Here is a 144,179-nt window from a genome sequence, read left to right on the forward strand (position 1 = left end):
ATGGGGTTGAGGATCTGGACAGGTACGTGGAGGAAAGGGAACTAGAGTGGGGCATTAAAACAGATGTTGAGGAAAATAAAAATGCGGAAGGGGGATATGAAGACGGTGTTAATTGTAACGTAGGGTAAGCGGGAGATTTGTTGGATCTAGTTACTGCAGAATGGAAGAAGTATAATGAACAAAGGTAGTTATCGGTTGGATACCGTGTAGGTGGGATAATGAAATTAGAAAGATTAGGGATATAGATGCGACCGTGGAACGGGTATGGTATGCGGGGAATTTGATGTGAGATTTGGAGATCCTAATGGGTGGGTAGGTGATAGGGATTTGCACTTAGATGGCCTTTACTTGAACCTCAATGGTAGACCTACGTAGTGATGGGCCTCTGGAATGAAAACTACCGAATTATTCGATAGTCGTCAACTATCGTTATAGCCAATTGTTTCCATTTGCATTCGGTTTTCCATTCGTATCACAAATTCTAAACGGTTATACTTTTCGGCGCTGAAATGGGTCTCCTCTTTCACCATGGAGTAAAGTCAGAGTTGATAGTGTGACGGCCACTTTGCTACAATACAGGGACAGTAGTTCGTGTGAGGGCTGTTTTGGTACAGGTTAGGGTTACGGTTAGGTTAGGATAATGATACACAGTGACCGTCGGTTATATTTTGATACAGTTATATTCAGTTAGAGATGGTTACGACATACAGTGATACACTGCTACGGTAATGTTAATATAAATACACAGTGACGGTCAACAAGAGGCACTGTGACGGTTAGGATTCCACCAGCACTAGTTAGGTTAATGATCAAACTTTAACATGTTGGGCACGGGAACATAAAAACCTTTTTAAACACTGTAAGGTGCCAGGTTAGGAAACATACCACATGAAACTCAGAGGAACTCCCTAGTTAATAATCCTTTTAGCGCAGAGAGGTGCCCAAGCAAAACAATCAACATACACTCTTTTAAAACACTGTACCGAGGTAACGGTGGCACCAAAGAGAATATATCAATCAATCAATCAATCAATACTGATCTGCATTTAGGGCAGTCGCCCAGGTGGCAGATTCCCTATCTGTTGCTTTCCTAGCCTTTTCCTAAATGATTTCAAAGAAATTGGAAATTTATTGAACATCTTCCTTGGTAAGTTATTCCAATCCCTAACTCCCCTTCCTATAAATGAATATTTGCCCCAGTTTGTCCTCTTGAATTCCAACTTTATCTTCATATTGTGATCTTTCCTACTTTTATAGACGCCATTCAAATTTATTCGTCTACTAATGTCATTCCACGCCATCTCTCCGCTGACAGCTCGGAACATACCACTTAGTCGAGCAGCTCTTCGTCTTTCTCTCAATTCTTCCCAACCCAAACATTGCAACATTTTTGTAACGCTACTCTTTTGTCGGAAATCACCCAAAACAAATCGAGCTGCTTTTCTTTGGATTTTTTCCAGTTCTTGAATCAGGTAATCCTGGTGAAGGTCCCATACACTGGAACCATACTCTAGTTGGGGTCTTAACAGAGACTTATATGCACTCTCCTTTACATCCTTACTCCAACCCCTAAACACCCTCATAACCATGTGCAGAGGTCTGTACCCTTTATTTACAATCCCATTTATGTGATTACCCCAATGAAGATCTTTCCTTATATTAACACCTAGATACTTACAATGATCCCCAAAAGGAACTTTCACCCCATCAACGCAGTAATTCAAACTGAGAGGACTTTTCCTATTTGTGAAACTCACAACCTGACTTTTAACCCCGTTTATCAACATACCATTGCCTGCTGTCCATCTCACAACATTTTCGAGGTCACGTTGCAGTTGCTCACAATCTTGTAACTTTATCACTCTATAGAGAATAACATCATCCGCAAAAAGCTTTATTTCCGATTTCACTCCTTTACTCATACCATTTATATATATAAGAAAACATCAAGGTCCGATAATACTGCCTTGAGGAATTCCCCTCTTAATTATTACAGGGTCAGGTAAAGCTTCACCTACTCAAATTCTCTGAGATCTATTTTCTAGAAATATAGCAACCCATTCAGTCACTCTTTTGTCTAGTCCAATTGCACTCATTTTTGCCAGTAGTCTCCCGTGATCCACCCTATCAAATGCTTTAGACAGGTCAATCGCAATACAGTCCATTTGACCTCCAGAATCCAAGATATCTGCTATATCTTGCTGGAATCCTACAAGTTGAACTTCAGTGGAATAACCTTTCCTAAAACCGAATTGCCTTCTATCGAACCATGTCTAATATTATCAGAAAGAATGCCTTCCCAAAGCTTACATACAATGCATGTCAAACTTACTGGTCTGTAATTTTCAGCTTTATGTCTATGTCTATGTCTATCACCCTTTCCTTTATACACAGGGGCTACTATTGCAACTCTCCATTCATCTGGTATAGCTCCTCCGACCAAACAATAATCAAATAAGTACTTCAGATATGGTACTATATCCCAACCCATTGTCTTTAGTAAATCCCCAGAAATCTGATCAATTCCAGCCGCTTTTCTAGTTTTCAACTTTTGTATCTTATTGTAAATGTCATTGTTATCATATGAAAATTTTATTACTTCTTTGGCCTTAGTCTCCTCCTCTATCTCGACATTATCCTTGTAACCAACAATCTTTACATACTGCTGACTAAAAACTTCTGCTTTTTGAAGATCCTCACATACACACTCCCCTTGTTCACTAATTATTCCTGTAATGTCCTTCTTGGAACCTGTTTCTGCCTTAAAATACCTATACATACCCTTCCATTTTTCACTAAAATTTGTATGGCTGCCAATTATGCTTGCTGTCATGTTATCCTTAGCTGCCTTCCTTGCTAGATTCAATTTTCTAGTAAGTTCCTTCAATTTCTCCTTACTTCCACAGCCATTTCTAACTCTATTTCTTTCCAGTCTGCTCCTCCTTCTTAGTCTCTTTATTTCTCTATTATAATAAGGTGGGTCTTTACCATCCCTTACCACTCTTAATGGTACAAACCTGTTTTTGCATTCCTCAACAATTTCTTTAAACCCATCCCAGAGTCTGTTTACATTTTTATTTACCGTTTTCCACCGATCATAGTCACTTTTTAGATACTGCCTCATGCCTGCTTTATCAGCCATATGGTACTGACTAACAGTCCTACTTTTAAGACCTTCCTTTCTATCACATTTATTTTTAACTACCACAAAAACAGCTTCATGATCACTAATACCATCTATTACTTCAGTTTCCCTATAGAGCTCATCTGGTTTTATCAGCACGACGTCCAGGATATTTTTCCCTCTGGTTGGTTCCATCACTTTCTGAATCAGCTGTCCTTCCCCTATTAACTTGTTTGCCATTTGTTGGTCATGCTTCCTGTCGTTCGCATTTCCTTCCCAATTGACATCTGGCAAATTCAGATCTCCCGCTACAATAACATTTCTTTCCATGTCGTTTCCCACATAGCTGTCTATCCTATCAAATAATTCCGAATCCGCATCAGTGCTACCCTTTCCCGATCTGTACACTCCAAATATATTAAGTTGCCTATTATCTTTAGAAATGAGCCTTACACCTAGAATTTCATGTGTCTCATCTTTAACTTTTTCGTAGCTTACAAATTCTTCTTTCACCAGGATGAACACTCCCCCTCCCACCCTTCCTATCCTATCTCTACGATACACAGTCCAGTGCCGTGAGAAAATTTCTGCATCCATTATATCATTTCTCAGCCATGATTCAACTCCTATTACAATGTCTGGTAAATATATATCTATTAAATTACTTAATTCTATTCCTTTCCTTACAATACTTCTACAGTTCAACACTAACAATTTTATGTCATTCCTACTTGATTTCCAGTTCCCTGTTCCCTTATCACCGCTCCCTAGGCCATCCCGTTTCTCTGAATGTACCTCCCTATTACCCTTCCAAACAAATTTCCTAACTTATACGTACCACTGCGGTTTAAATGGAGGCCATCTGAGCGCAGATCCCTATCACCTACCCACCCATTAGGATCTAGAAATTTCACTCCCAGTTTCCCACATACCCACTCCATAGTCTCATTTAAATCCCCAATCACCCTCCAGTCAGTATCCCTTCTACACAGTATTCCACTAATAACAATCTCCGCTTTCTTAAACTTCACCCGTGCTGCATTTACCAGATCCCACCCATCTCCAACTATGTTGGTACTTATATCAGCTTGCCTTACGTTGTTGGTACCAACGTGAAACACTACCACCTTCTCCTTCCCCTCCTCCCTCTCTTCTACTTTCCTCAACATCTGCCTCAACCTAATTCCTGGATAACGCTCTACCCTGGTACCCTTTCCTCCACATACTTTCCCCACGTGTCTAACGATGGAATCCCCCATGACCAGAGCCTCAACCCTACCCACCTCATTTGATCACCTCCCCTCCTGGTCAGCCCTATCTTTCCTGATAGCTGCAGAAGCTACTTCCTCCTCCCTTTTCTCCTTCCCATGACCCTGTTCCACCTGTCTTTTCCTATCCTCTACTCTACATTTTCCTTTCCTACCTTTTCCCTTCCTCCTACTTCCACACATCTCAGCAACAGTTCCCTGTCCCTCATCTTCCCTCTGTTGCTCTACCTGGAGTGACTCGTACCGATTTCGCACAGACACCTGTCCTGAATTCTGATCCTGAATAGAGCCCTTAGCCTGCAATCTCCTTCCCCTTAGAACATTAGACCACCTGTCTTCTACAACTCTTCCCTCTCCTCCGCCTACCTCTTGTACACCTGCTGTAACCTGTACTTTGTTTGAGGGAGTCCTATCTTCCTTCCTGTCTTCTGTGTGAATCCTAATTATCTCCCTCAAACTTTCCAACTCCTCCCTCATACCCCTCAATGCCGGAGGGATATATTGTCTGGGATAGTACACAACAATAAGGTAATTAATATACGACTACACTACAATACTACTTAGTCGTGCTCTATTTTTTCATCCTACAGCCCCTGACAGGATAAAAACTGCTGTTAATTACTGAATATCGAAAGTAATAGCCTACACAAGAACTATACAATTCCAAACTGGAATTAAGCCTATTCTAATTACAACAACAGTATTTTAGTAAGAGTTTCTTGGGATACCTCTACTACACCAGTACTACACAAATATTTTACAATTATAAAATAATCACACTAAATTCTAATAGGATATTTACTCGTATACTACGGTACAGTACACTACAGTATTTTTAAACTACTTTCAGACGTATCCTAATTACGATATCGGTACCGTACCGTATGTCACTAAACTAAGCACAACAGAAATGAAATTTGCAAGAACTACTGTACTCAAAGATTACCGACGAAGCTAAATGCTTAGACAAATTATTATTAGTATTACGGTCTAATAGATACACACGAAAAATAACACACGAATATAGCAGGCAAGATACGGCACTATCTAAATGTACTGTATCAATACTACAATGTATCTACACTACTATACACAACACTGCGTTTTTCACCCACAAGCTTTTTACAATTTTCAATAATTTCGATACTTTCCCTGACCTTCTCCATTCCCTGTTTATTAATTTGACAAGAGTATAGTACTCAGATTCTCTTTCCATTTTATTTATCTCTTCCGCTTCCAAGTATTTAACCCGCAATGCTCTTGTACTTTCACACTGTCTCAAAAAATGTGCATTTCCTAACTCCTTTTCACACAATAAACATGTATTTGCAACGCCCGTAAATGCCTTATTTTTATAAAATCCCATCAATCACCATATCATTCCCCTGTATTCTCTTTTGGTTAATTCATCATTTATTATTTTCATACCTGGATATATTTTCATGAATTCCTCCAGAGTTCTCCTATTATTACCCTCAGCTCTTAGCCTTTGTAATTCTATATCTGCTACCCTCTGTGGCACTCTCCCACAGACTTTTATTTCTTCTAAGTATCGAAAGGATTGCCGTACACGAAGAAAAACACGAAATATAACTGGCAAGATACTATCTAATATATTATACCTTATCTTCACTACAATTCTACTGAAATGTGGTTATGTGATTATTACAGCTGGTGGATTACTATTATTTTTCCCTACTCCACGGGACGGAGAATAAAAGTGTCCTAACTTAGACCTACTAAAAAATACGAGGTTGTCTACAGTAATTTCTCAGATATTTCTATCAAAAACTACTACTACTACTTCAGTGACTTGAAGTGCAATTACTGGGATATATGAACTTTATTGTTATTAGCTAACCGCTCATAAATACTGAAAGATCGAGGGAGCGAAATATAAATTACGGATACTTTAACTACCTACTCAGAAGTACAAATGAATGGAGTACAAGGTCAGCTGATTTTTATTTATATTTACTTGACTACACTACACCCTTTGTTCACGACTGTAGCCAACAATGCAATATTTGAATATGAGGAGCGACAATAATCAATAACAATACAACGATTGTTAACTATTACCGTGTAATCTCTTTAACTTCTTCTTAAATGGAAGTTTACAGGCGTATCGTGTTTTTTAATGTAGTAAATTACCTTCGCGATAGTTTGAACGGATATCTATACGAAATACCGGAGAAGTTGCTGCAGAAGTTACGGTACTATTCCTTATGATAATCTGCCTTTGTAAGTATAACCAACGAACCTACAGATATTTACAAATATTTTTTAAGTTAATATTATTACCTAAAGTATTTCCTAAACCTAAATTCGAAACAGGTACACCTAGCTAGCCTACTTAACCTAGAAAACGTAATTTACTGAAGACCAAGTGAATTACTTCTTACAAAATTTAAATAAATATCACTACTCCCAATTTCTACCAACAAGCACTAAACACCACTATCTAGATATAATGACACAGTAAGACAAAAGACACAGTAACGTAGTAGGCCACAGCCAGTTGACAGTTCAATAACAGTAAGAAACCCAGTGCACAGCGATTATCCAAGATTGTGCACCCAGTATATCCAAATAAATTACCACAGAGTCACCACACGGAAGCAGTTAATGCAATAAGTAAATACAAGTAAAGGGCAAGACAACTTGTCTCAAAGGTGAGAATGTGGAAGGTGCCTTAGGATCTTTGCAATCATGACCTTAGATATTAGAAAGGATAAGCCGAGAATTTTAGAAATATCGGAATTTAATTAAAACGCAAAATGAACATTGCACCACAATAAATAAAAGAAGAACAAGTCAAGGTTTGAAATCAAGATCGAAGGATGGAGGAAGTAGATAATTAATTTCTTTAAATCGCAACTACCAAGGAGAGAAATGAATCTAATCTTTAGCACGGTGTTATTCTAGAACAACCTGCATTAAAGAACAGGGCTCGGAAAACAGCAAACCCGAAAACGCAATACAATGGAAATACACTAATACACGGTACCGACCTGGTACAATACCAAATAGGTTGGGACGAGGAAACAGCAAAATTCAGAATTAGGAAACAAATCACAGGAAATTCCCAAAATCACACCACTAAGGCAGTGGAGTGCAGAACAGGGGTAATTCGGCAATACAATCACGACGCTTTCAGGAGCGTAACGGAGCAAGCAGATATTTCTGCTAAATACAATATTTCATACTTAAAATCATAGGCCAAATTTCCAGAATGGCATCACAAGCACTGAGAAGTAGGTACCGTAAGGGTCCACTTCAACTCAGTAAGAGATTTCCAGAATACGCAGAAGTTTCTGCCGAATTCAATATTTCACACACACACAAATCACAGGAGAGATAACACGAATACCCCCAACAAACAATAGATACCGGGGAAGGAATTAAAGTAAACCAATAATAATAATAATTCCCCAAAATTCCAAGTCAAGCTCAGATCAACCAATTCCAACCGTAATCCGTGCCAGTCAGCAACCAACTCATCAGTCATCGCGTAAAATCAACAATCTCAATCAATATCATAAACAAGAATAGTCACCAAGACGACCGCAAATCAAAATTAAAAACAGACAGTCAACGAGTGACAAAACACCGTTGAACGGATTGGTATTCATTTTTCTCAGCTCCTTTTATAACAATTAGTAACAATTTACCACCCAGGGTGGTTGGTGATGAAAATTAACCTTACAGAACTGTTAGGCATATTTAGTAATTGCCAAGTTTTAAAATGATGCAGAACTACTTTTTTTCAAAACACAAGTTGGATGACCCCCAGAATGGCAGGTCTAAATTAACATAACTGACCTTTCGAAAAATAAATACAAGAACCAGCAGAAAATGTGTTTTAGGAAAGGGGTCAGTTATGGACGAATGATCAAATAAGTTCCTGTTACTAGCGAAAATGCCAGGTCGGGAAGAGAATCCTGAATGATAATAATAACAGTACAAGCACAATTTACGTTAACAGATAGAAGAAATAATAAAAACATACCAAAATTCCCACCCAAAAGGGGTGGAAAACCAGAGTAAACCCTGGACCAAAATAAAATCTTACATGGCACGTCTGTCTGGTACAAACTGCAAGATGGCTTCCCCAACAACGGTCAAGGCCCCAGAATTCTCGCTAGTAATAGGGAGCGAGGGGGAGGGGGTAACAATACAGAAGTACACATACAATGGTATGTATACCTCTGCCGACATCAAAAGGAGGACGAGGTTCAAGTAGATTAAACTTTAGGTAACAACCTTACAATAGTACAGTATTCTCTTTGGCTAATTATGATGTAAACTTAAACTTAAAGCTAAGAATATTTTAGGGTTTATCCCCCAAACCCACTCCTCGAACAAGCATCGCCCTCTACTATGGCTGCGCTAATGCGCCTTCCCAATACAGCGATATGAGCGATATTGGCCTAGTTCCCATTTTTACCGCCGAGCGCTGCTTCGCTGGCATTGAAACACGATTGTTCATTACAGCACACTTTAAGTGTTTTGTAAATTTCTGTTTCAATATACAGCCAATCACTCGATAAATATATTTGAATCACACCTTACACCTTAATAAAGAAATTTAGTGAAGAACGTATCCCTCCGCAGCAGAAAAACCGTACAAAATAATGTTAAGCGTAGGTAGTAAATAGGGGCTGCCTGGCCGAGGCGGTAAAGGCGTGCTCGGTTCACCCGGAAGGACGTGGGTTCGAATCCCCGTCAGGAAGTCGTAAACATTTAAGAAACGAGATTTCCACTTCTGGAGGTGCATATGGCCCTGAGGTTTACTCAGCCTACACCAAAAATGAGGTTAATTCCTGGGGGCATACGTGGCCGGGCGTAGAGCTAACCACTCTACCCCATCACATGCCGAGGTTAACAATGGTGAAAGCCTTTACCTTCCACTCCCTCAAGAGCCTTCATGGCCTGTATGGAGGTGAATTTGCTTTGCTTGTAGGTAGTAAATACTGTAGAAATAAATAATTTCACACACTTTTATCATATTTCTGTCTTTCAAATATCTCTGTTATTTATGTGGCTAAGTTGTTGAATAATACAAGAATAACACACTCGCAAATAACTTCACTCAATAACTGTGAATGTCCGAAGTGAGGAAAATCACGCAACAAGGACATTAAATAGTCATCATAGACGCAACAGAATTTTTATGAACAAATGGTTGTGCTTTCAATACAAAATCATGAATAACTTTCAAAATCCACATTGGCAAATCAGATGGATACTGCAGCCTGCTGTTTTAATCTCTTTTATAAATCAAGTCCATTAGCACTGTTGCACACCTTGGTCTTGTAAAAAGAATCAAGCATCTTGTCCGGTTGCAATGTTGCTACATTTGTGCTACTGACATGTATGTCGAATCATTTTCTTATGATAACATGTATTTGACAGTGCTGCCTCCATTAAAATATCGTGCATATCTGTATACGAATGGTCTTTTAAATATTCAAGGGCTGTTGTTACTTCAGGCGCGAAAATATATTTCGCGCACCGCACGTTCATTTTCTTAGACGGCTCGATATTTTTGCGTGTAAGAAAAATGAACGGATTTCACAGTTTCATTTGATTGCATCTGATACAGTTTCTTGATAAAATCACCATGTATATCCTGGGAGCCATCAAACATAGATTTTTTTAGTAAAGAATTTCTTACTTTTCAGAATGTGCCATTTGTCGAAAGCAAGAAGAGGCATTTCACTATCAACAGGATGACAGACCTTCGGTTTAATGTGTTTTGAAGAAGACATTCTTCTTATCCTGCTAACATTAGTCTTACGATTGTCACTCACAATGCACAACACGAAAAAACCAACAAAACAACTTCCTTTATTGTTGTGAGTGTTAAAGTATGCAGCTCTGTCCCTAAGAGCCTCTTAAAAGATGCTGCTGGTAACCTTTATTTTGCAGTCACAGCGGAAATTATAAAACGGAGGAGGTTAGACCAGGGTAATTCGATTTCTACTTTCGCTTGCATGAGTAGTTTTTAGTTGCTCAACATGGAACGAAGCGTCTTTCTGTTCAAAGAAGGTGCCCAGTTTCTTGTCATATTACATCTGCTGTTCGATGAACTACCAACAAACACAATCTCTCTGCTTCAGTTAGGCGCTGACTTTCTGCTAAAAGGCGTTCCTTTATTAAGAAGGTTATTCCAGTCTCGCAGTTTATATCGCCTACGTAGCGTGAAAGTGTGGATTTATTCGGTGTGGCAAACATATGACCTCGAAATTAAATTAAGAAAGAAATTCTTTCTTGAGATACCATTCAGATATTTATGACGTTGTTACTCGTTGAAAGGACATTCATGAAACGAGATCCCACATCCCGATCTGCTTTTCATCTTACATCAAGGCACACAGCAGTAAACAATATTATGTACATAAACATTAGAACAATTCACGACCAAAGAAACAAGACAAATAAGGCAAACAGAGGCTCAAATTACGGCAGCACATTTAGCAATGATTACTGAGCGTATCTCTTCAAGCAGACCAATGCCAGCTTTCCAGCGCTCCAAGCGCCTGAACTGGTAACTATGACGTGTTCGCTCGTTTACATGTGCAAAGCCTACTAGATACTAGAAGGCCTGGACAGAGAGCCTATTTCTTGCATTAAAAGCGGGGTAATAGTTTTTCTCTTTTCCACCGCTAGGTTCGCGGTTATGTTCTGTTGTTTGGCGCGAATTCTATGATTATCTGTGTTACTGCAACATGTTTTATGAGAAGAAATAACATATTAAACTTCGTTTTTTAAGGAAAGGCTTTATCTAACATGAAATATGAAGAGTTTTGTCATTTTTTAATTTATTTGGTCTCACGATTTGCAATATATGGATGGTTGCTGAGATGCACATAACGTTTGTTTAGTTTGTGTTTCCAAATGACCGTGAAGGTGGTGGTGGTGATTATTGTTTTAAGAGGAAGTACAATTAGGCAACCATCCTCTATATAACACTAATCAGAGAGAGAAACTGGAAGGGACCAGACACTTCGAAAAATGAAAATGTCACCCAGAGGAAAACAATGGCCACAAAGGTCGTGAAAATGAAAGACTCCCTAGCCCTCGGAAACTTAATAGTGTCGGGGTCAGCAAAGAACCAGAGTTGACCAAGGCAGGTCGGATAGGATAGATGAAAGTGATGAGCCTGGCACAAGTAAGTGGAAGAAATGCCAGGACTCAGCTAAGGGCCCCGTGGTCGCCAACCCAGATCCAAATTTCAGAGTCCCTGGGTCCAATTGCCGTCAAGTTTCTCTTTCCATTCTGTGGGTCAAGGTGGTTTATTGTTGCGTGCCTAACTGCACATCTGATACAGCGAAGAAATATACACAGATATAAATTTTCATCTTTTTCCTAAAGGTCCGAGTTTAGGGGACAAATGGAGGCTTGCTATTTCTCGACTGGGCAGCTGAAAAGGATCTCTTTGGGCTCCTAATGATAACTCCAGAATATGTAGCTTGCACTTTGTCGAATCAGATTACAGTGTAAGTACAGTGAGGGGAATTCTGCTCCCCGACAAAGTGCCGGCGCAAATTCGTCTTCTTCTTAAAAATGTATTAATATTTACAACGCGGGCGTTAGGATATATCGGAAAATATAACCTTGTCCGAAAGCTGAAATTCCTTACCGCTCCAAAGTTTAAAGAGACGTTTCAGTGCCGCGACAGTGATCAAGCACACATCACATACGTTATACTTCCAAAATTTTTCAGGTCTGTTCTTGATACTAATGCAAAGAAAGAGACTAAAGACTGTGATTTATTAAACAAATTCAAGAGCAAGTCTCCGAGCAGAAAGGTGTTGAAATTATAGAAATAGGGAAAAATCTTGTGAGTACTTCTATTTAGGCCTATTTCCCTATTCTTTATTCTTGTGCGATATTGAAGTGCTAAATGAAAGAAATATATGTAGTGTAGTGTGTTCTAAGTTGTTTTATATATTTATATCCGATTCAACCGGGCATAATGATAATAAAATGTATTATTTCGCGTTATTGTATGAATCTTCAATATAAGGATGTAGACAAAACATGAGAACAACAGAACATAAACGCGATCCAAGCGGCAATCGCCTGAACTACTTTGTTCGCCCAGAAATGTGTCGGCTTGTCCAGGCCTTCTGTTATAACGTAGGCAACGACATGTGTGACCGGGCGAATGAGAAGGCGTATTAGCGCAGTCATAGTAGAGGGCGATGGCACAAGTTAACAAACTTGAAAGCTTGCGCACATTTTGCAAAATAAAATCAATAAAAGTATGTGTAAGGAGCGATGTTAACATTTGGCAATGATTTTAAACTAAGCGGCCTGCAGTAAATATTGTCTCAATTTCAAAATATTGTCAACCATACAAAAAAAATTGTCTGGCGGTTTTTTTTCTCTCGCTGTCACCATCGGGACTTGCGTGTTGAGTATTGCTCTCGCCATAAATGTTCTATTGTGCATGCGTTTCCTAATTCTAAAATGAATAGAAGGAATAGATCTTTGGTTTGGGAGCAAAACGAAAACTTCCAATTTAAGAGATCATTTGAAACGGAAGCATGTTACAGTGCTTTAAGAAAGTGCCAATACAAGGGTAATGAAAGATAATATATTTCTCCCTTGAAGAAACTCATGTCAAATTTGTGTACTGCCGTATGTTTATACCCGGAGAGGTTCCTTCTCTATTATAGACCCACTTTGGGTCAGACATAGCATGATATTACACCCAGTGCTCTTTAGGGTCTGGGTGAAATAACGAGCCCAAATCAACTCCAAGAAAAAATTGTGTCTGAGTGAAATAACGAGCCCACATCAACTGCAAGAACAAGAACAAGTTGTCAGTGGTAAAAAATACTTTTCTAAATTCGGCCTGTTCTACTGAATGATAGAAATAAAATTTGTTCTTCAAGCGCATGTCTTAAGTGATTTTGTTTTGTTTCGAAGTGGGAGGTATGTGGTTCTGCAGCTCATTCCGTTAGTTGTGTGACAGAATTTCTTCATTGAGGAACTGTGATTTCCGTCATTTTGCACTGTGTCCACAACCTCTAACATATTGTCGGTAATTTTCAAGTTTCAATAATTTACTTTTGAAAAGCTTATAGATTTCAATGCAGAACTGTAATAAGTTAATAGTAATCTTTCTCAGTTTCAGCATTCTGGCCTACATATTTTTTATACCATATTTAATATTTTTAATTTTCTTAAATTAATTTTTACTTAAGCATTAAAAATGTATACCTGTATACCTCGTTGAAAACCCGTAGCCTTTGCGTTGCAATTGCCTGCAAGTCTTACCCTCGTGTGTTGTAGCAATATTTATCATATAGGGCCTATTTAAATTTGGTGGAATGGGGATTTTTTTCTGAAGTGCTACTCAGATGAAGAAATGCGGATGGTAGTTTCAGAAAGAAATGACAAGATGTAGTGTATACCGGTAATTTTAATTATTGTGTTGATGTGTTGTTTAATTCTGTGTGCGATTTAAATATGACACTGTGAATGTTCAGTGTTTCTTTACACTGTAGGCTGCGAAACATGGTAGAAGGTTTTGAAATCTGGAGAGTTGTTTATTTAGGTTGTCCATGTGCCTGTTGCACATGTCAAAATTGTTGTGTAATACATCCGGTGCAGAATATTCTTGCATACCTGTGGGATATCCCAGTTCTTGACTATACATCTCACACAGTGGTAAAAACTGATTGGCTTGTTCAGTTCTCTTTCCAATTTCTTGATTTATTTTCCCATCTTCTGAAATACACACTTCTCCACACTTATTTTCATTCCATATTCCTCTATCTTGTGATTCCACACAGTAATATATTCTTGTACATCCATTTCATCTTATTCTCATATTACAATGCCATCTGCAATGTGTAAGGCTTGGTTCCCATTTTTTGTTGTATACTCTTGTGGATTTCATCCATGACTGTAATGAAGCGTAGAGGGGGTAATACACATCCTTGTTGAGTCCTGCTTCTACTCTGAACCAGTTTGTTGTCTTATCGTAGTCTTCACACTATTTACTAACTTTTCATTTTTTGGCTTTTATAATTGCATCTTTACCTCTCCCTGCCATCTTTTTATCACTGCATCCAAGACCACTTGCAGAGCTACACGGTCATCTGCCTCCTTAATATCTATAAATGTTATAACTAAATCTTGCCAAATCTCATATTTCTTCTGCATCTTGTTCTTTAGATTCAACAGTTTGATAAACTTAACATGTATAATAACTGGTGCTGAGAAAAACAGTGTTGAAGCCTTTGAAATGCTTGTTATTGGAAGTTGTTGAACATCAGATAGGTAGAACATTTCTGAAATATAGAGATAGTGAATCAGCTTGATAAAATGAGAACCGTTTGTGAGAATTTGATCCTACGAAGGTGGAATTTGATAGAACAAATCTCGGTATAAGTCCAGGATCCGCCGGCACGGGCGAGCACGCGCTCCGCGGCTGCTGTTGGTGCCTCAACGAGCTAGAATAACATAGAGGGGCTGTATACCTGACATCAGTGCTCCCTGCTTGAAACAAGTTGATAAGGGGCAGCCATGTTAACGGTTGTCAAAACAAAGCGAATTGGCGCGAGAGCATATGTTGAGGTGACAGGGAGATCGTGCATGCCAATTTAATTCCCTAAGTTTTAAGAAGTGAAAGGATAGATTCTCGCTTTCAAGAATGCCAGCCGTAAGCTCAGCGTATGGTTGTACTAATCGGAGTATTAAAACCAAGGATATATCCTACTTTAAATAAGTATTACTGCATTATAGCCGAGATTCCTTTTTGTAATTTCTGTTTGTAATTAAATCCATTTTATTGTTTACTTAGCGAACGTACGGATGGCCACGGTAATTATTTGTCGAATTTTGTTTCAGATTTCGTTTAAAGAACAAGGAATTAACTGAACAATGCGCTGTGAGGGCGAAAAGAGGTAAATGGTATCCCACTCAATTCAGTTGCTTATGCTCTGTACATTTCCTGCCCTATATAATTTTCATTCACATTTACAAATAAAGGAAATGGAACACCCACCACCAAGAAAACGTAACCACAAAAAATCACTTATTTCGTTCAAACGTACACCAAGTATGATAAATACAGCATTTTACTGCTATTTTTGAAATGTATACAGCCTTTATTGTAGATGTCTGTTGCCTTGGTTTTTAAAACTATGCCACACTTCATAATGGACAACTTTCAAGCTAGTATGATATGGTAATGGGAGAAACATGATATCCCCCTATATTATAATCAATAATTACACTAAACGATTATTGTGGTAAAGTATTCATGGGCCGCCTCTGTGGTGCACTGGTTAGCGTGAGCAGCTGCCACCGCTGGAAGCCCGGGTTCGATTCCCAGCTCCGCCACGAAATTTGAAAAGGGGCACGAGGGCTGTAACGGGATTCTATCAGCCTGGGGAGGTCAACTGAGTAGAAGTGGGTTCGACTCCCACCTCAGCCTTCCTCGAAGTGATTTTCCGTGGTTTCCCACTTCTCCTCCAGGCAAATGCCGGGACGGTACCTAACTTAAGGCCACGGCCGCTTCCTTCCCCCCCCCCCACAAGGCCCCTGTTCAGCATAGCAGGTGCAGCCCTCCCTCAAAGTTGTATCCCCCGACCCAATGTCTCACGCTCCAGAACACTGTCCTTGAGGTGGTAGAGATGGGATCCGTCGCTGAGTCCGTGGGAGAAACCAACCCGGGAGGGTAAACAGATTAAGAAAGGAACACAGTACTCATGAGGATGCAATAATTTTAAAAATATTAACAGAATGAGGTTGTAACCTATTATAGGTCCCTATTCCACAGAGAGCATTTCAAGGTCCCTTGAAGGACATTCATAACGCAACTGAGGAGGCCTTAAAATGGATCAATGGACTTGATTTGGAACTATAGGCTTCTGTTTGTATACATTGTGTACTTATTTGCATACTTATTTATATAATTTTTCTGTGTACATCATACGATAAATAAATAATAGGTCCCTATGATTTTAAGGTTTCCTGTCATAAATATTTATGTCCATCGTTTTTATTCTAATTTACGCTTAACCACAACAGCCAAGCAGGGTAACGCTCTTGTTCCGATTTCGAGGCCTATTCGTATGTCAGTGTGCGATGATTTCGAACTACCCTACAATCAACTGATCGTGATGTTGGCCTCGTGCCGCAATATGATGAAGTGGCGGTATTCGCTTTCATGCTTCAAGCTTTTGGCAACGGACTTTAATTCTCCCCCAGCGATTCTAAAATGCGCATTTTCTACACTTTTCGTCATTTAATGGCCATGCCCCCTTGCTTGTGTGACAACAGGAAACATGGCGGACGTTCGTTCTATTAGGTTCACCCAGGCAGCGCTTCCGCCTCTCTATGTTATTCTAGCTCGTTGTGGTGCCTCTATATGACGTCATGTATGACGTGTTTAGCGAGTTGATGTTTACAAACATGGCGGATAATTCGAAGGAACGTGTAGCAGCCGCTAAATGTATGAATTAATGGTCTGGTATATTTGGCTGTTTGAGACTGCGTAACACAATTCACAGGCACTAGATTGGATTACAACTTGACTAGTTGGTTCGCAAAATAGATATTAACAGCGCAATATGATGGGGCTCACTTGATTTCGCGAAAACTTTACGAAAATTAAGTACGTCCGGCAAGTAGGAAAAGCATTGGTCTGGTTTGGTTAGGTCCAGCTAGTGGCAAAAACATTGGTCTGGAGACAAGCAAAACTGGGTCTGGGGCGTAAGCCCCCAGGTTATGGCCGCGAAGCGGCCAACAGCCTCTAGCATCCCTTACGAAAGCAATTGTGATTCACCGAAAACAACTTTTTTTGCTAGTTGCTTTACGTCGCATCGACACAGACAGGTGGGACAAGAAAGGCCTAGGAATGGGAAGGAAGTGGCCGTGGCCTTAATGAAGGTACAGCCCCAGTATTCGCCTGGTGTGAAAATGGGAAACCACGGAAAACCATCTTCAGGACTGCCGACAGTGGGGTTCGAACCCACTATCTCCCGGATGCGAGCTCACAGCTGCGCGCTCCTAACCGCACGGCCAACTTACCCGGTTCGAAAACCACTGATAGTGACAGGTTAGGTTGTGATCCACCGAAAACCACTGGTAGTGACACGTTAGGTTAGGTTTGGTTAGGTGCGACAGCATTACTAATTTAGCCGGGTGATCCACCAAAAACCACTGATAGTGACAGGTTAGGTTGTGATCCACCGAAAACCACTGATAGTGACAGGTTAGGTTTGATCCACTGAAAACCACTGGTAGTGACACGTTAGGTTAGGTTTGGTTAGGTGCGACAGCATTACTAATTTAGCGGGGTGATCCACCGAAAACCACTGATAGTGACAGGTTAGGTTGTAATCCACCGAAAACCACTGATAGTGACAGGTTAGATTGTGATCCACCAAAAACCACTGATAGTGACAGATTAGGTTGTGATCCACCGAAAAGCACTGATAGTGACAGGTTAGGTTGTGAGCCACCGAAAACCACTGGTGGTGACATGTTAGATTAGGTTCGGTTAGGTGCGACAGCATTACTAATTTAGCGGGGTGATCCACCGAAAACCACTGATAGTGACAGGTTAGGTTGTGATCCACCGAAAATCACTGACAGTGACAGGTTTGGTTGTGATCCACCGAAAACCACTGGTATTGACACGTTAGGTTAGGTTCGGTTAGGTGCGACAGCATTGCTAATTGAGCGGGGTGATCCACCAAAAACCACTGATACTGACAGGTTAGGTTGTGATGCACCGAAAACCACTGATAGTGTCAGGTTAGGTTGTGATCCACCGAAAACCACTGGTAGTGACAGGTTAGGTTGTGATCCACCGAAAACCACTGATAGTGACAGGTTAGGTTGTGATCCACCGAAAACCACTGATAGTGACAGGTTAGGTTGTGATCCACCGAAAACCACTGGTGGTGACATGTTAGGTTAGGTTCGGTTAGGTGCGACAGCATTACTAATTTAGCGAGATGATCCACCGAAAACCACTGATAGTGACAGGTTACGTTGTGGTCCACCGAAAACCACTGGTAGTGACACGTTAGGTTAGGTTCGGTTAGGTGCGACAGCATTGCTAATTGAGCTACTGTTGTTGGAAGTACACTTTTGGTAATGACATCACGAATGGGAAAGCAACACTATGCATACGAGTATATTGCAATCACTGAGACAGGATAATGGGTACTCACCATAAGTTGGCACAGGAGTGGACATAAAATGGACTTCTTGTGTTTGTGTGGCTGTACTCCCTCTGAAAATAATAATTACAAGTACGGATGCAGCACTGAACAGGAGTTTTAATTGTTTTGGCTAGTTGTACTTCGTCTTAAAGCAATCATCATGACTATCACAGAGCTTGACACACGACTCGACTGTTTCTCTCTAGTTATACTTCCTCTTAAAACAATAATCACGACTATCACAGAGCTGGACACACGACTGGTTTGTTTACGTCTAGTTGTACTCCCTCTTCAAACAATAATCACACTGCTGGTAATGACACTCGTGATTTGAGTTTGACGTATTTTTGTTCCTCGTAAAAGTTAAGTTGGCAACAGTTAAGAGAGAGAGACGACTGAGTCATCTTTTGGGGTAAATATAAATTACTTTGCATTTGCAATGCCATCTCTATTATTGGTAATGTACTATATATATCTATATATACATCGTTTGCACCTCAAATTATCAAGTAACGTCTTAGCTGAGTGGATAAGCTGATGGACTACGGGGTTGAAGATCGCTGGTTCAAGACGGCCTGCCGCTAGGAATTTATAACAGGTAAGTAAACTTAAATTAGTGTGCGAATATATAAGTGGAGTAACTAAGTATAAAATAGGTTAAATGGATGCCAGTGAAGTACAGTCGGGAGCTGAAAGAAAGTGAAGGGATAGGAAATACAAGGTGAAAGTTCTTCAGTATCTTTTAAATTCTCCCCACCCGAAACCCCTCCTACCCAGGAGGTCCCGTAAGTATGTTGTCATAGCTGTGCCGGCGAATTCTGGCCTTGTTCCCAAATCTCAAGGTACTGTAAACTTGTTCAGTTAGTTTTAAAGCGAGTGCAGAGGATAAACATGGTAGGACAATTCCAAGATACGGACCCGGTGATCAGAGTGATATGCAAATGGAATAGACTCTGAATTTTCAAGAAATTTTGTGCATTTCGATCACAATTAATGTAAATTGGGTTCTCACAAGAAAAGTAACCTTGCTGTGTTTTCAGTTCCAAAAGTGTATGTTATATAGCTACGAGTACGGTATAAGGTGTGATGTAAAACTAGGGGTCCTTTGACTATGATCTTGACAAACATGTTAAATTAGATATCCTATGGAAGTGATCACTGTGTTAGATGTCATATAAAACTGGAGGTCGTTCGCTACGATCATAGTATCAGTCATAGAAAATTTGAGGTCCTATAGGTATGATAATGTTATCAACAGTCATGTAAAATTTCGGGTGCCAGGTTGAGTGGCTCAGGCGGTTAAGGTGCTGGCCTTCTAATCCTAACTTGGCAGGTTCGATCCTGGTTCAGTCCGGTGGTATTTGAAGGTGCTCAAATCTGACAGCCCTGTGTCGGTAGATTTACTGGCACGTAAAAGAACTCCTGCGGGACTAAATTCCGGCCCCTCGGCGTATCTGAAGACCTTAAAAAGTAGTTAGAGGGACGTAGAGCAAATAACATTAATTAATTATTAAAATTTTGGGTCTTTTCGGTATGATCATAATATTGATGGTCATGTAAAATTACAAGTTTGTTCCTTAGTTTGTTGACAAATAACCTAAGTAGCAATGACAGCAATGAGGTAATATGTCTTTCTGGCCTATGTTTCAGTGTAATGTCATTGGAAATAATCAACAACCCCAGTACCTTCTAACTACTTCAGTTGCAGTGTGAAATGGACCTGGAAGTTAAGGTCAAAAAGGAACCAGCCTGGCTTGAAGAAACAACAGATGCATCACTTGTAAGTCTCATTCCAGATAACTTTATAAAGATCAGAACTTAACTCATAGTAGCTGAATAAGTTTGGCAGGGTCAAAATTTACTATGTGCTTACCCAATGCTAACACTAGCCAGTCACCATTTCCTGCATGGGCATCTAGGTGTAGTACGAATGTGTTTTGTTCCTTTGTCTGGGAATATGCCACAATGTGCTACACAAAGCTGCCAACCCTTAGGAACTACAATCCATAGTATTGATGTACATCTATGGGTTAAACTAGTGACAAGAACATTATTCATGGGACAAGGAAAAAGGGCCGCCGAGTGGACAGTTGGCCTCTAGCATGTACTAGGGAGACGGTAGTGCTTTCTAAGGTTGATAGTGGCATAAAGTTGAATCAATATTGAGGGCTTGATATTAAAGGAGCCCTGGTGTTATTTCTTTTAAAATGCTATTTATTTGGGGCGTCGACCTAAGAAGATCTTTTGCCCCTACTTTGCACTGTATGTTGTGAACCTGCGTGTATTTGGAAATGGTGGAAGTGTAAAGTGTTGAATATGAGGAAGGGAACATTGAGGATGACACAAACACCCAGTCCCCAGGCCAGGGATATTGATCATTTACAATTAAAAATCCCTGACCCGGCCGGGAATCAAACCCGGGGCCGCCAGATGACAGACGGTCCTGTTGCCCCCTACACTGCGGGGCCGGACAAGGGGCCTTGTTTAGGTCCAGCTAGTGACAAAGTTGTGATTAGCAGTGTCTTAAGATTGAGGCTTTAAGGCATTTCATGTGTTAAGTACCCATTGACTGACTGACTGTTGTTAATTGATTACCTCTGTTGGCTACTGAAATGGATTTCTGGAGGGTGTGTGGTTATGTATTTATTCTGGATGGTTTGGTTCAGTAATGGAATCATTGTGGGATTGACGTAATTTCTGATCATTTCAGCCTATTGCAGTACCAGTTGTTGCTGAAGTGATGGCAAATGTTGGGTGCTAGATCGAATTAGGTCATGGCCAGTAGGTCCCTGGCGCTCATGGAAAACATTTGAACTTCTTTACAATGACACTAATGTTGGGTGAGCACGTAGTAAAATTCTGCCTTGGAAGCTTACTGTGAGTATAACTCGTCTAAAGGAAAACACCCTGATGAAGGCAGACATGCAGTGGAAAATTTTGAAGAAGATGAAAGATATTTTCCTCTTCTTTCCTTGCTCTGTCTGTTGCTACTCTAATCACAGTCCATTGCAATCTTCTGAGTGTGTGGCTTTCAGTTCAGTGGCTCTTCATCTGATAGCTCAGAGGGTAAACTAATGCTAATTTCATGTCGGCGAGTGTGATTCGGGTTCGGCCTAGATGTATTCGAAGAAGCTGAATTATTCCAGAACATGTCTGTAGTTTTACTGGCATGAAAGTAAATTCTTCCTGCACGTCATTCTGGCACCTTAGTGTCTTTGCAAACCTTGAACGTTGGAAGATTGATGTTCAATGAATGACTGTGACTTGACGTAATAATCTATTGCAAACATTGTGCACTGCTAATTTACAGATGAGATAAATGCCCAAAGCTAAACTTCTGCAATTAATGAGTGCTATCCTCAGAATAAATGTGTACTTTCTCAGTTCTGAGTTACAGGCACTGCAGAAGAGAATGGTGTCTGAACATATCCTAGATGCGAGTGCACTGCTGTTCAAGATCTCTACCTTTGATATTTCTTATGTTATGTTCTGTGTCAGACTTGAACCTGGCATATGAGCTCACTCTTGATCAAGAACTCTAGGTTTAATATCTTATAACACTACTGTGTCAAACTTGTACATATATGAAAATTATGTTAAGGAAATGTATGCCAATATCGGAAACCGTTAGCGAGTGTGTTACGGTTGGGGTTGGATTATTCTGTACTTTTTGTTGTCAGTATCGTAATTACTTTGGTTTAGGGGTTACACATCTTCTATTTTTCCCCTCTGATTATAATAGAGGATGGTTGGCCCATTGTACTTTAAAAAAATTTAATATCCTCTAACATTAGTGAACCACTATTAGAACCACATGTTAAAAATTATTACTCCTATTGTAATTAGTGTAGAAGAAGTTAAATCACAAGTCTATTGTCACTGTTTTCGAGACTGGATACACCAATCTGCTAAACAAAATATGAACACAGGTGTGATTACTCTGTTTTACCCTCACATCCACAATGTGCTGGAAGATATGTGTGTTAAGGAAACAACGGATTTGCTTATGGGATACGAAAGATAAAATAGCTCAAAATCTGATTGTACGTTCCCTCAAAATAAGTACTTTGCTTAGACATTGAATTCACTTAGAAAGGCATAATAGTGATTAACTCATTTTATTCCTCAAATACTGTTCAGACTCTATGTTATATAGAGAACCATATGTAAGGGCTCTAGAATGAATGATTCTGAGAAAATTCTCTTTAACTCTTTCGCTGCGGAAGTCGACTTTTGTCGACTTACTTCACAATAGAATTCGCTGTGGTAATTGACTCTTGTCGACTTTGTACTTTCCGGCTATAGTTTCTGCTTGCTTCTTTAATAAAGGTGCATTTAAGAATACAAACATCTATAGTCGTGTATTGACTATGTACTAAGCATTGTTTGAAAACATTGCCGCCAATACTGGACCTATGTTTATTTGTTATCATTCACGTGCCCACCCGTCAACATTCCTCTCAGCTGTCCGGCCAATAGCAGACTTCACTCAGCAGCTGTGAGCGGGTAGAACTACATTAGTAATGACAGTGAAGAAGTCTTCAATCTTTTAGTGGCTGATTATTATTCCGACTGTTCAGTAAATTTTGGCAATGAAACAAGTGATGATGTGCAAAGTGATTGTTGGAAAGAAAGTGCCAAGGAGGAAGATCTTCATTTTGTATCAGTCTGGTGGGATATTAGTGGTGATGTAAGAATTACAAATATGAAATAATGTGATGGTGCTAATTTTGATATAACTGTGAAAAGCGAAGTTTCGAATTTTGATGACCCATGCAAAGCAGTTCTTCAGTTTATGTCACGCTCAGTGTTTGAGCACACAGTAATGGAAATATATAAACATGCTGAGCATTGTTTAGATGAAATATTTTATTTTCCTCCTCATTCGAGGTGTGATCGATGGACTGAATGCAAAATAGCAGATATTCAGGCAATGTTGGCTATTGATATTGGGATGGGATTGTGCCATAAATCAGCATTACAGACTTACTTTTCTGAATAATAATGGCTTACTGCTATGCCAAGTGATGTCTCGAGACAAGTACTGCCTTCTTCAAAGCTTCATGCATTTCAGTAACAATGAAAACCACATTGCTAAGGGGTCACCAGGTTATGATCCATTATTCAGGTAAGACCTGTCATTTTTATTGTAGAAAATTTGTACCGGGAGGATGCTTCACCTGGAAAATGCTTATCAGTTGATGAGTACGCTAAAATGTACGGGAAGGCTGTGGTGTAAGCAATACCTTCCTTCAAGCCATCAACAAAATGGGGTGTAAATTTGTGGTCACTATGCGACAGTAGAAGTAGTTACCTTTGCAAGATTCAGACTTATGTAGGAAAGGACAGTGAAGAGTCAGTGCGTGAGGGAACTTTGGGAGAGAAAGTGGTAAGAAGCCTGACAGAGTGTTTTGATTATACTGGCAGATTTGTGTGTGTGGACAATTTTTTTTGAATCCCAGCGGTTTTCACCCAGCTTTCTGAGAAGAACATAGGTACTGCAGGACAGTGAGATCTAACCGCAAAGGACTACCTCAAGAGATGAAAACCCCAAAAATGAAGAAAGGGCAAAAATCTAAGTTCTGGCTTCTTCCATCCAAAGAAATGCTAGCGTGCGCACGGCAATATACTGGCCGGGTAAACATGTTATCGACCGTACACACATCTGAGATTGAGAAGATTCAGAAGAGGTCAAAAAATGGTGAAAGTGGCTATGTAACTGTTGAAAAACCCAAGTTAGTTGTAAATTACAACCATGAAGTGAATGGTGTTGATAAATTTGATCTCCTGAAAACTATGCATTTGTACACAAGAAACGCAAGTCGTATCAGTTCTTGTGGTATTTTCTCGTTGAAACTGCATTAATAAGTGGAAGAATATTGTTCAATAAGCTTCAAAAAAAGGGCAATTAGTGCTCGCGACTTCAGAAAATCTGTCATGATTGGACTTCTACAAGAGTATCAGCGCAGTCCGCTGGCGAAACGAGGAAGACCTTCTGATTACATACCTCAAGCGCGCCTGATGGAGAGGCACTCTCTTGGAAAGCAGCAGGACAAGAGTGTCGAACCTAATTGTGTTGTTCTTTCCATATTACCAGCTAACTGTTCAGAGAAAGGAAAGGGACTGTACAAGAGAAAACAGACAATATTTTTTTTGCAGGAATTGCCCAAGACAGCCTGCAAAGTGTCCAGTTCCATGTTTCAAGATGTATCACAGTAATGTGTGTTTCAAGGTCAAATGTCACTGCTAGTTTGCCAAAGTTGAGTTATAAATGGTGCAATGATGTTGAAAGTCAATAATCTTTTAAATTTAAGTTTTAATTCATTTGGAAAATACAAAAAAAGAGTTAAATTTTTCTGTAATTGCTCTGTTTAAAAATAGTGCAGTGAAAAAAGTTTATATGCTCCTTCTTAGAGGGCTCTGACACTTTGGGGACTTAAGGCACATTAAAAAACTTTTCTTTCCTCTTTGTCTATATATTCCCCTTTCCATTTTGTGCATTCTTTTCATCCATTCCTTAGTTCTGCTACTCTTCTTTTCCTTCTGTATTGAATGGCGTAAGTTGGTATATTCTAGAACTTCATATTTAATTCACTTTTATTAGTAAGTTCACTTATATTAAAACTTAAGCTTTTGTTCACAGTCCCTCCCTGCCCCCCCCCCCCCCCCGCCCCCCCCTTAGTTCTGACAAGGTTTTATGAATCCAAGTGAGAAATTTAAATATCTTGTAGTATATCATGAAAGAGCTTCTGAAACTGCAGATGTACACTACAATGCTGCTGACCCCACTGACAGTGTTCTCATCCCCATAGTCCTTCACAGAACACTATATAACATCATTTTAGTAGTAAAATATTTCATTTGTATTTGCTTTGACTTTGGGCTACATCACATCTTTTGCTGGTATATGACTGTGATAAGTCTACTTCTGTCATGTTTATTTTTTATTTTATACTTGGCAGCAATGAAATATGCTGTTCAAAACAGAACTGTCTTAATGCTTGATGTAGCCCCTGTGAGCTCGGCAAAACCAGAGTAGAGAATGTGATTCCAATATTTCGAGGTATTTTACTCTGTAGACAAACTCTATGCTGAGAACAAAACTGATTTAGAGCAGTTGTAATACTTGTAAGTGGTTCAAACAACCTTTAAGATTTGATTGATATGATTGTGGATATCAAAAGAGTTCATACAATTTAGTGTTTATGTCTATGGCTACTTCCTTCCAAATTTTGTGCAAGATGGCCCCAATTCCATCCCTGGTAGGATATCTTCTGAAATGGCTAGAAAATGTTTCTCATTTTATATTTTGTTCTCAGTCTCATCCTTTTTCTGACATAAGGAGTGAGCAAGAATAGTAACACCATTCTCAGTACAGCCTTTTGTTATTACAATCCTCTGCTGTTAGAAATCTTCCTTAAACATTAGTGAAATTTGGAAAGTAACTGTAATACTGGCAATTAATGTATTAACAAGCTCTTTTTTGGTGGCTATATTTGTAGATGTGTGTTGTGAGCATACCTATAATATATCTTATTTTCCACAGGAGAATATTGAACATCTGCCAGAAGTAATAGCTCTGAAAGAAGAAGTTAAATCAGAGTTAACAGATCCAGGGTCAACGCAGGAAAACTCTCCTGAGGTAATGTACATAATTTGATAAGCCATCATCTGATAATGAAAATAGTTTGAAAATGGCTCAACAGATATCAGTGTTTGACCCAGCATTTCAGTGCACACGATTGATAATCCTATGGTAAACATACTTTTTTATGAGATTGACCGTTTACTTACCTAATTTTCCCTTTTCCGTCAAGTTGTTCCACGATCTTGTGTTATGAATGGCGCAGCAGTTAGGATTGCTCCAAAGACCTCCACTCTATACCATGTGGGAGCTGGTATCATTCTCACTAATACTGTTACTTTGTAAATGTTTTCTATCACAAAGTAGCTATAAGATACTTTCTTTTGTTACTGTTACAGGATATTATACTAGTTGCTTCCAAATGAAACACCTTTGTAATCTTATTGATTATATTAATTACTAGCTGATTTTCCGATGCTTTGCTACGGAATTCTACATTGTATACAGAATTCTAGATGAGGTAGTGTACACGTTGTGAGCAAGATTGTATTAAATTGCATAGCTCGTAACGTTACCTTAGAAACGCGACTGGAAAGTTACCAAACATCTTTTCTCATATGAAGACTGGGTTAGGGAATATTCATTGTAATGGTAGGCTCGCTTGCCTACCATCAGTCACAATCAGGTTGGGGAGTTTTCATTATAATGGCAGGCACTCTCCACCTGCCTTTTTACTTCCCCAGAAAAACTGTCTTCATGGTTTCCCCAACTGAAATGAACATAGGCCATTACAATGACGTCAGTAGTAATGGCGCAATTAAAAGCAATGCTTTCATATGAAACACTCGATCAAATGAGATACTACACATTTTCTCACTTTTAACGAACAGTACTACACTGCCAATCTAACAGTCCAAAGTTCTGGATCTAAATCACCAAACCGCAGAGAGGTGTGGTCCGTGAACACTCTTTGTATTTATTCGGCGAGGGTGTCGAATGGTGGAGAGTCTCAGGGCAAAAAACTATGGTCTTTTACTAACTTGTTTCCTAGGAGTGCCCGATGAGTCAGAAAATCTCAATTCATTACACTGGCGGCAGAAAATCTATATTGACTTGGAAGCAAATTTTTCTCCAAATCAGAGGAGAAACCCCCTCTTCATTGCTGATTTGGAATAAAATGAATATAGAATTCAACAAAAGTGAAGAGGAAGAAGTTTTTCTTAAGAAATGGCTCTTTTCAGAGTTAAATTTTGAGTTATTTAGTGAATTGTGGTGCTATAATTTGGAACAGGCCTGAATTCTAATTCTAGCTACTACTAAGTGAGCCTCTGCCTTACATGTGCACACTGCTCATTCAAAACAGCGCATCAGAGTAGGGATCGCATAGCTTGAATTCTATGATGAACCAGTATGTTACGAACCAGCAGTATCAGAAAATGTATGAACCAGAGGAATGGCATGCTAAATAAGAAAGTTTTCTAACTCCCCAGATATTTTGCGGCAATATTCAGTCAGGCTGTTATAGTTAGTACGCAAAACAAACAATGGTCAATGTATTGTTATTCATGATCAATGTTATGCGCTCTCAATATTGTAGGCCGTCAGATTTAGTTTCCTTCCAACTCTGAAATACCACTCTTATCATAGTCGGTACGGTAAAACTGAATAAAACATAAATGATTGGAAGTTGTGTTCTCTGTAACTATTGTCCTGTGGTACTTTTTTATAGGACCAATAACATTGGTATTTAAAAATTAAATTTTAGGCGCCTTCCCCTAAACTACAATTTCATCGTGGTGGAATAAAATTGTTTATAGCTTAGACTGTAATTTCTTATTCCCCGACTCTATATACCAATTTTGCATTAATTTCTTTTAACCCATTTTCTCGTGGCTTGGCATAAATGATCGGAAATTTAATTCTATATAACTTAAGTTATGTAGCATTTATTGATAGGACCACTAATAATACAAATATTTTATTATTACATTTTAGGCCTTCCCCTATACTACCAGTTCACTCAGCATGAATAAAATAATTTATAGCGTAGATTGTAGTGACTCATCCCCCGACTTTACATACCGATTTTCATTAATTTCTCTCAGAGGTTTTCTCGTGGTGCGTGTATGCACAAACAGACAGATAGAAATTACGGAAAAGTAAAAAGTGCATTTCTTTGTTACTGTGGACATAACCGATACAGAAATGCCATTGTATTCAAATTCTGAGCAATGTACAAACATAACTTATTTTGTATATATAGATTGTCTTCTAGATAATACAATTATTTGTAGATACAAGTTGCTTACTGTGAGGATTCACTTACATACTACTCACACTGTAACCATATTGTGGCAAATGAAAAACATTCTTATTCTTCCTAATGTGGTCTGTGGTGTTACTAGTCCATTGTGACTTATAATGTTACTTAAGCATGAAATAAATAAATAAGCCATTCAAGAGTTATCTTGCCTTTCTTTTTCATACTTCGTAAGTGATAGTGTTTGTGAATAGGCCTTGTAAGTTCACCGTTACTCACGTGATCATTTGTTACATGAATTAATTTGTCACTACCAGGGTACATATTTGATCACTGACATCGTCCACTTCATAGCATGTGTGTCGTCTTCTTTCAGGATGACTATGTTGCTATGGGGTATTTCATTGTCCATTTATTGAGAAATGCATTTGACCATCTCCTCTCCAGGAGTTCTGGGTTGCCTGCTGAATATATAGCCATGTGGGCAAGGTTTTGATGGGAGAGGAAGTATAATCATGATCAGAGAGTGTAGTAATTGGCTCTCCTATAATGAAGTGGGTTGTTGTTAGGTAAGAAGTGTCAGAAGGGTCATCATTCAGCTTTGGTGAGAGAATGTGGGTATGTGTCATAAGAGTGATCCATTCTGTCCATTCTTTGTTGGTGAAGCAATAAGAATCCATCACTTGTCTGAGGTGATATATCAGACTCTTGACAGCTGCTTCTCAGATTCCACCAATGTGGGGTGCTGCAGGAGGGATGAAAAATGCCATGTCAGTCCCATGCCTGTAGTTGTGTGAAGAGTGGTTTTCTGAGGGTTGTTTTGCAGAAAGGCCTTGATTTCCTTAGCTGCTCCGTAGAAGTTCATGTAGTTATCGCTGTAAAGTACGGAGAGAAATGTGGTGAGATCAGGTATCATATCTATGTAGACAACCTTGGTAGCTAGGCAGTCTTGTCTTTTTCAATCTCACACCATTTTTTATGAGTATTGGGCTAGCATAGTCTGTGCTAGTTTTAATGAATGGGTATGTTGGGATTACATGCACCCCATGTGTATTTAACATCAATTGTTCTGCAGTATCTGCATTTGACTTAGAACACTTGAGACGTGCAGGAGTGTGGCTTCTTTCCTTCCCTGTTGCTGATGAGATCCTAAACTTGTCTCTCAGAGAGTTGAGTGCCAGGATGAAGTAGTCAAAAGTGTACCGCCATCATAATTATACTTGTGGGATGATATGGATACAGAATTTCCAATGTTTACACTCCACTAGTATTGGAATATTGTGCAGTCTTCTGCTGACAAGAAGATTGCCTTTCTGATCTATGATTGGATTTATAGTCTTAATGTGAGTTGATAGTTTCCTACACGACATTAATCTAACATTTGTGTACAGGGTTCAACTCCAATACAAACAGTGGACTTTAACTTCACTCCGTGGGTTGTTACAAAACTTTATTGAGATACACCTATTCAATAAATGTTGGTTTCTTAAAATTAAGATTTACATCTTGTCATACTAATTTAATGGGACAGGATTCGCCCTTTGCATTGGTATCATCAGCTGTGATCTCATGCCTAAAGGATAAAAATCAGAATCCTCACTACTCTAGTCAAAGTGTTACATAGGGAATCATGTGTTATAACAGTGAGGAAACTTGTTGTAAGTTCACAAACGATGATGAACACAATTAAAACATGTCTATAAAATATTTGGTGAGAGGATGCATGTGTTGTAAGAGTGGTTCATTCTTTGTTGGTGAAGCGATAAGAAACCATCACTCTTTTGATGTGATATCAGACCCTTGACAGCTGCTTCCCAGATTCCACCATAATGTGGTGCTGCAGGACTGGTGAAATGCCATGTCAGTCCCATGTAGGGTTACGAACCGTCCAGCAAACTTTTCAATCCTTTTGGTTATGTCCGGCCGGCATTTCTAATTTATCGACATTGTCCGGCATTTTTCATTACAAGATTGCTGGCTTAGGTTTTAGGCAGAAGACAGCATGTTATTGTATCATACATCGACTCCATGTGCTAAGGGCGCTACTTCCGAGGGTGGAAATAAGTAATAATAATATTCGATATATTGAACTCGAAGTCCAGGCATCGATCAACCAATCAACGCGTTTCATTTCCATGTTTATGTTGCGAGAAACCGGAAGTGTCGAGAGAGACAGTTTACATGTGCCATTTGATTTGCAGCTATCGTGTTTGGTTATCTGGTTGTCGCTGTAAATTATAGTGCGAGTATGCAGCAAGTGGAGTGAAATATTAATCTCATTATATCCTATTATGTACCGGTATGTCATCTTTGCAACCTGAAAGGAGTGAATCTAAAAAAAAGACAGTGTAATATTTCAGATAAACTAAAACATAAGTATCCTTGCTTTACTCACGGACCCAGTGAAAGTGAAGCGAAATGTGCAGTGTGTGATAGTAATGTTAATGTCGGATGCAAAGGTGTTGGTGACTTGAAAAGACGCATTAACAGTGAAAAACACAAAAAGACGGTGAGAACTAGGTCAATATCATGTTCAGTGTTATCATTTGTCGCTCCCAAATATTCAACAGATGATAAAAACGTTCAAGCCGCAGAAGCTACAATGTCATTTCATACAGTTTTCCATCACCAGTCGTACAAATCAATGGACTGCACAACTAAATTGAATAAGAGTATGTTCTTAGGTTCTGAAGTAGCACAGAAACTGACCTGTGCAAGAACTAAACAGAAGCCATAATAAATAGGGGAATGGATTGACAGATTTTATAATTGAAACTCTTAACAATAAAGTTCCATTTCTTGGCCTAGGAACAGATGCAAGCAATCATGGTGCACTAAGGTTGTTTCCAATTGTCATCCAATTCTTTGATTACAAAAATAATGGCATTCATATAAAAGTTCTTGATTTACAAGCATGTCCATATGAAAGTTCTGAATTTATTTCCTCCTATATTTCAGATACTCTCAAAAGCTAAAATTACTTCTAGATACATTGAATTTTCTGGAGACAATGCCAATGTCAATTTTGGAGGCATGCATGCAGGGAAGGGAAGAATGTATTCTCTGCTCTCAAAAAAGACTTGAATGAAAACATAGTAGGTGTTGGATGTCCTGCTCACATTCTACATAACTGTTTGCAACAAGGAACTGATGCTCTTCCTGTTGATATTGAGTCTGTGGTGATGAAAATTTTCAACTTCTTTCATGTATATGCGGTGCACACTCTGCAACTGAAACACTTTTGTGAATTTGTTGATGTAAATTATTTGCAGCTTTTGAATCATTCTATGACTAGGTGGTTAACATTGTATCCAGCAGTTGAAAGAATCCTGCAATTGTTCCCAGCTCTGAAATCCTACTTTCTTTCTCAGGGTAGGAAGTCAGTGCCTTCATCAATTAGAAACTTCCTTGAAAATGACTTTTGAGAGGTCTATCTTTTGCTTCTTTCCTCAACCATGCACATTTTTCACTATAAAATTTTGTCACTTGAGAAAGAACATAATTCAGTTGTAGAAGTGCTTGAACTATTAGAATCTGTCCAATCTTCATTAAAAGGCAGACTTGAAGGTCAATTCATTCCCCTTAAAGTTAGACAGTTGTTAAATACATTTTCAGAAGATGGTTTAGTTAAGGAATGCAAAGTGTTTATGGAGAATGTATCTTGTTTCTATGAAACCTGGATAAATGGATGCATCCTATAGAGGAATTCAAGTTTTTCAAATGGCTGAAACTTCAAAACATTAAAGACCTCAGCATTGACGATATTGTACCATGTATTCAGTACTTACAGTCAAGAGGTGTAGGAATAGATGATTCAAAATTATTCGGCCAGTTCTGCAACGTAAGGGCTTATTCTAAAACTTCAATTTTGGATAAAGATACTACACTAGACCAACATTGGTATGTTTTTTTAATAAGTGCCAGAACATTGAGGTATTTTCTGAACTTTTGAACATTTGCCAGTTTTTCTTTGCCATACCAGGCAGCAATGCCTTCACTGAACGTGTGTTTTCATTCATAAATGCCTAATGAACAAAGGAAAGGAACTGTTTGTTGGTAGAATCAGTGAAAGGAATGTTACTTGTGAAGTTCAATTTCAAAGATGTATCATGTGTAGAATTTTATAAATATGTACTTCAAGAAAGTAACTCGCGTCTTCTTTCAAAAGTAGGTTCTGTTGAAAAATACAGCTTCAAGGAAATAAACTGCGGCAAGGCCTGATCATTAAGTAAGGTATTTCCTTTTGTAACATGTTGTGTGTAATATACATATAATTTTGTTATTATTACATATTTGGTATGTAAAAAAGAAACAGACTTATTAATTTGTAGAGAACAAAGCAACAATGGAATACTTGATTAAAATTCTTTGACAAGACGTTCAAGGAGAAAAGGGCTGGGACCAATTTGAGGTCGGTGGACGTAATAAGAAGAAGAATGATAAAGGTTAATCCAAACAGTGTATTATTTCTACAAGGAAATCAGTCTCAAAATACAACTCAAATTTTTGTAATCTGGCACATAAAAGAATACATTCATCGTGAATGATGTACATCAGAATAGAATCCCTAGACCATTTACAAATTATAATGTTTAACTAATCAAATGAACATGATAACCCATAAGCCTTGGAGAATATTGACAAAAATTTCCAAAAAAGGTGAACAAAGGGAGAAGAAAGGCATGGGAAGGGCCAAGGACGGGAATCACAATAGTGGGAGTCGCTTGAGTATAAACAGTTGCCAAGTGCAGGAACAGTTTATGTGATAAGTTGTACCGTCCAGGCCACAAGTTCAGTCACTCACTAACTCTTGAGATTGCATATTACTTGATGTTCATTTGTTAAGGAAAAATATCACTCATATCAAGCGTAAAAGAAAACCGGTCATAGCAATGAAGATAACTCCAAAAACCATAGGAGAAGAATAAATACTCTGTTGCTCGCCCAATACAGCAAAATAAAAGAAGTGGAGCTTCCCAGCAAATACTGGGAAGTCCTCAGACGACCCTCCAGCCACACTCGGGTCAGCGCTGGACTGACGACCGTTTTTTTTTTTTTTTTTTTTTTTTTTACTGGGGGCCCCCGTAGCCCGCTCCCCCGCCGTGACCATTGACTCAATCTACATGGCCTCCGACATGCTATTAATTTCTAAGTAGAAAGAGATAGCAGGGAAGAGGGGGGAAGTGATACAAGGAGTATCTGCCGGTTTCCGAGTTAGACTCGCTACCACGCCAGGAGTTTGTGTTCGGTAAGGTGGTGTTGAAGTATGGTATTGAAGGGTCAGCGAAAAACCACATAGGCAGAAAAGAGAAAGAGAAAGAGTCTACGTGTAAAACCTGATAACTTTTGATAGCACATGCAAGGATGTGGGCTGGAAAGTCCAGAGGTTGTGTTAGTTAGGAAGATGTGTCATGCAATCATAACCATTTCCTTGCCATTGTTTGTTATTATGGGGATCAGTCCATCTTGTCACTGCCGGGACGGCTCGGGTCCACTAGCATCTGGGCTCTGGGCCACAGGATCGTCCCTTTGCCCAGCAGCCAGTGGTCCCTGGTGCCAAGTCTCCGTTTGGAGAGGGGGATTAAGAGCCAAGCCTTACTTGGTTCAAGGGGCTGTCTTCTTCTTCCGCCTGGCGATGTCCCTCTGTGCGGTGTTGTTGGAACACACTTGTCACTGCAGATCTGCAACTATGCTAGGGTTATTAGAACAATATATATATATATATATATATATATATATATATATATACAGGTGCTCCTTGGAGTGCCGGCTTGCTTGCCTGCGCTCACGTCCAGTGCTCTACCTAAGTAATAGAAGAATGACACGAAATAGTAATTATATTAGTACTGCTGTCTTTGTTATAGGGCGCGGGCTGATGTTCCACTCCCGTGTCTCTTTCGGGGGGCGGAGGTGGTTGATTCTTGCTTGGCTGTCTGGCTGAGTTGCCATCGTCTTCTTCTCATGTTGTGTTGCTTATCAGTCTTTCCTCGCCTGGTACCTGGGTTAAAGACAGCTGTAATCATGGGAGCATATTTACATATTTACATAGGTACTTGTTGTCTGCAGTGTGTGGGTTTAAGTGGTGTCTAGGTGTCAGCTTGAGGAGGAGCCAGCTATCGGCCCCTCATCCCCCCAACCCTGTGGCTGAACAGAATGTGTTTCGGTGTGGGGTATTTTTTGTAAAGATCGACGTCGTAGAGTCCGATCCCGCTTATTAACTGGTTGATCTTATTACCTCATGACTTTGTGCACATTCTTAGTGTTTGTTTTTGTATGTGGCGCCTAATCGAGCTGCCTTTAGTTGGCGTATTGGTGTGTCGAAAAATAGTCTGGCCGCTGCTCGTATGCATTTATTTTGTATTGGTTCTAGCGTATCTAGGTTCGTCTTTGCAGTGAACCCCCATGCTGGGGCTGCATACATGATTATTGGCCTAATTAAGGCTTTATACATATTTATGGCTACGTTTGTGTTTATACTGGACTTTTTGTTCAGTATAGGGTATAGCTGGCTGAGTCTAATCTGAGCTTTCCTTTGGATATCTTTGATGTGGTATAGCATGGTGAGCTTTCGGTCTATGACTACTCCTAGTTATTTGGCTTTATCATGCCATGTTATATCCTGATTGTAAAGCTTTAGCGGTTTAATGTTGACTGGTCTGCATGTGCGTCTGTTCTTCCTAGTGAACAGCACGGCTTGGCACTTGCCAACATTGACCTTGATGCGCCATTTCGTTAGCCATGGCTCAAGAGTTCTTAGCGCTACTTGGAGCCTCTTCCGAGCGCTCGCTAGTAGTGGGTGTTGGACTGTGATAGCAGTGTCATCAGCGTAGAGGTATGTGGTAGTGAGTTCCGTAGTGGGCATGTCATTTGTATATAGGACGAAGAGGATTGGGCCAATAAGTGACCTTTGGGCTACGCCCGCTCAATCCTTCGCGTGCCTGACAGCGTGTTGTGTACGTCTACTTGGAACTCTCGGCCCTCCAGATAGGATTTGATTAGCCTTATATAGCCTGGGTGGAATTCGAGGTCAATTAGCTTCGCTAGTAGGCCTTCGTGCCAGACTTTGTCAAATGCTTTCTGGATATCAAGGAAAACCGAACCTGTGTCCCTTCGTTTATTGAAACCTATGGTTGCTTTTTCTATGAATCGCGTGAGCAGTTGTGGGGCTGAATGCCCATTCCTGATGCCAAATTGCTCGTTGTGAATTATTCCTCTTTCCTTGATATGCCCTATTAGCCCTTTTAGTAGTATTTTCTCAAATACTTTACTGAGGGCGTCTAGGAGGCCTATAATTATTTGGGTCTGACTTGTCTTTGCCTGGTTTTCCAAATACGAGTATCCTAGCCCTTTTCCATTGTTCAGGGTAGTATTGGAGTCTGAACATTGCATTGAAGATGCTGGTAAGTAGTGTTAGGTCTTTGTTTGTTAATTTCTTAATTATAATATTCTGTATCTCGTCTGGGCCAGGTGCCTTCTTGGGGTTAAGATGACTTATAATCCTTTAAATTTCGTGTATATTTGTCCTGTTAACCTCCGGCTTAGGTGCATTTTCGAGGAACTCAGCTACCTTTGCCTCGGTTTGCCTGGTGAAGGCAGGGTCAGATGGTATTTCGTTCGGAGTGAATGCCGCTTCGATCGAGTCGGCTATGACTTCCTCTTTATCACGGTTCTCATATACCGGGCCGTTTGGTCCCTTAATAGTAGGGATGCTGTGTGTTTCACGAGTGAAGTGTCTCGCTAGGTTCCACACAGGCCTGGTATTTGTGTCGAATAGACGGAGTTTATTGTTGCATTCTCGTGACCTACATTCCTGTAGTTTGGTTTGTATTTCGGTACTGAGTTCATTTTTCATAATTCTGTCGTAGCTTCTATGGTGTCGTGCCCAGTTGCATCTGTGGCTGTTGCGCTTGCGTATTAATTCCTTAATGTGGGCTGGAATTTCGGATTGTGGGTATTCTTTGTGTTTGCTTTCTGGTATGCTCGCTGCTGCAGCTGCCTCAATTGCTTCTACTAGGGTTTTGACTGCTTCGTCAATTTGGGCTGTGCTGTCTAATAGCATACCCTCGCTTCCCTGTAGGAGTGTGTCTAGTTTGTGTTCGAATTTGCCCCACTTGACTGCTTTATAGTTGAGCCTACGCTTGGGGTTGTTTTCATATTCCTCTGGGGTTGCATTTAGTGTAAATATCACTGGTTGGTGCCTCGACCCAAGGTCGTTCACTACCATTATGCTATGCCTTTGAGGAATATGTCGCAGTAGGGCTATGTCTAGTATATCGTCGACCTGATCATTTGGCGCTAGGAATGTGGGTTCGCTGGGGGCTGTTACCACATAGTCCTGGGATAGCATGTGGTTGTACAGCATTGTGCCTTCTGAGTTAGGTCTGAGGCAGCCCCAGCTGGCATGTTTCGAATTTAGGTCCCCACCTAGGATCGTGTTTTGATTTAGCCTTAGTACTGCGTCTATGTCTTGTGTGTTCAGGCTTTTCGGTCTGGAGTATGCCGCTGTGATAATTATGAGTGTTCCTCAGACTGACATGGCATTTCCACATGCATCCAGTTCGACCAGCTCTGGTATGTCCACCTCCATATGTTTGATGTCCTTTCTTACCAGAACTGCTACCCTTCCAACTCCGTTGGCCTTATCGCTTCTGTGTATTTTGTAGCCTCTTATGTTGAACTTCTTCCCCGGTGGGAGGAACTTTTCTGTTAAGAGTGCTACATGAATAGTGTTCACGACTAGGAAGGGTTCGAGTTCGTATTTCCTGGACCTAACGCCCTGGCAGTTCCATATTAGTACTCGAAGCCGTAGCGTCTTATTCTTATCGTTATTATTATTATTATTATTATTATTATTATTATTATGATTATTATTATTCTCGTTGAGTTGTTCAGCCATCTTGGGTTAGGAGTTCGTATATTGCATTCGCCAGGTCCCTCGGCCAGGGTAAGGGCAGCAAGTTGGCTATCATAACTGCAGAGGTTATGATTGCAGTGAGGTTCAAGTTCGGGAAGATGGTTTTCAGGATTTCCTCTATCCTTTCCTTGAATGTTCTCCCTGCCGTGTCCCCCTCGGGCTGTTGTACCTGGCTTGGTGATTTGTGTGTATGTGGTGAGATGAGTCTGTTTTTGTGGTGTTGGGGGCGGGCAATGGGGGCGGTGCCTCGGATGCTAGTTTTTTGTCGGCAGGTTGTCTGCATGGGGCGGAGCTGACCCGGGGGGCCCTGGGGCAGCTCGGGGGCAGCGTGCGTGGGCTTAACCTGCCTTGTAGTTATTGGGGGTAGGGCCTTCTTCTTTGAGTAGTTCCTGGAGGTTTTACTTTGGATGGAGGTGGGGGGTGCTTGGGCTGAGGGCCCAGGGTTGTGTGTACCCTCCGTCCTTGGGGGTTGCAAGTTAGTTTTGCCTCCACCTGAAGGGTCTAATTTGCCTGAGTGGCCTTGTTTACGGCCCTTTGAGCCTGAAGGGCCTGGAGGACCTGCAGGGTCCTTTTTACCTGAGAGGCCTGTTTTCTGCTTGCGTGAAGCGCCTGTGCCTGACGGGCCTGCTTGTGCTTTAGGGTCGCCACGCTTGTCACCCTTTGGCCCTTTGCCTTGGTAAGCGGCTTCGTAGTCCCTGCGGCTGGGACATTCTCTATAATTAGCCGCGTGTTTCCCCCCGTAGTTTGCGCACTGAGAGTACACGGGGTCGCTGCCGTGGGGGCAGTCGCGAGACAGGTGGGAGGCTGCGAATCTGCGGCATCTGGGATCTAGCCGGCAGGCCGCTCCTGAGTGCCCATGCCTCTGACACACTCCACATTGGGGGCCAGTGGCTGGGGGGCGGTACGGCTCGACTGTCACCAGCATATTCGCCAGCATCCGCATTCTACTCAGACTGTCTGCTCCTGGGGTGTCAGCCACGGCAACTAGAAAGAGACAGCCTTTGGCTGGTCTGTTTCCTGTTCGCATCCGGTGCACTGTAAGAGCGTTGATACCCTGGGCTTGCATGGCTAGCCCGATATCTCCCGGCTCGTATGTGTTGTTGGGCGTTCTCACTACGAATCGTTTTACTGTAGCGTTGGGCAATATCTTTACAAATGTGATATTAAGCCGTCTCAGCACCTGTATAGCGATTTCATAGCTTTTGAAGCTAGACATGTGTAGCCGGACTGCTTCGTGCGCATTAAATCTCGGCTTAGAGAAATAGTAGTTTCTCTGCTCATGTGTCAGCTCTTTGAGAAGCTCCATATCAATCTGTTTGATGTTGTTTGTGTAGACCGTAAGGGGTGGGGGTTTAGACCCCTTATGGGTGTCTGGTTGAGGTGATTTCTGATATGTATGCCTCGTGTTTGTGTTTGGTGGTGGCATAGACGTGTCGTTTGTAGTGTCCGTGGAGCTATCGGCCTGAGTTCTCGGGTTTCGAGCCCCGCCCTTCTGAGCCTTGCGGCTCCGGGGCTGGGGTTCTTTCCCCTTCCCCCTCTTCCTCCCTTTGGCCTCCCTATAACCGTCACCCTGATTTCCAGGCTGGGTGGCTGGGACCGCGGGTTTGGTCACCCCTTGTTCGCGCTGCTCCTCTGCCTCCGAACTTTCAGAGTCGGCCTCCTGGGATGAACTTGATAGGTCCATCACCAGTTTAGCCTCGTCCGAGTCTGAGTTGCTGGCTTGCTTGGGGGAGGGTTGGACTTTTGTTGGCGCGTTTCGCCGAGTCCGGTTCTTTTCCCCAACATTCCTTCCCTGGACGGCCGCCTCTTCGCTCGGGTCTGCAGGACTGGGTCTCTCTTTCCCGGCGTCTGGCAGTACGACCACTAGGTTAGGTAGGAGGGGGTGGATTGCATTGGGGGAGAGGTGCACTCCGTGTTGTGTTTAGCCCCTTGGGCCACCGGGCCGGTCGGCGCGCCACCCCTAGGTTTTGCCAGGTCGGTTGCTGGCTCTGCTATATAGCGTTCTGCGCAGGCCGGCACTGGTTGGAGTGGTAGGTGCGAGCTTAAGCTCCGGTTAGCTGTCAAGGGGGTGTTACTGTTAGTGTCAGTGCTATGTATGCCTGTCATGTGTAGGATGTAGTGTTTCGTGAGTGAAACACTATCTGCCATGTTAATTCCCAGCTCTACGGGGTCAGTGTCCGGAGCGAGGGTCGTCTGTGACCGGTTGGGGCCGCGCGTGACAAGGCTACCTGTGCCAGCCTTAAGAAAGGGGGTCTCTTTCTCCGCCGTAGGTTTGGAGCCAGCCGGTTGGTCAGAGCGCTGTGACAACAGCGCCTCTTCCCTCTCGGTCTCCTCTGGACGTTCTGGTTGCTCGGCGATTGTGTCTGTAATGGTCCCAGGCTCGTCGACAAATTGCCCTTTCCGATGCGATTTATTGCTCTTTTGGGAATTACGAGCCTGGTTCCGTGTGTGTTGGTGTGGGGACATTCTAATACGAGCTAGTGGGCGCGGGATAATCCGTTGTTAAGCGGGTCGCTGGTCCACAGATTCCCTATCTAACCCTAGGTACCGAAAAGCGATAACCGGTTGGGGCAGGTAGTGTAGTCTCTCGAAGTCTGGAAGGTCTTGGTGAGAGGAGAGGGACAGCGGAGCGATAGGCACGTATGTCCTCTCGCTAGCGCAGTCGAACTCGTCCTGATGACCGAGTACGTGGGGTAAGCCTTTATACCACTGGCGAAAGTTCAGGAAAGAAGTACACAAACATCGAGAAACATCGGAGAGTGACGCAGCGGGTGACGTAATCCAGTGGAGACTCAGTGTGTAGTGAGCAATTCAGCAGGACGGACGCACGTCAAGGCAGCAGTGAAGGTCCAAGGCCGGTTAGATGAGTAAAGTAGCGGCGAGTATATGAAGATAAGTGGAGTTGCAGATGACGGCAGCCAAAAATAGGTGAGTGATCGTTGCATATTCCCCCGGCGGCCAGGAATCCGAAAGATTCCGGGAGTGAAGAATCAAGATAGATCCGACGAATGGCGACGGTCGACGAGGAAGGAAGAGAAAGAGGAGCTGGAACAAAAGCAGACTCGGCAAGAAACAAAGTTTAGATAAGCAAATAGTAAAAGCTGAAGGAAGGAAGGGGGGTGTCAAAACAGGAGAAATACAATAAACAAACACAATATGGTCTAGGGTAAAAAATTGTCCCATTCACATGCATAATATATATATAAAACAAAAGAAGGGGAACATTCCCTTATGTTCACCAAGATGGGAGAGTCCAGTTGACCCGGGTGGGGTTGAAGGGTCACATGGTAGAGCAAATGAAAAGGAAAGAAATTACTGAAAGTATTCTTTCAACTGAGAAACATGGGCCTTCTTAACAATGGATCATTCGCATCCTGTAATAAAACAGAAACTGGAGTAGAGAAGCGAATGATTGAAAAAGGGCCTGTCCAACGAGGACAAAGTTTAGCGGATATATGATCACTCGCGGAACTTTGAGGGTGGTACTTTAGCAGTATTTTATCTAAAAGTTTAAATTTTGAGGGACGGTGCCAACGGTCGTGAACCCGTCGATGGACCTCCCGTGCCTGGTGTAATTTAGTTAATGCCCTTTTCCACTCCACCTGAGTGACTTGATTGGGGGGGGGAATGGCAAAGAAGGTAGATCCCAAGTTAAATCTAAAGGAGTTTGCAAATCTCTACCCAAAAACAATTTAGCCGGGGAAAAAGAGGTGGAGTTATTTATGGTAGAATTAAGTGCTAACGCAAAGGCAGGTAACTCAAAATCCCAATGGCGTTGATCTTCAGAATGAAAGATGGACAATAGAACTTTCAAATTTCTATATCGTTCGACGAGATCGGCTTGAGGGTGGTAGAGGGAGGTAAAGACCTTTTTAATACCATTGGCAAAGCAAAAGTTATAAAAGGATTGTGAAGTAAAAAGGGTAGCGTTATCAGAAACTAGGTACTTCACCAATAATAGGGAATATTTGGTCATTCAAAAGCCGAATAATAGTTTGAGCAGAAAGTGTACGAAACGGGCGCAAAATTAAAAATTTAGAGAAACCATCAAGAAGAGTAACGATATACGCATTGTCTTGGGAGGATTTAGTGATAGATCCAACAACATCAATATAATACCTCTCAGCAGGGTAAGTAGAAGGTGTGGCGGAATGAGAACCAACGGACAGTGTGTTCTGGGGTTTGTGTTTTTGGCATAAAGTGCAAGATTTGACCCAATTGAGGACATCCTTACGCATATTGGGCCAAAAGAATTGAGATGCCAACCGAGAATAAGTTTTAGCGCGCCCAAAGTGTCCCCCTGTAGGAGACCCATGATAATACTGGAACAGCATCGAACGTAAAGAGGAAGGAATTGCAACTCTAGGGATCGATTTAGGAGTTGGTTTAAAAACCAGCAAATCATTATGGATCCGAAAAGGTCCATCATAATCAGCAGCAGAAAGAGAAATCTTAATGTCTTTACAATAACAATCAATAGATTGATGCTAATGACAGGAGTCAAAAGATAATGGAAAGTCAATAAGAGATGAAATAGTGTTGATTTCATAAGAAGGAAGTTGATCTAAGGTTGAAGAGGATGATTGGTCAAAAAGGCGAGAAAGAGCATCAGCAACTGAATTTTGATAACCAGAAACAAATTTGACAGAAAACTTAAAACGAGAAAAGCGGAGCAGCCATCGACCGGTCTTGCCTATTTTAGGGGCATTGTTCAATAGCCAGGATAAGGCCTGATTATCGGTTTGAACAAGAAATTGTCGATGGTCAAGGTATTCAGAAAAATGCTGAATAGTGAGGATTAACGCTAATGCTTCCCTTTCATAAACAGGATACCTACGTTCAGTAAGTGAAAGCAAGCGACTAAAATAAGTAATAGGAAGAAGTTTACCGTCTCGGTTTTGATTTATGAGTCCTCCAACAGCAACGTCAGAGGCGTCCGTAAAAACTTCAAAAGGTATATCAAAGTCAGGTATTTGAAGAACAGGGGCTTTGGTTAAGGCAGATTTGAGAGAAAGAAATGCAGTTTGCTGCTGTTCTCCCCAGTGAAATTTCATGCCTTTCCGTTTAAGTAAGTTAAGTGGCTCAGATATGTGAGAATAGTGAGGGATAAATTTACTAAAAAAACCAACCATACCTAAGAATATTCGCAAGTGCTTCAAATTTTTAGGTGGAGGAATTCGATCAACAGCAGAAACACGATCCGGGTCAGCAGATGTGCCGTTATTCGACAGAATATGCCCCAAAAATTTAATGGAAGTTGGAGCTAAAATAATTTTAGAAGGATTGACGGTAAGATTAACAGAACGTAAACGAGAGAGTACTTCACGAAGATGTTTAATATGAGTGTCAAAATCAGGACTATAAATCAAAAGGTCATCCACATACGGAAATAGATACTGATATTTTATGTCTGAAAAAAGGTTGTCGACAAATCTTTGCATGATTTGTGAACCAAGGTTTAATCCCAAAGGTACTTTAGTGAATTGATACAGCCCCATAGGTGTAATAAAAGCAGTATACGTAGAGCTACTATCATCTAAGGGTATCTGATTATAGGCAGAATTGAAATCTAAGAGGGAAAAATACTGTGCATTGGAAAAATACTGAAACGCAGTTTGAACATTAGGCATGGGGTAAGCATCGTAGAGGATCTTAGAATTCATTTTACGATAATCAATCACAAAACGAAAGGACCCGTCAGATTTATCAACAATGAACGCGGGAGAGACATAGTCAGAAGTGGAAGGTTCGATGGTATTATCGACCAGCATTTCATCTACATGTTGATTAAGAATTTTCATTCCGGTCGGACTTAAATGATACGGGGGAGATCGAACAGGAGTTGTATCCGTGAGATCAATATGAGCGTGAAAATTCAAAACAGTTCCAAGTTTAGAGGTTACAACATCAGCAAACTCAACTAACAAATTATCAAGTTGGTCAGACTGAGAACGGTTACAATACACATAGTCCTTACGAACAGAAGGAAGATGTGAAAGAGGAAAATCAGAATAATTCACTAATGGAATCCTAATATCCGAAAGGGTGAAACGAATAGAGGAAGAAAAGGAATCAAGTACCAAACCAGTATGACGAAAAAAACATATCCTAGAATTAATGGATATGATAAATTTTCTACAACATTAAAAGAATAAGGCCAGGAAAAATGTTGAATTTTTAAGTTGAGCCTGACTTGGCCAAAGGCCTGAAGTAGATTGTTTGATGCAGAAGTACAACGAAGGGAAGACTGAGAAAGTTGAAGATGAGAAAAAATAGTCTGAAGAGATTGGAAAAAGTCTAGACTAATTAAAGAAGTGGTTGAACCAGAATCTAAAAGTGCAATAGTAGGAATATTGTGGAGCAAGACTACAATATGGGAGGTCCTGGGTAATGAGCAAAAATATGGGAATCATATTTTACGCTCGGTTTAGTGTAAGAAATAGTGGAATATCGAAGAGGTTGCCGAGTAGTAGAGGTGGCGTGATGCAAAGAATGTATTTGAGTAGGCAGATTTGCCACTTGAACTCGTCCACTGCCTACGGACGGGGGTCGGGGGCGTTTCCCGAAATGGGGGGAGGCACAATATTTAGCTATATGTCCTGTTCCTTTAGAACGATAACATATAATAGGTTTACTGACTGTAGCAGAACGAGATATTGGTAATGATAATGACGGCGGGGAGAGGTAATAGCAGAAGGTAAGCCTGGTGGTGGTACATGAGCATAGTAGGAAATATCTGCATACGAGTAAGTCATATGAGCTTGTGCTGCGGTATACAATTGTAGCAAATAGGTAGGAGGAGAATGTACATGAAGAAGTTGTCGGAAAGAAGGCACAGCGTAAAATGTAACAATTGAGATTAAGTCCGATGGATTATTAGCGATATTAAGAACATCACTAAAAGTAAGAAGTGAGTCTAAATAATCGTGTACAGGTTCGTCAGTACGTTGATGACGGCGGACAAATTCCAAACTCTATGTATGACGTACCTCATAAGGTAGAAAGTAATTATGAAGACATGTGCGAAATTGAGCCCAGTCCTGAAAATGTGCCATATTTTCAAGCCAAAAATTCGTTAAATGTCCAGTAGTTTTAGACGTTAATAAACTATCGAGTTGAGAAAATGGGGCAAGGTTAATTTTAAGAAATTTACGAAAAAAAACCATATAGTTGAATTTCGAGGATTTGTATCTGTTAAAGGAGGCACTTGTGTTAATGACTGCTTAATAATCTCCAAATTTAATGAGGGCATGAGTGGATTTGAGGAAATAGGCGATGAGGTGAATGGCCTAAAAGATTCTGGCTGTAAATGATGAGTGGTAATTGGAAGTTTTGGTTTTAAATCTTGATTAAATAAATCTGAAGTGTTGGAATGCGAAGATGAACAAATAGTGGATGACGGTTCTGAGGGCGTAGTCTCATCAAAAGAAATTAAATCCGCACAAGGTGGATTAGGTAGAGACCGGAAAACCGGGGTAAAATGAATAGTCATTAGAAGAATTTAATGGAAAATCATCGGAAAAATTTGCCATATTGAGAAAGAAACTACGGTAACAAAGAGTAAAAAACAATAGAAAGAAGATAACAATAAATCGGATGAGTTACTCTGCTACCATGCTATTACGTATTGGGTATGTAAAAAGAAACAAACTTATTAATTCGTAGAGAACAAAGCAACGACGTAATAGTTGATTAAGATTCTTTGACAAGACGTTCAAGGAGAAAAGGGCTGGGACCAATTTGAGGTCGGTGGACGTAATAATAAGAAGAATGATAAATGTTAATCAAAACTGTGTATTATTTCTACAAGGAAATCAATCTCAAATTACAACTCAAATTTTTATAACCTGGCACATAAAAGAAAACGTTCATCGTGAATGACGTACATCAGTATAGCATCCCTAGACCATTTACAAATTATAATGTGTAACTAATCAAATGAACATGATAACCTATTAGCCTCGGAGAATATTGACACAAATTTCCAAAAAAGGTGAACAAAGGGAGAAGAAAGGCACGGGAAGGGCCAAAGACGGGAATCACAATAGTGGGAGTCGCCTGAGTATAAACAGTTGCCAAGTGCAGGAACAGTTTATGTGATAAGTTGTACCGTCCAGGCCACAAGTTCAGTCACTCACTAACTCTTGAGATTGCATATTACTTGATGTTCATTTGAAGATAACTCCAAAAACCATAGGAGAAGAATAAATACTCTGTTGCTCACCCAATATAACAAAATAAAAGAAGTGGAGCTTCCCAGCAAATACTGGGAAGTCCTCAGACGACCCTCCAACCACACTCGGAGTCAGCGCTGGCCTGACGACCGAGTACGTGGGGTAAGCCTTTATACCACTGGCGAAAGTTCAGGAAAGAAGTACACAAAACATCGAGAAACATCGGAGAGGGACGCAGCGGGTGACGTAATCCAGTGGAGACTCAGTGTGTAGTGAGCAATTCAGCAGGACGGGCGCACGGCAAGGCAGCAGTGAAGGTCCAAGGCGGGTTAGATGAGTAAAGTAGCGGCGAGTATATGCAGATAAATGGAGTTCCAGATGACAGCAGCCGAAAATAGGTGAGTGATCGTTACATTATTGATTGAAATTGTCAAGCATTTTTCTTAAATGTCCTGCTTTTTGCTAAGCAATGTCCTGCATTTGGAAATTTTCAGTTGGTAACCCTAGTCCCATGCCTGCAGTTGTGTGAAGAGTTGGTTATCTGAGGGTTGTTTGCAGGAAAGCCTTGATTTTCTTAGTTGTGGACTCACCTTACAAATACAGGTTTAATAACAAAAATAACTCCTTCAGTCACACAGCTGTATACTCTATGATAACACTACAAGCTTCTACATGAATATTCGGTGTCGTCATTCAATTATTAAACTGCTTAAAGTTCATAAAAACCATTCTGTGACTTCAAATTGAGTTGCCTTAAACCATATTTTTAGCTATAGACATTCTTATCATTCATGTTAATATGGACAGATTGGCTATTTTGAAAAGCGTTATTCTCACTCATTTTTTAAACATGTTTTATTGTGTAAATTGTGGTTTGTGAACTTTCATCAAGTTTCCTCATTTTTATAACACACGTGTTTCTCTATGTAACACTTTGACTAGAGTATTCAAGATCTTGATTTTAATTCTTTAGGCATGAGATCACGGCTGATGATGCCCATGCAATAGGCGAAACATGTCCCATTAAATTAGTATGACAAGATGTAAATCTTAATTTTAAGAACCTTACGTGTATTGAATATGTGGATCTCAATAAACTTTTGTAACATTGTTAAATTAATGAAAATTTAACACGGACCAGTCATGTGACATGCAACATGTAATGTCATAGGCAACCAGGCTCCCTATAAGTTAAACAAATACCTCAACTTAAAGGTAAAGATCTGTAAAATAAGTCAAGACATAGCTTATTTTAAAGAATGTCTACGACTAAAGTTGGACCCTAGATTTTGAGACTTGTTCAGAGGAAAGGCTTACCTGCTCCCAGTTTAAGTAAAACCCAAAATAGAACCAATGAAATCTGGCTTAAGGACAAAATCAAAACATTGTTTCAAAAGAAGTCACAATTAAGTTTACAGTTAAATAAGATAGGTTAGCAGTATCTCAACCCATATCCCCAGTAGAATGGAGTTCCTTTCAGCTACGTGCAGATTACAAGTTAAATGACACCTTAAGCAGGAAACAAACGACTTTAGATAATAAACTTGCTTATGGTACTTAAAGGAAATTCAGCTGCAGTTACTAAAAAAGAACATAGAAAAAATAAAAAGCATCCCACCTTTTAACAACTCAACAGCCATGGTCATAATATGACAAACACAAACTTCTCAGAAAAAGAAATTTACTTGTTAAGCAAAGGAATACAGCATAATTGGCCCAGCACACGAAAAGAAAGGGACGTGATCAACACTACTATAGCGGGGGTTGAGTCGAATAATTTGAAACTCCCCTTAGATTTACAGAACGATACCAGGTTAAAAATAAAAACAAAATTACAGGCAGTGACTAAGATGTTAAATAAAACTTCTGATTCCAACCACACAAATCTAATTCAAGGATTAAAAACCAAAACTAATTACAATAACATCATAGTAAGTTAAGCGGACAAAGGAGGGACCAGAATTTTATTAGACAGGAACGAATATATTACAAAAACTGAAAACTTTCTTGCGGATGCGACGTTTTCAATAGTCAACAAGGAACCTACAACCAGAATTTAACGAAATTTAAAAAAAAACATTAATACAGAATTCAGCTTTCTTATTCAATGAATAAGAGCAGCAAAGACTAATCCACATGAACCCTATTATCCCCATGGCCATATCCTTACCTAAATTACACAAGAAAAACACACCCACGCGCATTGTCATGTTGAAATATGGCGTCTGCGGTGTCGTGTAGAAGGGGTATGGCTACGGGTCGCAGAATGTCATTCACGTACGTCAAACTGGTAACAGTTACCTGGACACGCTCCGACTTGGATTTGTGGTTGTACCCAATAACACCCCACACCATAAGACCATGAATGGGCGCTGTATGTCTTGTGCGAATGTAGTCAGTGTGATGCCGCCCTCCTGTTTGCAGCGAACCAAAATGCGGCCATCATTTTCAAACAAACAGAACCTGGATTCGTCCGAAAACACTATCTGCTGCCATTCCTGTGTCCAGTGACGTCGTTCCTTTCACCATTGCAGTCCAGCATGTTACCGAGCTCGATAGCTGCAGTCGTTTAAGTGCGGCCGGTATCCAGTATTCGGGAGGTAGTAGGTTCGAACCCCACTGTCGGCAGCCCTGAAGATGGTTTTCCGTGGTTTCCCATTTTCATACCAGGCAAATGATGGGGCTGTACCTTAATTAAGACCACGGCCGCTTCCTTCCCACTCCTAGCCCTTTCCTGTCCCATCGTCGCCATAAGACATATCTGTGTCGGTGCGACGTAAAGCCAATAGCAAAAGAAAAGTCCAGCATGTTCACGCACATTAGTCAAAGGTAGGCAGTGAAGTGGACAACGCGGTGACAACCAGAGCGTAATAAACAGTGATGGACTGTCACTCCTGATAATTTGCGATATGTTGCACTGTTCCACTGTTGCGCCAGAGCCGAGGAGGACGTAGATATATGCTGCAATGCCATTCTAATGAGGTGGCGATCTTCTCGGGGTGTGGTGGCGGCGTCGGGTGGTCTGGGTGGTGTGACCAGACCCATCTCGTCGTGTTCTACAACCTTCTTTGAACGTTCTTTACACACCCATTGCACTGCCAACACATTTCTTCGCACACAATCAGCAATTTCTCGGATAGATCCATCACATTCATGCCAATAATGCGCCCTCTTTGAAACTCACACATTTGACAGTACTCTTCTTGCATACGTCTGCGAGGCATCCTACACGTCTGCTCAAGTCACACTGATCCATTACCTTCGATTTATAGCAACAACAAGAGCCGCAGGAACAATTTAACTGTCGGTGGTGATGCGCAGAGATACCGATGTGGACCTTCAACCTGAGGGTCGACATGGTTCAAATGCTAACCATTTCTTCAGAACATACTAATGCACATTTCCTGTGAATATGAACTTCCTATCTCTAGTCTTTCAAGGTGTTCTAAATTTTATGGACATGAGTGTATTTCAGTCATTCACAAAATTTACCTACACCAATAAATAGATCAGAAGCTGCTTTCTTGTTGTTTTAAGGGGCCTAATATCGAAAATCATCGACCCTAGATCAGAAGCGATAAGGCTCTGTAGGAACACAAAGTAATAGAAAGTATTATATCAAGAAGGATGTCTTCCTGAAAGGAAATTAATGTTTAAAAAGGGCACTTTATGATGAAATTTGATTCAGTCCTGGCTGGCAGTGTCTCACTATTTGTCCCTTTAGCACCATTTAGCGTGTGTTGGAATCTCCCATTTTAGTAGCACATTCCGGAAGGCATATCCGTTGCAAGGTAAACCATGATGAAAGTAGAGATTTCTCTTGCAAGCAGCATGATAATTCCCCTTGTTCTTTGTCTTGCAGGATTCTTGTAACAATGGGCTTCCTCACATACATACACATGCACACACGTCACACACACACCGAAACTAAAACGGCACATTAATATGTGCTCCAACCATGCCTATTTAAATGTCAGTTGACACTTAACTTGCTGGTTCAGATTATTTATGCATACCTCATGTGTTATGGAATGAATATTCTAGTGGTTATGTTTTGCAGAAGACGAAATAAAGTGTTACCTTTGTAAGATGTCACGGCTAATAAACATCGCTTGGCGTAGAATATCTTATATAATTCTAGTGGGAACACAATTAATTGAAGTGAGATATATAACGGTTCAACCTTTTAAATACAAGTTGAATTAGAAATGTAATGTTAAAATCCTAGTTGATTACAAGCGGTAATGGTTTCGACCATTGTTCCGGGTCATTATCAGCCAATCACTTATAATATAAAAAAGCAATGCACAGGAAAACAATAGTTTCATTGTTGTGGATCATGAAGCACTATAACACGTTAGGAATTAGCACTGTGTGTTGAATGTTCCCAAAAACCTGAAGAATTCGAGGATCAATCACACAAATGAAGCCAGACGCAAGTTCTTGGAGAGCCGAAAAAACGTATGTGTTAACCGGCACTGTGCCTCTGGATGATTGTGAAATTCGATGACAATATAAATGGTTCAAGGAGCAAGCCTGCAAACGCTGCTAGACGTGAAATCGTACAATACTGTTTAATATACACTGACTGAGCGAATGTCATGGGATAGCGGAGCACTGATGCGCAGGTGCGTTGCCTGCGCACCACACGCCCCCTGTGCCAGCGGCAGTTGTATAGAAGACCTTGTGAGCAGTGACTGTGCATGTGACAGGTGTAACATGGAACGTCGTTGTGAGCTGACACCATTCGAACGGTATATGGTGGTCGGTGCCCGACGGATGGGAAGTGCGATTTCGGAAGTGGTGCGGGAATTCGGCTTCAAACGATCAACCATGTCCAGGGTGTATCGTGAATGGTTGAATGCATGTATCACCGTCCACAACTGACGAACGACCGTCCGTCCAGCCACCCTCGATAACCGTGACCGGCGACATCTGAGACAGATTGTCAGTACTGACAGACATACAACCAAACAACAAATCACGGCTCAATTCAAACAGGCCGTTCTGGACACATATCCCTTTGGACGATCCATAGGAGCATGGGTCCTATGGGGTATGGGAGCCGGCACCGCACTCGGGTGCCACTGTTAACCCAACGTCATCGGGCACAACGACGCACATTTGTCGCTTGTCACCACGGATGGAGACTGGGACAATGGCATGACGTGATATTGTCGGACGAATCACGATTTCAACTGCATCATGCCGATGGGAGGCACCGTGTATGGCGCAGACCACATGAAGCGATGGATCCCGCCTGACTCGAATATGTGGTCCAGGGCGCTGGTGTTATGGTCTGAAGTATATTTTCCTGGTATGGAATGGGCCCCCTAATTGTTCTGGAAGGGACTTTGAATGGTACGTGGTATGTTGAGCTGCTCGGAGACTATCTCCAGCCATTTTTGGCCTTCCAGCGCCCAAACGGTTCTGCGGTGTTTCAAGATGATAACGCGCCACCACATCGCTCCCACGTCGCCCGGGAATGGTTCCAGGAACATGCAGCGGAGGTCCAACGACTGCCATGGCCACCCAGGAGCCCCGATATGAACCCTATCGAGCATATCTGGGATGTCCTGGAATGCAGGCTCCGTGCCATGGATTCTCCACCCACGAACAGACCAACATTGGCGGCTGCTCTGCAAACGATTTGGTGCCAACTGCGTCCAGAGGACTACCAGGGACTTGTCGACTCAATTTCACGGCGTCTCACTGCAGTTCGCGGGGCCAGACGAGGCCCCACACACTATTAGGTGACTATCCCATGACATTTGCTAAGTCATTGTATTTGACGATAAAAATATATATTAATGTTTATAGAATCTTGTCAGATTCTTGAAGTTTGGAGAAGGAGAACTGTTGATATAAGAAACAATTGTCAAAAGAAGAAAAAGCGCAATATTAGAACAGTTGAGAGACACATTTACACAGCGTGTGATTTCTTTGAAGTTAAGAGCTCAGGTAGTTCTTGAGGTGGCGTAAGGTTTAAATTTAAATGTTGTAATGATCTGAACCGTAAGTGATATTATAATACGCAGTTCAATGCGGGAAAGAGAAAGGAAAACAAAGATGTTAATAGAAGATAAATAGGTGTGGATCGGAATATAAATAATGACTAAAGCAGGTGAGGTTGAATTAGATGAGAGGTGATTAATAGAGCGGGAAGTGGAATGAAGAAAGAAGAAAGGAAAGGATGTGATAGAGAAATAAAGTTGGTCACGTGGATGGGTTGTTCGAGATAGAAAACGTGGCTAGGAACTGTGTAAGGCACGGAAAATCAAATTTGAGTTTAGAAATTTAGCATATTTTAAAATGAAAGTGACGAAGTCTAATAGAATATTGTGTTATTCAGAAATGTGTTTAAATTGAAATTCGCGTTGAAGTATTTGTCAAGGTGAATGAAATAATTTTCAGTTGTCTTAATAATTTTAAGTATTTCCATGTCCTGTTCAATTTTGATGAAATTATGTTTAGAGTCTTGTATGTGTTGTCGTATTGCAGAGAATCTGTTACATTTCATGGTGTTGTCTGCATCATGCACTCCACAACAACTGTCTACCCTTATCTTCCCTGAAACACGGTAGCAGCTCGTCAGTTTGAATTGCGCACCCGGAAGGAACACTTTAACCCAATTTTCTCAAAATGAATAATTTTCCCTGTCAGCCTGATTGAACCATTGTTCTTAGCATACACGAAGAGCATCCTTGACTTTTTGTCGGTATAGTTCTGATAAACACTGCACACCACTGAACTCAAACGAATAAAAAAGAACAGTTTTCCAGCTGACCAAAATTGACACAAGTATTAAGCACTCTGTGTGCATTAGAGGCAAAGATGACCAGTGATTACAGGACAAACAAGAAATCCTCAAACATTGGCTACAACATTTGTAGATATTTCCTGCATTAAATTCCATCATAGCGGGCGAGTTGGCCATGCAGTTTGGAGCGAGCAGCTGTGAGCTCGCATCCGGAAGATAGTGGGTTCGAACCCCACTGTTGGCAGCCCTGAAGATGGTTTTCCGTGGTTTCTCATTTTCACACCAGGCAATTAAGGCCATGGCCACTTTTTCCCGATCCTAGGCCTTTCCTATCCCATCGTCGCCATAAGACCTATCTGTATCGGTGCGACGTAAAGCCACTGGCAAAAAAATTCCATCACCCTATTCCAGATGGTGAGTCCCATCTTATGCATCCCATCAAAGGAAGTCGACAGTGCCACTAGGAGTATGAAGAACCAAAAAGTGCCAGGACTAGATGACCTTCCAGCAAACCTCTGGAAGTTGTAGCAATTTAAAGAACACATTATCAACAGGCTGACAAGCCTGTTCAGTGCCAGAGTTGACCCTGGCTCTGTTCCCAGTCATTGGGCTACAAACATCCTTGTGCCTATTTTAAGTAAAATGACCATCCAACAGATGTGCAAATTACCGTCAAATTTGCCCCCAATTGTACATGAGGAGACCTTTGGGAGTATCCTTCATCATTGATTGGGTGAAATCGTCTGCATTATAGCTAAACAGTGCATCTTCATTAAGGGTGCTGGAATAATTCATCCAATTTTCACTGCCAGAATGCTAATTGAAAAGCACTGAGAGCATCATCAGGCAGTGTACATTGCCTTCCTTGATCTCGGAATGACTTTTGATCGGGTTCCAAACCATGTGATCTGGTCTTCACTCGTGACCATGGTGTACCAGAAATGCTTATAATTTGGATCAAGATGCTATACACGAACACCAGAGGTTGTGTGTGTTGTTTTGCCATTGTCTCAGAGAGCTTCTCACTGGAAGTTGGTGTGCACACCAATGTACCACTCTGACTCATTGCCCTTTGTCCGCAGCATGGACACCACCGCATGGCACCTACAAAGGAGTGTTTCTAAGACTCCCTTATATCAAGATGATATTGCACTTGCTGATAGACCCAGAATGGGACTGCAGCATCAAGGTGAAGATCGGTATACCTGTTTCTTACAATACCATTTATGAATGAAAAAAAATACGAGTGAATACCTGGAGTCATCCAAACCATCTAATGGCTCCATCCAAGTTGATTCAGGTATCTGTTCTTACCTACAGGCTGATATTGTGGTAGTTGTTGATGTGCGAATTATGATTAAGGCAGCATGGATGAGATATAATAATTAATTTCGTGTGGCTATTTCTAGCCGAGTGCAGCCCTTGTAAGGCAGACTCTTCGATGAGGGTGGGCGGCATCTGCCATGTGTAGGTAACTGCGTGGTGGAGGATAGTGTAATGTGTGGTGTGTGAGTTGCAGGGATGTTGGGGACAGCACAAACACCCAGCCCCCGGGCCATTGGAATTAACCAATTAAGGTTAAAATCCCCGACAAGACCAGGAATCGAACTCGGGACCCTCTGGACCGAAGGCCAGTATGCTGACTATTCAGCCAACGAGTCGGACAGCATGGATGAGATGAAGGGAAGTCACACTCTGTGACTGAATGATGTCACTACATCTGAAGTCCAGAATATACTGCATGGTACTACATCTTGTTTCTGTGTATGTGTTGAATATTGACTGAGAAGGGTATGGAGTAGCAATTATACAACATGGGAATGTGTATACTCCGCTCGTCCATGGGGATTGCAGTCCTGTATTATGTGAAAAAGACGCCGTTCACCAGCAAGTGGGCATCGCACCCGTCACTCGTGAGGCATATGATATGTCATCAATGGTACGGTTACATCCTTTTGCAGAGGCTGTCACATTTGACCCAATCGTTTGAAATTACTTTGCAATGTCCACATGGATCTACAATATAAAACAGACATTGGAAATAAGATACAAAAATTTAAATCTAGAAATTCTCCTGGGATTGGTAAAATTTCTGGGAGTATACGAAAGTCAGTTCGTTTTGATATAGAACCAAATCTGTAGTTCTTAATTGATTTGTGTGTGTATGAAGCAGCTATACTGGATGAATGAAGAATTAGTGGGGTTGCATCCTGTTTATAAAGAAAATGTGATCAACTTATAAGCCAGTAATTACAAACTAGTCATCTTGACTGGTGTTGCATGCAAGTTCTCGGAATGCATTCTGTCTGATTGTACACATTTACGAAATTAACAACTGGTTTGATAGAAAGTAGTTCAGGTTTAGGAAACATCATTCCACTGAAGCTCACCCTGTATATTCCAGCAAGATATAGCAGGTATATTAGATTCAGGAGGTCAAATGTATCACGATTGACATATCTAAGGCTTTCAATAGGATAGACCTTGGAAGACTATTGACAAAAATTAATGCAGTTGGGCTAGATAAAATAGTGACTAAATGGGTGGCTATAAGGACGTGGCTAAATTATTAAAGTAAACAGTAAGAAATCGAGAATTTAACACATAAGATGTTACCAATATTTAAGTCTATGACTTTAGTACTTGGCATGCATCCCCTTAGCTTTAATAAGTCACTTGATTTGACAGGGGATACCCTGAATCAGTATTTTACACTGACACTTGAAATCGTCATCATGAAACCAGATTTGGAAGAGCTTCTCAATCAAGACAATTTTGTTGTTATATTATTTTTAGGATTTTTTCATTGCTGTTGCCCTAAAATTTTCTGTGGCATTCATATCTGGACTGTTTCTGGGCCAGTCAAGTACTTCTACATTGTTTTTCTTTAAAAATTCCATTACTTTTCTTTCACTTAGTCAAACCACTCTTGTACCTGAGGTAGCAGATGGGTTCTTAATACTATACTGTTCACATCTCATAATTCCTTTGACAATATATAATCGTCCACAGCCATACTAAGAAAACACACTCCAGACTATAACTGAAGGTGGATGCTTCACTCTCCGCTTCACACAATCTGACATACTGACATTTCTTCTGATATATTGGCTTGCCTTTTCCTTGACAGTAAATATCGATTAGTCACTAAAGTAAACCTGAAATAAATAAAACAAATAAACCTAGCATTAAATGCAGTAATCTACACAGTTCCAAAGAGAAACTTCATACATTTAATGTACTGTATGGTTACATCAGTTATATTGGGTTAAAATGCAATAATGAATGATTATTTGGGAATTACAGTTATTGTCATGGACTTGCCTTTTTCAGGCATCAGATGGTCAATTCTCAAGGGTCTTGGCCCACTGGAACCTCTTTGGAGCCATAGCAGGGTAATCTTTGCTCTTCTTCAAGGTCTTCTTGCTTTCACTCCAGCATTAAACAGCTCTCATCTCACAGTCCTGACTGATCCAAATGACCCATACTCTTCCAATTTCTGAAGTAAATCTGAACAAGTAGCCTTGCGATTCTTTACTGATGAATTAATCAGTTTTGCGTACTCCTTGGGGTTAGTTTCTTTTGCCCACTGTTTGCAACACATTGTTGATATTTTGCCTTCCTCTTGTCTTCACATTTTTAAATTACTGTGATATTTGTTATCTAAAAGCTTTTTCCTGCTCTGAATAATATATCTCAAAATGTAGCTATCTGACATTGCCCTTCTTTCTTGGTGATAGGTCCTTTCGTCTCCCAATAATCTCAAAATTTGACAGTTCTCTAGAACCACTGTATCTCTAGTGATGGATCTAGTAAACGTGCAGACATTATCGCGATTGACAGGAAGAGAAACATCGGCGTTGTTATTGATCCAACAATAAGGTTTGAGAGTAACAGTTCACAGGCCAAAGAAGTTGATTCTGAAAAGAAGAGACACTACGAACCATGTTTTAAGTACTTTGAAGAAATGTATCACATACCTGCCAGTTGCTGGGAAGTGATTGGATTGCTCTTTGGTGCGCGAGGATCTATCACAAAATTTTCAATGAATTTCTTCCTTCGTTTTGCTATTCCCGTTTCATATCTAAAAGATATTTGTTTAGGTGTTTTACGAGATTCTTTGGCAATTGTAAATCATCATTTGTATGGTATGTGTAAAGAAAAATAAAGTTTTCCTCATCAGGGATAGCTGTAGTGCTACAACAAGGAAAATTCAAAATTTTTAAAAAATATATAAGCTCATTTGATCCTAAGATAAATAGTGAGAAAATAGATAATAATTTGATGCTCTTACCATACAGTACCCCTTATTCTAGGGCAGCTATCCCTTTTGGATTCTCTCTCTCTCTAATGCACGTATCTTACAGAATGCACAGTCTTAACAATAGGTCATATTATTTACTTCCATACAGCAACAATATGCAGATATAGATGATAAACAACAGAACATGTGAACTAACATAATGACACAGAACCATCTGAATAATGAAATTACATTGTGATTCTCACAGTAGCTACTATATTAAAAAATACATTATTGAGGACAGGGATATCCCAAGGGGTAACTTTACCACCAAAAATGTTCAAGGTTTAGTCTATAAAGGTTGATAATTTACATAAATGTAGAAGTATACCTTTTTGCCCTAATAATTAGGCTACATCTGGTTATGAATAATGAACATCAATCAGGCTCTTTCTAGTAAATAAGTTTCAGGATTGTGAGTGACTGCAAAAAGATCTTGACAATATTGTAAGATGGACATTGGGCATTGTTATGATGGTAAACGGGGTGAAAAGCCAGGTTGTGTGTTTCACAAATAGAAGGAGTCCTCTCTGGCTTAATTATTGCATTGATGGGGTGAAAGTTCCTCACGGGGATGTCTGTAAGTACCTAGGTATTCATAATAAGGATAGATATCCTTTGTGGTAATGACATAACCAGGATTGAAAATAAAATTTACAGATATCTTAATATGATTATGGGGTTATTTAGGGGTTGTAGAAGGGAGGGCATATAAATCTCCAGCAAGGCCACAATGAGAGTATGAGACCATCACCAGTATTACTTGATTAGAGAACATGAAATAATGTACAGAAACAGCTCCGATTCTTGTGGATGATTTCTGACAAAAGAGTTGTGTTATATAGATGTTGCAAAGCTTTGGCTGGGAAGACTTGGATAAAAGAGACAAGCTGTTTGATTAAGCTGTATATTCTGAGATGTCATTGGAAGGATGTCTTGGAATGACATTAGTTGATGAATAAATTTCAGTCATGTTTTTTAAATGTGGGAAAGGTCACAACATGAAGATAAGTTGGAATTCAAAGGGAAATAATTTGCCAAATGTTTACTTACAGGATGATGATTTAGTGATTGAGATAATTTACCAAGGGAGTTGTTTCATACATGTCCACAATCCTTTTCTACATAAACAACAGACAGCCCTAAATGCTGTTGATTGATTGATTGATTGATTGATTGATTGATTGATTGATTGATTGATTGATTGATTGATTGATTGATTTTTTAAAAATCTTAATGTGATGTACAGAAAGGGCTGATGGATATTTCTATGGATGTGATTTAAGCATTGTCTACTTGTTGGGAAAGTGGTAGGAATAATGTGGGGTTAAATGATATTACAGTGAAGTGTTTCGGGAGAGAAAGTATATTGGAACATGGGAATGAACAAAGAGGTGACAAGTCAAGTCACATATAGAAAGATGGGAACAGGGGAATGTGAATATAAGAGGATTAGGAAAATAGCTAGTCATTGTGGAAATAGGGAACAACAGAAAGAGAAAGAGAAGGAAGGAATGGTATTGGGTAATGATTTGGAGATAGTATTTATTATGATTATTATTATTTATTTTCCCTAAATCGTACATGTACACATACACGGACGTCCCTCCATATGTACATATACTATGTTGAATATTCACAAATATGTAGGCAATTTTAAGTTTTCCTATTTACAAACGTTCCTCCTTCTCTATTGCTACCTTGCCTACTGCTATCCTACAGTGCGTTCTTTTCATGTTCTTATCTCTCTTATCATTTTTCTGAAAAGCAGAGGCAGAAGGGTCTCAGGTTAGGACGCAGCTGGTCATTATGTAAGTTAGGTTCAAAAAAGGGTAAAAAAATACAATAAATAAATGAAATGTAAATTTTTATCTAATGGCAGTTCTATAATATTATTTGAATTAATTCCACATGTATACAAGTTGATTGTTTGTAAATACAGAAGATACTATGAGCAGAATTTTGTAAATAATGCAATTCTTTTAAGGATGAGCTGTGTGTTTTGTAGAAAATAATTAGTGTAAATTGTATAATACTGTGTTTTAGGAAACTGTCTTCTTCTCTGTCCATTTAAGATTTAGCGCTTGATAAAAATGTTTATTTTTTGTGTGTACCATTTGCAACCAAGGTAGGCAACTCTTTTGTATTTAAAATGATTTTGATTTGATTGTCCCTTTCCCTTTTTGTATTTTAAAAATGGGAGATAAGTTATTTGTACTCTTCTTGTGCCACTATGAAATTTATTTCCTCAGCTGTTTCTTGTTTAGGGATATATATTTTTATTCCCTTACTTCTTTATTCTACTTTTGTTCTTTTTTATTTATAGCCATCTGAAGATATTAAGGAGGAAATATTCATAGAAGAACATGCTGATGATCAGCTGTTGCCATACATCAAAGAAGAAACAAAGTACGTACACTACAAATCCTATACAGTACGGAATAGGTTGTGCCTCTTCATGGTTGTATCTTAGAGGTGAAGCTTCCACGGTGTGAAGAATTATTTAGTTTAATTCCCAGGTTGAACCGTGTTGTAGTTTTCTGTACATTGCGTGATGATGATGATGTTGCTTGTTGTTTTAAGGGGCCTAACATCGAAGGTCATCGGCCCCTAAGTGTACATCACGTACAGTTTGCCGACGTTTCGAGTACATTGCAGTATTCTTTGTCAAGGCGAATGAAATACCCCTACTCGATCTGAGGTAATCAGTCTCCCAGGTAGCAATTTACACTACTACAGTGGCCCTGACCTTGGCCTTTTATATCCTAGTCTTTCTGGCTGACGTAAGCCCTGACTATCTCGTGAGCGTTCTGGAAGGTATGTGTCAGAGCCAGGTAGTGGGGGCTTGCCCGCGCTGTAATGTAATGGAGTTTCCGCCCGTGTGTTTATGTTGTGGTCTGTATGTCTTAAACTGAGATTGATAGGCATCCAAGTATTACTGATTTTATATCCTTCTTCTAAATTTATGTTGTTCGGATGTTTGTTGATTTCGATTGCCTTGCGGATTTTCCGCTCCAGATTCCAAGGGGTAGCTGCTAGGATCTTGGTCTTATCAAATGATATTCCGTGCCTTGTTTCCTAGGAATGCTTGGCTACTGCTGAAATATCTGTGTTTTGGTTCTTGGTGTGACGGATATGATGTTTTTTTAAGACTCATCATATGTTATTGTGTGAGTAGCCGTTTTTCTTGAGGGTTCTCGTGAGGTGTTCTTTCTCTTCCTCGTGGTGCTCTGCGTCTGATATCGCTATGGTCCTATTTACAGGTGAAGTTAGGACAGTCTGCTTTTCTGGTGGGTGATAATGAGTTGAGGCATGTAGGTACCTGTCTGTGTGTGTGGTTTTCTGAATACTGCATGATTCAGAGTTCCATTGGAGTTGGGCTTCACTAGGACATCCAGGAATGGTAGTTTTCCACTTACTTCGATTTCCATGGTGAACTGAATATTTGCGTGAATAGAGTTGAGATGGTCGAGAAATAGCTGTAGGTTATTGCTCCCGTGAGGCTAGTTTACAAATGTGTCATCCACAAAACGGAGAAAATATTTCGATTTCAGTGTAGGTGTGGCTAAGGCTTTCTGTTCGAAGTGTTCCATATACATGTTTCCTATTATTGGAGAGAGGGGCGACCCCATCACGGCCTTTCTGTCTGTTCGTAGAACTCCCCGTTGATATAGAAATAACTGGCATTTAGACATTCTTTAGCTAGTGTTGACAGGTCTTCTGGAAGTTTCTGGTCTAGTAGGGGAAGTACTTCTGTTAGTGGCACCTTGGTGAAAAATGACGTGACGTCAAAACTTACTAATAAGTCCGTACTTTCAATTGGTTGGTCCTTAAGGAGCTGGATAAATGTCGGGAGTCCTTCACATAGGTTTCAGTGTATCCTGTATGTGGCTGAAGCAGTCCGGCTAGGTAACGGGCGATATCGTGCATTGGAGATCCTATAGCGCTCACGATAGGTCGCAGAGGTATGCCTTCTTTATGGATTTTCGGAAGGGCATACAATTTAGGAGGTATCAGGTCCGACGATAACAGCTTCTTCTGTATTTCGGCTGGGATACTGGAATTTTTTACTAGTATGTGGAGTTTGTTCTTAATGCGGTTGGTAGGGTTTCTTATTTTTCTGTACGTAGAATCGGTGAGTAATTGTTCTTTTTTCCAAGTGTAGTCGGTGCGTGTCATTATTACCATAGCGTTGCCTTTATGTGCGGGTAGGATGATTGTATCCGTATTTTGACGTAGTTCTTTTTGGGCATGAATTTCTTCTTTGATCAAAGTGGATGACGGCGGCTTTGCAGTTCTCAGTAGACATGATATACCCTGTCTGATCTCCTCTGCAGATTTGGTAGGAAGATGTCGGATTGCAATTTCAACTTTGCTAATTATTTCTTCCATCGGTATACTATTCGGAGCTACTGCATAGTTGAGTCCTTTTTCCAAGACCGAGGTATTAGGTTCACTGAGTGGCTTGTCTGTGAGGTTAACTATTACATTCTTCTGCAGTGGAGGAGGTGGTTTCTGCTTCAGTAGGAGGAGGTTGAATTTCTTGTTTTGTTTGGCAGTGGCTAGTTCCAGTGTACACTGGGATTGTGTGTTGCTAATACTGTCTAACGTGGTCCAGTCATTGAGAGACAAAGTGCTGGCAAGTTGCAGGTGGAGATGAAATAATTTATTGTTGAGGTGGTCCAGAGTCTGTCTGGTGTCACTGATCCGTTCTCTGAGGAGTTTTATGCTGGTTTTGTGAAGCATACGGTCTGTCCGTCGGTTCTTGGTATGATATTTCAGTCTCACACATGCTGGTAGAATGCTGTTGTCCCTGCAGCATTTCAGAAAGGCGAGTCGAGCCAGGTAGTTACTCATTTTCTTTCGAAGGTTGTCGAACTGCCTATTAACTTTGAGAATATCCTCCCCGTATCTTAGAGATGAAGCTTCCACGGTGTGAAGAATTATTTAGTTTAATTTGCAGGTTGAACCGTGTTGCAGTTTTCTGTACATCACGTACTGTTTGCCGACATTTCGAATACATTGCGGTGTTCTTTGTCAAGACGACTGAAATACCCCTACTCGATCCGAGGCAATCAGTCTCCCAGGCAGCAATGTACACTACTAGAGTGGCCCTGACCTTGGCCATTTATATTCTAGTCTTTCTGGCTGACGTATGCCCTGGCTGTCTCGTGAGCGTTCTGGAAGGTATGTGTCAGAGCCAGGTAGTGGGGGCTTGCCCGCGTTGTTATGTAAAGCGGGTTCAGCCTGTGGTTTATGTTGGGGTCTGTATGTCTTAAACTATGAATGATAGGCATCCAAGAATTACTGATTCTATATCCTCCTTCTAAATTTATGTTGTTCGGATGTTTCTTGATTTTGATAGCCTCACGGATTTTCCTTTCCAGATTCCAAGGGATAGCTGCTAGGATCTTGGCCTTATCAAATGATATTCTGTGCCTTGTATCCTAGGAATGCTTGGCATAGGGGCCGATGACCTCGATGTTAGGCCCATTTAAATAACAAGCATCATCATCAAGCAGCAGGAATGCTTGGCTACCGCTGAAATATCTGTGTTTTGGTTGTTGGTGTGACGGATATGTTCTTTTAGGCGGGTGGAGATCAGACCTTTTGTTTCACCAACATAACAAGCTCCGCAGCTACATTTAATGTGATACTCCAGGAACCTGTAATTATATTGTGTCTTTTACTGGTGGTAGATAACGGGCTAGCTTCCCGTGAGGTTTATAGATGGTTTTTATGCTGTATTTGTCCAGTATCTTCCCGATCCTGTCTGTAGTATTTTTAATGTATATCAGTATTGCTGTTTTCGGGCGGGTCAGTTCTCCTTTCCCGTTGTTTTCTCCTACGGCGACCTTTTCTTTGTTCTCTTCTGATTTTTTAAAGACTCGTCGGATGTTGTTGAGGGAAGAGCCGTTTTTCTTGAGGGTTCTCGTGAGGTGTTCTTTCTCTTCCTCGAGGTGCTCTGCGTCTGATATCGCTATGGCCCTGTACCAGTGATGTTAGGACAGCCTGCTTTTGTGATGGGTGATGATGAGACAAGGCGTGTAGGTACCTGTCTATGTGTGTGGTTTTCCTGTATACTGCATGACTCAGAGTCCCATTGGAGTTGCGCTTTACTAGGACATCCAGGAACGCTAGTTTTCTGTCTACTTCAGTTTCCATGGTGAACTGAATATTTGCGTGAATAGAGTGGAGATGGTCGAGAAATAGCTGTAGGTTATTGCTCCCGTGAGGCCAGATTACGAATGTGCCGTCCACAAAATGGAGAAAACATTTCGGTTTCAGGGTAGATGTGGCTAAGGCTTTCTGTTTGAAGTGTTCCATGTACATGTTTGCTATTACTGGAGAGATGGCGACCCCATCGCGGCCCCTTCTGTCTGTTCGTAGAACTCCCCGTTGAAATAGAAATAAGTGGCGTTCAGGCATTCCTTAGCTAGTGTTGACAGGTCTTCTGGAAGTTTCTGGTCTAGTAGCGGAAATACTTCCGTTAGCGGCACCTTGGTGAAAGGTGACGTGACGTCAAAACTTACTAATAAGTCCGTACTTTCAATTGATTGGTCCTTAAGGAGCTGGATGAAATGTCGGGAGTCTTTCATGTAGGGTTCAGTGTGTCCTATGTGTGGCTGAAGCAGTCCGGCTAGGTAATGGGCTATATCGTGCATCGGAGATATATTGTCATGCATTCTCTCTTCTTTTTGTTGAGGCGCAGTATATATTGTGCTAGTCAATTGTTCCAGTCTTCTGTTTGATGCTGGAGATCCAGCTTATTCTTTTCAGCCAGAATGGCATCATTTTCAAGAGAAGTATCCATGGCATTGGACTGTGAGGAGATAGGGATCTGCGCTCAGATGGCCTTCACTTAAACAGCAGTGGTACGTATAAGTTAGGAAATTTGTTTGGAAGGGTAATAGGGAGGTACATTCAGGGAAACAGGGTGGCCTAGCGAGTGGTGATAAGGGAACACGGAACTGGAAATCAAGTAGGGATGACATAAAATTGTCAGTGTTGAACTGTAGAAGTATTGTAAAGAAAGGAATAGAATTAAGTAATTTAATAGATATATATTTACCAGATATTGTAACAGGAGTTGAATCACGGCTGAGAAATAATATAATGGATGCAGAAATTTTCTCACGGCACTGGAGTGTGTATCATAGAGATAGGATAGGAATGGTGGGAAGGGGAGTGTTCATTCTGGTGAAAGAAGAATTTGTAAGCTACGAAAAAGTTAAAGAGGAGACACATGAAATTGTAGGTGTAAGGCTCATTTCTAAAGATAATCGGCAACTTGATATATTTGGAGTGTACAGATTGGGAAAGGGTAGCAATGACGCGGATTTGGAATTATTTGATAGGATAGTCAGCTATGTGGGAAATGACATGGAGAGAAATGTGATTGTAGCAGGAGATCTGAATTTGCCAGATGTCAATTAGGAAGGAAATGCGAATGACAGGAAGCATGACCAACAAATGGCAAGTAAGTTAATATGGGAAGGACAGCTGACTCAGCAAGTGATGGTACCAACCAGAGGGAAAAATATCTTGGATGTGGTGCTGATAAAATCAGATGAGCTCCATAGGGACACTGAAGTAATAGATGCTATTAGTGACCATGAAGCTGTTTTTGTGGTAGTTAAAAATAAATGTGATAGAAAGGAAGGTCTTAAAAGTAGGACTGTTAGGCAGTACCATATGGCTGAGAAAGCAGGCATGAGGCAGTTTCTAAAAAGTAACTATGATCGGTGGAAAATGGTAAATAATAATGTAAACAGACTCTGGGATGGGTTTAAAGAAATAGTTGAGGAATGCGAAAACAGGTTTGTACCTTTTAGGGTGGTAAAGAATGGTAAAGACCCACCTTATTACAATAGAGAAATAAAGAGACTAAGAAGGATGTGCAGACTGGAAAGAAATAGATTTAGAAATGGCTGTGGAAGTAAGGAGAAATTTATGGAAATTACTAGAAAATTGAAACTAGCAAGACGGCTGCTAAGGATAACATGATGGCAAGCATAATTGGCAGTCATACAAATTTTAGTGAAAAATGGAAGGGTATGTATAGGTAGTTTTAAAGGCAGAAACAGGTTCCAAGAAGGACATTCCAGGAATAATTAATGAATAAGGGGAGTGTGTATGTGAGGATCTTCAAAAGGCAGAAGTATTCAGTCAGCAGTATGTAAAGATTGTTGGTTACTAGGAAAATGTCGAGATAGAGGAGGAGACTATGGCCAAAGAAATAATAAAATTTACATATGATAACGATGACATTTACAATAAGATACGAAAGTTGAAAACTAGAAAAGCAGCTGGAATTGATAAGATTTCTGGGGATCTACTAAAGACAATGGGTTGGAATATAGTACCATATCTGAAATACTTATTTGATTATTGTTTGGTCGGAGGAGCTATACCAGGTGAATGGAGAGTTGCTATTGTAGCCCCTGTGTATAAAGGAAAGGGTGATAGACATAAAGCTGAAAATTACAGGCCAGTAAGTTTGACATGCATTGTATGTAAGCTTTGGGAAGGCATTCTTTCTGATTATATTAGACATGTTTGTGAAATTAATAACTGGTTCGATAGAAGGCAGTTCAGTTTTTGGAAAGGTTATTCCACTGAAGCTCAACTTGTAGGATTCCAGCAAGATATAGCAGATATCTTGGATTCAGGAGGTCAAATGGACTGTATCGCGATTGACCTGTCTAAAGCATTTGATAGGGTGGATCATGGGAGACTACTGGCAAAAATGAGTGCAATTGGACTAGACAAAACAGGGACTGAATAGGTTGCTATATTTCTAGAAAATAGATCTCAGAGAATTAGAGTATGTGAAGCTTTATCTAACCCTGTAATAATTAAGAGGGGAATTCCTCAAGGCAGTATTATCAGACCTTTATGTTTTCTTATATATATAAATGATATGAGTAAAGGAGTGGAATCGGAGGTAAGGCTTTTTGCGGGTGATGTTATTCTCTATAGAGTGTAAGTAAGTTACAAGATTGTGAGCAACTGCAACGTAACCTTGAAAATGTTGTGAGATGGACAGCAGGCAATGGTATGTTGATAAACGGGGTTAAAAGTCAGGTTGTGAGTTTCACAAATAGGAAAAGTCCCCTCAGTTTTAATTACTGCATTGATGGGGTGAAAGTTCCTTTTGGGGATCATTGTAAGTATCTAGGTGTTAATATAAAGAAAGATCTTCACTGGGGTATTCACATAAATGGGATTGTAAATAAAGGGTACCGATCTCTGCACATGGTTATGAGGGTGTTTAGGGGTTGTAGTAAGGATGTAAAGGAGAGTGCATATAAGTCTCTGGTAAGACCCCAACTGGAGTATGGTTCCAGTGTATGGGACCCTCACCAGGATTACCTGATTCAAGAACTGGAAAAAATCCAAAGAAAAGCAGCTCGATTTGTTCTGGGTGATTTCCGACAAAAGAGTAGCGTTACAAAAATGTTGCAATGTTTGGGTTGGGAAGAATTGAGAGAAAGAAGAATAGCTGCTCGACTAAGTGGTATGTTCCGAGCTGTCAGCGGAGAGATGGCGTGGAATGACATTAGTAGACGAATGGGTTTGAATGGCGTCTATAAAAGTAGGAAAGATCACAATATGAACATAAAGTTGGAATTCAAGAGGACAAACTGGGGCAAATATTCATTTATAGGAAGGGGAGTTAGGGATTGGAATAACTTACCAAGGGAGACGTTCAATAAATTTCCAATTTCTTTGAAATCCTTTAGGAAAAGGCTAGGAAAGCAACAGATAGGGAATCTGCCACCTGGGCAACTGCCCTAAATGCAGATCAGTATTGATTGATTGATTGATTGATTGATTGATTGATTGATTGTGCAGTTCTGATGTAATAGAGTGGACTTCTACAGTTCCGTGGAATTCAGTAGACGCTCCTGCGGCAGCTTGATTACAACTCCTTGGTTCTTTGTATAGCAATTATACTCTCTCAACATGGTGCTCTAGAATGCCAAGTTGTTCTTGTACTGCTGACTGATTAGGTTATGAGGTACCCGATGGAAGGCTTTCTCAGAATCGAGAAAGTCATGACGAATTCTCTTATTCTCTTCACAATGTTTCTCAAGTTACAGCCCTGCAGCATGGATTGCTCCTGTTGTGCCATAATTTTACATGAACCCAGCTTGGCTTGTGGTATGTTTGGCTAAATTGCTAATCCTTTTGTTGAAGATTGATTTGAAATCCGCCATTGCGTGGCTCAGAATTATGATCGGGCGGTAATGAGGATAATCGGCAGGGCTGTCCTTATTTTTGAATGGGAACTCCATCGCCAATCTGTTGGTTTTTGACCTTCTTTGGTGATATGGTTGAAAAGATTGCTCTTGCATTCCCCCACTGAGAAACAAAACTGCCGGAAGATAATTAGGACAGATGCCTTTCCCTAGTTTCAGTTCCTTCAGCATTGCATGGACTTCGGTGGTGTCAGTTTCCTACATTGGACCTTCAACAGCAGAGGTGATTGGGATTGGTAGATATGGAAATTAAATGTTTGAAATTTTTTCCAATTAATGCCCCGCCTGTCGAGTAGCAAATCGTCTGTTTCTTCGTTGATGCCATAGAAACGTTGGACTTCGTCCGTATTGCGATGCCTCGATTTGACCGGCTGTTAAATGTTTCACTAGTTTTCGCGTGTATCAAGTTTCACATATAGACCTGCTTACCGGTTTGCTTTTGTTACAGTAATGACTATCTTCACTTTGCTAGTGGCTGCTTTGTAGGCATTCCAACGAGCAACAAACTCGTCGTACAGCTGCTTCTTCAACCGTACTGCATAATTAACATCGTCATTCCTAAGCCACTTGTCGTAGTTAATCCTTCGTTGTCATTGACCTGACTTAGTTGTTCCAAGAATAGAGCATGCGGCATCTTTCACTTTACTCGGGCTCGCTTGAACTATGGTGATTTGTGGCACAGTAACTTTTGCAACAACGTTGGCCTCCTTCAGGCGCCACCATTTGATCCCATTTAATCCATTTCCTGCGAAGTATTGGACTTTTGGTGACTTCATCTGCAGCTTACAGGTGACAGGTCGATGTTCACGCAGCGGTTTCGTAAGGAACAACTGTTGTCTCTAGGACGTCTTCGAGATTCCTTCATCTCACGAGCAGTGCTCTCCCCAGGACCTAGATGTGTGCTAGTTACATTATTTGAACACATAGTTGAGTCATTGGTTGTTTCGGATTAAAATATAAATACTGTGAAACTGTTTATTTAAATGATAAAAATTCATTGTTGTCAGCACAATTACATTGGAGTTTAAGTGTTTTGCTTCACTATAACATATCGTTGTGCGTGAGCGGCTCTTGGATCAGCGTAGAATCGCTTGCGAGCACTCGTCTCGATTCCGCATGACGTCACAAACTCGCACGGCACTCCACAGCGACGGAATGGCCAAGCACGATGATACACGATTATGAACGAACGGTAGAACACCACAAGTTCAAAATTCTCTGTCTATACTTAAATTAATAACGATTTTAAGAAATTCCATGCAATACAAATGGAAGAAATACATCATATAATATTGGCCCGGATCGTTAGAGACCATTATAAGAACAAGATGGTGATTGTGATATATTAGTAGTGTTCTAAAACACAACATTCTAACTACATTCTCTCAATATAGAAATATATTTATAAATCGATTGGAGAGGATTGTTCCAGCAGCATTATTAAAGTCATGCATCCCAATGTGATGCTTGGTACCGGCATCCTCCCAGTCACCTCCCAGTCAACAGTGTTATACTGATAATATTGTCTTTACGTACCAGTAACTACTTTGGACTGTTTTCGAAGACGCCTATGTGCCGGAATTGTGTGCTGTAGGAGTTCTTTTAGGTGCCAGTAAATCTACCAAGGCTGACATATTAGAGCACATTCAAGTAATACCGGACTGAGCCAGGATCGAACCTGCCAAGTTGGGGTCAAAAGGCCAGCTCCACAACAGTCTGAGCCGCTCGGTCGGGCAACAATATCACTAGCAGCTACACAGAAATTACTGACATTCAGTCCTTCCATACTTAATTTCATGAAGTGGTAACGCGAATACCGCACTAATATTTGAGATTATCGTAAGTTAAGATTTAACCTAGTTTGAGGTTTTGTTCGTTATTTTATTATTGATTTGAAATGTATGTACTTCGCACATATTGGACCATATTTTCTTGGAGTCATTAAGTGTTATTTTAAATACACTTCCTTCATTACATCACGATTTCATTCCCGCTAGTTTCGTTGTTACAAGTAATTTTACGACGGTCAGAGATACCGATGCGTGTTCCCATGGACTCGATTTCGTCGCAGTGTCCATTTCCAGGCATAGATCTCAACTCGAGACAGACTTTCTCGACTCCACTCCATCGCTAGCTTATCACATTTTACCAAATACTTCAATACAATATTTGGTACTAGCAAATGTACCCGTGCTTCGCTACGGTATTCTACAATGTATACGGATATCGAAATAAATTGCTGTACGTGAAGTGAATAAAAAAATTTAATTGCATGTCTCTTGGCGTTTTCCGGAAAAAGTATAGGGAGGTCCTCAGACGTTGTTTCCAATGTGAAGTGCGAGTTGCAGAGTTGTGATGATAACGACAGGTCCTCTTGTCTGCCGCAATTCACTATGCGTAACGTCAGTCACATTTTGATGGGTAAATTTGTTTATAATCGGGGGCACCTATACCTAATGATAAAGAGAATCAGGTAAAAGAGGTTTTTTTAAATGCACGCTCCCTTGCCTTCTGCTAGTCAAATCAAGGAGGGGATTATGCATTACAATGGTACACAGGCGTTGGAGAACTACCCCATTCCTATTGCTAGTTAAAGTTGTTGTGGGGAGTACTGATTGCAACAGCAGACGCCCTCCTGCTGAGAGTCACTATTGATTTGTAAAGTATTAATTACAATGTAAGACACAGCCCTTTCTAGATCGCTACAAATCGACTTAAATTAATAAATTTTGATCGACATATGGAAGTATATGCATGTTCACCTTCATTTAAAGAATAACTGTTGCTAAACGGTGCATTCATATTGAAAAACGGATTGTATAAAAAGACGACTCTGGGCTAATTTACTATCTAAATGGCTGGCCCTATGATATTACCTCGTATCTCATCTATTTAAAGGCAAGATTATTTTAGAAACTTAGAATAGGGTGAAATTTGTGTAAGGTTTTCACACAGTGAATTACTTTTCACATACTTATGCGACAGCTTCAAACATAGAATTTGGCTGGGTGGGCCAATATTCGTGTAGAATTTGATGAGCCCATCTTTCCTATAAGTGACTCAAACCATCAATTATACGTGTACAAAGTGCAAAATTTAGGTAAATCCAGAAATGGAGCCAAATTTAACATAAGGGATGGAGATACGAAAAAAGTCATAGGACCAAAGTTGTAGATCACTCCAAATTGAACAGAGATTGTGCCATCCGTTTTGTGATACGACTTACCGTTTAGCCACCAGATACCTCGAAAGGAAGGTCTGCACCGTCATTAAAATTGCCTCCATATTTCGATATTTTTGGGGGGGGGGGGGGTAAAAATAAATTTTTTAAACATCTCGTAAATTTTCCATCGGTTACAGGCAAAAAGCTATAATTTTGCCAAATTTCTATTTTCTAACTCGTTTGGAAGATTGTCTTGCCATCTTGATATTGGGGGAGGGGGTTACAAGTTAGGACTTTCAGGAAACTTTTAAGCCCATGAAACCTATAGGTTATCGTTCAGGATAAATATCACCGACTGTGTTCTTATGCAGATTTGAAACTCCCAACGTGTTCCTCTCAGATAATTTTGAGAATTTTAGATTTTTCTAGGGATCCTGAAGTCATCAGGTTGTCTGGTACCAAGTTTTAAGTTTCTAGGATACCTATAGTGGTCTCATTAATTCACGTCTGTTTTCATTCTTATGCCTTAATTTATATATGTATAGTACAGTATATATAGATCGAGCCAAACTGACTTATATTTATTAATATGGTGTTGGGAATTGATAGACACTACTCGAGATCATTCTTTGGACTGTGCTATGTTTTATATATTTATTTAATATCATTGTGTCATAAGTGTTATATCTTAGATTTTTAGATTTTTTGATAATAACAATAAATAGAAAAGAAACGAGACTAGTATGTTTACTTGACTGTTCTTCCAATATCACGATATAATTTTGGTGCCGGAAACACGGGAAGAACTACACTCCAGCGCGAATGGGAAATATACTAGAGACTAAATAGGTAATCATTGGTTTACTACACGTTCCGTAAGGAGACTACGGGAAAATTGCTGCCGTGGAAATAAAACCTATCACGCCACGCCATCAACGTACGGTAACATTTCTCAGATGTGTAATTTTGTTCCTGTTAATATCTGAAATACTTCAGGAACTTCCAAATACCGCATAAAGCATAGTACGATAAAAAGGGGGTATAAGTAGTATTTGTAGTGCAAACGCATAGATAGTTTATTGGTTAAACTGGAAGGGTAGCCATATTGTTTATTTACGTCACTTGGAGAAGACGTCACGCACGACTAAGTGACCAGTGCTGCCATCTACTGGCTTTCCTTGAACTACGTCGCAATACATCGGAGTACGATTAATAATAGATCAAGTAACGAAATATATCCCACGCTATTACGAAGTCCCTATCAAATACACTATTTTACTATAGCAAATTCACGTCTAGAAGTCCAGTATGGGAGGCTGTAACGCGAACACACGACTACACCAATCGAAGACGTGCTAGGGAAAGGGCAAACATCACACGTCTCGTGGAGAAAGCACAAGAGTTTACTGAGTCTACCTCTTCCGAGGATTACGAGTACTGTAAAGATAGGTTACAAGAGACTTTGGATAATTTAAGAGCCCTGGACGATGAGGTTCACGACCTCCTGGATGACACCGCGTACGCTGATGACATAAGTACATGTGAGGAATATATAGAGAACGCCAAGCGTGCTATCATTCGCATTTCACATGGGATGGAGAAAAAACTTGAAAGCGCGATGTCGAATATTAGACTCGCGAACACACAGACGGTACCAACACTTGCCTCAGCTGTTCCCTCAACCATGTTAAGACTCTCCCAAATAAGACTAGAAGCCTTCTCAGGTAATATAGAAACATGGGCACGTTTCTGGGAACAGTTCGAACAGTCAATCGATAAGGACACGTCACTCTCTACTATTAATAAACATATATTTCTGAGGGGTTATTTAGAGGGGGGACCGTAGCACTTGATTGAGGGCATCGCAGTGACGGCCGAGACATATGAAGAGACTAAGAAAATTCTTGAAGCTCGCTACGGCGACAAGGCCCACTTGGACTACATAGAATGTATTAAGCCCATCCAGTTTGCCACACCGAACGCACTTAATTCTACGTTTATTGACTGCAATCGCCGCATTCAAGCTCTGCGCGCTCTCGGGGAAGATGTGAACGCCTATGGCCGAGTACTTGCACCGAAGATCCTCCGAGCATTTCCAGACGATATATGCCGTCGCTGGATCATTCACGCAAAGCGAATAGACCTTTCGGAGGGTAACATCCTCAAACTAATGGAGTTTCTCGGTGAGGAAGTTGGCGGAGTGCTTACTGCACAAAAGATTCGTGGTGAATCCTCCATATCATCAAGCTACCCCCCTACGGCGGAAGCTCTTCACGCCCGTGCCGATCCTAAAGGCTTAGCAGGAAAAGAGGTTAAGGGGCCGGAACCATTTTGCGTCTTTTGTGAATCAAGAGGTCACTGGGCTCAGGACTGTAAGAAAATCACAAACGTTACGGAGCGAAAGGAGAGGCTGAAGAGAGCTAACCGGTGCTTCCTGTGCCTCAATCGAGGGCATACGGCGTTCAATTGTCGAAAGAAAGGAAAGGCACAGTGTGGTAAATGCAAGAGATCGCACCATAAATCCCTTTGCGACAACGGAAGGAGTCACAAGACCTCAGTAGATCAGGCCAACACAGCTTCTGTAGGAAAAATAGATATCGCCACACCAGGTTTCACGTTCTTGCAGACAGCCCAAGTAAGAATCACTGGACCTACAGGGATAAGCCGACTTACTCGATGTGTACTAGACAGTGGAAGTCAGGCAACATTTATATTAAGATCACTGATAGACGACCTACAGCTACTAACCACCGACAAAAGAGAACTGACTGTTTGCACATTTGAGTCCCAGACTAACCCATCATGTCAGCGCAGAGTTGTCAGGTTCAGTATGAAAGGAGTTTACTCAAACTTTACGGTTTCCATGAAAGCTTACGAAAGTGCACACTCACTCTCACCTCAACCAGCAGCTCCACAAGACATCAAAACTTGGGCGCACGTACGCAAATTGCAGTTAGCAGACCCTAGGTCTGATTCGAAAGAAAACCTGCCCGTGGAGATCTTAATTGGCAGTGACCAATATTGGAAAATAGTGGAGGACGGTTCACCGATTCGAATATCTGAATCGATCGTTCTGATTCCAACAATTTTTGGATGGATCTTAAATGGAAGCCGATCAGGGACTTGTGTGAATTCTACTGTTGTGAACTTCATTCGACAAGCTATCTCACCTTCGGATGATGAACTAAGAAAATTATGGGATCTAGAGGCAATGTGAATAGTTGCAAATCAAAATCGAGACCTAACTGAGAAAGACTCTGCCATTCTTCAAGAATTCAAGGCAACCTATCGCGTGGAAGGTCGCCGGAGAGTGGTCTGCCTACCAAGAAAGCAGGATGTTCTTCCTTCAAGTAACAAGATAAACGCGGAACTTCGATTTGATATCTTGATCAAAAGACTTCAAAACAATAGCACTCTGAAGGAGGTGTACTGCAACCAAATGCTGGATCATATCATGAAAGGACAAATAGAAGTCACACCTACTGGAGATCCAAAGAACACCACGTTTTATCTCCCGCACCAAGCTGTAAAGAAGGAGAAACTGGAAAAAAACAAAATGGAGAATAGTTTTCGACGCATCTTCTCACGTAACCAACTCACCGTCTCTCAACGATGCTTTAGAGGCAGGTCCAAATCTGTTACCGGAGACACTGGCTATTCTACTACGATTCAGGCTACATCCCATGGCCATCATTACTGATATTACACAGGCATTTCTTCAGCTGATCTTGCACGAGGATGACAGGGACTTGACCAGATTCTTGTGGTACAGGGTCACCCAGGACAGTAACGAAGTTACCACACGACGGACGAGATAATGACCTATCGCTTCACTAGGCTCCCATTCGGCCTGACTTGCAGTCCGTTCTTGCTTTCAGCAACACTGAGGGAACTCGCCGACAGATACAAGACGACATTTCCTATTGCAGCACCCCTCATAGATGACAATACCTTTATGGACGACTTCGTATCCGGCGCAGAAAATGACAATGGTGTGATTGCCCTGTATTACGAACTTACTGCACTGATGAAATTGATGAACTTCCACCTAGCGAAATGGGCCACTAATTCAGACTCGCTAAAGGCCATCTGGAGAGCAGAAGGTCAAGAGGTCAACGTAGAGACGCAGGTACTAGGCGTTTACTGGAATACAGAAACGGATAACCTTTACATTAACCCAGAGGAGATCACCAAGGCTTTACCTGAAGGACCAATCACCAAGAGGAAGTTATTACAGATTACGGCTAGATTCTATGATCCACTCGGACTGTTATTCCCCGTATCCCTCCTTAGTAAGCTGTTATTCCAGGATACGTGGAACAGGGGAATTGACTGGGACGAGTTGCTACCTCTTGATATCGGAGCATCATGGAACACTTGGGCATCCTCCTTATCCTCACTTTCACGGGTACAAATACCGCAGTGGCTGGCTACTTCAACGGCGGGCAAGGTTCAGATCCACGTATTTTGTGATGCTTCAGAAAGGGCATATGGGGCGGTTTTGTACATTCGCACGAACGAGGGAAGCAACGTACTCGTCCATCTGGCCTGCAGCAAGAACAGGCTCACCCCGATCAAGAAGGTAACCTTGCCGAGGCTCGAACTACTAGCAGCGCTAGTAGGAGCACGATTACTGTCCTATTTCTGTGCAGCTACATGCCACGATATCACTCAGGCAATACTATGGACGGATTCTACTGTCACCTTGGGTTGGATACACAGTGACCCAAACAGATGGAAAACCTTCGTCTGCAACAGAGTAACGGAGATTCAATCGTACTCAACTCCAAGTCAGTGGAGGCATTGCGCTGGACATGAGAACCCGGCTGATCATCTTACACGAGGACTTCGTGGTGACCAGATACGGAATGAGCGCAAGTGGTGGAGTGGACCCACATGGCTTGCACATCGTGAGGAATGTTGGCCATCTGGTACTCAAACCCCAAGCGAGCAACTTCCCGAGGAGAAGAAGAGAAACATAAAACATGTAATGACAACGACCACATATTCCAGCGTTATAGACAGTTCGAAGTTCAGTTCCTACTGGAAACTGATGCGTATTACTGGTTGGATTCTTCGCTTTACACACAACACTCGCAATCGAGAGAAGCTTACAGGAGAACTAACAGCGGTGGAGCTCGCAAAGGCACGTAGATACTGGATAGGAGCTGTTCAACGAGAATGTTTAGCACTAGAACTTCAAGCACTCCAAGACGGTCGACCAATTCCTAAAGAATCCAAAATAGGACCCTTCAACCCCTTCATTGAAGGCGGACTCCTCCGCCTCGGGGGTCGATTGCACTGTGCGGACCTCGCTAAGGAGCGACGGCACCCCATACTTCTAGACGGCTCTCATACATTCACGTATCTGCTCATTCGGCAAACACACATCAGACCACATCATTTTAGAGTTCGGGTAATACTGTCGGAGCTCCGAAAAGAGTTCTGGATCCTTAGAGCTCGTCAAACTGTTAAGAGGGTCTTGCACGCCTGCCTCCCATGCAGAATCATGAAGAACCCTAGAGGGCAGCAAATCGAAGCTCCACTACCTGCGGATAGGGTAACACCGTCGAAACCCTTTGCAATTACCGGGATAGACTTCGCCGGTCCCCTCTATATCAAAATAGGCATGACGATGGAAAAGGCTTACATAGCGCTATTCACTTGTGCTGTTACACGTGCGGTGCATTTAGAGTTATGCTCCAGCATGACCACTGACACATTCCTTATGGCCCTTGAAAGGTTTGCTGGTAGGCGTGGACTGCCACATACCATATATACAGACAACGCAAGGACATTTCAGGCCACCAATGCAGAACTGTCGGAACTCTGGAAGGCACTGTCATCTTCGGAGACCCATCGATTCCTCGCCAAAGGCGGTATAACTTGGAAGTTCATCGCCCCACGGGCAGCTTGGTGGAGGATGGTGGGAGAGAATGGTAGGCACAGTTAAGCGATGCCTGTTAGAAATTTCTTATCTGACTCCATATTTATATGAAAACATGCTTTATTTTTCTCTCATGCAAACTATATTGAAATTCACTTTCTGCAATGTTTTTAAAGAAAAACAAGAACAACAACCATATTATTAGCATATTACCCGATGATGAATGCTTACTCCTAGGAACTCTCCATCAACAGTTCATAGAGATGACAAATCCAAAGAGTATCAACGAAGTATTTACAACATCCTCCCACCTTGGAATTGTGGGAACAATTTCAAAACTGTACTCTTCTATGGGGTCCTCCAACTCACCCCACCTCAGTCACAGTACTTGGTGTTAGCTATCACTACACGGCCACTTTTTGTCGTATACGAACTCTGTCCTGATGTCGCCCCTAAGTTCAGTTTTCTTTTAAAAGTTGTTTGGTCACTGTCTACCTCCAGAGGGTAAAGTCTTTCAATAGGACGAATCAAAACTCCATCTTTCGTTTTCACTTTAGCCACACGCGCTGCACCATCGCGACCAGGGAAGAGCGTTACAATTCTTGCTAAAGGCCATTCTACCCTTTTCAGTTTCTCAGAACCGAGTAATACCATGTCACCTTCTTTAAGAGATGTTGCCTTCTTTCCTTTGGGACGTTGGACTAACTGTGAGAGATATTCTTTCCTGAAGCGCTGTTTCAGTTCTGGAATTAAGTACTGTCTGAAACGTAAGCGAGAACGGAACTTTTCTCCCTCTAATTTATCTAGATCTGATACATGATAGGCATTGATCTCATGTAGAAACATACTTGGAGTTAATGGAGTTAAGTCTTCTGGATCCTCTGATACGTATGTTAGTGGTCGGCCATTAATCACCGACTCCACATCACACAGTGAAGTTGACAGTTCTTCATAAGTCAGAACAGACTTCCCGAGCATCCTCTTCAGCAGCTCCTTGACAGAACGAACCAGGCGCTCCCACCATCCTCCCCACCAACAAGCTGTAGGAGGATTGAACTTCCACTCAATTTCTTGTAGCTGAGATTCATTTAGGATTTTACGGACAGACATTTCTTTTAACATATTTGCAGCTCCAATAAAATTAGTTCCGTTGTCACAATATACAATGGATGGACGTCCTCTTCTTGCAATGAATCTCCTTAATGAGAGAAGAAATGCTTCAGTGCTGAGTGAAGATACCAGTTCTAAGTGTACAGCCCTATAAATTGCGCACGTATACAATGCAATCCATGCCTTTGAATCATTCTTTAAAATCAATGGTCCAGCTAAATCAATTCCAATAACTTCAAATATTGCAGCATTCTTGATACGATCTTGTGGTAGCTCAGTACTCTCTGATTCTGCGTGCTTAACTCTGTGTCGCTTGCACTGTATGCACTTGGAAATCACATTTCTAATGGCTCTTCTACTTTGAATGATCCAAAACTTTTTCCTCAGATGTACAAGGAGAAATTGTATGCCAGCGTGACAGTGAACTTTATGTTGTTCTTTTATCAAGGCATCAACTACATCATGATTCCTGGGTAATTATAAGGGGAATCGGAAATTAAAGAGGTCATTTCTCATTGTGATCTTTGTCTTCACACGGACCAGTCCTTTACTGTCACGAATTACTTTCAATCCACTAACTGTGTCACCTTTTTGAGGAAATAACTCCTGTTGTACACACTTTATAGTAACTAATTCTGCTTCTCTTAATTCTGAAAATGTTAGTGTGCCAGTTTGCCTCTCCCTACTACATCGAGCGTTGTTGTAGAACCTTAGTACCCATCCCATTATTCTTACTCTTTGAGAATAAGTGAAATCACTTTTTAGATTAATGCCCATCATTGTTACAGGTTCGTCTGTGTTTTCCTTTCTCTCTGAAATAATGATATCCTCATCATATTTGCCTTCATCAGCGTGATAAACAGGCCACTCCTCTTCAGGACTTTTCAGCCAGAGGGGTCCCTCACACCAGTTAGATTTCGTCAATTCTGATGGATAGCACCCTCTTGATAGTAGGTCTGCAGGATTATAAACTCCAGGCACATGCCTCCATTGTTGTGGGTCAGTAAGTTGTCTTATTTCCTTGACTCGGTTGCCGACAAACATACACCATGGTTCATTTATTCTAATTCATGCAAGCGCAGTCGTGGAATCACTCCAGAAGTAACCTTTCACGTTTTCTAAAGAAAGGGATGATCTGACTAACGAAGCAAGACGACTTCCTACAAGACAGCCTAACAATTCTAGTCGAGGAATAATGACACTTTTGCTATTCGAGCTTTTGCTAGTACTAACTGAACTGATACACCCTTCTCATCCTCGGTTCTGAGATACACCACTGCTCCGTAGGCATGTTTACTGGCATCAACAAAAGTATGCAATGACCAAGACTCTTTATCTATCTTTCCACCAGTTACCAGTCTTTGAATCTCTATTTCTTCTAAGTGGCCAATTTCACGGTAACGCTGGTTGAACTCCTTCGACATTATATCAGGTAGAGGGGAGTCCCAATTTGACTTAAATCCTTTTTTACTTAATTTCTTTGAAGCTTCTATTTTCCATGACTCCTGTAGCAATAATTTGAATGGAAGAAGCGCAGGAGCGAGAAACCCGATGACGTCATACATTTTCTGTATCGCTGAGAGTAGAATTCTCTTGGTAAGTATTTCTTTAGAGAATGGAATGTGAGCAACAATATAAACCCCCAATGTATCCAATCGCTTGTTCCACTTCGTGCCCAAAACCTTTGTGACATATCCATTGTTATTAATATGTTCATTGTTGCCCTCGATCTTTGAAAGTTCGCAATTTCTTATTGTAGATTCCCAGCTTCTCAGCTCCATCTTGGCTTCAGCTAGAATCCTTGTACTTTCAGAACGAAACATACAGTATTCTTCAACAGAAGCAACTGATGTTACACAGTTATCTACGTACATAGATTTCATCAGTTTCCTTGCTATCAGTTCATCTTTATAATTAACAGTCGAAAGATGATGATCCAATACAGCACCCAATATAAACGGACTACACGTGGCTCCAAAAATAACTCTTGAATGTCTATAAGTCTTCAGTTTCATACTTCTGAAATCCTTCCACCATAAAAATCGGAGATAGTCACGATCTTCAGCTCGTACTTCGATCATTTGGAATGCCTTTCTTACGTCTGCAATAACACCCAGCTCTTTCTCTCGAAACCTTAAAAGAATTTCAGGGATATTTTGAACGTAATTAGGTCCTCTTATTAAGCAATCGTTTAGTGAAAGCCCTTCGTTTGTTCTACATGAAGCATCGAAAACTGGTCGAACTGGAGTAGTAAGACTTTCAGGTTTGATTACAGGTCGGTGTGGAAGATAATGACAAGATTTCTCTATCTCTTCCTGTGGCACTTCTTCTATAAAACCTTCCACTGTCCAGTCTTTAAATATTTTGTCGTATTGTGAGAGGAGACCTGTCTTTTGCAACTTCTGCGTAGTCGACTGAAGTCTTTTTTCTGCTATTTCCTTATTGGACTGGATTTCCGGATGACCCTCCTTCCAAGGAAGGCCAACTACACAACGTCCATCTTCTTTTTGGGTTAAAGTATTAAGTAGATATTGTTTCGCTTCCCGTTCTTGTTCTTCAGCTGATTTTATTTCTACTGGATCCTGAATACCAATCGTTTCAAGATTCCACAAGTCCGTGATTGAACCATCTCTGTAAGCCATCGTGATTGTTGTATTTGCCATATTCACTTCAGGAGAGTTGTCAGTTAGTTCTCCTCCCAAAGTCCATCCTAGCTTTGTTTCAATGGCTGTAAGACCATTCTTAAGTCGAACAATATTTCCAATTAGAATTTTAGCATAGACATCCATTCCAATAAGAAGCTGAATTTCTGGACAGTTATCACCTACATCGCTGATCCATATTTTCTTCATTCTAAGTTCTTGAAACAACGTAGAGCACGCTGGAACTCGTGGGACTGACTGGCAAATACGTGGTTGGTCCCTGACTTCGACCTCACAATCAACGTAACCGCCTGGCTTTTGGAGCTTGATTGTGTACTTCTTGTGATTTATTTCCGAGGTCTTGCTTCCACCGAACAGAACATGGGAAACCAATTCCTCAGCGTGTGATTTCAATCCGAGTTCTTCAGCTGTTTTCAGCAAGATGTAGGATCGTTGAGAGCCACAATCCAAGAAAGCTCTCACAGTTTTTCTTCTGCCATTTCCGTGGACAGTAACCATCAGTGTTTGTAGTATTACTTGACGAACAGATGTATGACAAGCCATATTTGAAGTTGTGTGAAGCTGACTGGCTTTCTCTTCTTTCTTCGATTCATCCTTATCTTTCTGAAAAAGATCAGGACACATAACCGTGACATGCTTCTTACAACAAACCAAGCACCTAATATTTGATTTACAGTTCTTTGACAAATGATTAGGTTGCAAGCACGTGAAACAACGCTTTTTTTCTCTAACCTTCGATCTTCTTTCCTCAACTGTCATGTTTGTTGTTTTGAAACACTTCTCGCTATCATGGGCCTTTTCACAGAAGATACACAAGTCTTCTGAAGTATTGCTAAGTACAGCCACCGTAGGTATACTCATCTTATCTTTAATGTGCTTCCTATCTACTTTTGAAAAAGATCCCTTCCTTTCATTCTTTTCTTTTGCTTCTGTACTACCGAAACCTGACTGTGCTAACAGTATTTGCTGCTCATTTCGGACTTCACTCTTGACAAACTCCATTAAACAATCAAGTCGAGACATCCTAGGTTCCATTTCATTTACACTCTGTTTAGAAAATGGACTTATCTGCCATGCCCGTAACGTTTCTTCTGGTAAACTCGACTCAACCAAGGGAAATAACCATGTACCTGGATCTGTGCCGGTCAGGTTTAAGGTACTGAGTGACCGTAAATGCGATTCTAATTTAATTGATACCGGGCGAGTTGGCCGTGCGCGTAGAGGCGCGCGGCTGTGAGCTTGCATCCGGTAGATAGTAGGTTCGAATCCCACTATCGGCAGCCCTGAAAATGGTTTTCCGTGGTTTCCCATTTTCACGCCAGGCAAATGCTGGGGCTGTACCTTAATTAAGGCCACGGCCGCTTCCTTCCAACTCCTAGGCCTTTCCTATCCCATCGTCGCCATAAGACCTATCTGTGTCGGTGCGACGTAAAGCCCCTAGCAAAAAAAAAATTAATTGATAAAGTTGAAAGGTGAAGTTTATCATTTTGAGTAGCATTTGAAATTACTAGTTTCAACAGTTCTCTTACATAGACTTGCATCAGAAGGTCATCCCTACCGAATCGTTCTTTTAACGCTTCAATGACTTTTGGATAATTTTCTGCTGTTTGAGGGTAACTAAGAACAATTGCCTCTGGTTCTGTGCCAGGTTTCATTGCCTGTAATAAATACTGAAACTTGTCACTGTTGTGCAAAGTATCATCTTCGTGTATCTTTCGGAACTGAGACCAAAACCCTAACCATTCCTTAAGATCTCCATTAAATGTCTTCAGTTCAATTTTGGGTAACTTAAAGGACCTTCTTTTACTGTTATGATTGCCTACCTCATTTCCGAACATCTCGCTAGGTGGTGGACTAATCTTTCCTGCGAGCAAAAGTGTATTGCTTACTTGAACCTTAATAACCTCAAATTCGTCACTATATTTCTCAGTACTTTCTCTTTCAGCTAAAATAACATTATCCTCTGCATGACTGTCTAATAAATGATCCATTATTTTCACGTCAATTTCATGAAGTTCCTCCATTAAATTTTCTAAACGGTTAAAATTTGACTGCAACAAGTCACGATTCTGCGAGGTAATTTCTGTTACAAGAAACTCTTTAATACATTGAAACTTCTTTGTTACACATTGCCTAATAGGCGTCCTACCTTTCTTTAGCCGTTCCATGTAGCTTCCTTCTCTTCTTGGATAGGAATAATTATTCACGAATCTCACGATTACTCACAACATATATTCCTCTCTCGCCTTGGACAGGAATATTCACAGTAATTTATATACGTCTCCGATCACGTCGGGGGTCACCAAATGTTAGAAATTTCTTATCTGACTCCATATTTATATGAAAACATGCTTTATTTTTCTCTCATGCAAACTATATTGAAATTCACCTTCTGCAATGTTTTTAAAGAAAAGCAAGAACAACAACCATATTATTAGCATATTACCCGATGATGAATGCTTACTCCTAGGAACTCTCCATCAACAGTTCATAGAGATGACAAATCCAAAGAGTATCAACGAAGTATTTACAACAATGCCTAAGAAAGGTGCTGGGACTATCAAGACTTACAGAAGAACAGCTTAACACCACTCTAGTCAATATTGAAGCTGCGGTAAATTCAAGACCGATCTCCCGTGGAGTTGACGCTGAACCTCTGACGCCGGCACACTTTTTTGTTGGTGATGGACTCATGACCGTGCCAACAGGACCAGAACCGACTACGAGACTTGCCTTGACAAGATAATTCAGACTGAGACAAAAACTTTCAGACGACTTTTGGAGAAGATGGACCAAGGAGTACCTCTTAGAACTCAAGAGCTTTCATGAAGCTCGAGGTGTGTCTGGGAGATCGATTGAGTTTCGACCCGGAGATCTGGCGTTGATTCAAGAAGATGGACGACCACGCCAATTGTGGAAAAGGGCAAGAATAGGGAGGTTACTGGAAGGAAGGGACCAGAAAATAAGGACTGTGATTCTTCGAACCCCACAGGGACATAAAATAGCCCGACCAATTCAGCTGGTCATCCCCCTAGAGGTTGACCAGTGTGGGGAGAATGTTGGGAATTGATAGACACTACTCGAGATCATTCTTTGGACTGTGCTATGTTTTATATCTTTATTTAATATCATTGTGTCATAAGTGTTATATCTTATATTTTTAGATTTTTTGATAATAATAAATAGAAAAGAAACGAGACTAGTATGTTTACTTGACTGTTCTTCCAATATCACGATATAAGGATTATATATTTCACCCGCTTCCGAAGTGGTTCTAGGGGCGTCTTACTCCCACAGTACGTTTTCCAAGTAGTAAGTCATACTTGAAAGTCATACTGGAACATACACACGTCTGTTACCTTGGGCATTCTTGACAATTTATTTCTTCACCCTTTCTCACCCTCTATTGCAAAGGGGGGATTTTTGACAATTTGTTTTTTCACCCTTTCTCAACCTGTATGCCAAAGAGGGCTAATGCTGGACTTTAAAAATCCGGAATGATACTATTCATCTCAGCGACCCGGAAAACTATGGATTAGGCAGTATATTCGATTATTATTATATCTAGCTCCTCCTCCCCTCTAAAGGAGGTTAAACTTTGAGTTTTAAAAATCGGGAGTGTAACTATTCATCTCAACGACCCCGAAAACTATGGCTTCGACCCTATTTTCGTTTATTTTTAAATCTGAATCCCCCTCACCCCCCACCAGAAAGGAGGATGAACTTGGACTTGTAAAATATTCGGGGTCTCACCATTCATCTCAGCGACCCCGACAACTCTGGATTCAACATTATTTTCGTTTATTTTTATATATCACTCTCCAATTGCCACCCACCATGAAGGGGGCTGAACTTTAAAAAATTCCGAAGTGCCATTATTCATCACAGCAACCCCGAAAAGTATAGATTCGACACTACTTTCGACGATTTTTATATCTCAGCCCCTCCCCCCTCCCCTAAGGGTTCCTGAGGTCTCCTACCCCCACGTGGTTTGTCTCCTGATATTAAAATTTCGAAGTGTACAATTTACCTCGCCGAAATCGAAAACTATGTATTCGACACTATTTTGTTTAATTTTATATGTCAGCCCCCCCTCGCCCCCACCCAAATGGTAGCAGAAATTTGACTTTTAAAAAATCGAGTGTGTCGCTATTCACCTCAGCGACCCCAAAAACTATGGATTCGACACTATTTTCGATTATTTTTTACCTGATCCCCCTAACCCCCACCCCTAAGGGGGCTAGAGGTGGCTTACCCCCACAGTGCTCGTCTCCAGATAGCAAAGAATACGTTTAAAAATTTGATTGAAATTGCTCCAGTGGTTTAGGAGGAGATGTGTTATTTACACATATACATCCATCATCAGTCCCTCCTCGCCTCCCACCCAAATGGGGGCAGAAATTTGCCTCTTTTTTACTAGTTGCTTTACGTCGCACCGACACAGATAGGTCTTATGGCGACGATAGGACAGGAAAGGGCTAGGAGTGGGAGGGAAGCGGCCGTGGCCTTAATTAAGGTATAGCCCCAGCATTTGCCTGGTGTGAAAATGGGAAACCACGGAATACCATTTTCAGGGCTGCCGACAGTGGGGTTCGAACCTACTATCTCCCGAATACTGGATAATGGCCGCACTTAAGCGACTGCAGCTATCGAGCTCGGTAATTTGACTTAAAAAATCGGGAGTGCCACTATTCACCTCAGCGACCCCGAAAACTATGGATTCGACACTATTCATCTCGACAGCCCCGAAAGCTATGTATTCGACACTATTTTCGTTTAATTTTATATATCAGTCCCCCCTCGCCTCCACCCAAATGGGAGCAGGAATTTGACTTTTAAAAAATCGGTAGTGTCACTATTCACCTCAGCGACCCCAAAAACTATGGATTCGATACTTTTTTCGATTATTTGTACCTGACCCCCGTAACCCCCACCCCTAAGGGTCTAGTGGTGGCTTACCCCCACAGTGCTCGTCTCCGGATAGCAAATAATAAGTGTTCAAAATTTGATTGAAATTGCTCCAGTGGTTTAGGAGGAGATGTGTCATTTACAAACATACAAACATTCATTTATATATATATATATATATATAGATTGCGCATTTGCTATGGCAGTCATTTTGACGAAAAATATTGATCTACAATCGAATATGAAACGTACGAATCGATAGAGTATGTGTTAGTGTTCAGTGTCACCAACTTAGTTGTTTTCGAAGCAAATCTGTTTGTTCGGTGTACTTTTGGTTTCTTAACATTTACTACTGCTAACAATGGACTTCAGTTGAATTATAGTTCCCATTTAATTACATTTTAACTATTGTTGTCAGTGTTTTCCATTTGTGCTTTACTTTCGAATTCATCACGAATATTCGTATTATTTTCAATCTCTTGTCGGGAATTACCTAAATGAACTGCCCGGTTCATTTCTTCGTGTTTTTGACGCCAAAATCTGTGTTCTCAAAATGAGCAGGAAATCTCGTCACACATCTACTCTTCTAATTTTTTTAAAGAAAGAACCTAGTAAAAGTAATTATTCAACACCAGGAGAGAATTCCAAAAAGGACATTGCTGAGGCCGGCTCATCTGGTGAAGTGGAAAGTATTCAAAATGAAAAACCACAAGTGAAACATTCTTCTAAACACCGCTTATCGGGCAACAGCAATGACTGGTTTAAGCAATTTTGCATGGTTAGTTGTGAAAGAAAATGGTATGTTTTGTTCCACATGTATAAAATGTTCATTGAAGAAACCGACAAAGGAGGAAGTTACTTGGGTGACTATACCGTGTGCAAGACTTCGAAAGGAGAGTTTAGTGGACCATGAACAAAACTTGTAATTTGGTAGGTCTAGGATCTGATGCGGCAGCTGTCATGATTTGTAAACAAATGGGAGTAGCAACACTGCTAACAGAGGAATCAAATGGACTCATGGTAAACTGTCACTGCATTAACCACAGATTGGCACTTGCTAGTGCCCAGGCAGCAGCTGAAGTGCCTTATTTAGTGAAGTTTAAGGACATTTTAAGGCAACTTTTTTCTTTTTTTTAAAATTCCTCAGTCAGGATGGCTCGTTTAACTGAAATCCAGATTATCATGGACAGCCCTCTAATTAAACTAAACCGGGCGAGTTGGCCGTGCGCCTAGAGGCGCGCGGCTGTGAGCTTGCATCCGGGAGATAGTAGGTTCGAATCCCACAATCGGCAGCCCTGAAGATTGTTTTCCGTGGCTTCCCATTTTCACACCAGGCAAATACTGGGGCTGTACCTTAATTAAGGCTACGGCCGCTTCCTTCCAACTCCTAGGCCTTTCGTATCCCATCGTCGCCATAAGACCTATCTGTGTCGGTGCGACGTAAAGCCCCTAGCAAAAAAAATTAAACTAAAATTGGCTAGTGGTACTAGATGGTTGTCTCATGACTCTGCTGTACAGTCTCTAAGGAGATCTATGGTGATTGTTGTTGCTGCACTTGAAAGAGAGGCCATGAAAGGAATGATATTACAGCTGAAGGCTTAAGCAAGTACATGAAGACATACAATTTCTTGGCTGCAATTATGATGCTTTCAGATATCTTACCTCTTCTGTGCACATTGTCTAGAGCTTGGCAAACGCAAGATATTGGCTTGACAGAAAGTGAGCCAATCTTAGAAGCCACAAAACTCAGCGTCTTACAATTGAAAGACACTCCAGGAAATCATTTTCATAGTCTCAGTCACCATCTTCTGGTGAATGGTCAGACTTCCACATCACTTATTCAGATGTCGATGTTGTGACCTTCAAGACAGCAATTTATTACAAGTACATAAATACTGTTATCCAACATCTTGAGCACAGATTTCCAGATATTCCCATCATTTCCTGCTTTTCAAAAGTGTTTGATGCAAAAAGTCAAGATCAGCATGAAGCTTCTGAGTTGCTTATTGATTTCTACTCTAAAATGGGAAGCCCTCCAGTAGTAAATAACAATAGCGCTAAACTGGAATAGTCTGTTGCATCAAAAATGTTCCAAGGAGAGTCCTACATTGGATTAAGACCTATACAAATAATGATGGAGTTTGCAACAATATGCGAGCTTAAGGAATCTTTTCCAAATTTAGCAAGATTAGCTGCTATTGGACTGTCCATACCTGTGAGCACAGCTGAATGTGAAAGGGGATTTTCGGCTTTGAAGAGAGTTAAAACTTCCTTGAGGAATCGTATGAAGCAGAGCACACTCAACAATTTGATGCTGATTTCACTAGAGGGACCAGACTCAACAGAATTCAATTATGTAAGAGCTGCAGACAACTGGGCCTCAAAGAAGAATCAACATATAAAATGTCATGCTAAAAGTAAATTTCAAATTTTTAATGGTAGAAAAAGATATATCTTATTTTGTCTCGTTGGTGATAACAGTGAAATCGATTTTTCAGTTTATGTTTACCTCTCTGATGTTATTGTTAATCCAAGCATGTGCCCCACCTGTATCAACCAGAGGGGAATACACAATTTATTTATTGAAATTTTAACACTCATTTTTGAGGTAGTATTCCCCCACCCGGCTACTTATTCCTGCCACCTGGCTGACAAGAATTTCTGGGGAGAACACTGACGAGGATTTAGTCAGTGTGAGTTGGATGGGAGCCACTGTAGTACGTGACTAGGTGAATATCACTCTTTTTGAACTGTGTCTTCGCAATGATAGTTTCTGCTTAATTAGGAATTTGTTGGCCATCGTTCTTCTGCGCATATCTATGTCCGCCATAGACTGTGGGTTCTTCTTCCATCCATCCGATATGTCCATTTATATCAGCAGCAACGATAAGATAGCAGTCTTCTTGTCAGGCAGTGCCCAGAAGGCATCTTTGGTTTCTGTGCCGAGACCAGTTTTGGAGCATTCCACTGAAAAATTATCATTTTCTTCTCTCCCCAATATAGACGAGTTACATCAAGCGATGGTCACACTTCTGCACGTCAGAGACAGAACCGTCAAACCTTGATTCTATAATAATGCCAACACCATTAGTTGTTCTTCGGCTTCTATTGTTCATCAGATAGTAACTGCACCCCATTTCGCATGACTTGTCTCCACTCCTTCATTTTCCTGCAACTCACAGATGCCTAAATGCGTTCTAACAAGTGCTGTCGCCAATTTGCTACTTCATCCAGACATTGTTCAGTGATGCGATACAGAATGGGGGTACTCGCTTGCTTAGTTGCCACAGCCCGTGTGACAGTAACCCTTGCTTACTTTTCATGCTGGCTGGGCGCTTCCAACGTGCGTCCCTTCCAGAGGAGGCCCTAACCTTGGTACCGATTACATGGGACATATTTCTGTAATCATGTGATGGTATTATTTTACGGCCGGCTTGTCTTGAAGCATTTGTGAGCTAGTGACACCAGGTATTTACGGTGCTCCGTACATGGGAAACAGACGCCTTTTGCAGCCGATCCTCTAGAGAAGAAACACTACGTTCCTTTCTGCATTAACTTCCAGAAAGGAATGTGTCACTCTCCACCAAAATTGCCATTATAGACTTGGTGCGTGTTTGGTTCGCGAGAGCTATTATATTTCACTCAAGTCTGCCCACATGCCAGTGGGGGAGCCGTATCCATCGCCTGGGACGTGCCACGTGTTACAGCAATGTAGCTGGTTGGTGGAGAATATAGGAGCAAAATATCATATAATTTTACTGAAAAACTAATTGTGAACCTCATAAATCACTTGTGTCAAAAATCACATAATCACATAAGGAAGATTGGCTACAGAATTTTACACCTTTGGCCACAAAATGTATGGCATACAGTCCAGTGTCGTATTTTCTGCCCCCTGTTGTCTAGTGGTGTCAACATCAATACTTTGTGTGATGATCAAAAGGTTTAGCCTGTCGTATCTGGAATCAGTGTCCCCCTTTCATTATTTGTCCGCTTAATTTCCCCTAAGAGTAGAGTAATAACACGTGGTCGAGCCTTCCACTACTTTGCTTGTTAGGAAGTCATGCATTCGACTGGTCCATGTGAATTCAGTGCATACAGCGGGAAATGGGAAGTGCTACTTCGTGTTACAATGTATTTTGGCCTTCATGATAGGCTTTTTCCATGTTCTTGATCTCACCTTTAACCAAGAAATTCGTATTTCTCGCTCTTCTTTCCTAGAATATGTAGAATCACTCTGCGGTGGGGAAACAGGCATAGACTTGGATGCTACCCAATGATGTTATTCCACTATAAATATTCACTTTGTCCATGACCTTTTGAAGTAGAAGGGATCTCATTCCTTCTTTTATGTAGCAGCAGTATCCACTATGATGAAATTCAATGTTCTGTAATCTCAAATTTTGGCTCAGGCCATGATTTTCATTCTCCTTCTAGCTGTAGTGTTAAAGGAACATTTGTAAGAATATTCAAGGAAATGATGGCTTGCATTTCGGTTCAAATTCAGGGTTTCAGAACATTGTAATAAAACACTACTACCAAACCCATATTCTTTGTCGACTTCATAATGTACCGAGCTCGATAACTACAGTCGCTTAAGTGCGGCCAGTATCCAGTATTCGGGAGATAGTACGTTCGAACCCCACTGTCTGCAGCCCTAAAATATTTTTCCATGGTTTCCCATTTTCACACCAAACAAATGCTGGGGCTGTACCTTAATTAAGGCCACGGCCGCTTCCTTCCAACTCCTAGGCCTTTCCTATCCCATCGTCGCCATAAGACCTATCTGTGTCGGTGCGACGTAAAGCCCCTGGCAAATTTTTTTTTATTAAAGTACAACCGTTTAATTAGTTGTTGGACTAGTTTCAACGCCAATTTCTGCGTCATCTTAGAGCCAAAAATTGAAAAACAGGCGTAGACACATATATAAATAAACATAGAGGGCAATGCACTATAACAATTTAACTCTATGTTTAAAATGATTGAGATAGACTAAGAGTAAAAATGAGTGGTAATGAATTAGAAAAAAATTGACAGCACTGAGTTAAAAATGTTAACATTCATTCTATAACAGCATGTTACGTTGTAAGATATTTTCCATATTGAAATCATTTTGAATTTGCGTAACAAAATGCTCAATAGGTTTTTTCCACTTATGAGATTCATCAATTTTGGGTTGAAAACATGACACTGGTTCTTATGACAAAATTTTACACTTTAATACTAGTTTTCTGCAAGTATAGTAAGATCATGAGATTCCGTGTACAACTTTGTGTTGCCTATAGTTTAAGATAAGGAAAGAACTTATATCACATATTTTAGGAGTATGATGTGTGTCTATGTTACATGAAAAATCCGTTGAATCTTTCTGGCTGAAAACTGCAGTATAAGTATAAGACGTTTTGTTCATTTTCCAAACTTGGGAATTGTGCTGTAGTTGGTAATTTGAAGTTTGTTAAAGTTTTGTATGTGAGATGGATGCCATATTATGTGCCAATGTCCTATAAGGAATTCGTAGTTCAATATAAGACCAGAAGAAAAGAAAAAAGGGGAATTTACTATTTAGACTTGAGCCATACCTGCCAACTTTTACGGTTTATCCGTAAAATTTACGGAAATAGCAGCATTTTACTGTTTTACGGATGAACAGTGTCATTTTACGAATTCGCGGACAAAAATTTGAAACAACATTCGATAATCGCTCCACTTCCGTACAATCGATTGTTTGCGTGATTCGAAGCACGCTCGGTCTTGGTTGAAGGCAAGGCCACGATAGTCGATAACTCATTCTTTGATATGATTGGTATTTTTAACTCTGTGATGTTTGTGTGGCTATTGGAATTGAATTTAAATCTGGGATAACAGTTCTTCCGTGTGAATATTAGGTGTCGACAGGCTCTGCTCCGCAAATTCTTTGTTCCGTTCCGTTCGCTTGTTGTGATTTAACCTATATTCTTTGACAACGCGAGTGTTGTTGTTTGTTTACGAACAGTACTTCCAGACATTTAAAGAATCATATTCTGTTGATTTTCCATGCATACTAAAATCAAGAATGTTTTGGCCTTTTAAGATTATGATTTTTTTGAAGTGTTTGAGTTTTTGTGTTATAACTTCTCAGTTTCCTGTATAGCGCTGTTAGCGAAGCCCATTAAGTTATAAATAATAATAATAATAATAATAATAATAATAATAATAATAATAATAATAATAATAATAATAATAATAATAATAATAATTACATTAGTTCCACGTGTGTGTGTGTGTGTGCGTGTGCGTTTTTTACCATGTGCATATCCTTGTTCACGAGGTTGTTGTGTTCATTTAATTGTTCAAGACTTTGTGTGCTTTGACGTGTTTTAAAGAAGTGTTTGACTGCCTTGAGTGTTTGTTATAATTTTATGTGACGTTCAGTGGTCTAGGTTCCTTTCGATGTTTCAGTTTGTTCTCGGACATTTTCATACTCTATATTCCGATTGTAGATTATCATGAATAAATCCAGCAAGAAATAGTACTTGCAGACATTTAAAGAATCATATTATGTTCATTTTAAATGCATACTAAAATGAAGAAAGGGAGTAAAATTTGCCTTTTGCACGGTATGTGGGTGTGATAGTAATATTGCACATGGTGTTCGCAACGATTTAAGTGACGTTCAGTTAGTTATTGGCATTCAGACTTCCAACATTGTGAATGATCTCCAGGATACAGATAAAACTCTTTTCTTTTCATCAGTGAGAAACTACCTTTGCTCTGCCTGTGACTACATCAACAAGTTTCCACTCAAAGATGATGTGTTAAAGGATGCTAGGTTAGACAAAATTTAAGATACACAGTTTTCTTCCATTTGTTTTTTTCTTGGAAAGGTTTCCTATCATGTTATGAAAGAAGAGAATGAAACTACACATGAGGTGGTGAATGAGTTCAGGTTGATGACACTTTGGTTGCAAATCACGATGCTGCAAGCAATTCCAGTTGGGCACAAATATCAAGAATTCGTGGAGCCGAAGGACTTCTTAAGTATAACCGAATTTCTAGAGTAATGATGTATGATGTATATTCTCACCATACCCCATAGCAATGCAGAATGTGAACCTGATATCAGCCTTGTGAAGAAAAATATAACAGAGTTCAGATCATCGATGCCCAATGAACCTCTGGAGTCTATTTCTGTTTTGAACACCAGGAGTCCTGGTCCCTGTTATGACAAAACATTTTCTCAAGTCTTTTTCAGGAAGCTAAAAAGGCCGCAACTGTGACTTTGAAATGATATGATATAATGTCCAATAACGGACCATTTTTATTGGTATTATTGTGACTTTCAAGTCGAACTACCGTGTGACTTGCAGTGTGTTTGATATTATTTCTTGCCCGTGTTACATTAAACGCGTTTTACTGTGTAAAGCCTTTTTCAGTTATCGCAACTGTGCTTAATTTATCAAGGAAGTCCTCTTATGTTTGCTCCAAACTAATACTCACCACGTCTGCTGCTGTTTAACATGGATTTCTTCTTAATGTTATTTTCGTCCACAAATCATTGGCCTATGATGTAAGTAGATATGATTGCATTGAAGTATACTGTTTAAAGCATGAATTATTGTATTTAGTAGCCCAGCAGTATCATTATTTTCGTCAAGCCGGGGTACGTCGAAAATCGTTAGATTTTTTGTCGCGCGTGAGTTTTACTGATAGCCCTTTTCAAAAGATGGCAGGTTTGCTTGAACGTATTTTACGTGAAGTAACGGAACAGTGTACGACTCACTTCTAGTGCCGTGTGCTGTGGTGTGCGTTAGAGAAGAAAGTGAATGTTATGATGCACAGCGTCGCAGATGCACTGTGCCCTGTGGTAGAGGATGGGCGGGGGAGTAGGGAGGGGCAGCGCGAGAGGTGTAGAGGGATGGAAAGACGGGGAATTTAGCGAGGTTATTGCAGAGAATGTGAGTGGCTTGAAAAAGTTATTGTGCATATTTGGAAATGCTAATCTGCTATTGAGAAATTTATTTTTTTCTAAAGAATGCGATCAGGAAATCAAAGTGTGTTTAAGATTTTTCTGAAATTTCATTCAAATTGAAGCCTGAATTGAACTATATATCTTATCGGATGTAACAACCTTCAGTAATATCCAACAAGGTACCTTTATTTAGAAGGTTGTCTATGAGCTCGTGCATTCCTAAACCGTCAGAAGTTTCTTGCGAGACATATTTTGGTTCGGGAGAAAAGACGCGTCACATCCTCGTAAAAAGTGATTGGTTTTGAAATTTTAGACCACTGAACTTGGCCTCAGATGATGTTTACCCTCACGAATGTGATGTTCATTAGTAACGAGGTCTCTGAATGGGATGTCAGCGAGTGGAATGCTTAGGAGCAATTTCTTTGTCTGAGAGTTGTAGAGGACTTGCCTGTTGAACTATTATTAACAAGGTTTTATTTGTCACTGTAGATCGAGGACCGAGGTGAGGAACGCAGATCATCTACCACCGGATGGCGGAGCACCTTGTTTTAAGTGCAATGTGTGCGGAAAATTTCTGGCTGGGAAGTTGGGCCTTTTGCGACATCTGAAGAGACACAAAGATGATCGTCCCTTCAACTGCGATTACTGTGGAAAGGTCTTCAGCAGCGGAAGTAGCTTGTCGAAACACTTGAGGATCCACCTGCGCCTTGTTTGCGAATTTTGTCATAAATGCTTTACTAATCGGAACCAGCTCGAAGAGCACATGCGGTTGCATACAAGTATGATAGGAAGCGAATGCAATATCTGTGGTAAAAAATTCGTCAAGAAAGGCAATCTAACTGGCCACATGCGGACTCACACAGGCGAAAAGCCTTACTGGTGCAATATTTGTAGTAAGCCCTTCACCTTTAAGGGTTCATTCACGATACACATGCGGAATCATACAGGAGAGAAGCCATACTCCTGCACGGTTTGTGGCAAATCCTTCCGCCAGGCATCCCATCTAACACTTCACGTGCGCTCTCATTTACACGAGAAGCCATTGTGTTGCAATTCTTGTGGCAAGCTCTTCTTGGATAAAAGTACACTCTCAAAACATACGTGGACTCACAGAACCCAGAAGCAACACTGCTGCAATGTCTGTGGTAAATACTTCAGTCTGAGAAGCCATTTCACAGTCCACATGCGTACTCACACAGGCGAGAAGCCATTCTGATGCATCTGTGTTAAGTTTTCCGACTATATAAATAATCTCTCGAAACGCATGCCGATTCACACAGGCGTGAAGTGATACTGTTGTAATATTTGTGGTAAGCTCTTCCCTCATCAATGTTCACTCCCGAAGCACATGCGGACTTACACATGAGAGAAGCCATACGGGTGTAAGGTCTGTGACAAATCCTTCATCCAGAAAGACACTTTAACACGTCATATGCACATGCACACACGCGAGTTTATTTGCAAAACTTGTGCTAAGGTGTTCACAGATAAAAGAACACTCTCGAATCACATGCCTACTCACACCGGTGAGAAGCTATACTAATGCAACGTCTGTAGCAAATCCTCCAGCCGTAAAGGACACCTTACACGTCAGATGGGGATTCACACGGGTGCGAAGCCACACTTTTCCAGTATTTGTATTATGCATATCTCTGAGAGAATTGCCTTCTCGAAATACATACACAGGAGAACCAATACTGGTGAAATGTCTGTCGCAAAATTTTCAGTCAGAAAATCTATGTAACAGTTCCCATTCGAGGGTATACAGTTGGTAAGGCACACGTTTTTCTCAGTAAGGCCGTAAAATGTTCTCAGAATCATGTAAACATAATCGAGCACATGTGAACCACAAGCGAGAGAGATGCCGCACTGCTCCGTGTTTATGACATATCGCTCGCACGGACACAACGCTCTCGGTGCACACGGCCGAGAAGGCGCACGAGGGTCACGTCACGCCGGGATAAGGCCGCAAGAGCTAAATAACGTTATTTTGCTTTACATTCCACTAACTACTGCACGAGAGTTCAGGAGTTCCACAGGGCGTTCTCCAATCTGGGAGATGTAACCAGGCATTTGCCATCGCACACAGCAGAGAAGTAATAAGTTTTTAATTCAGATCGGCTCCTTCTCGGCACACCTCATAATGTACACTGGAGAGCAGTCCATCCCTTTGTGCCATTTCTTCTGAGATACAATTTTCAAGTAACATAATCCAAGGTCCGTGTGCGATGGAAGCAAGGGTGTGTGTCGGTGCGACGTAAAGCAATCAGGAAAGAAAAAGAAGCAGAGGAAATCTTCTGACTTTCTCCTCATCAGTCACAGATATATGACGCCCGCTTGTTTTCAGCCGTTGACGACACTTATTCTGCTTTCGGACATCAGTAGCAGTATGGTCAGTAACACTCATTGAGGAGCTGCCCAGATGTGGGGATATGAAGTAATCCGGATTAACACAGAAGAATCATACGACAAGGAGAAGTGGTAAGACTAGAAACTGATGAAAAAATATTGAAACGTTCGTATTAACAATTCTAGAGGATAACTAAGTGCCGCATCAAGTCATAATAAGGTACACAATTGAAGAAGTGTTTGCTGAAGACTGAGCACACCTGCGCTCCCCTTCCTACATGTCACTATTGTGTTCCTTTAATTATGAGTAGACCAATAGCTCAAAACTGTACCTGCTCCCTCGGCTCTTGTACGATAATATTGTGTCTGTCAACCTGTTCTGAATGCAAATTGAAAGTTAAACTTCAGTGCCCGTACCTGTTCATGAAGATCACCTAGTTCTCGAGGAGGCGTCTGTAAGTAAGGACTCGTATGTCGACAGCTGCTGTATACTCGTGCAAAAGTTCCTCAATTTTTGTTTATCTAGTGTCAGAGAATTGGCCACTTGCTTTTCTCTAATGAAACCATAAATAAGTCACGGTAAATCTCTTATTTCTCAACGTTGCAAGTGTTGAAGAGACACACTGAGTACTGAACCCTTTTTGTCATGTCAAATTAATATTTGCCTCTTCCAGGTTTTTGGCAGGAAGTGTTAACTGTTTTGTTTTAGGGGGTGTTAATGGCTCTTCGTCACTTCTATACGTGACTATGGGGTATGAAGGAAGGCTTACTTACTTAAATTAAAGGCTTACATAATCTGACTGTGTGAATACAATCAAAAACAGTGTAATATAATGGTGGGTTTCTTCACAAATATGGCCATAAACTCTGGTCGGTGGCCTTAATATAATGCTGCGTTTGGACAATATCGGGATGGAATTAATTACCACCACAAAAGAAAGCCTCAAGGGATATTTATAGGAAACGACTTTGTGGTTAATTAGAAAACAGTATGAGATTCAATTTGCTTGGCTCCATAAGCAAGAGTGCATTATGATTCTCGATCATCTATATATCAGGAAGTGATCTCCAGACCTCTTTTAATTTAGGCTGTCCACTAACAGACCGTCGGTATAGAACAAGTTACCTGGACCCTTAAATGAATCTGTGTAACCTCCAATTCACAGTACTGAGCTATCACGGTCATCCAATAACATTAATGTTCAAGGTTAAGGAAACGTTCCTGATGACCAAAGTGACCCCTCATTGGACTTAAGTTAATTGAACATGCCTGATGACCTAAGCAACTCGCCGAAACAAGAGGACCTCAAGTGCCAGTGACAGGTGTATTATTACACAAGATAAAACAGTATTGTGTATGTTAAATGTATGAAGTTACTTCACAAACCAAAACAACAGATTGCAGTCAGTGATGAAATAAATCCATGAAAACCTGTTAAAGGAAATCCTATACTACCAAAATTTTACCCATGCTGTGATTTTGTTATGACGTTCAGCGAATCACCAAAATAAGCTCGACACGTGGGTAACCGTTAAATATTATTTGTCACTACAACTACATCCACTGCTAAAATATAAACGTGCAAAATATGACAACTCTTTTATGAGCAGCATGGCCATGAATCATGGGTATCCCATGGACTAATGGATGTGTGCTATTACATCTTATGAAATAACCATGTGTTACTGACTTTGTGTTAAACGGGGATTCTCACACATCATCTAGGAGCAGTTGGCTGGCAACATCATTTCATGATCATAGTATGGCCCAGCAATCCCAGGAATCCCTTCCATAAACCTCAACCACCATCTTACATTTCCACTGGAGGACATCCCATCGAAAATCCTTAATACCTAGCTGCACTACAAACATCAAGAAATGGAAAACCTAAATATCTAAGGACATTCTTCTTACACTTAAATAATTATTAAAATGCCCAGTCGGAATATGAGCTATGACTGTGTTATGGAAATATCGAAAGTGTAATACAAATTCAAATGTTTGGAACTGTTACTGAAAATCCACTCTGTCATTTGCCTATGCAATAGAATTGAAATTCAAGTAACTCCTTATTTATTTTAGCATCAATATTGTTTTAACACGCTCTTCTATTTCCAAACACGGTCCGCCTCAAATAAATGTGAGCACCTGTTATTTCGTCAAATAGGTTTATAGCTGCCGCTCTCCCCTGACTTACAAGTGAGCAAACAAATCTCGCCACGGATGGCCATTTACTACAGCTCAAATCTACGTCAAAATCCGTGTATTATCAGACAATTTCTCGGTCAACACTACTGCCATCACGAATGAACTCAAATCTGTTGGGATGTGTGGAATATGATGTGTGTTTCGCTGGTATTAATGGAGTTAATAGATGAACAAAGCATCCCTCTTAATATGAGATCCTGTTCATTGTTCAAACCATGGAACATACCATATTTCAAAACATTCTCTCCTCACGATTTTCCCTCAGGCCTTTTAACAAAGAAACCTCGGCATTATCTACACTATTAACTCTGGAATATCTACCAGGTGAGGAAAGCAATGGGAAACTACCTCACTCCTCATTTCCCTAGTATGCCTCTTCAGTGACACCTAGGCCATCTATGACAGCTAATGGTGAACCTATTGAGGATCCAACCAGCCTTCGGGCTGGATACCCAACATACGTACATCTACCAGGAACATCTCTCACTAACTGAGTCACATGTCATAACTACGTGGAAAATTAGATCATATCTACCACCGAGAGTTATAGACAGTTTCGAAGTCTCTCACTTCACTTGGAAATGCAATACTCCGGACGCATATGACAGACTTAAAAATCGACCTCAATCCTCATTAGGCCGAACCCCCTGCTATCACCTCCTGTCAAATTTATCGCAGACTGACCTTTTACAAAACAATCCATACATATGGATAGTAAATATTATCCATTCCATTACTTATTATTGTCATTTCATAATGTGACCAACTAAGTAGTTAAATTGTATTAATTTTGCAGATGAGTGTGCTTTCTTCTCTTTCCAGGTTCTCTTCTTCCCACGCTGTGCTTTTCATCCGTCCATGCAGTGGTGTTCTCATCTTGGGTTTTTAGCAAAATGATGTTTGTTCACCAACGTTCTAAAGCTAGGCGTCTCCCATATATTTTCATCTTGTATGCTGATTTCTTGGTCTTTCACAATTTCGATTCTCCAGTTATTCATGACTTTTAATGAAGAGGTATTGTTAAATATGTCCCCGGTGGGACACGATTTTAGCCTTTGGTGACTCCCCCTTGAAATTTGTATCTTTTGGGAACCTATTCCAACTCTGTTTGTACAGTGCGACTAATGTCTGTATTCCGTCCGTCCGCGGAGTACTTCAACTGTTTTAACTTCATGTAAGTCACAATTTTCCTGTTGTCTATTGGTCCGTCTCAGGCCAGCCTGAGAGCGAGGCTGATCTTAGGTCCGCTCGCTGTTCTACTGGCTTCTGCAACAGGCTCGCCTTGTAGCGTAGCCTCAGTGCATTGTCGAGTTCCAAGATGGCTACAAGCCTCGTGCGTGGACACTCCGTTTGGGCATCTTTCTATTTAGATATGCCCGGATGATGTGCTACAAATATGGGCTAAGGCCCTGAAGTCTTTTAATTTTCTTTTGTTTTTTCATTATTATCCTTTTCTGAGGTGACGTCCGTTATTTTTTCTGCTTAAATAGTGTGCTAATGAAATGTAAGTAACATGCTTTCCAAACTTACGCCACGCGTTAGTCTCATAACCTTCATTTTTGAAGTGAAAAATTTTCTGCTTTACTATCACCATTTCCAAAGGACCTTCGTTTCGAATGAACGTAGAAATTTTAATAAACCAAAACCTTGGTTTTACCGAGCTCGATAGCTGCAGTCGCTTAAGTGCGGCCAGTATCCAGTAATCGGGAGATCGTGGGTTCGAGCCCCACTGTCGGCAGCCCTGAAGATGGTTTTCCGTGGTTTCCAATTTTCACACCAGGCAAATGCCGGGGCTGTACCTTAATTAAGGCCACGGCCGCTTCCTTCCACTTCCTAGGCCTTTCCCATCCCATCGTCGCCATAAGACATATCTGTGTCGGTGCGACGTAAAACGAATAGCAAAAAAAAAAAAACCTCGGGTTTAATGACTACAAAGAATAAAACAGTTTCAAGTGGGAGTAATACTTTTGGACTAAAGTTACAAATGATTTTGCCGATGCAAACTATGTTTGAGATGTTTCGTGAAGGTTAAATTAGTTATGTAATTAAAATTTTTATAGGTTTGAGATCGTGAGATTTTCTCCGCGGGTCGGGATCTAGTTCTGTTTTGTGCCATCTTTCCTGTGTCTCTTTCCTTGCTTCTGTGACAACCGTTGCCATCAGGAACTATTGATTGGTTTGGGGATATGAATGAATTGTTTGATGGTGAAAGGATGTATTATTCTAATTTGTGACGTGTGTGCCATTATGTTGGGTGTTTTGGCTCCTAATTTATCCCTTTAATTGAATTATAATTTGAAACCGTGAACTTTTCCTTCTGCTTTGAGCTGCCCTGCCCTTCACGGAGATTTGATTTTATGTGTGATCGCACTGTTTAACCTCGTGCTGTTGCTCTGATAATTTATGCCCGTATTGTGATTTTGGCTGGGCACCTTGTTATCCTTTGTGTTATCGTTTCTTACTTTACAACGCGTGGTGTAATTTCAGGGCCATTTGATGATCTGTTTCGTGTATTTTAATTTTGTGTGCCCCTCCGGGTTTGGAAAAAAGCATTTGGTGTATGTTATTTAATTCCTCGTTGCGGCTATTGGGTCCCGCTTCTGCAGAGAATCTGGCGGTCTCTTTTTGACCTACTAACACATTGGTACCAAAATTCCTGAAGAAAGATTTTGGTTTGAATTACTGATATACAAGTAAACTCTTGTGAAGTTTAGGTAATCACTGTAGCCCTCTTTCGGGCAGTAGCATTGGTCAAGGGACATTAACGCAAATAATTATTGTAATTGATTTGGTTTTGTTAGGTTTTAATTAATTTTCTTAGTTTAGAGGGCGTCCCTCGTTTCAAGGTACTCTTTGAACCTAGTTCAATTTGGTCAATCAATTTATCAAATGTTAATTAATTTGAGAGTTTTGGTTAACCAATTTATCACTTAGCTAATTAATGAATTTCCAGATTTTTATCAGGTGCACCTTTTAATCTTTACTCATTGGTTTTCTTTAATTACCGAATGTAACTTTGGTCGCAGTAATTAAGCTATTTATCTCCTTTAAGAAAACAACAGTTTTTCTCTTTCATGTTTTCCACTATTTACTACCGTGTATTTCTTTGGTTCTCGATCTCGTCACCTCTGTTTTCGGGCCTGTTTTCTGAACCTGGGTAAGTATTTTGCAGCTTCCTTTTAAGTTTTTTCCAGGTTTCTTGCTATCTGTTGTTCTTGTTTACTTGTACCAGTAAATGCCGGTACGACTGGTACAAATATATTTTTAGTGAGTCTTTCGTCATCCGTTCTTTGAATATGGCCATCAAATTTCAATCGCCTTTTTCCATTTGTATCTGATATTTTCTCTGTTGGTAAAATTCCGGAGACCTCTTATTCATCCACACTCCTGTGCATACTGGGCAAAAGATTTCCCTGAGGACATCTCTTTCTTGTTTTTCGATCATTTTAGATAGTGATCTTTCTCCAGTGGTTAAGGTGTATGATGCGTGTAATGCTTCAGGCTTAATTACGGTGATGTAATATTTTAATTTAGTGTTCCGGGATATTGATTTTTTGTTGTACCTTATCCATGTGATTCTTTGGCCTATTTTTAATTTAGTAATCTCTCTCCGTTTGCCTCATGATTTAATGCAGATCGTTCGATGATTTCCCTAAGTATTTGAAATTATTTATCTGAGGAATTTTGCCAAACTTAGTTACCATGTTTTGTTTGTGTAAGTATCGATTAGAAACTTACATGTATCGGGTTTTCTTATATGAAATTTGGATTTGGATTTGTTTGAAGTTTTTCTGGGGACGAATTCATTCATTGCTATTGTTGGATAGAATAACTAGACCATCTGTGAAGGCCAAACATTTGATGTGAATTTTGTGATTAACTAGCTTACCAGAAAATATCTCGAGGCAACCTCTAGTGCTAAATACCTTAGTTATACTGCTGATATAGATTAAAATCGAACTCTCCCCTGTCTTCAATTTACTAGCATGATGGAATGAATAATTATTGTTATTAGTATGAGATAATTATTTTAATAATCATTGTTTATAGTTATGTAGCCATATGCCAAAAAATGAATAATAATTATTATAATTATTGACATTTACAAATTACACGTTGACCAAAACTTTCCAGTTTGCATACACAACTGATGTATGTGGACATGAAATCTCGCAAATTAACGTACATAAAATTCCTCTAAATTTCACTGCTCTACTGCAAACATGTTCCTCATTACGTCTGAATAAATTCGATGAGAAATGCAATAAATTTAAAGTCCCATCCTGAGGAAAAATATAACCACATTTCTGTTATAACAAAGTGACACTTTTAACACACGCAAGCGTCGTAAATTTCGCATCGTGTCTTCTCAGCACAAAAATCATCAGTTGAAACTGTGATAAACTTACCCTAAAATAAAACAAAGTCAAATCAGCCCTGCACATAGCAAAATACACCGGACTACGCTGTAGAAGTTACTGGAATACACTGAGTTTTTAACACTTATCAGCTCCCATTTTCTGCTCATCGTCGATCTCTGTATGTGTGGAGTTACTGGTTGTGTAAATTTGCACAATAATATTTTGCATTTTGATTATTTTATTTCTATTATAGACTTAATTCTAAGAATCTGAAAAAACCCACACAATATATACCCTCGCAATTTTCTCTACACGCTAATAATATGCATTCAGGAAACTCACCGAAACTAGAATCTTCGCTATCCAAATATCAAGGGCATGCGTTTAGTGGTTGAACAACCTCCAGCGTGATGACATTGAAACTCTCGCAGTAGAGCTCAATTAATAACCCACCAGGTACTGTATTTACGTTTGTGGAGCCTTCCAGCATCATTATGTGAATTTTGTGGATGGTGATTTCAACATTCATAATACAACATGGGGCTACCCAGGTACCGACAAAAGTGGAGAGGCTGAGATAGAACGGGCAGATACGTGTGAACTAATTCTACAGGATGATAACATACTTCTAGCATCATTCAACAGTGCGAAAAGGAGATGGCGTGGATATAATCCATATATTAACTTACAGTACCTGCGTAAGCAAACACACATCTCAGTTATCAGCGAAATCAGTGGGGCAAGCAATCCCTCATTTTCCTTTTATATGCCAGATATATTCTGCAGTCTGACTGCACACAGTTCCTTTTCATATATACATTTTCATTGCATACTGTTATGCCTTTCAGCGTTCAGTCTGCGACGCTGTGTGAATATAATAAACCCCCACAATACTCTATTTGCATCTTGTTTTGTGGCCTCGTCTTAGTTCTATACGTCTTACCTTTAATTCGTTACAATCTGAGATCCTCTTCGAATAAGGTACCATTTTAAGAAGGCTGATTGTGGGAAATATACCATTTTACTGGAAGAGAACATTCTGAATATACAGTAGAGCCTTTCCTGACTCATATGATGATTATGTAAATATCGTGAAGCATTGTTCTCGTACCTCAATTCCTTGAGGCTGCACAATATATACAGAAACTAGGAAAATATTGAGAATTTATCGTGATATCCTGGACAACGGTCTTTTGAGCTCCAATACAGTCTAATCTGGGGATGAGTTCTTAAAGGCAGTATCTAATACAGCAGTGATTGAGGAGACTGATCGAAGGATAACTAGCCAGCAAGCCTGGAGGTTTCATAAGCCTCTGAGTTATGACCAAACAGCTAGAGAGGGTCATGCAAATGTAACAGCTAAACAGATCGCACGCCAGCTCGTGGAAATGGTGAACCTCGCCGTCGGACTTAAAAATGTTACATTCGGAAGAATTAGAGTCTAGTCATCTTATGCAGCTCTTCTGTATGGCAACCATTGACAGTTGTAAGAGCGGTAAGCCAGGAGCGATAGACGACATCAGATTACAGCAGATTAATCACAAACCTACTACGCTGTCGTAGCAGGGGGAGAGGTGTCACTCCCACGTGCTGCGTTCCAGGTAGCGGGTAGGTGGGTCCTAACTGATTTGCCGGCCTACTTGAGGGAAATAAAATAGCTCTCGAGGACCAATCACACAAACCTCTGTGGGTGGGGGACGAGACCAAGGGATGCTGAATTTTGAACCAAATTACACGTGTTTACTTCTATTATCCTTGTGATTAGTGCCACATGCTGAATAATACCATGTTTCTGTTGGAGGATAACTATGGGTTTACAGTACCCACCACTCTGACGGAGGCTAACCCTTTGCCCCGATTCGTTTGGAAGACCTCAGGGAGATAAAAACAGGCTAACCTCGCTCGGGTGTTTCAGCAACTGTTTGTGGACGTCATGGGTCTGCGTTCCGAGGAACATCACGGTATCGTACGGGACCCTGTGATTTGTGCAACTGTGTGCGAAACACCATGGTCTTGCTTTCGAGGAACAAAACGGGATAGAACAGGTCCTACAGATTTGTACAACTCTGTTTGGAACACCACGGGATAGTACGGGGTCCTGTGATTTGTACCACTATGTGGTGAACACCATGGGTTTACTTCCGAGGAGCACCACGGAATTGGGTTTTACCTGTCATTAGTATCGGTATGCGAGGAACACCACGGGATATTACGGGTCTCTCTGATTAGTACCACTATACGAGGATTACCATTGGTTTGCATTCCGAGGAACATCACGATCTGAGTTTTACCAGTGATTAGTACCCACTATGTGTAGAACACCACGAGATAGATCGGGTCCCTGAGATATGTACAACGATGTGAGGAACACCATGGGTTTGTGTTGCGAGGAACACCGCGGGTCTTGCTTTTACCTCTCATTAGTACCAACTATGCGAGGAACACCACGGGATGGTGCGGGTCCCAGAGATTAGTATTGCCCCCTTCTTACCGGGCATAGCTCAGCCGGAGAACGAGATTCCCGAGGGTGGACCGTTCGTTGTCTGGATTTACTTATTTTCGAAGGCAGGGTAAGAGACAAGGAATAGCGACAATAACACAAAAATATAAAACATCAGGTTCCGACATTTATTATAAACTAACACATTTCACAATAACAAATTTAATTAACAATCTTGATGAGAAAATTAATTTTCTTCCCCGCTAGTTCCTTTTAACTGCACATAATCTCCATTATTCTCGGTCGACATTATTCTGGAAATATACACACTTTTTGTGGGAGGACCTCCTCTCAATAATGATATTATTCTTTATAAGTTAAAAAAGTGAAAATTGTGTGATTCCTATTTATCTTGAACGTTAAATTACCAGATTTATTCATTTCAACATTTATCTCAAGTAAATACTTCCTTCTTTAATGTGTGCTGAATTAAGCGTTATGTCAATTAAACTGAAAATTAATTAAACCAAAATCTTATCAAAATATTACTAAAAAATTACTCCATTGGACTTAAGTTTTGCACCATTGTGCATGTACAATAATTATTCCTCTTAATCTTCCTCTAATATATCGTCTGACAAACGTGAAGTCAATCTTTAATACTTGACACTTCTAAGGAAAATTTTAACGTTGTAGGCTTTACAAAATTAACTGGTGAACCGAGTCCACGGAAATGATCCTTCCTTATACATTACCATGTGATACTCTGAACCTTTCTATACTTAAATACCAAATACAATTCACTAAAGGTTTAAATTTCAAAAAATTATGCCAACACAAACAACGACGCTGACAATCAGGTCTCAACGTAACGAACACGTGGTCAGGTCAAAATCATGGTCAAAGAAAATATCACAAAGCACTGAAATAATATCAGTCACACACACAGCATTCACACTAAGGCACACGAGAATTATTTACACTATTTGCAACGAATTCTAGCCTTTGAATATTAATCTTTGATTTTTAATCCTAATATTTGAAATTTCTCGATGACGGTACCGGGCAAAGAAAAAATACTTTACGTCCCTCAGGAATGTGATGAAGTCTGGATAATCACTTAATTAAAAAAGATGAAATTAACAACGTTGTTCATGATAACATCGGCGGTTGATGTCTGAAGAAATTGTCGACTACAGAAACGCATATAGAACAGGTCAAATATAAGCATTCACCTTCATGGTTTATGAGTCACGACATTATTATTACTCAACTCCACGTCTATCAATTAACACGTGCTCCACTTGAAGAAATTACGTTCAGCAACATGTATTCTCGAAAATAAGACTCAATAAATGGATTCACAAGTCACTAACGCACAGTAAATAATCCATCCTCAAGTCAGTCTTACTATACATAAAAATGGATGTATGTATGTGTGTAAATGACACATCTCCTCCTAAACCACTGGGCAATTTCAATCAAATTTTGAACACTTATTATCTGCTATCTGGAGATGAGCACTGTGGCGGTAAGCCACCTCTAGCCCCCTTAGGGTGGGGTGGTTGGGGGGGGGGCAGGTAAAATATAATCGAAAATAGTGTTGAATCCATAGTTTTCGGGGTCGTCGAGGTGAATTGTACGCTCAGGATTTTTAGTATCAGGAGACAAACCACGTGGGGGTAAGACAGCCCAGGAAACCTTAGGGTGGGGGGAGGGGGAGTGATACATAAAATTACACGAAAATAGTGTCGAGTACATAGTTTTCGGGGTCGCCGAGGTGAATTGTACACTTCGGATTTTTAGTATCAGGAGATAAACCACGTGGGGGTAAGACAGCACAGGAACCCTTAGGGGCGGAGGGGGTCAGATATACAAATTAACGAAAATGGTGTCGAATCCACACTTTTCGGAGTCGCTGAGATGAATAGTGACACTCCGGATTTTTTAAAGTTCAAGTTCAGCCCTCATTGGGGTGGGGGCGAGGGGGGAGTGATATATAAAATTAAACGAAAATAGTGTCGAATACATAGTTTACGGGGTCGTCGAGGTGAATTGTACACTCCGGAGTTTTAGTATCATGAGACAAAACACTGGGGGTAAGACAGCTCAGGAAACCTTAGGGGCGGGGGAAGGGGTGTCAGATCTATAAATTAACGAAAATAGTGTCGAATCCATACTTTTCGTGGTCGCTGAGATTAATAGTGACACTCCGGATTTTTAAAAGTCCAAATTCAGCCCCCTTTGGGGTGGGGGGCGATGGGAGAGTGATATATAAAATTAAACGAAAATAGTGTCGAATCCATACTTTTCGTGGTCGCTGAGATGAATAGTGACACTCCGGATTTTTGAAAGTCCAAATTCAGCCCCCTTTGGGGTGGGGGGCGATGGGGGATAATATATAAAAATAATCGAAAATAGTGTCGAATCCACAGTTTTCGGGGTCGTCGAGGTGAATTGTACAGTTCGGATTTTTTGTATCAGGAGACAAACCACGTGGGGGTATTACATCCCAAGAAACCTTAGGGGCAGGCGGGGCAAGGGGGCTGAGATACAAAAATCATCAAAAGTAGTGTTGAATCCATACTTTTCGTGGTCGCTGAGGTGAATAGTCACACTCCGGAATTTTTTTAAGTCCAAGTTCAGCCCCCTTCGTGCTAGGGGGCGATGGGAGAGTGATATATAGAAATAATCGAAAAGAGTGTCGAATCCATTGTTGTCGGGGTCACTGAGATGAATAGTGAGACTCCCGATATTTTATAAGTCTAAGTTAATCCCCCTTTGGGGTGGGGGGCAAGGGGGGAGTGATATATATAGTTAATCGAAAATAGTGTCGAATACATAGTTTTCGGGGTCGCCGAGGTGAATTCTACACTTCAGATTTTTAGTATCAGGAGACAAACCACGTGGGGGTAGGACACCCCAGGAACGCTTAGGGGCAGGGGACGGGGTGAGGGCGTGAGATATAAATATCATCGAAAGTGGTGTCGAATCAATACTTTTCGGGCTCGCTGAAATGAATAGCAACACTCCGAAATATTTTAATGTGCAAGTTCAGCCCTCTTCGTTGGGGAGGGGGTGATGGGGGAGTGATATATAGATATAATAGAAAATACTGTCGAATACGTAGTCTTCGGGGTCGCTGAGGTGAATAGTGACACTCCGGAATTTTAGTATCAGGAGACAAACCACGCGGGGGTGATACACCCCAGAAAACATTAGGGGCGTGGGGCGAGGGGCGAGGGGGCTGAATACACAAATCATCGAATGTAGTGTCAAATCCATAGTTTTAGGGGTCGCTGAGATGAATAGTAACACTCCCGATTATTTAAAACCCAAAGTTTAACCCCTTTTAGGGGGTAGGGGGGATTGAGACATAATAATAATCGAATATACTGCCTAATCCATAGTTTTCCGGGTCGCTGAAGTGAATAGTAACATTCCGGATTTTTAAAGTCCAACTTCAGGCCCCTTTGGCATAGAGGGTGAGAAAGGGTGAAAAAATAAATTGTCAAGAATGCCCAAGGTAATAGTCGTGTGTATGTTCCTTTATGACTTTCAAGTATGACTTACTACCTGGAAAACATACTGTGTGAGTAAGACGTCCCCTAGAACCACTACGGAAGCGGGTGAAATATAATCATATTAATAAATAGAAGTCAGTTTGGCGCGATCTATATATACTGTAATATATATATATATATATATATGAGGGCATAAAAATGAAAACAGACGTGAATTAATGAGACCATTCTAGGCACCCTAGAAACTTAAAACTTGGTACCAGACAACCTGATGACTTCAGGATCCCTAGACAAATCTAAAATTCTCAAAATTCTCTGAGAGGGACACGCTGGGAGTTTCAAATGTGTATAAGAACACAGTCGGTGATATTTATCCAGAACGATAATCTATAGGTTTCATGGGCTTAAAAGTTTCCTGAAAGTCCTAATTTTTAACCCCCTCCCCATATAAAGATGGCAGCACAATCTCCCAGACGAGTTAGAAAATTGAAATTTTTCAAAATTATAGCTTTTAGCATGTAACCGACGGAAAATTTACGAGATGTTCAAACATTTTATTTTTTACTCCCGGAAAATATCGAAATTTGGAGGCAATTTCAATGACGGTGCAGACCTTCCTTTCGAGGTATTTGGTGGCTGAACGGTAAGTCGTATCACAAAACGGATGGCACAATATCTGTTCAATTTGGAGTGATCTACAACTTTGATTCTATGACTTTTTTTTGTACCTCTATCCCTTATGTTAAATTTGGCTCTATCTCTGGATTTACCTAAATTTTGCACTTTGTACACGTATAATTGATAGTTTGATTCACTTATAGGAAATATGGGATCATCAAATTCTACACGAATATTGGCCCACCCAGCCAAATTCTATGTTGGAAGCTGTCGCATAAGTATCTAAAAAGTAATTTACTGTGTGAAAACCTTACACAAATTTCACCCTATTCAAAGTTTCTAAAATAATCTTGCCTTTAAATAGATGAGATACGAGGAAATATCATAGGGCCAGCCATTTAGGTCGCTAAATGAGGCCAGTGGCATCTTTTCATGCAATCCGTTTTTCAATATGAATGCACCGTTTAGCAGCAGTCATTCTGTAGATGAAGGTTAACATGCATATACTTCCGTATGTCGATGTACATTTATTAAGTCGATTTATAGCGATCTAGAAGGAGGTGTGTCTTACATTGTAATTAATACTTTACAAATCAATAGTGACTGTCAGCAGGAGGGCGTCTGCTGTTTTAATCAGTACTCCCCACATCGACTTTAACTAGCAATAATAATGGGGTCCTTCTCCAGCGCCTGTGTACCGTTGTAATGTATAATTACCTTCTTGATTTGACTAGCTGAACGCAAGGGAGCGTGCATTAAAGAAAACCTCTTTTACCTGATTCTCTTCATCATTAGGTATAGGTACTCCCAATTATAAACAAATTTACCCATCAAAATGTGACTGACGTTACGCATAGTGATTTGCGGCAGACAAGTGGACCTGTCTTTATCATCACAACCCTGCAACTCGCACTTTACATTGGAAACAACATGTGCGGACTTCCCTATGTTTTTTTCTGGGATAACGCCAAGAGACATGCAATTAAAAAATTCTTATTCACTTCATGTACAGCAATTTACTTCGATATCCGTATACATTGTAGAATACCGTAGCGATGCACGGGTACATTTGCTAGTGTAAAATCATTTTCTATAATTGCACATATTGCTTTTATTTGCTCCACTACAGCTTTCTGTACACGTGTACAGCTTAACTATATCATTTAAAAGCAAGTGCTATCTCCCAAGTCGTGAAAGATGAATGCAGGTCAAATAAGATAGAAATTCGTATTTAACTCATTGGCATACTTTGCTGCCTACCAGGCGGCCGCGCCTGCAGTGACCATTCATACACAGACGCCTGGCAGGCGCTTTCTGAAACTAGTTCAAGCGTTGTGTCCACAGATGGCGTGACATGCAGTATACTGTCTGTAAGTTGAGCATCTGCCCTCTCTCTCTCTCTCTCTCTCTCTCTCTCTCTCTCTCTCTCTCTCTCTCTCTCTCTCTCTCTCTTGAACAGGTAGAAATGGCCGGCCGTAGTAAACATTGTATTACAAGGAATAAAATTGATCATATATTATGGGATAGTCAGAGTGAATTGATCAGTGATGTAGTTTTTTGAAATAAATCAATGTTATTTACTAGCAGTGAAAATTATAGCAGCATAACAAAATATTTCACGTGAGTGATGGCGCATTTGAAAGTGACGATGATACTGAAATCCATCCTGCCTACAAAAAAAAAAGGAAGATAGCTGGGAATGGAATAAAGCAGATTATAAACCATCCGAAAATGATTTTATATGAAATTCTGGAATAAAACCCTTCATAAACAGGACCCTCCCTCCAGATCCCTCCCGTCTACACATTTCTCAACATGTGATTCAAACCCTTTATGGGATGAAGCAGCTACTGAAAGAAACATTATTGCCGATCAGTTAATCACAGAAAAATTCTAACTGGCCCTGTATGAGTACACTGGGAAAATTTTACAAGGCTTATAGCCGTAAACCATGCCCTGATTATGTTGAAATCAAGACAAGCAAGAAAAGTGTAATGAGATAGGACTCTGAAAGTATTCTATGGGTTTATATTTTCCGGAGTGTTTTAGGGTGTTTCACACCATTGCAACACACACAAATGGTTCTTCTGGGTGCTGCATTTCATCACATCAAAGAAGGGTGTGACTAAAATTCAGCATGTTGTGGATTAAATGTATAAATCTTAGTAGCGTAAAACCGTATCTTATGGATGAAGAAATGGTATAAATGCGCATGATCAGTTAATTAAAATAAGTATGTCAGTGCGTTCAAATACGAGTAGTAGACAACACAGAGAACTTTAATTCGAGGGGTAAGAGCATTCAAAGAAAAGCTTCAGAATTTGTTATATCTATTGTATTTGTTAACTGTCAATGCCTTAATATTCTATATGGACCTTTTATCATATTGCTTGCCACCAGCCTAATCAGAAATGTCTCCTTTTCTGATCCTCTGTGGGTGGAAGATGCAGACAAAAAATACTTACCGTATCCCCTGCCTGTCATAAGAGACGACTAAAAGGAGCGACCAAGTGATGATGGCTTTAGAACCATGGGACCACTTAGTACCATTATGTGAGGAACACCATGGGTTAGCGTTACATACGATTAGTACCACCCTGCGAGGAACAACATGGGTTGACGCTACTTACAATTAGTACCACCCTGCGAGGAACACCATGGGTTGACGCTACTTACGATTAGTACCACCCTGAGAGCAACACCATGGGTTGACGCTACTTACGATTAGTACCACCCTGCGAGGAACAACATGGGTTGACGCTACTTACGATTAGTACCACCCTGCGAGGAACACCATGGGTTGACGCTACTTACGATTAGTACCACCCTGAGAGCAACACCATGTGTTGATGTTACTTACGATTAGTACCACCCTGCGAGGAACAACATGGGTTGGCGTTACTTACGATTAGTACCACCTTGTGAGGAACACCATGGGTTGACGTTACTTACGATTAGTACCACCCTGCGAGGAACACTATGGGTTGACGTTACGATTAGTACCACCCTGTGAGGAACACCATGGGTTGACGTTACTTACGATTAGTACCACCCTGAGAGGAACAACATGGGTTGGCGTTACTTACGATTAGTACCACCCTGCGAGGAACAACATGGGTTGGCGTTACTTACGATTAGTACCACCCTGCGAGGAACACCATGGGTTGACGTTCCTTACGATTAGTACCACTCTGAGAGGAACAGCATGGGTTGACGTTACTTACGATTAGTACCACCCTGCGAGGAACACCATGGTTTGACGTTACTTACGATTAGTACCACCCTGAGAGCAACACCATGTGTTGATGTTACTTACGATTAGTACCACCCTGCGAGGAACAACATGGGTTGGCGTTACTTACGATTAGTACCACCTTGTGAGGAACACCATGGGTTGACGTTACTTACGATTAGTACCACCCTGCGAGGAACACCATGGGTTGACGTTACTTACGATTAGTACCACCCTGTGAGGAACACCATGGGTTGACGTTACTTACGATTAGTACCACCCTGAGAGGAACAACATGGGTTGGCGTTACTTACGATTAGTACCACCCTGCGAGGAACAACATGGGTTGGCGTTACTTACGATTAGTACCACCTTGTGAGGAACACCATGGGTTGACGTTCCTTACGATTAGTACCACTCTGAGAGGAACAGCATGGGTTGACGTTACTTACGATTAGTACCACCTTGTGAGGAACACCATGGGTTGGCGTTACTTACGATTAGTACCACCCTGAGAGGAACACCATGGGTTGACGTTCCTTACGATTAGTACCACTCTGAGAGGAACAGCATGGGTTGACGTTACTTACGATTAGTACCACCCTGCGAGGAACACCATGGTTTGACGTTACTTACGATTAGTACCACTCTGAGAGGAACACCATGGGTTGACGTTACTTACGATTAGTACCACCCTGCGAGGAACACCATGGTTTGACGTTACTTACGATTAGTACCACTCTGCGAGGAACACCATGGTTTGACGTTACTTACGATTAGTACCACTCTGCGAGGAACAACATGGGTTGGCGTTACTTACGATTAGTACCACCCTGCGAGGAACACCATGGGTTGGCGTTACTTACGATTAGTACCACTCTGCGAGGAACACCATGGGTTGACGTTACTTACGATTAGTACCACTCTGCGAGGAACACCATGGGTTGACGTTACTTACGATTAGTACCACTCTGCGAGGAACAACATGGGTTGGCGTTACTTACGATTAGTACCACTCTGCGAGGAACAACATGGGTTGGCGTTACTTACGATTAGTACCACCTTGTGAGGAACACCATGGGTTGACGTTACTTACGATTAGTACCACTCTGCGAGGAACAACATGGGTTGGCGTTACTTACGATTAGTACCACCCTGCGAGGAACAACATGGGTTGGCGTTACTTACGATTAGTACCACTCTGCGAGGAACAACATGGGTTGGCGTTACTTACGATTAGTACCACCTTGCGAGGAACACCATGGGTTGACGTTACTTACGATTAGTACCACCTTGTGAGGAACACCATGGGTTGACGTTACTTACGATTAGTACCACCTTGCGAGGAACACCATGGGTTGACGTTACGATTAGTACCACCTTGTGAGGAACAACATGGGTTGGCGTTACTTACGATTAGTACCACTCTGCGAGGAACAACATGGGTTGGCGTTACTTACGATTAGTACCACTCTGCGAGGAACAACATGGGTTGACGTTACTTACGATTAGTACCACTCTGCGAGGAACAACATGGGTTGGCGTTACTTACGATTAGTACCACCTTGCGAGGAACACCATGGGTTGACGTTACTTACGATTAGTACCACTCTGCGAGGAACAACATGGGTTGGCGTTACTTACGATTAGTACCACCTTGCGAGGAACACCATGGGTTGACGTTACTTACGATTAGTACCACCTTGTGAGGAACACCATGGGTTGACGTTACTTACGATTAGTACCACCTTGCGAGGAACACCATGGGTTGACGTTACGATTAGTACCACCTTGTGAGGAACAACATGGGTTGGCGTTACTTACGATTAGTACCACCCTGCGAGGAACACCATGGGTTGACGTTACTTACGATTAGTACCACCTTGTGAGGAACAACATGGGTTGGCGTTACTTACGATTAGTACCACTCTGCGAGGAACACCATGGGTTGACGTTACTTACGATTAGTACCACCTTGTGAGGAACAACATGGGTTGGCGTTACTTACGATTAGTACCACCCTGCGAGGAACACCATGGGTTGACGTTACTTACGATTAGTACCACCTTGTGAGGAACACCATGGGTTGACGTTACTTACGATTAGTACCACCCTGCGAGGAACACCATGGGTTGACGTTACTTACGATTAGTACCACCTTGTGAGGAACACCATGGGTTGACGTTACTTACGATTAGTACCACCTTGCGAGGAACACCATGGGTTGACGTTACGATTAGTACCACCTTGTGAGGAACAACATGGGTTGGCGTTACTTACGATTAGTACCACCCTGCGAGGAACACCATGGGTTGACGTTACTTACGATTAGTACCACCTTGTGAGGAACACCATGGGTTGACGTTACTTACGATTAGTACCACCCTGCGAGGAACACCATGGGTTGACGTTACTTACGATTAGTACCACCTTGTGAGGAACACCATGGGTTGACGTTACTTACGATTAGTACCACCTTGCGAGGAACACCATGGGTTGACGTTACGATTAGTACCACCTTGTGAGGAACAACATGGGTTGGCGTTACTTACGATTAGTACCACCCTGCGAGGAACACCATGGGTTGACGTTACTTACGATTAGTACCACCTTGTGAGGAACAACATGGGTTGGCGTTACTTACGATTAGTACCACCCTGCGAGGAACACCATGGGTTGACGTTACTTACGATTAGTACCACCCTGCGAAGAACACCATGGGTTGACGTTACTTACGATTAGTACCACCCTGCGAGGAACAACATGGGTTGACGTTACTTACGATTAGTACCACCCTGCGAGGAACACCATGGGTTGACGTTACTTACGATTAGTACCACCCTGCGAAGAACACCATGGGTTGACGTTACTTACGATTAGTGCCACCCTGCGAGGAACACAATGGGTTGACGTTACTTACGATTAGTACCACCTTGTGAGGAACACCATGGGTTGACGTTACTTACGATTAGTACCACCCTGAGAGGAACAACATGGGTTGGCGTTACTTACGATTAGTACCACCCTGCGAGGAACAACATGGTTTGGCGTTACTTACGATTAGTACCACCTTGTGAGGAACACCATGGGTTGACGTTACTTACGATTAGTACCACCTTGTGAGGAACACCATGGGTTGACGTTACTTACGATTAGTACCACCTTGTGAGGAACACCATGGGTTGACGTTACTTACGATTAGTACCACCCTGCGAAGAACACCATGGGTTGACGTTACTTACGATTAGTACCACCCTGCGAGGAACAACATGGGTTGACTTTACTTACGATTAGTACCACCCTGCGAGGAACAACATGGTTTGGCGTTACTTACGATTAGTACCACCCTGAGAGCAACACCATGTGTTGATGTTACTTACGATTAGTACCACCCTGCGAGGAACAACATGGTTTGGCGTTACTTACGATTAGTACCACCCTGCGAGGAACAACATGGTTTGGCGTTACTTACGATTAGTACCACCCTGAGAGCAACACCATGTGTTGATGTTACTTACGATTAGTACCACCCTGCGAGGAACAACATGGTTTGACGTTACTTACGATTAGTACCACCCTGCGAGGAACAACATGGTTTGGCGTTACTTACGATTAGTACCACCCTGCGAGGAACAACATGGTTTGGCGTTACTTACGATTAGTACCACCCTGCGAGGAAATACGTGGTATAGGTTGCATGTGATTAGTAATACTATATGAGGAACAAATTGGGTCTAGTTTGCATGTGATTAGTAATACTATATGAGGAACAAATTGGGTCTAGGTTGCATGTGATTAGTAATACTATATGAGGATCAAATTGGGTCTAGTTTGCATGTGATTAGTAATACTATATGAGGAACAAATTGGGTCTAGGTTGCATGTGATTAGTAATACTATATGAGGAACAAATTGGGTCTAGGTTGCATGTGATTAGTAATACTATATTGAACCCATAATTCTACGGTGAGAAAAATTTTCATTTTTCTCAAATATTTATTTGGTATTCAGAAACTACTGTATGTTTGAGGGCAGCCATTTTTGCGCTCCTACGAGCCCCGATGTCGCGTGGTAAGGTTCTTCCTCACGGCGAGCTCGTGAATTGCCGGGACACCTCGGTGGGACTCGAGTGCCCGACAATTCTTTAAAGTCGTGGAATTCTGCACAACGAGGGATTTTGATAATATAGTAAATGAAGAAATAACTAAGCAAAATTATTCATACACCCTCTGTGAAGTTAGTGACACCACGGAAAACTTTAAATGCAGTTAAGCCCAAGTGCATGTTAGCGTGAGATCAGCGAACCAGCTACACGTGCCAAGGTCATGGGCAGAAGAAAACGCGCGAAACGCACGGGCATAAACAATTTATTTCTCCTGTTGTGAGTGTAGAAAAATTATAAAATTAACATCGAACATAAGTGCAAGTCTGTCCGGAGTTCTGGGACAAGTCTTATTAAAATCGGTTTATTAGAAGCAAAATTGGCAGATTACACAACCAAGCCTCATAGAGGGGATAGCGTCCTTCCGGAAATTATAAAAGAAACCCCCCACCGTAGATTTTGCAGTGTCGATCTGGAACTTGGAGCCGCGGGAGCTTGTGCCCGTCATCTTGGGAAATTCGCGCCAGATTGACCGACAATAATTAAATACATGTTCGTGGCTAAGGTCCATATAATTGGTTAAAGAGAGAAAGTGATTGGAGAAGTTCTGAACGTTTGCAGACGAAATAGGAAGGTGTAGGCTGGTTGAAATATACACAGCAGATTTTATATTTTATCATTTCATGTACTCTTGTAAGTGAAGAGGGTTTGGGGGAAGCTACGCAGAGGAGTTCTGCTCCCTTTATCGGTTGAACACCTGTTCTTATTGAAACAACGGAGAGAGAAACCACTCTGGGAAACGCATCAGACAGTTGTAGTCGACTGCAGGACGAGGGAAGTTCGTGGTGCAAGTTACAGAGAAAGTGCATTATTTATATGGTAATTTTAATCTCGTGTGTGTGAAGGGTAGTGTTTGGATGAGTGATATTTTGAAAATGAAAATGTTATCTGTGAAAATGAGTGGCTAAGTACGAGGTGCTGGTGAGGATGTAACCAGAATGCTGAGAATGTCACCATTGTGCAGGTCTGTCTAATTTATATTATGTTGTAGTTAGTTAGTTACTGTCTGTCCTAACCAACGTTTCCCGATGCTTGTCGGGTTGATATTCGTAATTATCAGGCGAGAGGCGTTGTAAATTTTGGTCAGCGTGTGAAAATTTCAGTGTGTAAAATTCATGTCAAGAACGGTAAAATGCGACGCTTAAAATTTTGTGTTGAGATGAGATATCATTCAAAGTGCGGATTTGTGAACGTTATAAGTGTAAATTTGTCGTGGCGAATATCGTAATTTCAGGTGTCAGTTGCATTCAGAAATGTTGGTCGATAATAATAATAATAATAATAATAATAATAATAATAATAATAATAATAATAATAATAATAATGTTTACCGCGGGATAAGGAAATTCTTCTCTGTTAAATTGCATTTAACCAGTTATATTTACAAGGATCGTAAGCATATTTAGATAATGTCAATAAATTTTGTTAGAGTCACAGTTATTAATGGGAAGAAAATTTTGAGACATCGTGGATACCAGTGTTGCGAAAGGTCGATGTGTGCTCTTGGACTCTCGAGGTTCGAAAGTTGTAATAATAGTAAAGTAAGAGATGTGTTTAATAATGGTTGTCGTTTTCACCAGGGGATCGAAGTATGAAAAAGGGTCGTGAAGGAAAAGGGATTGAGAGCGATGGATTTATATGTACGTGGAGATGAGAGAGAAGTGGTACCGCTGGAATAAAGCGATGAGAAAGTGTGTTGAGATAAGCTGTATTTTGTAGAGGAAGTATTTAGGGAACAGGCTGTGTTAAGACAGGCTGTATTGTTTTCCGCAATCAATCCGAATTTGAGACGACTAGGGTGTGAAGCCTTGTAAATTTATAGAACGATTCCAAGTGAAAACGACTCTAGTAAATGTTAAGTCTGGGTAGTAACATCCAGTGACTTTTGTTAAGAAAATGTGCGATCTCCAGGATCGAAGAGCACTTTGGACACACGGTTGGGTTATATTGAATTTGTTCACTGGAGAGGTCATTGATAAGATGGTTGGAATTGATGATAGGCGATTTGAGAATTTCGAATGCGGTGGTGATGATTATTATTTTGAAGGCATCCACTAAAAGGGTAAACGTGTGTTGGGAATTTTCGTTTGCTTTCCTAACACTTCAGTGCACAGGCTGAGATTGTGTTCGAGGTGGAGAATCGTTCGTCACGTCTATTTATTTTTGAATTCACATATTATAATGAGGTAGACACTTACTGTATTTTTCGAGAGGTAGATATTTACTGTATTTCGACTTGCATTCCTTTGATAATAGAGACGTTGGTTCCGTCGTGTGGTATTTGTCTGACCAAATTTAGTGTTGAATATCAGAGTTTGTTCGAAATTGCTGTTCGCCTGATATGTTAAGGGAGACGTAGTACGACCCACCTTGACGCCCGACGATAGATTTAGGACGTCACGTGTTATTCCTGGAGTCACTGATGATGAGACGTCCTAGGTCACGCCCGACGATAGAATTTGGAAGGCATCATGTACATAATGATTAGGGTTAGGGTGTACAGATTTCAAGTGAGCCCGACGATAGGTCTGAGATGGTAGCTGTACACACTCAAGTCTCAGCTTAGATGTTCTTCTTTTGTTTTGTTTCTTGAAGCGACCTGGTGGAAGGTAGCAGTTACAGTACGATATGATTTATTGTAGAGGGTCTGTGCGAAGCTCTCCTTGAGATAACGGGACTGCTGTTGACAAATGAGGGCTGTCCAAGTGTTGGATATCGGCTCGATATAGATGAAATATTTTTACTGTAATTCTTCGTGCGTGTTAAGCGTTAATGACTTCGAGATGTTAATTTATTTTTACGGACTTTATTGTTTTCTCGTATTGACGTCCGTTCTCGTTTGATAGTGTGCATATTGACACTCAGTGTATTAGTGTGAGACTTGAGTTACGAATGCGGTTTCGATTCGTCAGCCAGTATTTTATTTTATTTTTATCTTGTCATATTTTCATTCTTATTCATAGTTAACGTAAGTAAGTAATCACTTTATAAGTAGTGTGTTGGGACAGACAGTAAATAGAGAGATCTGTACTGGTAGCATTGTTTTCAAAGGAAAGAATTCCTTAAAATTGTAGTAAATTGTAGCGTGGACTGGTAAATTTATTAAGCATAATAAACCTATTTCTAACCTGAAAATCGGTTCAATAATAATATTTTCAAGTGACTTTTCACTTTTTGATTAACTTCAGTGTTTGGCATTTCTTCTAAATGCATGATTAGTAATTGTTTCCTGCATTTCGCAGTTTTGTTCCTTTAGAACGATCTAACGTAAGATCCTCCCGGATCCTGTTGTTGTTGGTTCCTTCCGAACAGCTGTTTGGGGTGATGCACAGTTAGCATCGGGATTATCTTATCACTTAAGGGTGTCATGAATGACAAATACATGGTGGAATTTTATTTCAATTGTGAATTATGCTGTTAACTTGTAGTGAACACCATGCTTTCCCATAATATTTCGCAACCTATCCAAAGCAACTGATAGTCAGTTTGGTTCGATTAAGGGTCCATTCGGCGGATGTTCCGTATCCGTGAAGGGTATTTGACTGTTGGATAACCTTAATTGAGAGAAAATCAGGCGTTCTACTTGTTGAAAGTCAGATTTTCCACGGATCGTGTGGATTAACTCTCAGTTCTCGTTTGGAATAATAGGTGCCCGGTTTTCAGGTCTTTCCTTTTTTAGTTTTTCAGTTTCGCTGTCCACTAACATATTAGCTTCTCCGAAGAAACTCTTCGGCTTTGTAAGAAACAAATTGGCGTTATGTAATGTGACTGTGTTTGGAACATTCAAAACCAATAATTTATATTTTTTTCCCGCAAGAATGCCTATTAAATTAATTATGTTATCGTGCTATTTCAGTTTAATAAAAGTTAGTAAGCACATTTTTGCTCCTCATTTCAAGTAGTTAGGCTTTCTTCTGAACCCCATCGTTTGGTTAAGATCGTGACCGAATTTATTCCCGCAACGACCTATGATTTAAGAGTTCTAAATTGTTCTACTGTAGCAGCCGTGGCCGACCAACGATGGAATGGTAAGTTCAAGGGTTCAATATGAGGATCAAATTGGGTCTAGTTTGCATGTGATTAGTAATACTATATGAGGAACACCATGGGTCTAGGTTGCATTTGATTAGTAATACTATATGAGGAACACCATGGGTCTAGGTTGCATTTGATTAGTACTACTATATGAGGAACACCATGGGTCTAGGTTGCATTTGATTAGTACTACTATATGAAGAACAACATGGTCTAGGTTGCATGTGATTAGTACTACTATATGAGGAACAAATTGGGTCTAGGTTGCATGTGATTTGTAATACTATATGAGGAACAAATTGGGTCTAGGTTGCATGTGATTAGTAATACTATATGAGGAACACCATGGGTCTAGGTTGCATTTGATTAGTAATACTATATGAGGAACAAGATGGTCTAGGTTGCATGTGATTAGTACTACTATATGAGGAACAACATGGTCTAGGTTGCATGTGATTAGTAATACTATATGAGGAACACCATGGGTCTAGGTTGCATGTGATTAGTAATACTATATGAGGATCAAATTGGGTCTAGGTTGCATGTGATTTGTAATACTATATGAGGAACAAATTGGGTCTAGGTTGCATGTGATTAGTAATACTATATGAGGAACACCATGGGTCTAGGTTGCATTTGATTAGTAATACTATATGAGGAACACCATGGGTCTAGGTTGCATTTGATTAGTAATACTATATGAGGAACAAGATGGTCTAGGTTGCATTTGATTAGTAATACTATATGAAGAACAACATGGTCTAGGTTGCATGTGATTAGTACTACTATATGAGGAACAAATTGGGTCTAGGTTGCATTTCATTAGTAATACTATATGAAGAACAACATGGTCTAGGTTGCATTTGATTAGTAATACTATATGAGGAACACCATGGGTCTAGGTTGCATTTCATTAGTAATACTATATGAAGAACAACATGGGTCTAGGTTGCATTTGATTAGTAATACTATATGAGGAACACCATGGTCTAGGTTGCATTTCATTAGTAATACTATATGAAGAACACCATGGTCTAGGTTGCATTTGATTAGTAATACTATATGAGGAACACCATGGGTCTAGGTTGCATTTCATTAGTAATACTATATGAAGAACAACATGGTCTAGGTTGCATGTGATTAGTACTACTATATGAGGAACAAATTGGGTCTAGGTTGCATGTGATTTGTAATACTATATGAGGAACAAATTGGGTCTAGGTTGCATGTGATTAGTAATACTATATGAGGAACACCATGGGTCTAGGTTGCATGTGATTAGTAATACTATATGAGGAACAAGATGGTCTAGGTTGCATTTGATTAGTAATACTATATGAGGAACAAAATGGTCTAGGTTGCATGTGATTAGTAATACTCTATGAGGAACACCATGGGTCTAGGTTGCATGTGATTAGTAATACTATATGAGGATCAAATTGGGTCTAGGTTGCATGTGATTTGTAATACTATATGAGGAACAAATTGGGTCTAGGTTGCATGTGATTAGTAATACTATATGAGGAACACCATGGGTCTAGGTTGCATGTGATTAGTAATACTATATGAAGAACAACATGGTCTAGGTTGCATGTGATTAGTAATACTATATGAGGAACAAATTGGGTCTAGGTTGCATGTGATTAGTAATACTATATGAGGAACAAATTGGGTCTAGGTTGCATGTGATTAGTAATACTATATGAGGAACAAATTGGGTCTAGGTTGCATGTGATTAGTAATACTATATGAGGAACAAATTGGGTCTAGGTTGCATGTGATTAGTAATACTATATGAGGAACAAATTGGGTCTAGGTTGCATGTGATTAGTAATACTATATGAGGAACAAATTGGGTCTAGGTTGCATGTGATTAGTAATACTATATGAGGAACAAATTGGGTCTAGGTTGCATGTGATTAGTAATACTATATGAAGAACAACATGGTCTAGGTTGCATGTGATTTGTACTACTATATGAGGAACACCATGGTCTAGGTTGCATGTGATTAGTAATACTATATGAGGATCAAATTGGGTCTAGGTTGCATGTGATTTGTAATACTATATGAGGAACAAATTGGGTCTAGGTTGCATGTGATTAGTAATACTATATGAGGAACAAATTGGGTCTAGGTTGCATGTGATTAGTAATACTATATGAGGAACAAATTGGGTCTAGGTTGCATGTGATTAGTAATACTATATGAGGAACACCATGGGTCTAGGTTGCATTTGATTAGTAATACTATATGAGGAACAAGATGGTCTAGGTTGCATTTGATTAGTAATACTATATGAGGAACAAAATGGTCTAGGTTGCATGTGATTAGTAATACTATATGAGGAACACCATGGGTCTAGGTTGCATTTGATTAGTACTACTATATGAGGAACAACATGGTCTAGGTTGCATTTGATTGGTAATACTATATGAGGAACAAATTGGTCTAGGTTGCATTTGATTAGTACTCCTATATGAGGAACACCATGGGTCTAGGTTGCATTTGATTAGTACTACTATATGAGGAACACCATGGGTCTAGGTTTCTTGTGTTTTGTACCTCTATGTGAGGAACATCATGATCTAGGTTGCCTGTGATTAGTACTACTATATGAGGAACACCATGGGTCTAGGTTTTTTGTGATTAGCACCACTATGTGAGGAATACCACGGGTCTAGGTTGCCTGTGATTTGCACTACTATATGAGTAACACCATGGGTCTGCATTGCCCGTGATTGTATAAGGAATTCCATGCGTATTGGTTGACTGTGATTCATACTACTCTTTGTGGACCACCATGGGCCTTGTTTGCCGGTGATTTGTGTTGGTAATTGCGATGTAGCCAGGCAGTGACTTGTGCTCTAGGCTTTCAAGATTTTATAGTGGATATATGATGTTTGGCTGAAAAGAATGCAATTATTTCAAACTGTAAGTACTCGTGTTTAATCTGACGTAAAAACATTTCAATTGTAGCAAGTGCTGTAAATCAATTTTTAAACTGTAGGGAGATTCAGTGCAATCTATATAACAGTGTTTACAAAGTTGTTACCAACATAGAGTGTTGACATTTCCGTGGCGTCAAGTGAAGTATCGATTGTTACAAACTACTACCAGCTTCAATGCTCAATGTTTCCAAGGAGTAAAATTGTATTGTATTGAATCGTTTGCAACGAGTACTGCCAACATCTGTACAGAGCACAAGTATTTCCTGTTGTAAAATGTGTGTGTGCGGAAATTGTTCAAAAGCTGTCGCACGTCAGGATGTAAATGGAAAAATTCAGTGCAAGTTATGCAGTAATCTATTTCGTAGTGCATGTGTAAATTTTGCGGAAGAGTACGGGAAAAACTTGCGATCCAATGATGAGATGTGGTTATGCAGTAATTGTGAGAAAACTCCCTGTAGTAATGTGAGTGATCAGGAGGGCAGTAATGTTGTAGAAAATATATCGACTGTAAGCGAGATATATCGACTTCTGTTTTCAATTAGCAAAGAAGTTAAGGAATCGTGTAAGAATCTTGAGGTAGAGCTCGGTAAATCACTGAACTCGGTTCATGAGAAACTGGAGGAAAACTTTATTTTACTTATGAGTCATGGAGAAGAACTGAAATCATGTAAGAAAGTTATTGAGAGCCTTAAATCAGAGAACTGTGCATTAAAGAACAAGATCAGAAACTTACCGCAACAAATAGATGATCTGGACCAATATGGAAGGCGTAATACACTGGAAATACATGGGATTCCTGAAACGCCAAATGAAGATGTGATCTCCTTAGTGAAAAATGTAGGTCGGGCATAAGATGTTACTGTGACTGATAATATGATTGACACATGTCATAGGTTAAAAAAGCCAGTAAGTCAACCTCACGCAGGATTTATCGTGAAATTTGTTAAAAGATTTGACATGGATATGTTTCTCCAGAGGCGTCAGATTAAACGTAACTTGAGCTGTGCTGACATTGGACTTACCTCTGGGGGGCCTATCTATGTCAACCAAAATCTCACTATAAACAGATGGATTATTTTCAGTGAAGCGAGAAAGGTAAAAAGGGAGACAGATTTTGCATATTTGTGGGCGAATAATGCAGGAAATATTGAACTTAGGAAGAAATCAAGTGACACTTATGTATAGACTCTTAGAACGATTGATGATGTTAAGAATTTGGCATGATATACATGGCTGTAAGGGATAAATTGTTATCATTTTACCATCAGAATGTTAGAGGGTTGAAGTCCAAAATAAGTGACGTATACACAAGTGTCCTTGCTAGTAATTATGACGTGATCATGGTGACAGAGTCATAGTTGAAGAAGGACGTATATAATGGAGAAATATTTGGTTCAAGATATAATGTTTTTCGGCGGAATCGTGTCCATAAGAAGGGCCGTGGTGTTTTGATAACTGTTGCCAATACTTTTAAATCTGTTCTTGAGAACTTGATGTAGAGAACATCGAATGTGTCTGTGTTAAATTTATTTTAGGTGAAAAGGTATATCTCGTGGTAACTGTTTACTTTCCACCGAACTCTGATTTAGAAACTTATAATAATTTTTTGCTGTACTTGAAAACATCGAATTCATACAACATTATAATGTTATTATAACGGGTGATTTTAACTTACCTTTCATCAATGATAGTAACTGTAATTTACTTAATTGTAGACCAAAATACCTCCCTCTGGCTAATTTTATTGCTTTATTCAATCTGAATTCATTAAATAACGTAAAAAATGCTAGTGGTAAAACACTTGATTTAGTTCTGCCCAACTATGTAGGAAATATCAATGTATTCAGAAGAGATTACCCCCTTGTGCCTGAGGATTCTAATCATCCTGCTTTATATTTTGAACTGGTTGCTAACATTGACCGAGTCAAAATATTACCTGTCAACAACTATAATTTCCAGAAGGCCGATTTTTATGAATTGTATGTATTGTTACAAAAATATGACTGGAATCAGTTACTATTGAGTGAAGACCCTAATAATGCAGTAAGCTATTTTTATGAAGTCCTTAATAAACTTTAGACAAAATAAGTTTCTGAAAATCAGTGAATAAGAAAAGAATGTACCCTTGTTGGTTTACATTAGATATAATTAAAATGTTGAAATTAAAGGAGATTCACAGGAAGCACATGAAGCATTCTTAATACAGTGCTCACATATACAAACAATTAAGAAAACAGTCTAAGACACTTATTGCAAGGGCGTATAAATTGTATATATTACAGTCGCAGAATAATATAAAAATGATCCGAAAACGATTTGGGGTTTCATAAAATGTAAGCGAAATAATAGTTTGTTCAAACAGTGTATGACATAGGGTGGAAACGATTTGGTAACTGCGCAAGGAATAGCCAACGCGTTTGCATGTTATTTTCAAACTGTTTATGCACCCCAGCCTTCTTTATATATAGCTTCTGAGTCAGTATCAATGATTAATGCTCACAGTTTGCAGATATGTCCACGCGCAGATGAGTACAAAGATGCAGTGACAAAACTTAAGGCATCTAAATCGGCGGGAATTGATCACACACCTTCTTAAATTATTAAAGGATGTGCAGAAGTGCTAATGGTTCCACTATGGGCCATATATAATTTAATTCTTGAAGACGCAAATATTTCCTGAGATTTGGAAAATAAATAAAATAACTCAAATTCTAAAATCTGGTGATAGTTAGAAAATTGAGAACTACAGAGCTATCTCAATAATATGTGCTCTAGCGAAGCTCTTGGAAGAAATACTCTGTTAGAATATTTAATCATATCAAACCATACGTATCAGAATTTCAGCATGGGTTTTATCCCAAGCGTTCTACTACGACTAATATTATGAACTTTATACAGGATATTTCTGATTCAATGAATGAAGGGCTTCCTATCAATGCAGTTTATACTGATTTTGCAAACGCTTTTGACAAAATTGGTCATGATATACTTTTGAGTAAATTACCATTATTTGGTTTATCTTCTGAGATTCTGAATTTAATTTCTTCATATCTATTAGACAGAAAACAGTCTGTATCTTACGCACAAAATACTTCATTCCAGTTCAAACTTAATTCTGGAGTCCTTCAGGGGCTCAAACCTTGGTCCATTGTTCTTTTTATTATTTATACATGACTTACCGAAAGTAATAAAATATTCAAAATGCTTACTCTTTGCTGACGACCTAAAGATTTATAAGCAATTTACCGGGTATGATGATGCTATGGAATTGCAAGCCGATCTGAACAACTGTTACAAATGGTGTGTTGCAAAAAGGCTTTTTAAATATTAAAAAGTGTTTGGGGATCACATTTTATCGTAATAAGAATGTGACTGTGAATAACTACAGTATAAATGGTGAGATCTTGCAGAGGTGTAATTTAGTAAATGATCTGGGTGTTATGCTTGATTCAAAACTTTCATTTAACAGCCATATTCACAAAATTACAAATGATGGATTTAAACAATTACAGTTCCTCGTTAGAAATAATCAGGAACTTAGGGATGAATATACTTTAAAAATCTTATTCAGTCATCTTGTTAGAAGTAAACTTGAATATGCATGTGGAGTGTGGGCTCCTCAGTACATGTGTACAATTAACGAAATTAAAAAAAAAAAAGTTTTGCGACATTTATATTTTAAAAAATAATTTGGTTTAATGCAGCTCAGTACACGTAGAATATTATCTCAAGAGATATTTCTTTCCAAGACAGTTAATGGAATATTAGATAACCAAGAGTTTCTTAAAAGAATCAACTTCAATATCAGGAGGGTAACTCTTAGTTTGAGACAAATATTTTACTGCCCCTTCTCAAGCACCTCACATCATAAAAATTCACCTGTTGTAAAAATATTTGAAGTATGTAACAGAAGATCTTCAGACAGGAGACAAATAAATTTTGCTTTATCACTTCCTTTATTTTCAAAAATATCAAAACATTATTTATATTATAGTGAATAATTTATTGGAGGAAATTAATTCAGCACTGAAATATGACGTATGTAATGCCACTATTATTTTGACAATGTATATGTGTTTGTGCATTTGCTATTCTTATGAATATTTTTCTTTTTTCTCTGCTAATTTGTTTTATCTTCTTAAACTTGAATATTTTATGTGTTTGTATGTTTTATTGAAAATGTGTTTAAATTATTCTTAATTTAGTCATGGAGATCATGGCTTTTTAATTTTTATATATTATTTTGTACATATAGGTAACATTTATATATTGAATGTGTTTTGTACCATCCATTGTAATTGGGGATATACCCTGTTATGGATGTATTAATAAATAAATAAAGTAGTTCACTGTGTGAGGAACACCATTGGTCTAGGTTGCCTGTGAATTGTACTACTATGTGAGGAACACCATTGGTCTAGGTTGCCTGTCATTAGCACCACTATGTAAGGAACACCATTTGTCAATGTTGCCTGTGATGAGCACCACTCTGTGAGAAACACCACGGGTCTAGGTTGCCTATGAATTGTACCACAATTTGAGGAACACCATGGGTCAAGGTTGCCTGTGAATTGTACCACTATGTGAGGAACACCATGGGTCTAGGTTGCCTGTGAATTGTACCACTATTTGAGGAACACCATTGGTCTAGGTTGCCTGTCTTTAGCACCAATATGTAAGGAACACCATTTGTCAATGTTGCCTGTGATTAGCACCACAATTTGAGGAACGCCATGGGTCAAGGTTGCCTGTGATTAGTACCACTATGTGCTGAACACCATGGGTTCGTATTGCCGGTGATTGTATAAGGAATTCCATGGCACATGGTTGCCTCTGATTAGTACTACTATGTGAGGAACACCAGGGGTCTAGGTTGCCTGTGATTAGTACCACTATGTGCTGAACACCAGGGGTCTAGGTTGCCTGTGATTAGTACCACTATGTGCTGAACACCAGGGGTCTAGGTTGCCTGTGATTAGTACCACTATGTGCTGAACACCATGGGTTCGTATTGCCGGTGATTGTATAAGGAATTCCATGGCACATGGTTGCCTCTGATTAGTACTACTATGTGAGGAACACCAGGGGTCTAGGTTGCCTGTGATTAGTACCACTATGTGCTGAACACCAGGGGTCTAGGTTGCCTGTGATTAGTACCACTATGTGAGGAACACTACGGGTCTAGGTTGCCTGTGATTAGTACCACTATGTAAGGAACACTACGGGATTGTGCATTGCCCGTTATTAATACCACTATGCAGACGTGCCAACTTTCAAAAGTAAAAAATCAGGAGATTTTGTTTTTGCGGCATATCCAGACATGTTGCGACACTTTGATGAAGAATATTTCACACATTATACTACTCAATTAAGTAATTTCTCCTATTAATTTACTTGTAAATACTGAAATATATTGTTTATTTTATAAATACTGAAATACTGTATGAATTTGAGCTTTAGAACACATGCCTCTTCACTGTAACTGCCTTTGACGTCTTCATAAATTTCTGAACTAGATTTATGCTCAAAGCACTGGCTTGTTGAATGGGTTTTAAGGTTTAACTTTTCTAGAATTTTTTTTTGGGAAACTTTGATCTGAATTGAGGTTTCGTCCTCGTATGTATGGTAATTTACTCTCAGAGTCGGCATTGCTATATGGAAATGATAAAATAAAAGGCATTACGTTAGAGATTCTGTCATATTTAACCCGTGAGGGGTCGCGTCCTGTCGTATCAACCATTTCTGTTTATTTTGATCAATCCTTCCACGAACACTGTTTATTATACTTCCTTCTCCTCAATGGACTCGTCCAAACTTCTGTCACACCACGGTTATCCCTCTCCACTCATTCAGTGAGTGACGACCTGGCCATCCGCTCGATTCGTTCGCACGCGACTCCTCACGTTACCTGTCTCCGTTCTATTCAACCGAAAGCCACTCATCGCGTAAACTTATTAATAATGCGGAACGTGCACTGTTATCATTCATTGTTGAGAAGGAGCCTTGTGTAGATGTGTTAAATGAAATAGTGTGTTAAGTAAGCGTTTGGCGTTATATTGATTTCTGGTCAAAACGATGCGACTCTTGACGTTACACTCGGCAGGCATATGTCTTGCCAGTGCCCACTGAACATCACTTCTCTCCAGATACTTAAAGAACTAGGAAAATCCTGGGATTTTCAAAAACTACAGGGATACTAAATCTGTTCTCAAAATCGGGCAGTAAGTCTCTGGGATCAAGGGAGAGGGAGGAAGGACCAAACGTAGGGAGTTTTCCTCTTAAATCGGGGGAGTTGGCACGTATGCACTATGTAAGAAATGCCATTGGTCTAGGTTGCCTGGAAGTAGTACCACTATGCGAGGAACACCACGGGATTGTGCATTGCCCATGATTAGTACTACCATGAGAGGATCATGATGGGTCTAAGTTGCCCGTGATTGATACCACTATAGGAGGAACACCATGGTTCTGCATTACAAGTTATGAGCGGCCAGTGACCTGGATCTGGAACCCTCTGGACAACAGACATCATCTCAGAAAGTAAGGCCCTGTGAATTTGATCCACTGATTGTTTTGGATTCATGTTCATTTTTTCGTCATTCATTTTAGATTCTAGTCAGCGGATACATTTTGAAGTTTTATTTGTCATTTCAGTTCATATCATTGCACCTCCTAACATTGGCGTCAGTGATCTAGCTGTTAGGCCACTTATAAACAACAAATATTATAATCTGGTTCTCTTTATTCCTTTGCATCCTCTAATGATCCCTGTACATTTTTGGGATCCATTTTAAACAACAAATATCATCATGGTCTGGTTTTCTTCATTCATTGCGTCCTCTAATGATGCCTGTACAATGTTTCTTCTGGGATTGCTGAAGCCTTATTCCTGATCCCAGGTTCATCCTATTCTGAACAATTAGTAATGATCGTAACACTTTACTAAAAATGCAGTTTGGAAAAGGTTTGTCATTGCAGTATTTAGCCAAATCTCAAAAGAAATTTTGTGAGTTCATTCGAGGTCTTTCTCTCCCTCTACTGAAATACCGTTCCTCTATGTAAAATCTGAAGTAAACCTAAGATCTCAGGATTTCTCTTTGTGTTTCGGATATTGTTTTCTTTTCTTACCAGTCTTGGTAATTTTTATATCCTTCCTGACTGTCCGTAATAGTTCATAATGTGTGACATGATCTGTACGGGATATTCGTAGACCCACATCTGAAAGGCTTCTTATTATTGTAGCTTGCAGTGGCTGCAGTCGCTGACCTTATTTCTACATCATATAGAAAGATAATGAAGGTGTAGTATCTCACCAATCAAAGCTTAGTGCGGATGTTCAAATAGTTACTCTTCAGTATTTAACTGATTGTTACAAAGACGTTCCATTCTATTCAGTTTTTAATTTCGACTGATTGGTCCCAATCTCAATTAATATAGCTTCTTAGGTATTTAAATATTTCACTTCATGAAATTTCGGCACCGTTTAGAAATTGCACCGAAAAAGCTTTTGTTTACTAAAAACTGTAAGTTTTGACTTTAACCATCAGTTGTTATAAAGCGTCCAAGGAATCGGCAAGTAGAAGTGTCATCTGCGTACCTGATATTGTGATGCTTGCCATTAATAAGTATTCCCTGGCGCACATCTAGCAAGGCCTGCCTCAATATAAATTCAAGAGTACTGGAGACGAAACGCACCCTCCTTGGTTACCAGACTGGATGCCAATTTTTGCCGATTGTTAACTCCACGAAATCATATGGCAAATGTTCGATTCGAGTGTAAGTTTTTAAAAGGTACGTATATCATTATCAATTCCAGTCTCGTTGAGGATACGTATAACTTTAGAATGTTGCATATGTCAAAGGCTTCCTCATAATCTGAGAAACAAACATATCACAATGGACATTTCAGAATCTTTGAGGGAAAACCAGTACATAAGTAATTTCTCCTCTTGTGCGAAGAACATTCCTAAAGCTAAACTCTGTGTGGAACATTTGTTCCCACGAGGTCTCCATCGTATCCTGGTGTCTATTCCTTTCTTATAGAGTGTACCGGGTGGTACACCTCCACGTCGCTAATTCAAACTTTGCGCCAGTGGAAACTCCTCTGCTGGAGGAAGTCTGAACTTTATCTACTGTGTTAATTTTCAAGTTTCTCAGAAGATGTCACTACTTGGAAATTTTGAAGTTTCTGAACTGGGTCGTTTTCGACGTATTTTTGTTTTGCCTGTAGTAAGAAGTGTGAACATTCTCTTCTAGAGGACACTACTGAAGAACTACAATTGTGCACCCTAGTGCGAAGTGAAAGAACTATGTTTTTTGAGAAAATTTGAATTCATAAGTTTGTTCTTTGTTAAATTTCTTGCAGTCATTGTTTAAGTTGGCAATATTAACCCTTTCTTTCCCCTTGTTTTGAATTTAGCCAATCCCGAATTTCTCGAATTAATTTTCCACCAATAATGTGTTTCTTCTTCATTTTGTGTAGGGGTTTTCTTGGTTAACCAATAAAATTCTTGTGGAAGGGTGTTCTCATTCCTGAAACGCCTCGAACTTTCCGCGAGAGTATATAAACTGCTGATTTTAGGGTCTCTGCGCCACTTCAGTAACATCTTTCAGTGTGTAAAGTACGTAGCAGGGGGCGGGAAGCGCCTCTTTCTTCGGGCAGCAGTTCATCCACAACTTCTTTTCTTGCTAGCTCAGCAGTTTAACTCTCGGGGCAGGTCCGAAGCCTTTTCCATGTAACTTTCCTTTAAAAATGTAAAGACACTCGGTGTCAATTCTTTCTGTTTTAACTTCATATTGGGATAGAGAATGCTTAACCCTCTCGAGCTCCCACTCATATTGCATTGAGGTGAACTTATTTTCTCAACCGTTTTTTCCTTAACGTAATATAAATCGTTTCCTTCTAAAAGTCACCTCTTTAGTATGGGATTAGCCCTTGCATTAACGGCCTAGTGCCAAGTAGGTTTTAAACAAAATGTATTAAGAGTGCAAGAACGCCTCCTCTCAAGTTGGTATTTTAGAGGCCATGTAATTTTCATGTTTCCTTACTTAATAGGCCTCAGTAGGTTGGGTATTTTACCCCTGTGCTTATGTCCTTAGAGGACAACTTGAAGGTGGAGTTTGGTGTGGCCTTTGATTGGCTTAAACTTAGAGAGCGGTTCGCTCTTTTGAAATTTGTTTCTGCGTGACTCTAGGAGGCTTTACTGTGTAATTGGGAGCCAGTGCTCCGGGGCATGATTGGGGTTTTCTGCCCCTCTGTTGTATCTTGTTTTTGGGGTAAGGTTGGGCTAATTCCTCAAGAATTGTGAGTTCGGGGCTCGAAGCCCAAATCCTGTAAATACTGTAATTGTACTTTTGTTGCCTTGCTACTCTGTACCTGCCAATTTGTCATTTCTTATTCTTGATTTTGAAAAGAAAATATAACCTTGTTAAATTTTACCTTAACTTTAATTTCGTAGTTTGAGACCCGTTCACCCCCGCACCTTCTTTCACCTCTGCTGTTCCACAGATACCTCGGAACAAGTGGTAGCAGAGCGTGGTTGAATGGGTCTCAATTTAGCCCCTTTTGACGGCTAAACATTGCTTTGATCCGAACTCTAACAATTTTCTCTGTTGCTGGAAATTTTTGATTTTTTCAAAATTGTTCTGTCATCATGCCCGGCCCTCGCGATGTTCTCCATCTTAACTATTTGCGCAAGGAGGAGTTGATCTATGAATTAGCTATCAGAAATGTGCAATCTGGAGGCACGGTTGCGGTAGACACAAATAAGCTTAGAGAGTCCCTTGATTTGCCCATATCCATCCCCACCTTGGAAGAGAAAGAAATTGACGACTCTCTTTCCACGATCACTGACAATACTACTGAGCTAGCATCTGTAGTTAGTTTTTTTGAAGAGAATGATCCTTCTCCTTATCAAATTAAACGTGTGCAAGCCAGGTTATTTCATTTTTCTAATAGAGTTAACGATCTGTTGTCTCTGAAGTTGAATGACGTTCAGAGGAAGGAAGCTAGTATGGTTCTTGAAAATCTTTCTGAATTGTCGAGTAAGGTTACCCAATTGTTAACTGGGGAAGTTCCTCCCAAAACTGATCAACCCACCACGGTGAATGTAGGTAGCGAGGAAGAGCCTCCTAAGGGAGATGTCAATAGGAAAACCGTTGGAGCTCAAACAACCTCTGCCCCATTGGACAACGAATCTGAACGCCGTACCTCGTTGAATAATGTACGTTCTGAATTAACTTCTTTGCCACTTAAACCTTTACCTACTATGTCACCTGGGTTCAGCAGCTTGCCTCATCCATTAGCAATGTTGTTCACAGGTATCTCTAAGTTTTCTGTTAACACTACCAGTGAAGTTATATCATTCTTAAGGTTTTTAGTTGAATTTCAGGATCATGCCCTTGTTTTTTCTCTTTCCCCATGTCAGATTTTGCAAATCATCTATCCCTATGCAATTGGTATTCTCTCAGACAAAATAGTAAGAGCCATTGCCGAGCAATCATCTATTGAAGACTTCCACGCCCACTTGCTAGCTAACTTCATCCCGGCTAGGGCAAGGTCCTCCCTTATTCAGAAGTACTATTATCGTGTACAGCGCTTGGATGAAAACTTGGCAGAGTTCATCCAAGATATTAAGTTCTATACTAGGGTGTTTGCTCTTCACTTCCCTGAGGATCAGATTGTACAAGCTATTGTGGAAGGTATCTCACCATCCTATAGGTCATATTTGTGTTTCGCGGCGTGCCCGCAAACCTTCTCTGAACTCGAAGCATTGGACGTCATAGCGGAAGGAGTTAGATACGCCGATTCCTTGCGTATCGCGAAAGAACCCCCTCCTTCCTTTTGTAATCCTCGGCCTCCACCTCCCCGACCAGTCACACCTCGTAAATGTTATGCTTGCGGGTCGCCTGACCATCTTCGGAACAAGTGCCCATCAATCAAGCCTAGTGGGACAAGGAATGGAGCTGGTTCATCACAAGGCTGTTTTAAATGTGGGGCTTTCTCACATATCGCCAAGAATTGCCCAAATTTGAATAGCACCCCCTCCTGCTCTACTTCTGGTGCAACTTCCACCAATGCCAATAATAATAAGTGACTAGCGGCTTCGGCTGAGTCGACTAATTCTGCTTCCCAAGGCTCAGCCCCTGGTAAACAGGTCGAAAATTCAGGGAAAACTCAATCTTCAGATTTATTTTTTGAATGCCCAAAAGAATGTCTTAGGATTGCGGCGGATACCCCCGCACCTGTTCCTTTTCTTAAGATTGAAGTAAATAATGAGCCTATTACAGCTCTATTTGATTCCGGCAGTGTTTGTTCTATTATTTCGGCTGAATGGTATTCAAAATTGAAATCTGTTTGTAAGCTTCCTGACTATTGTTCCTCTTCGGTCCAATATGTTTCGGCTAATTCATCTCCATTAGAAATTCTAGGTTCTTTAAATGTCAAAATTCGTATTTTTACGTTTACTTGGAAAATTAAATTGTTTGTGGCTAAGCACTTGTCTTGCCCCATTATATTGGGAGCTGACTTCATTTCTCACACTGGTCTTGTGCTCGATCTTCAGAGTAAGTCGTGCACATTCAAATTTGCTTCCAATTGTAAAATCCCCTTGTTAAAGTGTAATTCTGTATCATGTTCCTCTATTTCGCCTACCCAGGATGAGATGTTATTAGACCTTAGACATCTACCTGAGGAGCAGGCTGATAGTATTCGTAAGTTGTGTCAGTCATTTCCAGAGGTGTTCTCTGATACTCTTGGTGTTACTGGCCTTATTGAATACAAAATTGAGGTCACGGATTCGATTCCGGTCCGTTTTCCACCTTATAGGTTATCTCCACCTAAAATTAAGGCTCTGAAAGAAATCATCGATCAGATGTTGAAGGATGGTATTATTAGGCCCTCTAAGTCGGCGTATTCTTCGCCTATTTTTCTAGTCCCGAAACCCCAAGGTGGCTTCAGGCCTGTCATTGATTATAGGGCTCTCAATCGGAAGGTGGTGTTACAATCTGTGCCCTTCCTGACCTTCATTCTTGCTTTTCGTGGTTTCGTAAAGCTAAATTCTTCACCATCTTGGACCTGAATCAGGCCTACAATCAAATTCCCCTTGCCGAAGAGTCTAAACATCTTACAGCGTTTGCCACGGATTGGAATTTGTATGAATACAACCGCGTGCCTTTCGAGCTCCCCACGGGAGCAGCTGTACTCACTAGACTTCTAGATAGGGTCTTCTCCGACATCAAATTTGAGTACTTGTATCACTACCTGGATGATGTCGTCGTATTTTCGGAGACTTTTGAAGAACATCTAGATCATCTGCGAGAAGTTCTCAATCGCCTTCGTAAGGCTGGGTTAACTGTTAAGTTGTCCAAGGTTGCCTTCGCTAAGCCCTCCATGTCATTCCTAGGGCATATTGTGTCACCTGATGGTGTGGCAGTCGATCATTCTAGAACACAGGCCATCCGTGATTTTAAACCTCCCAAGGACATCAAAGGTATCGCCAGGTTCATTGGTATGGTGAATTTCTTCAGGAAGTTTATTCCTAACTTCGCTAATAGAGCGGCGCCCTTAAACCTTCTTCGTAGGAAAGGCATCAAATTTGAGTGGGGACCTTCTCAACAAGCCGCTTTCGAAGATCTTAAATTAGCTCTCTGTAATGCCCCTGTCCTTGCTATGCCCGATTTCTCGAAGAAATTCATCGTCCAAACCGACGCGTCGTCGTCGGCGGTAGCTGCAGTCCTTCTTCAAGAGACTGAACTAGGGAGGCGTCCCATCGCCTACGCATCTAGGACTCTGTCGGCTCAAGAAGCCAAGTATTCCATCTATGAGCTCGAATGTTTGGCAGTCTTATTTGCCTTAGAAAAGTTCCGTCTCTATCTGGAACATGTCAAATTCGACCTGGAGACAGATAATCAAGCCTTAAGCTGGGTCTTAGGTAGGCCGCGTCGTACTGGTCGTATAGCCCGTTGGGCCATCCGAATTTCTGCCTTCCAATTCGATGTCAGGCATATCAGAGGTACTGAAAATGTCGCAGACGGACTCAGCCGTATGTTTTCCAACGACGTCGAGACCCATGAACCGGTCGATAGTTCATCTCCTCCCGAGTCCATACTATCTGATGTTAATGCCATCTTAACAGATGCTCCCATGCTCTTTAGGGATATCGAGAAATACCAACGTGAAGATCCGACGCTGGCTCCGATAATGGAAACCCTTTCTTCTGGGGAACATGTTCTCCCTTATGTACTGAGGAATGGTGTTCTATGTTGCCCTTCGAGGCATGATAAGATGATGAAGGTTGTCGTTGCAGCTGTTCTTGTACCTATGATCTTCAAGTACTATCATGAGACCCCATTAGGGGGGCATCTTGGAATCTTTAAAACTCGTGAGAAGATTCGTGAAAGGTTAATCTGGAAAGGTATGGACGGTGAAATCCGTGAACTAGTAAAGGCTTGTAAATCTTGTTTGCTTAGTAAACCCACTATGTCCACCAAGGTAGGCCTTTTGTCTTCTCATCAGACTTCGCGCCCCATGGAACGCCTGTATATTGATTATGTAGGACCCTTCCCCCAGTCGAAGGGAAATGCCAACAAGTTCATCTTTGTATGTGTAGATGGTTTTACAAGATTTTCCTGGTTATTTCCGACTAAGCTGGCTACCGCTCAGTCCACCATTACTTGTCTAAATTCAATCTTTGCTTCTTTTGGTCCGTGTCAATATATTGTGTCTGACAATGCTAAGGCTTTCACATCTAACTTATTCCGTAAATTCTGCTTTGACCTGTCCATCTCTCATGTGACAACTTCTGCTTATTACCCTCAACCATCTCTGGCTGAACGGGTTAATCGTAATCTCAGGTCCGCGCTTATTGCCTATCATCATGAAGATCATTCTAGGTGGGACACGTCCCTCCATTGGTTAGCCTTTGCTTTGAACTCGGCGGTTCATGAACCTCATAAGTTTACGCCAGCTTCGCTGATGTTCAAGTTTGTTCCCAACACGCCGCTCTCTAACCTCTGGTCTCTGAGTGACATTCTACCTGAGACGATAGACCCAGATAACATTAAAGATCTTTGGAAGAAGGCTAAAGCCAATCTTAAGGTGTCTCATGAAAAGGTTAGGGAAAGATATGATCGTGGACGGAGACCCACCCATTTGAAGATAGGCGACCAGGTGATGGTCAAGAATTTTGTTCCCGCGGGCAAGCTTGCCCCCAGATTTCATGGGCCGTGTATCATTCTCGATTTCCTTACTCCGGTTACCTTATTGTTAAGCAATCCAGCCACCGAGGGGATATTTAGGGCTCACCTGTCACAGGTGAAACTGGTGTAATTTCTGTGTTAACTTGCTTCATATAATTTTGAAAGAAATAGGAAGGTTATATTTTTTGAGGAGTTTCACTTTTAAGGCCTTCTGCCCTTGGAATCTGTTTCCTTTGTGTGTAATTATTTTTGTAAACCTCCCCCGATCAGTTAAACTGCCATCCTGTCCTTACCATGGCCATTACCACGCTCCCGTCTCCTGCTAACATAACATACAGTGGCTTATACATGACATGAATATCTTCACGCCGCTGGCCCCTCAACCTCTCCACAAAGCCTGTGCCCTCAAAAAAACGATGATGGTCCAACAAAATTCTGCCGCCGAGCTTTAATGTTTCAGTGCCCCCGCAGCCGCGTGGCGCCGTGCCGCGACTGGGATAGAGGAAGGGCCCCTCTACTCCAGCGTGGTCGACCTGTGCACGGCGAGCCGGAGCCCTCCTCCCGGCCAAGGCTGATGTGCGGCGCACAACCTGCTACTTGCCCGCAGCCTGTATATGTTCGCCGCGGGCGCGGCGTGCTTCAACCCCACTAATCCTCTCATAGTGCGGGCGAGCGGTATCTCAGGGTACTTGAGGGGTCCAAGCGGCCTCCTCTGGACTCAAGCAGCGGCGGCTGGCCTGGCCGTCAAAGTCATCGGCAACTGATATATTTAGTCAGTTACATGGACGTTTCACATCAACAATTATTACCTTTTTGGATTTTACTGCAATATCTGGTGGACTTAGAAAATTTTCTTCCCTTTCAAGAATTTAAAGTTTTTCCTTCTGAATTCAACTTCTACAAACATAAAGACATTACTTCGAAAGTTACTACAAGAATTTTGAAACTGGATCCAATCATTTTAAGAAAATTTGTTGGTAAATACTTCTGCAATTAACTTCCATATCAACATCATAGCTTTGGACCTTATGTTGAAATAAAAGTTTATATTCTTCTGTGTTACCCCTTGGAGGGACTTTGGAGGGGGGAGGTCTGTACTGGGTGGTACACCTCCACGTCGCTAATTCAAACTTTGCGCCAGTGGAAACTCCTCTGCTGGAGGAAGTCTGAACTTTATCTACTGTGTTAATTTTCAAGTTTCTCAGAAGATGTCACTACTTGGAAATTTTGAAGTTTCTGAACTGGGTCGTTTTCGACGTATTTTTGTTTTGCCTGTAGTAAGAAGTGTGAACATTCTCTTCTAGAGGACACTACTGAAGAACTACAATTGTGCACCCTAGTGCGAAGTGAAAGAACTATGTTTTTGAGAAAATTTGAATTCATAAGTTTGTTCCTTGTTAAATTTCTTGCAGTCATTGTTTAAGTTGGCAATATTAACCCTTTCTTTCCCCTTGTTTTGAATTTAGCCAATCCCGAATTTCTCGAATTAATTTTCCACCAATAATGTGTTTCTTCTTCATTTTGTGTAGGTGTTTTCTTGGTTAACCAATAAAATTCTTGTGGGAGGGTGTTCTCATTCCTGAAACGCCTCGAACTTTCCGCGAGAGTATATAAACTGCTGATTTTAGGGTCTCTGCGCCACTTCAGTAACATCTTTCAGTGTGTAAAGTACGTAGCAGGGGGCGGGAAGCGCCTCTTTCTTCGGGCAGCAGTTCATCCACAACTTCTTTTCTTGCTAGCTCAGCAGTTTAACTCTCGGGGCAGGTCCGAAGCCTTTTCCATGTAACTTTCCTTTAAAAATGTAAAGACACTCGGTGTCAATTCTTTCTGTTTTAACTACATATTGGGATAGAGAATGCTTAACCCTCTCGAGCTCCCACTCATATTGCATTGAGGTGAACTTATTTTCTCAACCGTTTCTTCCTTAACGTAATATAAATCGTTTCCTTCTAAAAGTCACCTCTTTAGTATGGGATTAGCCCTTGCATTAACGGCCTAGTGCCAAGTAGGTTTTAAACAAAATGTATTAGGAGTGCAAGAACGCCTCCTCTCAAGTTGGTATTTTAGAGGCCATGTAATTTTCATGTTTCCTTACTTAATAGGCCTCAGTAGGTTGGGTATTTTACCCCTGTGCTTATGTCCTTAGAGGACAACTTGAAGGTGGAGTTTGGTGTGGCCTTTGATTGGCTTAAACTTTGAGAGCGGTTCGCTCTTTTGAAATTTGTTTCTGCGTGCCTCTAGGAGGTTTTACTGTGTAATTGGGAGCCAGTGCTCCGGGGCATGATTGGGGTTTTCTGCCCCGCTGTTGTATCTTGTTTTTGGGGTAAGGTTGGGCTAATTGCTCAAGAATTGTGAGTTCGGGGCTCGAAGCCCAAATCCTGTAAATACTGTAATTGTACTTTTGTTGCCTTGCTACTCTGTACCTGCCAATTTGTCATTTCTTATTCTTGATTTTGAAAAGAAAATATAACCTTGTTAAATTTTACCTTAACTTTAATTTCGTAGTTTGAGACCCGTTCACCCCCGCACCTTCTTTCACCTCTGCTGTTCCACAGATACCTCGGAACATAGAGTATTATTGCTCTCATAATCTCTTCACTGATAATACTAGGACTGTATTCCGAATTTATTTCACATCACGGCTTATACTGAGTGTGAAGTTTCTCTACGTGACTTCTCTACCCTCGCCCTCCATTCTGACTTACAAGGCTCATCGTCCTTCTCCTTTCACCTTCTCCAGCTCAGTATAAAGCAGCTGCCTCCTAAAGCCTTTTGTGAACGTTTAAGTAATTACAGTATTGCCCCGCTTTTTCATTCCAGCATTTTATGTTTCAACGTCATTTAAAACATTTTTGTAGGTCCCCTCAGTTTCTCTGCGCTCGCAATGTATTAAAATCGTCTTGCGACCTTTTATGACCCGCCATTTTCACTACGTCAGGCTGCTCGAGATGGGGAAAAATCAAAGTACAATGGTGTCACAATACCTATATTGCTTCAAGTAACCACGCCATGATGACCAAACCAGACAGCACACATGTTACAACAACACATGGGCAGAACTAGCCTTTTTTAAACGTCGGGAAGCTACGCAAGTCGCCTAACAACTATGATGAAAGGGTTACCTACTTAACAAATTTATACAAAAGGTGGGACATTTCTGATGAGCGGGTTGCGTAACCAAAAGTTATTTTTCAATGTGTTCTTCACATGGGTGTGGGACAAAACATCAGACACCATAACCATGCAACCAGTGTACAACGTATGAATGTGAGATAGACGCTGTTTGTAAATTGCACATAAAGTAGCAAATATTCTTGGCATAAAAATTTCAGCGCATATAATTGAGAATGAAACGCAATCGGGGATGAATCTGTGGAAGAGGGAATCAGTGGAAGACTGCAGGAACATTTTAAACCTAGATGAAGCTGGGCTGTTTTCCATTGTGTTGCTCAGCATGCCTTTCGCATTTAAATGTGATAAATGCCGTGGTGGGAAACTGAGGAAATTGGGCTCACATTGATGTAAGCCCATGCTGGTGGCTCTGAGATGCTCCACTCCGTTGTGATGGATAAATATAAAAAGCCTCCCTGCTTCAAGGATGTGCGATCATTGGCAACTGCCTATGATGCCAACCCTAAAGCTTGACGACCACATACCTTTTTTGACAGCAGTTAGCTGCTCTCGATTCAAACATGGTTGTGAAAAATAGGAAAATCCTTCTTTTCATCGACTGTTGTCCTACAGATCCTGTGGATGTTAATTTCAGGAATGTGCTGTTAGAATTTCTGCCTGATAACTGCACATGCATGCTGCACCCTATGGATGTCGGTATTATACACCCCTTTAATTCATTCTATTGGGAGGAGTTGGTACAGCTTATTTAATTTCTTATAGATGCTGGAAATGTTCCATCATAATTTAGAGTTTCAAGCTTCGGTGCACTTAACTTCATTGCAATGTCCTAGAAGGCTGTTGGAGATTCATAGAAAAGGACTCGTACACACTCTAACGGCGTTATGTGATTTGGATATGCAATCTCCCTGTACATAGTTTAGTCTTTCAAGTATGAGCTCCTGCTATCTAGCGGAGCTACTGGGAACTGCCATATCGCTTGTATTTATGCTTTTGTTTTGTATTTGGTTGTAGTAAGTAAGAATAAAGATGGCAGCCATGACGAAGTAAAGCGATTCAGTGTTTTATTTATTAGTGATATCCCCAACATTTAAGGTGCCGAAACAACCCATCTGTTCAGGTTACGATACGTTTCATCACGAACTTTCAAGATTTGGAGAACTTTCACGCCAAGTAACCACGGATCTCCTGTAAAGGGAATGTTTCATCACGCACTCGACCCTGGATCACGATGAGTAGAACCGTTATTTATTCTGAGATACAATGTACTGAATCACTAACGTAGCATGCTATACAGGGATTGTACGGCATTATTGCATTGGTCTAGATATTATTTCTGCATGCTTCAAGAATATCGTTATTTCTAAAACAAATCTACGCCGGTCTGTGTGACTAGTGCTGCCACCTACTGGAAACAAGGCGTACTATTACCGGCCCAACTACCTACTGTCATGGGAACAAAGCCCTGCCTGCAGCACGTTCATCTGCACCCCCTCCTCAGCTGTCATAAATCGGCCGTCTGTCACACCCTCAGCGATGTCTATACAAGACCTGTCCCTTCTGAAAAGAAAGCGAACTACTCTGCGAGCAAATTTAACGCGCTTTGTCAATCTCTTAAAAGACAAAACAAATACACCAGACTAAGACGAAATAGCATATCTTCGTGATAGACTTCAGAATACTTTGCAATTATTAGTTTCCTCAGACGATGTTATACACGACCAGTTACCCGACACAGATTATGAAACAGATGTACAGGCATGTGAAAACTATGTCAACAGTGCAACAAGAGCTATACAGCATGCCAACAAAATTCTTACACGGAAACCAGCAGAGACAAATGCGTCAGCATGCATTCCCAGTTCTAGCTATTATGTTCCACCCCCAGTTGTTCCAGAATTTAAACTCCCGACAATACACATTGAGCCATTCTCAGGTGACATAGAATCCTGGTCTCGTTTCTGGGAACAGTTCGAGACAGCAGTTGACAACAACACCACGATTCCAGACGTTAGCAAGCACGTGTTATTACGAGGATATCTACGAGGGGAACCCAAGCAACTCGTCGATGGTATAGCACGTAGTTCAGAAACGTACGCCCAGGTCAAGACTTTACTTACTGAACGTTATGGCGACAAGGATAAAATAATTCAGGTTCATCTGAGCTACCTGGAGAATTTACCACCCACATTATCAGAGAATCCTGATGATCTCAACGTGACATACCTGGAGTGCCACCGTAGAGTTCAAGCCTTCAAGGCGCTCGGCGAAGACATTAATGTTTACGGACGCGTGATTGCCCCGAAGATTTTACGAGCTTTTCCAGCAGCAATCTGCACACGTTGGCTAATTCACGCAAAGCGCAACAAAATCTCCGAAGGTCATATGATGTCTCTGATAGAATTTCTTCGTGAGGAGGTAGAAGCGGCCCTTAGCACTCAGAAACTCAGGGGAGAGACTAGCATCGCACTTCCATCACTTTACCAACCTACAGCAGCTGCTCTCCAAGAGTACTAGGCCACAAAAGTTAAGGAGGGAGCAGAACAAGCCCGCAATAACACCATTCTGTGCCTTCTGCGAAAGCAGGGGTCACTGGGCACAGGGATGCACACAAGTAGTCCTACCCCAAGCCAGGGTGGAGAAGCTGAAACTCTCCAAAAGATGCTTTCTGTGCCTCAATTGAGGTCACAACATCCAGAACTGCAACATGAAGGGCAGAGTGTCATGCTCTAAATGCAAACAACTTCACCACGTATCCATCTGCAACCAGAGCCAATCCCAGTCAACTTCTGTCAGAAAGATTGAAACAGGGCCACCCAGTTTTTCATTTTTGCAGACAGCCCGTGTTCAGATACAAGGACCAACAGGGGCACACAAAATCACACGATGCCTTCTAGACGCTGGAAGTCAATCAAGTTTTATTGCCACGTTATTATTGGACACTCTACAGCTACCAGTAATCTGTAGTCGAGACCTAGCAGTCACAGCCTTCGAAACAACTAGCAATAGCTTTCAACCACGTCGACTCACCCAATTTGAAATTATCGGATTTTCGACAAAAACCGCCGTCACTATCACAGCCTTCGAAAGTGCCAACACTTATTCATCTCACCCAGCAGTCACTCTTAACCACAGCAATCTGCCACTCGCTGATCCAAAAACCAACGACGCAGATGACTTGCCGATTGAAATCCTTATTGGTGCAGACAATTATTGGAAAGTCGTGAAACTAGATCCACCACAGCCCATCACACTCTCTTTAGTCCTACTTCCAACAATCTTCGGTTGGGTCCTCAGAGGCAACCGCTCTGGTACCACTGTCAATCATGTCATGACGAACCACGTCTCAGTCAACAATGACGAGATATCGGACGACTCCATGCGACGTTTTTGGGACATCGAGACAATCGGCATTCGAGAGACGAAACACAGACAACTAGACGACACGGATGCTGCTATTCTTCAAGAGTTCCACGACAATTACCGCATCCATGACAGACGAAGAGTCGTATCCCTTCCTCGCAAACGGGATATAGTCTTATCCGATAATTTGGCAACAACCGAGGCAAGGTTTCGAACACTACAGAGACGGCTACATCAAGACGCAACTTTCAAGAACATGTATCAGACGCTAATGTTGGACTACGTGCTTCGAGAGAAAGTGGAATTAGCCCCCGATACCGCAATCCCTGGAAATGTGTTTTATCTGCCACACCATGCCGTCAAGAAGGAGAAACGAGATGCCACTAAATGGAGAATAGTGTACGACGCTTCCTCTCACGAACCAGGATTCCCATCCCTCAACGATACCCTCCACATGGGTCCAAATCTCCTACCCGAAATTTTTGCCACCCTCTCAAGGTTTCGATTGCATCAAAAGGCCATCGCTTGTGACGGTACCCAGGCGTTCCTCCAGCTAGCCCTCGACGAAAAAGATAGAGATCTCACCAGATTTCTTTGGTACCGCATCGACACTACTACAGACGGAACCTACACGACAACAGAGGACGTCGTAACGTACCGATTCACCCGCCTACCCTTTGGCTCACCTCTAGCCCGTTCCTCCTCTCAACCACTCTCCGTGAACTAGCTACCCTACACTACAACACTTATCCCACTGCAGCGCCTCTCCTAGATGCTTGCACATTTATGGATGACTTCACTGCCAGCGTAGAAGACGACAATACGGCCGTTACTGTTTATTATGAACTGACAGCCCTCCTGCGCCACATTCGACTCCCACTCTCCAAATGGGTCACGAATTCCTTGCCATTAATGAACATTTGAAAAGCAAAAACTCGAGAAGTTGTACTGCTGACACGAGTATTAGGTATCAACTGGAATGCGGAATCAGATCAACTCTTTACAACCCCAGGTGGCGTCACTACAAAACTATCCACACAGCCAGCAACTAAACAACAGTTACTGAAAGCCA

General features: G+C 40.7%; 1 protein-coding gene across 1 annotated transcript; it reads left to right on the forward strand.

Moving 5' to 3' along the window:
- Positions 1 to 20,240: 20,240 nt before the first annotated feature.
- On the forward strand, positions 20,241 to 97,013 carry LOC137503061 (zinc finger protein OZF-like). The gene is made up of 4 exons (XM_068230489.1): positions 20,241 to 20,373; positions 26,140 to 26,235; positions 58,916 to 58,998; positions 93,023 to 97,013. Exons 1-4 carry the CDS (start codon positions 20,308 to 20,310, stop codon positions 93,747 to 93,749), a joined length of 972 nt encoding a protein of 323 aa, XP_068086590.1. The 5' UTR covers positions 20,241 to 20,307; the 3' UTR covers positions 93,750 to 97,013.
- The last annotated feature ends 47,166 nt before the right edge of the window (positions 97,014 to 144,179 follow it).

This window comes from Anabrus simplex, chromosome X (assembly GCF_040414725.1).
Source record: "Anabrus simplex isolate iqAnaSimp1 chromosome X, ASM4041472v1, whole genome shotgun sequence".
NCBI lineage: Eukaryota > Metazoa > Arthropoda > Insecta > Orthoptera > Tettigoniidae > Anabrus > Anabrus simplex.

Coding starts and splice junctions, on each gene's coding strand:
- LOC137503061 (XM_068230489.1), top strand. CDS start 20,308: ATGGACCTGGAAGTTAAGGTCAAAAAGGAACCAGCCTGGCTTGAAGAA. Junction 26,236..58,915: donor CGCAGGAAAACTCTCCTGAG/GTAATGTACATA, acceptor TTTTATTTATAG/CCATCTGAAGATATTAAGGA. Junction 58,999..93,022: donor TACATCAAAGAAGAAACAAA/GTACGTACACTA, acceptor TTGTCACTGTAG/ATCGAGGACCGAGGTGAGGA.